Genomic DNA, 142153 nt, shown 5'->3' with positions numbered 1-142153 from the left:
GCGTGAGTGTGAATATGTCTTGGTCTTATGCAGCTGTGACTCAGTGGGTGAATAAACGTGGTTTGAGCTTTTCTTATCGTCTGAGTTTTTACTCTTTATTTAGAACTTAACAGGTGTAAAAGAAACACAGACAAGACAAGTGAGCAGTGGATTGTGGTCATTGAAGTTAATTACAATGTTTTATGCGCTAAACTAAATAGAATATTGACCTGTTGTAAACTACAACTCCCTAATCCATCACACAGTTCAGTCTGAATCTGATGTATCTCTAGAGAAACTACAACTCCCTACTACATCACACAGTTCAGGCTGGTCTGATTTATCTCTACAGAAACTTCAACTCCCTACTATATCACACAGTTCAGGCTGGTCTGATTTATCTCCAGACTAGCTCTAGAAACACCTTCTGGGCAGACAGGTCAAAGACGCTTGCTTGGCCCAATTCAGGGAACCATTGATCTACTTCAGAGGAACTGTGTCTACAGTGATTTCCTGTTGTTTTGACACCTCACTGGAAGACTAGAATAACTAGCTGTTGCTACAGAACGAGACGACCAATTCACAGTTAGTCTGTGTCTCGTTCTCCACACATGGACACATACAAAGATCACGTGTTTTCTATGTGCACAAGATATACTATATAAGCTTCTGAACTCCTTGTGTCATCGAGCTCTCGGCCTTCCACCTCAGAATGTACGGCTGACCAGCTACATTATTGCAATTCTTATCAAATAAAGGTTGATTGTATGAAGAAATAACAAAGTCTCTCCTGATTGGTTAGAATTTCCACCACAATGTGCAGTAGGCTTTTTCAATACTAACAATGATAGACCAGACTCATAGTACAGAATGAATGACTGACTGCCCAGATCAACATCAGTTCACCGTCTCACCTCATACAGTATTGGAGCAGCAGCAGCTGACTTGATCGTTTATGCTAATCATCATGTTTTGAATCTGAGAGTAAATAGAGCCGACAACAACTCTAAAAATGAAGGGTTCAACTGGAGTTGTTCTCAGATGCCCTAAGAACCGTGGGGTTCTTGGTCAATGAAAAACAGCCCCAAAAGGTTCTTAAAAGAACTTGTTAGAAGGTGGGTTCATCGAGGAACCTCCGTTGTTGCTGGACTTCTTCTGGGAACTTCGTAATTACAACTGAAAACAATGGTGACAAGTTTGGATGCGACAACAAGTTAAAAAGGTTACGTTTGGGTTGATGTTTGTCTCTGAATATATCTCAAAATAATTTATATATAATAATATAACACATGAGTAATGAATAACGAAGAGAATGACAGTTTTCTGTGAATATCTTCCATAACGTTACTATAGTTAATTACCGTAAATATCAGAAAGCCGGGTTTGACCGTCGGCGTTGTATGAGCTACAGTACAGTACCGTTATCTAGCTAGATAAGGTTATGTCCTAACTAGGCACAACTAGGTTTGGATTATTTCCCTCAACTATATTCTTTCCCATATATTGTATATCGTTTCCATAAAGCCAACATGGCTTTACACTTCATAATAATAATATAAATATAATAATATATGCCATTTAGCAGACGCTTTTATCCAAAGCGACTTACAGTCATGCGTGCATACATTCTACGTATGGGTGGTCCCGGGGATCGAACCCACTACCCTGGCGTTACAAGCGCCATGCTCTACCAACTGAGCTACACAGGACCACTTCATTAATGTAATTTTCCAATCTCGAGCAGTTCTCACTTTTGTGATAACGAACTAGCTAACTAACTAACTAACTAAAAGCATCCTGGCTGTTGGCGGAGTGGCATGGAGGGGGGTTGGGCAGGGGGATGGAGCATTGGAAGTTTTAAGATCAGGTTGAGACTTTGTTCTCTCTCTTTCGTCTGGGCTTCACAAGAGAAGTTCACGATTAGCTTGTGGGTTATCTTTCATTTATTTGGCGTGGGCTACGGCCAAACAGTAGCCTGTATAAAATTGGTTTAATAAACCGTCAATTCGTAAACTCAATCCTGTCTGGACAATTGTTCCTTTATGATCTAGTCAGGTCATTACAATACTATTAACTCACAAGGGGGCATAACGTTACATGTACAATACTATCCCATTTTGGGAACGCTACATGGACAATACTATCCCATTTTGGAAACGTTTCATGTACAATACTATCCCATTTTTGAAACGTTACATGTACAATACTATCCCATTTGGAAACGTTACATGTACATTACTATCCCATTTTGGAAACGTTACATTTACAATACTATCCCATTTTGGAAACGTTACATTTACAATACTATCCCATTTTGGAAACGTTACATGTACGCCCCCTTGTGGAGGGAAATTAATATCTTAGATGGAAGCTGTAGATGGGATTCAAATGCATAATGGTATTAATACAGTGTCTAGACTACGTCTTTTGTATAAATGCCCTTCAGAATCATAACACAGTATTGCCACGCAGCAAAATATTGCAAATAATCTTTCAAGTCAGCCTGAGAAAATATTGAACAATTTGTGTACAAAGATATCTTGAAATGTGATATTAGGCCTGTATGGCAGTACTGTTACTGTATGGCAGTACTGTATTGGATAGTGCTTTCTCCAATATGTTCTTCTATTTTGCATTCAATTGTATGTCGATGCCATTTATCTTTCAATATATATTTTATATGTATGTTTTAATGCTTGTAAGACTATTCTTTGACACATTTTCTCTTCCTTTGAAATTCTTATAGGACAGAACATGGACACAATGCAATTGGGATCAAGAAGAAGGTACAGATATGTTGTTGGACAGCTGCATTTGAAGTGTACATTTAACCTACATAGCAGTCAATACAAACTGAAATCTATTAGCATACAAATGTGTGCTATTGATCTTTTCAGATCTTCTCAGAAATGAATTAAGTCCATGGAATGGATATAGACAAAAAGAGAATTCAAGGACTTGCAGAGGTAGAGAGGCCAGGGGGAGGACATCATCCTGCTATTTTGACAGTCCCTGAAGGACAATACAGAAGAGGTACTTGCTCTTATTCCTTCCCTTTCTCTAATGTATTTTGTAATACAATTAGCAAGTGTAGTAAGATCATTGCTTTACTTTACTAGGACTGGAGACCACAGCAGTGATCCTGCTCTTGCCCAACCTTTTCAATGAGGACCCCAGTGGCCTTTATGTCCATGACAAGGTATGCTTATGCACAAATCATCTGTTTCTTCATAAACATAGGTGTGCATGCTTATATAAAACTACAGCTTAACATCTGCTATGTTCTTTGTTAATTGTATGTGTATTCATCTTCTCTAACTTTTGTTGACACTGATTTCACCGCTCTTCACTCCTTTACTGCACATCGGCGGAAATCCATTTCACCATTAGAGTGAAATCCCGCTGGCCTTTGATGGGGAGAACATCCACGTCCTCGAGGACGTCCCCATGGGACTTGGGGCTCTGCTAGGGCTGGATTTTTTTATTTTCCATGAAATTTCCCAAAGTTGCCAGAAAAACACTTATGTTGTTAAGTTACTGTGTGCTGGGAATAAGATAAGTTGGGGTGAAGTTACCAGGGCCGGTCATAAAGATGGAAAACTTCCTAACATAACTAAGTGGATACGATATACACACTAAAGCTGAAAAATCTGTATTTAGCATCAAGTCTACGATGTTGTTAGTTGAGCTATGATTAATTTTCAATGTATGTTGTTTTTATTGTAAATCTTTTTTTTTTTTTTAAATGTCATGAAAAGCACTATACAAAGTAAATGTATTATTTATTAAGGTCTGACATGTCTGCAGAAATGTTGCAATTTTGTCATGTGTTTTTTTTGTCACTTTTTTTTGTAAATATGAATTCACATTTGTGGTGCCACTAAAAAAACAGTGAATAATTTAAATCAATAAGTAAGGACAGTTTTATTGGAGTACCCAGACGGAGAAAATCCAGTAAGCGTTTTATACTTACATCGTTAGGGTGACTTACCCTAAAGTGGACACACTCCCATCAGTTTCTGAGACAACTGCCCAGACTTTGTAGACTGTTTAATAATGCTTAAACCTCATCTTTATCAAATTATCCATTAAAGATACCAACTCAAAAACCTACGTTCATCTACATATGGGTTGTTTAAATTGTATCTAATTATAATCTCAGTATTACTTTATCAAATCTCTAGTAATCACTATACACAAATACAATTCATCATATTTTCATTTATTCACAGTATCCATATAAAACGTAAGAAATTGAGGTACTCACGACAACCATTCCATTTGCTTTTCCAAGGACACTTCATAGCTACGAAACAGCTCTCCAAACTCCCAGTGGAACCAAAAATAAACGTTTGTTTCCCGGACAATGACCATGGGATCGTCAACGGTTCTCTAACCTCCCAGAGACCACAGCAAAATCAAGCCCCCCCAGGAACTATAGACCTTCCGCTGCTTTCTAAAATATCATCCCGCTTATTATCCAAATTTCAATCATCTGATTAAGCATATTTCTATATGTTACTATACAAACGTCAGATGAAGACTCATTTCCATATTTCCACAACTCTCATATCACAGTCACACAATGCTATTCCCAAACATACCTAATCAATTAGTTGTTTTTCTACAATATTGTAACCTGCAAGAATATTTTCACATTTCTATTTACATTTACATTTAAGTCATTTAGCAGACGCTCTTATCCAGAGCGACTTACAAATTGGTGCATTCACCTTATGACATCCAGTGGAACAGCCACTTTACAATAGTGCATCTACATATTTTAAGGGGGGGGGTGAGAAGGATTACTTTATCCTATCCTAGGTATTCCTTAAAGAGGTGGGGTTTCAGGTGTCTCCGGAAGGTGGTGATTGATTCCGCTGTCCTGGCGTCGTGAGGGAGTTTGTTCCACCATTGGGGAGCCAGAGCAGCGAACAGTTTTGACTGGGCTGAGCGGGAACTGTACTTCCTCAGTGGTAGGGAGGCGAGCAGGCCAGAGGTGGATGAACGCAGTGCCCTTATTTGGGTGTAGGGCCTGATCAGAGCCTGGAGGTACTGAGGTGCCGTTCCCCTCACAGCTCCGTAGGCAAGCACCATGGTCTTGTAGCGGATGCGAGCTTCAACTGGAAGCCAGTGGAGAGAGTGGAGGAGCGGGGTGACGTGAGAGAACTTGGGAAGGTTGAACACCAGACGGGCTGCGGCGTTCTGGATGAGTTGTAGGGGTTTAATGGCACAGGCAGGGAGCCCAGCCAACAGCGAGTTGCAGTAATCCAGACGGGAGATGACAAGTGCCTGGATTAGGACCTGTGCCGCTTCCTGTGTGAGGCAGGGTCGTACTCTGCGGATGTTGTAGAGCATGAACCTACAGGAACGGGCCACCGCCTTGATGTTAGTTGAGAACGACAGGGTGTTGTCCAGGATCACGCCAAGGTTCTTAGCGCTCTGGGAGGAGGACACAATGGAGTTGTCAACCGTGATGGCGAGATCATGGAACGGGCAGTCCTTCCCCGGGAGGAAGAGCAGCTCCGTCTTGCCGAAGTTCAGCTTGAGGTGGTGATCCGTCATCCACACTATCTCATGGTTAGTTCCTAGGATAATGTAACTCATACATTTACACTCAGAGCCTCCTGTCTGGGCCCTGTTTACACCTCCAAGGTGCCCCCCTCACACAGGAATACACATTCAGAGCCTACTAACTGGGCCCTGTTTACACCTCCCAGGTGCCCCCTCACACAGGAATACACACTCAGAGCCTACGAGGCTTTTCTAAAAACTCCACTTGTTTCGCTCACTTTTCTTTTTTAACTACGTTCGAGATGTAGTATCCACTCGGCTCGCTGCCTCTCAGATCAAAGGTGGGTCCATCTGCTCCGTTCCCGAAGTGTGGTCTCCCTAAGAATCCAAGTTTGAGGGATCCCTCGTGCACGATTTACCCAGGTCGTCAGGAGCGGTCACCAAGTCAAGATTCACATCCCCGTCGCCAAATGTGGTGGTTAATTTCTTAAATATCAAATGAGGAGAAACAAACTTATCACACAAGTCAGAGTTATTCTTAAACTAAATCTTTATTCACATATTAATACGGAGGCAGGTTAATACAACGCACATACATAAAGATAATCAATTGAGTGCTCTACGATAATGATGGCTGGTCGACCCATGGGACAAAAGTATAAAGGCCTTTCACAGCCAAGATACTCTCCTTTCAACCTATATGATAAACAATAGATGTATAGAACGGGTCACAAGGTTAAGGGGGAAGGTGTTACAGGCTTTGGTTTGTCCATTTATGTTTTGAGGTTGGACATTTGCATGTATTGCTCGTTAGCTCGTTAGCACATAGGAGGCACTGATTGGTGTCACCTCCTTAGTCAGTATGTGTTACACCTGTGCTGGCTTTTCCATCTCGTTGGGAAGGTGTTTCACTTGAGCTGGCCCAGGTTATATTTAAGAGTGTCTGGCCCAGTGCTCCAGTTGTCTTGATAGATGTGACAAATCAACACCTTTATTTGCGCTACCGTTTTGGTTTGCTTCCTGTTTTTAAGTTTGCTGTGGGTTTTTCTTTCGTTTGCTGCTTCTTGGGCAGATTTAGTGGGTCTCATGGTGGGTGTCTTTTAGGTCCCAGTTGTTTTTACTAGTCAACTTTCAGTGGACACTGTGAGAGTAAAATTTGCAAGATTATGTTATTATACTTTTATTGTATCAAATGGTTGTTTTACGCAACAGAATAGAGGGTTCTTAGACTTACTGTGTCTGTGTTCTACTGAGAATGGGCTTCTGGGAGAAAACATTGACAGGAGATTTACAATGTCTTTTGGGTGATAAAACCTTAGGAGACCGCATTCCAGAATTTGAGTTAATGTTTCTGTTCTATATGGTACCAGGGAGAGATGACCTCAGGGCCAGACCCTGGTCTCTACACAAAGAGTACTGTTTTTACAGCAGATACTGTCTGCTGAGAATTATAAGTATTTTTCATACAAATCTTAAGACAACAAATATATCCTATGTTTTTGTTTGACAGGTTTGCTTACTACCAACAGAAAACAACTTCCATTTCACATTATAATCTACTATAATGATTCACCTTCTACAATATTAAGGCCTGTAATTTTCATCATAGGTACACTTCAACTATGACAGACAAAATGAGAAAAAAAAATCCAGAAAATCACATTGTAGGATTTTGAATGAATTTATTTGCAAATTATGGTGGAAAATAAGTATTTGGTCAATAACAAAAGTTTATCTCAATACTTTGTTTATATACCCTTTGTTGGCAATGACAGAGGTCAAACGTTTTCTGTAAGTCTTCACAAGGTTTTCACACACTGTTGCTGGTATTTTGGCCCATTCCTCGATGCAGATCTCTAGAGCAGTGATGTTTGGGGCTGTTGCTGGGCAACACGGACTTTCAACTCCCTCCAAATATTTTCTATGGGGTTGAGATCTGGAGACTGGCTAGGCCACTCCAGGACCTTGAAATGCTTCTTACGAAGCCACTCCTTTGTTGCCCAGGCGGTGTGTTTGGGATCATTGTCATGCTGAAAGACCCAGCCATCTTCAATGCCTTTGCTGCTGGAAGGAAGTTTTCACTCAAAATCTCACGATACATGGCCCCATTCATTCTTTCCTTTACACGGATCAGTCGTCTTGGTCCCTTTACAGAAAAACAGCCCCAAAGCATGATGTTTCCACCCCCATGCTTCACAGTAGGTATGGTGTTATTTGGATGCAACTCAGCATTCTTTGTCCTCCAAACACAATGAGTTGAGTTTTTACCAAAAAGTTCTATTTTGGTTTCATCTGACCATATGACATTCTCCCAAACTTCTTCTGGATCATCCATATGCTCTCTAGCAAACTTCAGACGGGCCTGGACATGTAATGGCTTAAGCAGGGGGACAAGTCTGGCACTGCAGGATTTGAGTCCCTGGCAGAGTAGTGTGTTACTGATGGTAGGCTTTGTTGCCTTGGTCCCAGCTCTCTACAGGTCATTCACTAGGTCCCCCCGTGTGGTTCTGGGATTTTTGCTCACCGTTCTTGTGTAATTTTGACCCCACGGGGTGAGATCTTGCGTGGAGCCCCAGATCGAGGGAGATTATCAGTGGTCTTGTATGTCTTCCATTTCCTAATAATTGCTCCCACAGTTGATTTCTTCAAACCAAGCTGCTTACCTATTGCAGATTCAGTCTTCCCAGCCTGGTGCAGGTCTACAATTTTGTTTCTGGTGTCCTTTGACAGCTCTCTGGTCTTGGCCATAGTGGAGTTTGGAGTGTGACTGTTTGAGGTTGTGGACTGATAAGTTAAAACAGGTGCCATTAATGCAGGTAACGAGTGGAGGACAGAGGAGCCTCTTAAATAAGAAGTTACAGGTCTGTAAGAGCCAGAAATCTTGCTTGTTTGTAGGTGACCAAATACTTATTTTCCACCATAATTTGCAAATAAATTCATTCAAAATCCTACAATGTGATTTTCTGGATTTTTTTTCTCATTTTGTCTGTCATAGTTGAAGTGTACCTATGATGAAAATTACAGACCTCTCTTGTCTTTTTAAGTGGGAGAACATGCACAATTGGTGGCTGACTAAATACTTTTTTGCCCCACTGTAATTGTACCCAAAATTGTCAGTTGGTCACATAAATAATTATGATTACTAAATGTTACATGAAATGTAAATGTGAACTATCAAAACCAAATGTACACCCTTTTGCTAATATGTATTAGCAATAATTCACTAAATGGTCAGTCATTGAATAATAAAACATGTATATTTTGTCAGGCTGAATGTTTGAAATATGAGTAGGTGACTTGAGTCATGCTTCTTCAGTATTGGAATAAAGTCATTTAGCACTCGAATGTTGTAAATAAATCCTGGAGTGATGTAGGATTGTTCATAAAATTGATTATAGATCAATTTATTATACTGCCTGCGACCATGTGTACAGGCTGCAAGTACATTGAAATTAAATTGTTTTCTTTTCAGCTTTCCCTTTCAACTAAAACCAAACTTAAATTGTATGTTTTCAACTACATTTTGCTCAGGTGTGATAGCCCAAATGTCACAGTTTTAACGTGTCTAAATCAATAGTCCAAATGCAGAAAAAGTTTGTGATAAATTGAAATCCAAACATAAAATGTACTATCTACACAAACATCTGCCACAATAATCATATTACTTGTATTTACTAATACAAACACCTTATAAACTGCACAAGCACCAAAATGCTGTTGTTTTGACAAGTAGCAATAAATCACTGATATCAATTAGGGGGCGAAATTACATTTACATTTAAGTCATTTAGCAGACGCTCTTATCCAGAGCGACTTACAAATTGGTGCATTCACCTTATGACATCCAGTGGAACAGTCACTTTACAATAGTGCATCTAAATCTTAAAGGGGGGGTGAGAGGGATTGCTTATCCTATCCTAGGTATTCCTTAAAGAGGTGGGGTTTCAGGTGTCTCCGGAAGGTGGTGATTGACTCCGCTGTCCTGGCGTCGTGAGGGAGTTTGTTCCACCATTGGGGGGCCAGAGCAGCGAACAGTTTTGACTGGGCTGAGCGGGAGCTGTACTTCCTCAGTGGTAGGGAGGCGAGCAGGCCAGAGGTGGATGAACGCAGTGCCCTTGTTTGGGTGTAGGGCCTGATCAGAGCCTGGAGGTACTGAGGTGCCGTTCCCCTCACAGCTCCGTAGGCAAGCACCATGGTCTTGTAGCGGATGCGAGCTTCAACTGGAAGCCAGTGGAGAGAACGGAGGAGCTGGGTGACGTGAGAGAACTTGGGAAGGTTGAACACCAGACGGGCTGCGGCGTTCTGGATGAGTTGAAGGGGTTTAATGGCACAGGCAGGGAGCCCAGCCAACAGCGTGTTGCAGTAATCCAGACGGGAGATGACAAGTGCCTGGATTAGGACCTGCGCCGCTTCCTTTGTGAGGCAGGGTCGTACTCTGCGGATGTTGTAGAGCATGAACCTACAGGAACGGGCCACCGCCTTGATGTTGGTTGAGAACGACAGGGTGTTGTCCAGGATCACGCCAAGGTTCTTAGCGCTCTGGGAGGAGGACACAATGGAGTTGTCAACCGTGATGGCGAGATCATGGAACGGGCAGTCCTTCCCCGGGAGGAAGAGCAGCTCCGTCTTGCCGAGGTTCAGCTTGAGGTGGTGATCCGTCATCCACACTGATATGTCTGCCAGACATGCAGAGATGCGATTCGCCACCTGGTCATCAGAAGGGGGAAAGGAGAATATTAATTGTGTGTCGTCTGCATAGCAATGATAGGAGAGACCATGTGAGGTTATGACAGAGCCAAGTGACTTGGTGTATAGCGAGAATAGGAGAGGGCCTAGAACAGAGCCCTGGGGGACACCAAGGAAATCAGGTTGTACGTGATGTTGAAACTGACACAACTAAAAAAACACATGGAAATGGGAGATATCTTTTACCTAACTGGTTAGAGGACAACATGCAGAAGACAGTTAGCTACATTTGGGAGTGATGTATTTAAATGTAGGGGTCACTAAACAAAGGAACACAACACTTATTTGTCATCACTCAACAATATCATGTTGAAATCAACTGTGCCGAAGAGGGAGATGAGGTTGCACATCCTGTTAAAACTAACAGCTCAAAAACCACACGGAATCTGGGAATAATGTGTACATCCCTGGTTAGAGGAGAATTTGTAGAAAACAAATCGCGACATTTTGAAGTGTTGCGTTTTGATTCAAGAGCGTCACCAACGTGGTAAGTGTAACACAACTCTTTTTTTGTGAGTCACTTTTTGTTAAATCTCATAAATAGTACTCTCTCAATTCAGAGCCTGGATTTTTCCAATGAGGCTAATATCCATATCATGCTGAAATCAATTGATAAGGGGGCAAATGTTTAGGGTTCTGCTTTGGATAAAAGCGTCTGCTAAATGGCATATATTATTTATTATATTATTACTCCCACTACAATGTTAAAACATTCTACATTGTGACATCATTAAAATACTCTTACTACAATGTGTTAATATTCTACATTGTGACATTAATTCATTGATATCATGAAACAACTCCATGAATTTTCTGATGTTTAGTCAGAGATATTTTATCAGAGTATCTCTTCCTACATTGATTACAGCTATGAGATTTCTCTCCTGTGTGTGTTCTCTGGTGTATAGTTAGATAGCTGGATGTCGTAAAACTCTTCCCACATTGAGCACAGCTATAAGGTTTCTCTCCTGTGTGTGTTCTCTGGTGTGCTGTCAGGCAGCCAGATGTAACAAAACTCTTCCCACAGTGATCACAGTTATAAGGTTTCTCTCCGGTGTGTGTTAGAACTAGTACAAATCTTTCCACATTCATCACAGCTATAAGATTTATTTCCTGTGTGTGTTCTCTGGTGTGATATCAGGTTGATTACACAAGGAAACCTCTTCCCACATTGATCACAGCTATAAGATTTTTCTCCTGTGTGTGTTCTCTGGTGTGATATCAGGCGGGTTGACAGAGTAAAACTCTTCCCACAGTAAGAGCATCAGTAAGATTTATCTCCCGTGTGATTTCTCAGGTGTATTTTAAGTTCTGATGAAGATTTTAAACATTTCCTACAATCACATCAGCAGTGATATCTCTTTCTTGTGGATCTCCGCAGGTGTTTATTGAGGTGTTCTGATCCGGAGATACTCTTCTCTGCCTTGTCAGCATCATGATGTTGTTGAGACTCCCCAGAGGATCCACGGTAGTTCTGTCTCTCTCCTGTGTGAACAACAAAGTCAGACAGATGGTTGTAGGCCCACAACAGCATAAATCCACTGTAAAAGTGATGCCAACAGCGTAGCCATGATGTTGTACAACAATTGACGCCTGTAATGAATGTTATGATTATTTGACATTTGTCTTAAAATGAGCAAGAATAGTCATATTGTCTTGTTTTCACATTAGTAGTAACATCTAAGATTGTAGACTAGAAATACGTTATTCATGTTGTTGAAACTCTAAGCACTGTGCCAGACGACCTTTGGTCTCCAATATAGGCCCCTTTCTGTGTTTGCTAAAATTGCGGCATGAGGGCGATAAACACAATTTTTATTGCAGAAACACCTCCCTGCTAATGAGGAAACCGATAGTTATGGATGTAGTATATCTGCCTGGAGCAAAAATGGTGAGCAAAGATTTTAGTTTTTCACAATGTGTTTTGAATGTGAATGGGGGAAAACTCAGGGGAGTAACCTCCATTTCCAGGTTGCTTATAAATGCATTTCACACGACTTTGGAGTATAATTGTAAGGCTCGTTTGAATGTCCTGCTTATAATATAATGTTTGTGTCATCATCGCAAATCAACCGCTTCAACAACCGCTTCAACAAATCAACCGCTTCAACCAGTAAAATGCTCTTTGGGTAGCGTTAACATCAGCCTGACAATGAGGGATTGTACATGGTTTGCCAAATTGGCCCATAACTTCACCTAACAACAAATAAAGGAAAATAGTTCTGCGTGTTGTACAACAGCCTATCCATCAAGGAACAGTTCTCTACACATTATGACCAAAGTAGGGATGTTGGATCCAACATGGAGCACGGCATAGCTGTCTTTACCAGAGTAATGAATGAAGAAGCACTTTGGTTGTTGTTGCATGTTGTGATGTTTGTCATGCGACTGTCATTCATAAAATGATTCCCTGGATCAGCTGATGATAGTTGAACATGTGACTAAAATAAAGTTAGGATATTTTTTGCACCTTTATTTAACCAGGTAGGCAAGTTGAGAACAAGTTCTCATTTACAAATGCGACCTGGCCAAGATCAAGCAAAGCAGTGCCACAAAAACAACACAGAGTTACATGTGGGATAAACAAATGAACAGTCAATAACACAATAGAAACATCTCCAGTGCCTTGCGAAAGTATTCGGCCCCCTTGAACTTTGCGACCTTTTGCCACATTTCAGGCTTCAAACATAAAGATATAAAACTGTATTTTTTTGTGAAGAATCAACAACAAGTGGGACACAATCATGAAGTGGAACGACATTTATTGGATATTTCAAACTTTTTTAACAAATCAAAAACTGAAAAATTGGGCGTGCAAAATTAGTCAGCCCCTTTAAGTTAATACTTTGTAGCACCACCTTTTGCTGCGATTACAGCTGTAAGTCGCTTGGGGTATGTCTCTATCAGTTTTGCACATCGAGAGACTGAATTTTTTTCCCATTCCTCCTTGCAAAACAGCTCAAGCTCAGTGAGGTTGGATGGAGAGCATTTGTGAACAGCAGTTTTCAGTTCTTTCCACAGATTCTCGATTGGATTCAGGTCTGGACTTTGACTTGGCCATTCTAACACCTGGATATGTTTATTTTTGAACCATTCCATTGTAGATTTTGCTTTATGTTTTGGATCATTGTCTTGTTGGGAGACAAATCTCCGTCCCAGTCTCAGGTCTTTTGCAGACTCCATCAGGTTTTCTTCCAGAATGGTCCTGTATTTGGCTACATCCATCTTCCCATCAATTTTAACCATCTTCCCTGTCCCTGCTGAAGAAAAGCAGGCCCAAACCATGATGCTGCCACCACCATGTTTGACAGTGGGGATGGTGTGTTCAGGGTGATGAGCTGTGTTGCTTTTACGCCAAACATAACGTTTTGCATTGTTGCCAAAAAGTTCAATTTTGGTTTCATCTGACCAGAGCACCTTCTTCCACATGTTTGGTGTGTCTCCCAGGTGGCTTGTGGCAAACTTTAAACAACACTTTTTATGGATATCTTTAAAAAATGGCTTTCTTCTTGCCACTCTTCCATAAAGGCCAGATTTGTGCAATGTACGACTGATTGTTGTCCTATGGACAGAGTCTCCCACCTCAGCTGTAGATCTCTGCAGTTCATCCAGAGTGATCACGGGCCTCTTGGCTGCATCTCTGACCAGTCTTCTCCTTGTATGAGCTGAAAGTTTAGAGGGACGGCCAGGTCTTGGTAGATTTGCAGTGGTCTGATACTCCTTCCATTTCAATATTATCGCTTGCACAGTGCTCCTTGGGATGTTTAAAGCTTGGGAAATCTTTTTGTATCCAAATCCGGCTTTATACTTCTTCACAACAGTATCTCGGACCTGCCTGGTGTGTTCCTTGTTCTTCATGATGCTCTCTGTGCTTTTAACGGACCTCTGAGACTATCACAGTGCAGGTGCATTTATACGGAGACTTGATTACACACAGGTGGATTGTATTTATCATCATTAGTCATTTAGGTCAACATTGTATCATTCAGAGATCCTCACTGAACTTCTGGAGAGAGTTTGCTGCACTGAAAGTAAAGGGGCTGAATAATTTTGCACTCCCAATTTTTCAGTTTTTGATTTGTTAAAAAAGTTTGAAATATCCAATAAATGTCGTTCCACTTCATGATTGTGTCCCACTTGTTGTTGATTCTTCACAAAAAAATACAGTTTTATATCTTTATTTTTGAAGCCTGAAATGTGGCAAAAGGTCGCAAAGTTCAAGGGGGCCGAATACTTTCGCAAAGCACTGTATATAGTGTGTGCAAATGGAGTACGGAGGTAAGGCAAAAAATAGGCCATAGTAGCGAAGTAATTACAATTTAGCAAATTAACCCTGGAGAGATAGATGTGCAGATGATGATGTACAAGTAGAAATACTGGTGTGCAAAATAGCAAATAAATTAAATAAAAACATGGTGATGAGGTAGGAAGTTGGATGGGCTATTTACAGATGGGCTGTCTACAGCTGCAGCGATTGGTAAGCTGCTCAGATAGCTGATGCTTAAAGTTTGTGAGGGAGATATAAGTCTCCAACCTCTGCGATTTTTGCAATTTGTTACTGTCATTGGCAGCAGAGAACTGGAAGGAAAGGCGGCCAAAGGAGGTGTTGGCTTTGGGGATGACCAGTAAGATATACCTCCTGAAGCGCGTGCTATGGGTGGGTGTTGCTATGGTTTCCAGTGAGCTGGAAGGAGAGTTTATAGTCTAACCAGACACCTAGGTTTGTAGTTGTCCACATATTCTAAGTCCGAACCGTCCAGAGTAGTGATGCTAGTCGGGCGGGTGTGGGCAGTGATCGGTTGTTGATTGGTTGTTATTATCGGCTATTGGGTCTGCCGATAAGAATACGGAAATTGACAAAGTCGAAAGCCTTGGCCAGGTCAATGAAGATGGCTGCACAGTACTGTCTTTTATCGATGGCGGTTATGATATCGTTTAGTACCTTGAACATGGCTGAGGTGCACCCGTGGCCAGCTCGTAAACCAGATGGCACAGCGGAGAAGGGGTTCGAAATGGTCAGTGATCTGTTTGTTAACTTGGCTTTGAAAGACTTTAGAAAGGCAGGGCAGGATGTATATAGGTCTGTAACAGTTTGGGTCTAGAGTGTCACCCCTTTTGAAGAGGGGGATGACCACGGCAGCTTTCCAATCTTTAGGAATCTAAGACGATATGAAAGAGAGGTTGAACAGACTAGTAATAGGGGTTGCCACAATGGTGGCAGATCATTTTAGAAAGAGAGGGTCCAGATTTTCGAGCCCAGCTAATTTGTATGGGTCCAGGTTTTGCAGAACATCAGCTATCTGGATTTGGTGAAGGAGAAGCTGGGGAGGCTTGGGAAAGTAGATGCGGGGGGGGGTGCGGAGCTGTTGCCCGGGGGTTGGGGTAGCCAGCTGGTCCAGGTTCTATTTAAGAGTGTCTGGCCAGCTGTAGAGAAATGCTTCTTGAAATTCTCGATTATCGTGGAGTTATCGGTGGTGACAGTGTTTTCTAGCCTCAGTGCAGTGGGCAGCTGCTATGAGGTGCTCTTATTCTCCATGGACTTTACAGTGTCCCAGAACTTTTTGGAGTTAGCGCTACAGGATGCACATTTCTGTTTAAAAAAGCTAACCTTTGCTTTCCTAACCGACTGTGTGTATTGGTTCCTGACTTCTCTGAAAATATGTATATCGCGGGGACTATTCGATGCTAGTGCAGTACGCCACAGGATGTTTTTGTGCTGGTCGAGGGCAGTCAGTTCTGGAGTGAAGCAAGAGCTATATCTGTTCTTAGTTCTACATTTTTTTGAAAGGGGCATGCTTATTAAAGAACAACCAGGCATCCTCTACTGACGGGATGAGGTCAAAATCCTTCCAGCATACCCGGGCCAGGTCGATTAGAAAGACCTGCTTGCAGAAGTGTTTTGGGGAGCGTTTGACAGTGATGAGGGGTGGTCGATTGACCGCGGACCCATAACGGATGCGGGCAATGATCACTGAGATCCTGATTGTAAACAGCCGAGGTGTATTTGGAGGGCAAGTTGGTCAGGATAATATCTATGAGGGTGCCCATGTTTACGGATTTAGGGTTGTACCTGGTGGGTTCCTTGATAATTTGTGTGAGATTGAGGGAATCTAGTTTGGGGTGTTAATCATATCCCAGGTTAGGTCACTTCATAGAACGAACTCTGAAGATAGACAGGGGGCAATCAATTCACATATGGTGTGCAAGGCACAGCTGGGAGCTGAAGGGGGTCTATAACAGGTGGCAACAGTGAGATACTTATTTTTGGAGAGATTAATTGTTTTAATTAGAAGCTCGAACTGTTTGGGCATGGACCTGGAATGTATGACAGAACTTTGCAGGCCATCTCTGCAGTAGATTGCAACTCCTCTCTTTTTGACAGTTCTATCTTGACGGAAAATGTTGTGGTTGGGGATGGACATTTCAGAATGTTTGGTTGCCCTCCAAACCAGGATTCAGACATGGCAAGGACATTAAGGTTGGCGGAGTGTGCTCAAGCAGTGAGTAAAACAATCTTAGGCAGGAGGCTTCTGATGTTAACATGCATGAAACCAAGGCTTTTTCAAATACAGAAGTCAACAATTGAGAGTGCCTGGGGACACACAGGGCCTGGGTTAACCTCTACATCACCCGAGGAACAGAGGATGAGGGTACGGCTAAAGGCTATCAGAACTGGTCGTCTAGTGTGTTGGGAACAGAGAATAAAAGGAGCAGATTTCTGGGCGTGGTAGGATAGATTCAAGGCATAATGTACAGACTGGGGTATGGTAGGGTGCGGGTACAGTGGAGGTAAACCTAGGCATTGAGTGACGATAAAAGAGGTTGCATCTCTGGAGGAACTAGTTATGCTAGGTGAGATCACCACATGTGTGGGAGGTGGGACAAAAGAGCTCTCTGAGCCATGTTTAGTGGGACTAGGGGCTCCGCAGTAAAATAAATCAATGATAACTACCCTAAACAGTATACAAGGCATGCTGATATTAGAGAGACACAAAGAGAGGCATAAAGCAGGCACATGTGTTGATTGGGAGAGCTAGCTAAGACAACAACGGGTAAGACAACAACAGTTAATCAGCTAACACAACAGGTAAAATGGCAATGAATGGGCAGAGAGGGTCAGTTAACTACACACAGGGCCTGATTTCGAGACTGTGGCCGACAGATAAACAAAATAAACAAAATGGAGACCCGTGATTAATGAACAATCCAGCAGGAATCAGCTATGTAGCCAAGTGATCATAGGGTCCAGTGAACAGCAATATATGAACCAGGGAAGCCGTTAGGTATTCATTACTACGCTAGCCGGGAGATGTGCCTGGCTCGAGGCTAACTGGTGCTAGCTTCGGGACAAGGGCGTCACCGACGTCCTGTAAAGGCCGGTTGAGGGCACATCCAACGGAATTGCGTCGGCAAACCAGTCGTGATGGATCGGTGGGGCTCCGTGTTGACAAAGGGTCCAGGCCAATTGGCAAAAGAGGTATTGTAGCTGGAGTAATTTTGTTTGCTAGCCGGGATATGCACCTGGCTCGAGGCTAATTGGTGCTAGCTTTGGGACAAGGGCGTTAGCCACTATAGCCACGCCGGTGCAAAGATCCAGAGCTTACGGCAGTGATCCGGTGATGTAGTGACTTCTAGTCTTCTTAGTGAAGAGTCTGAGAGGCATCAGCTGTGTAACCGAGTGATCATAGGGTCCACTGAGCAGGCTGGGAGATGGGGCTGGCTCAAGGCTAGCTTCGAGGCTAAAAAGGTAAAGGCCACTAGCAGTGGTTAACAATGACTAAATTGCTAGTAGCTAATTAGCTAGTTAGCTTCTGATGGCTAGCTGCTTATGGAGGTTCTAGCTATAAGGTCTAAAAAATAGCAAATCCGTATCACATTGGGTGAGGCGGGTTGCCGGACGGAAACTCCACCCCATTTACAACAGCATACATTTTACATTTACATTTACATTTAAGTCATTTAGCAGACGCTCTTATCCAGAGCGACTTACAAATTGGTGCATTCACCTTATGACATCCAGTGGAACAGCCACTTTACAATAGTGCATCTAAATATTTTAAGGGGGGAGGGGGTGAGAAGGATTACTTTATCCTATCCTAAGTATTCCTTAAAGAGGTGGGGTTTCAGGTGTCTCCGGAAGGTGGTGATTGACTCCGCTGTCCTGGCGTAGTGAGGAAGTTTGTTCCACCATTGGGGAGCCAGAGCAGCGAACAGTTTTGACTGGGCTGAGCGGGAACTGTACTTCCTCAGTGGTAGGGAGACGAGCAGGCCAGAGGTGGATGAACGCAGTGCCCTTATTTGGGTGTAGGGCCTGATCAGAGCCTGGAGGTACTGAGGTGCCGTTCCCCTCACAGCTCCGTAGGCAAGCACCATGGTCTTGTAGCGGATGCGAGCTTCAACTGGAAGCCAGTGGAGAGAGCGGAGGAGCGGGGTGACGTGAGAGAACTTGGGAAGGTTGAACACTAGACGGGCTGCGGCGTTCTGGATGAGTTGTAGGGGTTTAATGGCACAGGCAGGGAGCCCAGCCAACAGCGAGTTGCAGTAATCCAGACGGGAGATGACAAGTGCCTGGATTAGGACCTGCGCCGCTTCCTGTGTGAGGCAGGGTCGTACTCTGCGGATGTTGTAGAGCATGAACCTACAGGAACGGGCCACCGTCTTGATGTTAGTTGAGAACGACAGGGTGTTGTCCAGGATCACACCAAGGTTCTTAGCGCTCTGGGAGGAGGACACAATGGAGTTGTCAACCGTGATGGCGAGATCATGGAACGGGCAGTCCTTCCCCCGGGAGGAAGAGCAGCTCCGTCTTGCCGAAGTTCAGCTTGAGGTGGTGATCCGTCATCCACACTGATATGTCTGCCAGACATGCAGAGATGCGATTCGCCACCTGGTCATACACGTCATACTGCTACACCATCTTGGATTGCAAGATGACTCAGTTAAAAAACATTGGATATAGCAAACTCTGAAATTATTTAGTATTTCTGTGCCCATGAAAACTGTTTTCCCAGCATACCATAAGGAGCCACTAAATGATACGTAGTTCGAGTGCATTTCAGAATACAAAAAAAAACTGTGCTACAGTAAGATCCCTTATTGAAGTTGAAGTTCATCATATGACAAATGTAAGGTTATGACTATAACTACTGTTCCCTGAAGGAGGGAAACTAGGTAAAACATACTATTAAATTCACACCTCGCTGGAAGCCCCGCCTTCCACAGGTGATGAGCGTGAGGCTCGGGTTAATTTCTTAAATTTAATACCGCTCTTCACCGACCCAAGAAGGAGCGGGTCCAAACAGGTGTTGTACCTCGTTTCCCTCCTTCAGGGAACAGTAATTATAGTGTTAGGTTCTAATTTTTCAGAGTAAATAACTCACGGACACTAGAGAATCTTAACCAAGTTCAAATCTTTCCAAAGGGTCGGTACAGCTGTAGATCAGACAAAAACATGTTCTCACCATCACAAGTATATTTACCCCACTTTGGACACTCCTCCTTCTCTCCAATCCTTACATATTATGTATCGACAGGAAGAGGGTAACAGGATACTAAACCCTTAGTACTCCCTTCAGGGAATCTGACCTGACCTCAACCCCTCCTTCTACCTAATCCGCAGATGTCCATCCGCTTCCCTTATAGCAATCCTGTGATCTCCTCCCGTCCACCCAGTATATTCCACAGACACTCTGTCTTTCTACAGATCTCACTCCTTTATATACTCTGCATCTGATCTATCATGTCTTTAATATCTCAATGTTCAAAGTTTAGCCCGAATTCAGTCATAAAGTTACACTCCCTTTCAGTCTGTCAACTTCGGTAAAACATACTATGGGAAAATACAATCATTCCCCATGCCGACCTAAACGGATACTAAAAACTTGCAATCTCGAGTTTTGGGCCGACTCAGTTGATAGTTGATCCAATGTTTCCAGTTCATTGCAGACAGGCCATGTGTAGCCAATGAGATTTATATGATATTTATTTATCAGGATATTTTATACATGCAGGCTGCAATGTTAGCATTTTTTAGCTTTATGTAGGTTATTTAAAAATACTTTGCAACGGCAATAACAATACAAATGTTTCTTTATTATTTTCATTTAAATAGAATGTAGATTAACCACAGAGAATGATGTTGAGATAAAGACTATAATAATTATGATTACTATTATACATTAAATGAAGCTGTTCCAATAAAATGTGAATATGAAAATCCTAACTGGCACCAGATCAGTAGAAATGGTCAGATAACTTGGCACCAAATGGAAAAGGTTGCTGACTGCTGGTGTAGCCTATTACCAGAAACTATAGGAGCATAACGACTGCTGGTGTAGCCTATTACCAGAAAGTATTGTAGTATAACGACTGCTGGTGTAGCACAATACCAGAAACTATAGGAGCATAACATCAGAATTTACAAAGGCCAGCAGCAGCGGGAGGAGTAGTCTAACGAAGAGTTTTTTTCTGATGGTTAGGCTATCTGGTTTTAGAGGGGTGTCATCAATAGCCCATAATGACAAAGTGAAAGCAGGTAATAAAAATAAATAAACAGAGACTCAAAATTGCTTTCAGGTGCCTCTTGTTTCCATTAATCATCCTTGAGATGTATCTACAACTTGTTCGGCGTCCACCTGTGATAAATTCAATTGACTGGATATGATTTGGAGGACACACCTGTCTATATATGCCCCCACAAATGACAGTGCATGACAGTGCGAAAACCAAGCCATGAGGTCGAAGGAACTGTCCCAAGAACTCCTAGACAGGATTGTGTCGATGCACAGATCTGGGTAAGGGTACCAAAACAAATCTGCAGCATTGAAGGTTCATCATTCTTAAATGGAATAATCTTCTTAGAGCTGGTCACCCAGCCAAACTGAGCGATTGGGGGAGAAGGGCCTTGGTCAGGTAGGTGACCAAAAACCTGACGGTCACTCTGACAGAGCTCCAGAGCTCCTCTGTGGAGATGGGAGAACCTTCCAGAAGGACAACCATCTTTGCAGCACTCCACCAATCAAACCTTTATAGTAGAGTGGCCAGATGGAAACCACTCCTCAGTAAAAGACACATGACAGCCTGCTCAGAGTTGCCAAAAGGCACCTCAAGGACTCTCAGACCATGAGAAACAAGATTCTCTGGCTTGATGAAACCAAGATTGAACTCTTTGGCCTGAATGCCAAGAGTCACGTCTGGAGGAAACCTGGCACCATCCCTATGGTGAAGCATGGTGGTGGCAGCATCATGCTGTGGGGATGTTTTTCACTAGCAGGGACTGGGAGACTAGTCAGGATCGGATATTAATGGAGGAAAGGGCAGAGAGATTCTTGATGAAAGTCCTGCTCCAGAGTGCTCAGGACCTCAGACTGGGGGCGAAGGTTCACCATCCAACAGGACAACGACCTTAAGCTCACAACCAAGGCAACACATGAGTGGCTTCGGGACAAGTCCCTGAATGTCCTTGAGTGGCCCAGCCAGAACCCGGACTTGAGCCCGATCTAACATCTCTGGAGAGACCTGAAAATAGCTGTGCAGTGATGTTACCCATCCAACCTGACAGAGCTAGAGAGGATCTACAGAGAAGGATGGGAGAAACTCCCCAAATGCAGGTGTGCCAAATAAATTTGATAAATGAAAGGGTGGAAAAAAATGTTTTAATCAATTTTAGAATAAGGCTTTAACGTAACAAAATGTGGAAAAAGTCAAGGGGTCTGAATACTTTCCGAATGCACTGTATACAGCAACACTTCCCCATAAGCATTCCTGTCTTTTCTGTAGATGTTATGCCCTGTATTGCTACTGCTGTATCAAAGGAATTATCTCAGTGAGTTTCAGAGATGAACAGTACAGTGCATTCCAAATTCAACAGGCAGGCAAGTAAACAAAAAGTTTTAAAATAAAAACTATTCCAGAAAATGTAAGCGTATATGATAAATCCAAGAGCCTGTCGACCAATCGTGTTCACATTGTCATGCTGTGACACGCAGTTCCTGAGCTATTTCTCACTAAAATCTCTTTTTAAAGTCAGGGTATGAGTGGAGAAACATGCCTATTTTCCTTGAAAGTACATAATGTTACGATTACAAAGCTATACGATATCACAGAGAACAAATTCATTCTCACATCTCTGAAAATATTTGTAATGTTGTGCTTCTTGTTCACGGAGGGTAATTCATGCCAATGTTCTTTTCTTTAAGCTGTTAATACGAATCTAAAGGAGTTTCCAATATCCTAATTTCTTAAAATATTTCTGGTGATGGCAAGTGAAAGTGATACACAAGCTATGTCTATTTTAAACATTGCCATCCCATGGCAGCATTTACCAGCCACCAGGTTCAGAAGCTTTAAAACCACATAAAACATATATGAAAGTATTGTTGAAATCATTTTGATGTGGAAGAATTTGAAATAATTTTGATGTGAAATGAAAGTTTTAGAAATGATTTTGATGTGATATATAAGTGTTGTGTGAAATTTGTTGATATGATATGAAAGTATTGTGTGAAATTATGTTGAAGTGATATGAAAGTACAGCGATGTGTCATGCCGGTGAAAGAGGACCCAAAAGCGACTTGGCGAAAACAGAGTCTTTAATCCAGTAAAGTAAATACAATCAAAAAACACAACTTTCACTCGAAATGACGAGGACAAACTGGAGACTCGATCTTGAACAGCAGGTGAACAGCAGGTTGCCTCGGGAAGGCACTTGAACCAAACAGACTCAGACACCTGCTCACCACGCAGCATCTGAGGAAAACACGACACGACAGGGCGATACACAAACACAGCACGGTGAATTCTAGACAAGGAACCGACAGGGCAGAAACGAATAACAAGGAGAGAAATAGGGACTCTAATCAGGGAAAAGGATCGGGAACAGGTGTGGGAAGACTAAATGATTGATTAGGGGAATAGGAACAGCTGGGAGCAGGAACGGAACGATAGAGAGAAGAGAGAGCGGGAGAGTGAGAGAGGGAGGGGGAGAGAGAGGGATAGAAAGAGGGAAAGAACCTAATAAGACCAGCAGAGGGAAACGAATAGAAGGAAGCACAGGGACAAGACAAGATAATAAATGACAAAACATGACAGTACCCCCCCACTCACCGAGCGCCTCCTGGCGCACTCGAGGAGGAATCCTGGCGGCAACGGAGGAAATCATCAATGAGTGAACGGTCCAGCACGTCCCGAGACGGAACCCAACTCCTCTCCTCAGGACCGTAACCCTCCCAATCCACTAAGTATTGGTGACCCCGTCCCCGAGAACGCATGTCCATGATCTTATGTACCTTGTAAATAGGTGCGCTCTCGACAAGGACGGGAGGGGGGGAGGGAAGACGAACGGGAGTGCGAAGAAAGGGTTTGACACAGGAGACATGGAAGACAGGATGGACGCGACGAAGATGTCGCGGAAGAAGCAGTCGCACAGCGACAGGATTGACAACCTGGGAGACAAGGAACGGACCAATGAACCGCGGAGTCAACTTACGAGAAGCTGTCGTAAGAGGAAGGTTGCGAGTGGAAAGCCACACTCTCTGGCCGCAACAATACCTTGGACTCTTAATCCTGCGTTTATTGGCGGCTCTCACAGTCTGTGTCCTGTAACGGCAAAGTGCAGACCTCACCCTCCTCCAGGTGCGCTCACAACGTTGGACAAACGCTTGAGCGGAGGGAACGCTGGACTCGGCAAGCTGGGATGAGAACAGAGGAGGCTGGTAACCCAGACTACTCTGAAACGGAGATAACCCGGTAGCAGACGAAGGAAGCGAATTGTGAGCGTATTCTGCCCAGGGGAGCTGTTCTGCCCAAGACGCAGGGTTTCTGAAAGAAAGGCTGCGTAGTATGCGACCAATCGTCTGATTGGCCCTCTCTGCTTGACCGTTAGACTGGGGATGAAACCCGGAAGAGAGACTGACGGACGCACCAATCAAACGACAGAACTCCCTCCAAAACTGTGACGTGAATTGCGGGCCTCTGTCTGAAACGGCGTCTAACGGGAGGCCATGAATTCTGAATACATTCTCGATAATGATTTGTGCCGTCTCCTTAGCGGAAGGAAGTTTAGCGAGGGGAATGAAATGTGCCGCCTTAGAGAACCTATCGACAACCGTAAGAATCACAGTCTTCCCCGCAGACAAAGGCAGACCGGTAATGAAGTCTAGGGCGATGTGAGACCATGGTCGAGAAGGAATGGGGAGCGGTCTGAGACGACCGGCAGGAGGAGAGTTACCCGACTTAGTCTGCGCGCAGTCCGAACAAGCAGCCACGAAACGGCGCGTGTCACGCTCCTGAGTCGGCCACCAAAAGCGCTGGCGAATAGACGCAAGAGTGCCTCGAACACCGGGATGACCAGCTAACTTGGCAGAGTGAGCCCACTGAAGAACAGCCAGACGAGTGGAAACAGGAACGAAAAGGAGGTTACTAGGACAAGCGCGCGGCGACGCAGTGTGCGTGAGTGCTTGCTTAACCTGTCTTTCAATTCCCCAGACTGTTAACCCGACAACACGCCCATAAGGAAGAATCCCCTCGGGATCAGTAGAAGCCACAGAAGAACTAAACAGACGGGATAAGGCATCAGGCTTGGTGTTCTTGCTACCCGGACGGTAAGAAATCACAAACTCGAAACGAGCGAAAAACAACGCCCAACGAGCTTGACGGGCATTAAGTCGTTTGGCAGAACGGATGTACTCAAGGTTCTTATGGTCTGTCCAAACGACAAAAGGAACGGTCGCCCCCTCCAACCACTGTCGCCATTCGCCTAGGGCTAAGCGGATGGCGAGCAGTTCACGGTTACCCACATCATAGTTGCGCTCAGATGGCGACAGGCGATGAGAAAAATAAGCGCAAGGATGAACCTTATCGTCAGACTGGAAGCGCTGGGATAGAATGGCTCCCACGCCTACCTCTGAAGCGTCAACCTCGACAATGAATTGTCTAGTGACGTCAGGAGTAACGAGGATAGGAGCGGACGTAAAACGTTCTTTTAGAAGATCAAAAGCTCCCTGGGCGGAACCGGACCACTTAAAACACGTCTTGACAGAAGTAAGAGCTGTGAGAGGGGCAGCAACTTGACCGAAATTACGAATGAAACGCCGATAGAAATTAGCGAAACCTAAAAAGCGCTGCAACTCGACACGTGACCTTGGAACGGGCCAATCACTGACAGCTTGGACCTTAGCGGAATCCATCTGAATGCCTTCAGCGGAAATAACGGAACCGAGAAAAGTAACGGAGGAGACATGAAAAGAGCACTTCTCAGCCTTTACGTAGAGACAATTCTCTAAAAGGCGCTGTAGAACACGTCGAACGTGCTGAACATGAATCTCGAGTGACGGAGAAAAAATCAGGATATCGTCAAGATAGACAAAAACAAAGATGTTCAGCATGTCTCTCAGAACATCATTAACTAATGCCTGAAAAACAGCTGGCGCATTGGCGAGACCAAACGGCAGAACCCGGTACTCAAAATGCCCTAACGGAGTGTTAAACGCCGTTTTCCACTCGTCCCCCTCTCTGATGCGCACGAGATGGTAAGCGTTACGAAGGTCCAACTTAGTAAAGCACCTGGCTCCCTGCAGAATCTCGAAGGCTGATGACATAAGGGGAAGCGGATAACGATTCTTAACCGTTATGTCATTCAGCCTCGATAATCCACGCAGGGGCGCAGAGTACCGTCCTTCTTCTTAACAAAAAGAACCCCGCCCCGGCCGGAGAGGAAGAAGGCACTATGGTACCGGCGTCAAGAGACACAGACAAATAATCCTCGAGAGCCTTACGTTCGGGAGCCGACAGAGAGTATAGTCTACCCCGAGGAGGAGTGGTCCCCGGAAGGAGATCAATACTACAATCATACGACCGGTGAGGAGGAAGGGAGTTGGCTCGGGACCGACTGAAGACCGTGCGCAGATCATGATATTCCTCCGGCACTCCTGTCAAATCGCCAGGTTCCTCCTGAGAAGTAGGGACAGAAGAAACGGGAGGGATGGCAGACATTAAACACTTCACATGACAAGAAACGTTCCAGGATAGGATAGAATTACTAGACCAATTAATAGAAGGATTATGACATACTAGCCAGGGATGACCCAAAACAACAGGTGTAAACGGTGAACGAAAAATCAAAAAAGAAATAGTCTCACTGTGGTTACCAGATACTGTGAGGGTTAAAGGTAGTGTCTCAAATCTGATACTGGGAAGATGACTACCATCTAAGGCGAACATGGGCGTAGGCTTCTCTAACTCTCTGAAAGGAATGTCATGTTTCCGAACCCATGCTTCGTCCATGAAACAACCCTCAGCCCCAGAGTCTATCAAGGCACTACATGTAGCACCCGAACCGGTCCAGCGTAGATGGACCGACAAAGTAGTACAGGATTTTGATGGAGAGACTTGAGTAGTTGCGCTCACCTGTAGCCCTCCGCTTACAGATGAGCTCTGGCTTTTACTGGACATGAATTAACAAAATGTCCAGCAACTCCGCAATAGAGGCACAGGCGGTTGGTGATCCTCCGTTCCCTCTCCTTAGTCGAGATGCGAATCCCTCCCAGCTGCATGGGCTCAGTCTCTGAGCCAGAGGAGGGAGATGGTTGCGATGCGGAGCAGGGAAACACCGTTGATGCGAGCTCTCTTCCACGAGCCCGGTGACGAAGATCTACCCGTCGTTCTATGCGGATGGCGAGAGCAATCAAAGAGTCCACATCTGAAGGAACCTCCCGGGAGAGAATCTCATCCTTAACCACTGCGTGGAGTCCCTCCAGAAAACGAGCGAGCAGCGCCGGCTCGTTCCACTCACTAGAGGCAGCAAGAGTGCGAAACTCAATAGAATAATCCGTTATGGACCGTTCACCTTGGCATAGGGAAGCCAGGGCCCTAGAAGCCTCCCTACCAAAAACTGAACGGTCAAAAACCCGAATCATCTCCTCTTTAAAGTTCTGGTACTTGTTAGAGCAATCAGCCCTTGCCTCCCAGATAGCTGTGCCCCATTCTCGAGCCCGGCCAGTAAGGAGTGAAATGACGTAAGCAACCCGAGCTCTCTCTCTAGAGTATGTGTTGGGTTGGAGAGAGAACACAATCTCACACTGCGTGAGAAAGGAGCGGCACTCAGTGGGCTGCCCGGAGTAGCAAGGTGGGTTATTAACCCTAGGTTCTGGAGGCTCGGCAGGCCAGGAAGTAACAGGTGGCACGAGACGAAGACTCTGGAACTGTCCAGAGAGGTCGGAAACCTGAGCGGCCAGGTTCTCCACGGCATGGCGAGCAGCAGACAATTCCTGCTCGTGTCTGCCGAGCATGGCTCCTTGGATCTCGACGGCAGTGTAACGAGCGTCTGAAGTCGCTGGGTCCATTCCTTGGTCGGTTCCTTCTGTCATGCCGGTGAAAGAGGACCCAAAAGCGACTTGGCGAAAACAGAGTCTTTAATCCAGTAAAGTAAATACAATCAAAAAACACAACTTTCACTCGAAATGACGAGGACAAACTGGAGACTCGATCTTGAACAGCAGGTGAACAGCAGGTTGCCTCGGGAAGGCACTTGAACCAAACAGACTCAGACACCTGCTCACCACGCAGCATCTGAGGAAAACACGACACGACAGGGCGATACACAAACACAGCACGGTGAATTCTAGACAAGGAACCGACAGGGCAGAAACGAATAACAAGGAGAGAAATAGGGACTCTAATCAGGGAAAAGGATCGGGAACAGGTGTGGGAAGACTAAATGATTGATTAGGGGAATAGGAACAGCTGGGAGCAGGAACGGAACGATAGAGAGAAGAGAGAGCGGGAGAGTGAGAGAGGGAGGGGGAGAGAGAGGGATAGAAAGAGGGAAAGAACCTAATAAGACCAGCAGAGGGAAACGAATAGAAGGAAGCACAGGGACAAGACAAGATAATAAATGACAAAACATGACACGATGTTTCTAGAAAATGTATCGCAATTGAGAATTGATTCACATTTAGATGGAATATTTGACTATTTTAGCTGCCAGAGCCAGCCTACCTCTGAAAATAACATACAGTCCTTGGACCTTGTGAAGTAACGGGGGCAGCAATCAGCAGTAGACACAATAACAAAGCGAACTCCCTGCCCGTTTTGGTAAAAAGCTGAGGGATGGTGCTGGAGAAATGTAACCATCCATGATATCAACATTATAGTTTTAACCATGTTTTGAGGATATACAGTGTTTGTTTATATTTACTGAAAAACATTTGAGTAAAAAAAGCTTATATTTGGGTTCTATGGGGTACGACAGTTGAACTAAGCTCATGAGGCATTTATAAGTGAATTCTTAAAGAAACAATGGGTACATATCATTAACTTATTATTGCTGGGGGGCAGTATTGAGTAGCTTGGATGAATAAGTTGTCCAAAGTAAATGGCCTGCTCCTCAGTCTCAGTTGCTAAAATATGCATATTATTATATTATTGTATTGGATAGAAAAAACTTTGAATGATGTCTGTGAGTATAACAGGACTCATATGGCAGGCAAAATCCTGAGGAGAAATCAAAACAGGAAGTGAGAAATCTGAGCTTGGTATGTATTCACCACAGTTCCCATTGAAATCCCCTTGAAATATTAATGATGTTGCACTTGCTAGGGCTTCCACTATAGATGTCAACCGTCTATGGAAATTTGAATGAGACTTCTACTGTGTTGTGGGATTGAATGAGAGCAGAATGTTTCAGGTGTCTGGCAGTCAGCCATTTTCTGATCACGCGCATTCCTCGTGGTATTCTATAAGTTCCAAAATGGATGTAACAACTGCTGATTGCCCCTTAGAGAGTACATCTTGGGCTAATCTAATAGGAGATATTGAGGACTACATTGTTTCAGGCATTGTCATTGGATGCATTTGATCAATTGTTAACGTTTTGTTGACAGTCCACTCTTGACGTTCTACGCGTTACAGTGTAGCTTCAGCCATTCCTACAGAACAACATTAAAGCGTAGAACCCCTTTACTGCATATTGGTTCAACGACTGCAGAGACGGTACTTACTGGTGTTAAACATATCTCCAACGTCCTCTTCTTCCTCCAATGTGACAGTCATCTCCCCCTCCTTCTCTTTCACTACAAAAACTGCATCCTCTTTCTCTGCCTCTTCTTTTACTGTAACATCCTCCTCTTCTTTCACTGAAATGTCTTTTTCTTCTTCTTTCACTGTAACAGCCTCACCCTCTACTTGTTTTTGTATTGTAACATCCTCCTCTTCTTTCACAAGAGCTTCTTTCTCCGTCCAGCAGACCGCCTCTTCTTTATCAGGAGAAGAGAGTAGTTTAGTGAACTCATGGTCGGGGACGCATTAGCGACTAGCCTAGTTCTAAGCTAATTTAGCAAACCAGTTAGCTGACAAACAACGTAAATATATAATTAAATGGGCCAACAAGTACACACGACAGAAGTGTGTTTAATACATAGCGACTAATATACACCAAAACAGTGTAAATAGCGTGAATGTTGTAGCTATGTTTGCTAGAAAGCTACCGAGGTGTCTGACTAGCTGTTGTTGTTGAAGGAGCGTCCCGTCCACAAGATTATACGTCACACTGGCAGCGTCGCCGGAACCTAAAATACGCACATCGCCATCTGCTGACTGGAGTGGGCAACGCAGTTGAGGAACCAAAAGTTTATTTTTAATATATTAAGTTTAATATTATATTAACAATTTCACATGATATTCCCAATACACACAAATATAAGTATTTGAATCTAGGTTTCCTGTATCAGTGGATTTAACCAGACAGACACCTGCAGACACACAGTACAGTGCCTCCCACGTATTCTCCTAAAATAGGACTTTTCTATACCATGTATCATGTGACTGTGTACAAAACTGCCAATGGTAGAAGACTCTGCCAGTGGTATACAGTGCATTCGTTAAGTATTCAGACCCCTTCACTTTTTCCACATTTTGTTATGTTACAGCCTTATTCTAAAATTGAATATTTTTACTTAATTATTCAGACCCTTTGCTATGAGACTCGAAATTGAGCTCAGATGCATCCTGATTCCATTGATCATCCTTGAGATGTTTCTACAACTTCATTGGAGTCCACTTTTGGTAAATTCAATTGATTAGACATGAGTTGGAAAGGCACACACCTGTCTATATAAGGTCCCACAGTTTACAGTGCACGTCAGTGTTATGCAGGTGAGTGAGGACCCAAAAGCGACTTAACAGAAACAGAGTTTATTAATGTCCAAACAGGGAAAACATAAATCCTCAATCTTTACAGGAGATGTCCAAACAGGGAAAACATAAATCCTCTATCTTTACAGGAGTGTCCCCCTTCTTGGTAGTAGAGGAGAATTGCAGGGCTAGCGGCAACAGACTGCAGGTCCCTTCGGGTAGGCGTGGGCCGTAGAGGACAGAGACACCTGCTCACACGCAGCATCTGATGAAGAGGCAGACAACGACAGGACGGAACAAGGGCAAAGCAAACAAGAATCCGACAAGGACAGAAGCAGAAACAGAGAGAGAAATAGAGACTTAATCAGAGGGCAAAAGAGGGAACAGGTGTGAGAGAGTAAACGAGGTCGTTATGAGAATGAGGAACAGCTGGGGGCAGGAACGGAACGATAGAGAGAGAGAGAGAAAGAGAGAGAGAAAGTAACCTAATACGACCAGCAGGGGGAAACGAAGAGAAGAGAAAGCACAGGGACAAGACATGACAATACATGACAGTCAGAGCAAAAACCAAGCCATATGAGGTCAAAGCAATTGTCCATAGAGCTCCGAGACAGGATGGTGTCGAGGCACAGATCTGAGGAAAGGTACCAAAAAATGTCTTCAGCATTGAAGGTCCCCAAGAACACAGTGGCCTCCATAATTCTTAAAAGGAAGAAGTTTGGAACCACCAAGATTCTTCCTAGGTCTGGCCGCCTGGCCAAACTGAGAATTGGTGGAGAAGGGCTTTGGTCAGGAAGGTGAACAAGAACCCGATGTTCACTCTGACAGAGCTCCAGAGTTCCTCTGTGGAGATGACATTCCAGAAGGACAACCAACTCTGCAGCACTCCACCAATCAAATCTTAATGTAGCAATGATTAAATTGTCAAACTATATTTCAATCGACAATTCAGAGAATTGTTCTGTGAAAGGTGTCGGCTAGAGATGACATGCAGGAGCTTGCAGGGATTTGTAGTCTTGCATGTCGTCTACTTTGATGCTAATTAGCATTTTAGAACCCGAGAGTAAAAGAGACACAAAAATATTTATAAAGTATTTGTATTTATTATGGATCCCCATTAGATCCTGCCAAGGCAGCAACTACTCTTCCTGGGGTTTATTATGGATCCCCATTAGTTCCTGACAAGGCAGCAGCTACTCTTCCTGGGGTTTATTATGGATCCCCATTAGTTCCTGCCAAGGCAGCAGCTTCTCTTCCTGGCGTTTATTATGGATCCCCATTTGATCCTGCCAAGGCAGCAGTTACTCTTCCTGGGGTTTATTATGGATCCCCATTTGTTCCTGACAAGGCAGCAGCTACTCTTCCTGGGGTTTATTATGGATCCCCATTAGTTCCTGCCTAGGCAGCAGCTTCTCTTCCTGGGGTTTATTATGGATCCCCATTAGTTCCTGCCAAGGCAGCAGCTACTCTTCCTGGGGTTTATTATGGATCCCCAGTTTAGTTCCTGCGTTTATTATGGAAGGCAGCAGCTACTCTTCCTGGGGTTTATTATGGATCCCCAATGAGTTCCTGCCAAGGCAGCAGCTACTCTTCCTGGAGTTATTATGGATCCCCATGAGTTCCTGCCAAGGCAGCAGCTACTCTTCCTGGGGTTTCCTTCCGTCTTCAAGAGAGCGAGAGTTGCACCCCTTCTGAAAAAACCTACACTCGATCCCTCCGATGTCAACAACTACAGACCAGTATCCCTTCTTTCTTTTCTCTCCAAAACTCTTGAACGTGCCGTCCTTGGTCAGCTCTCCCGCTATCTCTCTCAGAATGACCTTCTTGATCCAAATCAGTCAGGTTTCAAGACTAGTCATTCAACTGAGACTGCTCTTCTCTGTATCACGGAGGCGCTCCGCACCGCTAAAGCTAACTCTCTCTCCTCTGCTCTCATCCTTCTAGACCTATCGGCTGCCTTCGATACTGTGAACCATCAGATCCTCCTCTCCACCCTCTCCGAGTTGGACATCTCCGGCGCGGCCCACGCTTGGATTGCGTCCTACCTGACAGGTCGCTCCTACCAGGTGGCGTGGCGAGAATCTGTCTCCTCACCACGCGCTCTCACCACTGGTGTCCCCCAGGGCTCTGTTCTAGGCCCTCTCCTATTCTCGCTATACACCAAGTCACTTGGCTCTGTCATAACCTCACATGGTCTCTCCTATCATTGCTATGCAGACGACACACAATTAATCTTCTCCTTTCCCCCTTCTGATGACCAGGTGGCGAATCGCATCTCTGCATGTCTGGCAGACATATCAGTGTGGATGACGGATCACCACCTCAAGCTGAACTTCGGCAAGACGGAGCTGCTCTTCCTCCCGGGGAAGGACTGCCCGTTCCATGATCTCGCCATCACGGTTGACAACTCCATTGTGTCCTCCTCCCAGAGCGCTAAGAACCTTGGCGTGATCCTGGACAAAAAACTGTCGTTCTCAACTAACATCAAGGCGGTGGCCCGTTCCTGTAGGTTCATGCTCTACAACATCCGCAGAGTACGACCCTGCCTCACACAGGAAGCGGCGCAGGTCCTAATCCAGGCACTTGTCATCTCCCGTCTGGATTACTGCAACTCGCTGTTGGCTGGGCTCCCTGCCTGTGCCATTAAACCCCTACAACTCATCCAGAACGCCGCAGCCCGTCTAGTGTTCAACCTTCCCAAGTTCTCTCACGTCACCCCGCTCCTCCGCTCTCTCCACTGGCTTCCAGTTGAAGCTCGCATCCGCTACAAGACCATGGTGCTTGCCTACGGAGCTGTGAGGGGAACGGCACCTCAGTACCTCCAGGCTCTGATCAGGCCCTACACCCAAATAAGGGCACTGCGTTCATCCACCTCTGGCCTGCTCGCCTCCCTACCACTGAGGAAGTACAGTTCCCGCTCAGCTCAGTCAAAACTGTTCGCTGCTCTGGCTCCCCAATGGTGGAACAAACTCCCTCACGACGCCAGGACAGCGGAGTCAATCACCACCTTCCGGAGACACCTGAAACCCCACCTCTTTAAGGAATACCTAGGATAGGATAAAGTAATCCTTCTCACCCCCTCCCCCCTTAAAATATTTAGATGCACTATTGTAAAGTGGTTGTTCCACTGGATGTCATAAGGTGAATGCACCAATTTGTAAGTCGCTCTGGATAAGAGCGTCTGCTAAATGACTTAAATGATGTAAATGGGTTTATTATGGATCCCCATGAGTTCCTGCCAAGGCAGCAGCTACTCTTCCTGGGGTTTATTATGGATCCCCATGAGTTCCTGCCAATGCAGCAGCTACTCTTCCTGGGGTTTATTATGGATCCCCATTAGTTCCTGCGGAGTAAGAAGTAAGGTCAGGGAGCGTGCCAGTCTGCCTGAACTGCCCCTTTCAAGCAAAAGGTATAAATGATGGTTTATGAATTAACAGGTATAAATGATGGGTTATGAATTAACAGGTAAAAATGATGGGTTATGAATTAACAGGTATAAATGATGGGTTATGAATTAACAGGTATAAATGATGGTTTATGAACTAACAGGTATAAATGATGGGTTATGAATTAACAGGTATAAATGATGGGTTATGAATTAACACATCCCCTCCAGGCATTTCAATACATTCAGGATTTCTTATAGTGAGCATAACATGACAATAGATGACATCTAAGTAGCTGAATATTATTTTGGGCTAACAGTCTAACAGTTAGAAGGGCACAACTCATGTTATTCTGGTTAAACAGTGGGAGACTAGTTGATAAAGTTGGTGGCTAAATTCCCAATCTGGCCCTCAAACCTTCACTAATAATCCCCAGTTTACAATTGGCTCATTCATCCCCCTCCTCTCCCATGTAACTATTCCCCAGGTCGTTGCTGCAAATGAGAACGTGTTCTCAGTCAACTTACCTGGTAAAATAACAGATAAATAAATAAAGGAGAGGGGAATTTTTTTACAATTAGGAAATAATATGTCATGTTTTACTCGTACCTCAGCCAGCATTGTGAATGGTTAGGAAATAATATGTAATATTTTACTCGTACCTTAGCCAGCATTGTGAATGGTTAGGAAATAATATGTCATATTTTACTCGTACCTCAGCCAGCATTGTGACTGGTTAGGAAATAATATGTCATATTTTACTCGTACCTCAGCCAGCATTGTGACTGGTTAGGAATGAATATGTCATATTTTACTCGTACCTCAGCCAGCATTGTGAATGGTTAGGAATGAATATGTCCTGTTTTACTCGTACCTCAGCCAGCATTGTGAATGGTTAGGAAATAATATGTCATGTTTTACTCGTACTTCAGCCAGCATTGTGAATGTTTAGGAAATAATATGTCATGTTTTACTCGTACCTCAGCCAGCATTGTGAATGGTGTCTGAGTTGGTTACATACTAGACCATGGCAGTCAATCTAATACTTAGGTGTTTTTAGTCATACATGAAAGGTCTGTGTTGGTTCTGTGGTTATAAGTTACATCTCTGGCCAGGCTGGCCGGGTCTGAATCAAACCCAATGTCCAGTGGAATTGATCTATTTGATCCAATTTGTTTGTTTCAGTTTTCAGTTTTCTGTAGTTGAATCGTTTGACATATTGTTGATTTCAACATTTTTCATTTTCAACAAATGCATTGGTGGGGGAACAAAATGGCGCCGTAGAGAGAACACGGTGTTTCAGCGAGCTCTCGTGGCATTCGTAAATTTATATTCTTACATTAATCTCCTAGCTTGAAAAAGTGGTAGAATTGGCTAAATAAGTTACCATATAATGAGTCTTGACGACTATTTCGCAAAAATCTCCGACAACATGCCCAATAGAACTACTAAGAAGTCGACCAAAACCACCACCCCTGTGGATGTGCACGAGGAGCTAGCTAACGTTAGCGAAGCTAACACCATTGCGGACCCAGGCACAATGGACCTGATAATTCAAAAGATGACTGATAACATTACTAAAGTGATCGATGCTAAAATAAGAACGGTCTTGGAAGCAATAGCAAGCCATTCAGCCGAAATACAGAGCGTTGTGAAACGTGTTGTTGAGGCGGAAGGAAGAATTGCTGCAGTGGAAACTTCAACTACATCTATGGACGCTAAGATAAAAGCACTTGAGAAACAGGTGCGCGAAATGGCGGAGCACATTGACGACTTGGATAATCGAGGACGCAGATGCAATATTCGTGTTGTGGGACTCCCGGAAAATTCTGAAGGGACACGTTCAGTAAAATTCTTTGAGGAATGGATCCCTGGCTACCTACAAATGGACACTAAGGCTGGTCGTGTGAAGCTGGACAGAGCCCATCGCTCTCAAGCACCGATACCGGGCCCCAATCAGCGCCCACGGCCGGTGGTTATAAAGTTCCACAACTTCACCGACAAGCAGCGCGTCATGGATGCGGCTAGAAACATCGGTTCTGTTGGTAGTCAACATAAAAGTCCAAAGGTCTCATTCTTCAATGATTACTCCACAGCGGTTGTACGAAGACGCAAAGCGTTTGATGAGGCGAAGGCTCGACTCAGGAGAATGAAGATGGACTACGCACTGTTGTACCCGGCCACATTGAAGATTATGGTCAACGGATCACCTAAAAAGCTCTACACACCTGAAGAGGCTGCTGCGTTTATTGACTCTCTCGGGTAAATAACTCTAAGCTGCGCCTCCACAGCATTGAATAACTTTGATTATTTTTGGTTGAATCTGATCATGAAACAGTGGTGTGAGTCCTCACGTACTCCAGCTCAGTAATATTCGTATCTTTATTATTTTTCTTGCTAAAGTAATAGCCGCTATAGCTCAGGCTGAGATATGTGTGAATCCATATTGGTGCCCAGACTTGGTTTTAGGTGGAATAGCCTCAATCTTCTTCTATTGATTTTATTTTCCATATATATAAAGGATGAGGCTATTGAGCGGCAATGCGGACTTAAGAGTCTACATTTGAGAGTGGAAATCCCCTGTATGTTAGCTAGTGGGAAAACCCCTTTTGGATCTTTACATGTTTAATTTTTGGGTTCAGTATAGTTCGAGTTCAGGGTTCATATTTTTTGTTTATGCTCAGTGAGATGGAGGAGAGTTCAACACATGGAAAAAGGTACCACCCCACTTTTACAGTAGGATCCAGTCTGAATATTGAATGGTCAAGATGCAATGGCAGATAACAGACTGCGTGTATGCACGTGGAACATTAGAGGGAGCCATAACCCCATTAAGAGGAAGAAAGTATTGTCTTTTTTGAAAAAGAAAATATTGATATTGCCCTGTTACAGGAAACCCATTTGGATGATAAGGAGCACTTGAAATTACAGCAAGGAGGATTTGGTCAAGTGTTTTTCTCATCATTTACATCCAGAAGTAGAGGGGTAACAATTCTGGTGAAAAAGAACTTACCACTTAAGGTCTTGAATTGTGTGAAAGATAAATTTGGTCGCTTTGTTATAATTAATGGTACTTTACAAGGGCAGAACATTTCCATAATGAATATTTACTTCCCCCTGCTCACCCCCTGATTTCCTCACTAAAGCATTTCTAGACTTTTCAGAATTAAACTCAGACACTGCAGTGGTTGGAGGAGATTTTAACTGCTTGTTGAACCCCTTATTGATAAGTCTCCCAGCGGTATAGCTTCACTCTCTCCTCAAGCAAAGTCACTTACAGCTATTTGTGATGATCTGGGGTATGCGGATGTCTGGAGAGCTTTCCATCCCTCCAACAGAGAGTTCACTTTTTCTCTGCACCTCATGGATGTCAGACTAGAATAGACTATTTTTTTATGCCCAGGACGTCTTTGCAGTCTGTTTTATCTGCTAGGATAGGAAGCATAGTCATATCTGATCATGCTGAGGTGATCCTGGACATAAAACTCAACGGGGCATTCAATCGGTCAAGACATTGGAGGTTGAACACAACCATTCTTAAAGACCATACATTCACATCATATTTTATAACAGAGTTTAAAGCATTTTTCTCTATTAACTCTCAATCAACAGAAACCCCTCGCTCCTTTGGGAGACCTGTAAAGCGTATGCCAGGGGTCTGATTATGTCATACACAGCTACTAAGAGACGGAAAAAGCGGGAAAAGCAAAAAATGTTAGAGGGTGAATTAGGAACTAAAGAGAAGGACTACATTAAAACGCCCACTCCTGCCCTATTAAAGGAAATATCAGTCATTAGATCAACGTTAGACTCTCTCCTAACACAGGACGCTGAAAAGAAAATGAGATTTGTCAGGCAAAAGCTATATGAACATGGCGATAAGCCAGGAAAGTACTTGGCATACCTAGCTAAAAAGAGGGCTGACTCTCAGTCAATTGCTACTATTACTGATTCTGATGGTAATCATTTATATGAAAATAAATTGATAAGTGACTCATTTAAGAAATTTTATACAAACCTTTATGCCTCAGAACTGCCAAAAGATGCACCCAAATTAATGGAGAACTTCTTTGGTAAGATTGAGCTCCCTACTATCTCCGAAGAACAGAGGTCCCTCCTCAATGCCCCTATTACCAAGGAAGAGATAATGTTCGCAATTAAGAATCTGCAAAATGGTAAGGCCCCAGGACCAGATGGGTTTTGTAGTGAGTTCTATAAAGAGTTCCATGGCCTGATCCTTGAGCCATTGCGTGATATGTTTAACCACTCATTTTCAAATGACCAACTCCCTCAAACGCTGAGAGAAGCCAACATTTCACTTATTCTCAAAAAGGGAAAATGTCCAGAGTCTTGTTCCTCGTACAGACCAATTTCCCTTCTGAATGTGGATAGAAAATTGCTTTCTAAAATTCTAGCCACAAGATTAGAGGACTCATTGCCACTAATTGTGAAAGGAGACCAAACTGGTTTCATTAGGGGCCGTAAGTCATGCAACAACGTCAGGCGGCTTCTTAATGTAATTCAAGCCTACCAACAAAGTGCTGTGGATGGTCTTGTGCTCTCCCTAGATGCTGAGAAGGCATTTGATCGTGTGGAGTGGTCTTACCTATTATTTGCTCTAAATAAATTTGGTCTGGGGGACAACTTTATAAAATGGGTGAAAGTTTTATATGATGATCCTCAGGCTGCTGTCCTTACTAATGGGCTACGGTCAAATAGCTTCCCTATACACAGAGGTACCAGACAGGGCTGTCCTTTATCCCCCTCCTCTTTGCACTCGTTATGGAACCACTAGCCGAGGCCATCAGGGTAACGCCTGCTATACAGGGGCTGCTCATTGGTGATGTTCACCATAAAATAAGCTTGTATGCTGATGATGTCCTGATATTCATCTCTAGTCCCGAGACTTCAATTACACCTCTTATTAATATTATTGAATTATTCAGCGGATTCTCAGGCTACAAGATTAACCTTACTAAGTCAGAGGCTATGCCACTTGGTAGCCTGCATTCTGTACCTAATACTTCTCCCCCCTTCCCTTTTAAATGGTCTCCCTCAGGTTTCAGGTATCTGGGTATATTTGTAACTCCTAAATTCCAGCTAATGTACAAAGCCAATTTTGTTCCTTTGTTTGATACAATAAGACAGGATCTGGAGCGCTGGAACTCCCTTCCCATTTCTTGGTTGGGTAGAATATCCCTCTTGAAAATGAACGTTTTACCCAGACTACTTTACCCAATCCAAATGATCCCAGTATTACTCTCCAATAAGGTAATAAAGGATATAAATGGATGGCTAAGTTCCTTTATATGGAGTAAGCGCAAGCCAAGACTTAAGATGGCAATATTGCAGCTGCCAAGTTCTATGGGCGGCTTGGACCTGCCCAATATCAAGTTCTATCAATGGTGTGCCCACCTTTGTTATATTTCTGACTGGATCACAAATGATGACTCCTCTATTTGGTTAGACATTGAGACTTCTCTTTCAAAATACCCCTTACAGGATCTTTTATTTTTCAGAAGTTTCAAGTCTGTAGAAGAACACTGCAATAATCCAGTTACACTTAACACACTCAAAGTATGGAGGTCAGTTCAACGCTTCCTGGGAAGGTCCAAACTAACCTCTGCTCTTACCCCAATTCTTAACAACCCAGATTTCAGCCCAGGATTGCTGGATGCTGGCTTTAACTTATGGCTTAATAAGGGCATACGCAGGCTAAACGACTTATTTGCTGATAAGATTTTGTTGTCATTTGAGCAGATGGTCGAGAAATATCGACTCCCAAAGCAGGACTTTTTCCGCTTCCTACAAGTAAGACATTATATTCTGGAGAGCACCACCTTAATTGGTAACCCTGATGTGTCTGTCATTGAAAGAATGCTTTTTTCCCACAAAGGAAGATGTCTGTAAGTCTGTTTTATGATACTTTAAGGTCCTTTTCTGCTGTCAACACACAGAGGGTGAAACAAGTGTGGGAGAAAGAATTGTCTGTTACTATTGACGAAGAGATGTGGGAGGACATTTGGAGATATGCAAAAACAATATCTATATGTAACCGTACTAGAGCAATCCAATTAAGAATAATACACAGATTGCATATATCCCCAAATCGCAGACATGCTTTTAGCCCCACTTCCTCTTCCCCTCAGTGTCTCAAATGCAAAACTGATACAGGCACCCTAACACATTGTTTATGGTCATGTACCAAAATACAAAGATACTGGTCTGGTGTCCTGCAAGAAATTGAAAAGATCCTAGGGGTTGATCTAGAATTGGACCCAGTTTCTTTACTGTTGGGTCTCCCTAGTAGGCATGTTACTTCTGTCTGTAAAAGGAGGCTTTACAACATCCTTACCTTCGCAGCGAGGAAAAACATCCTTTTACAGTGGATTAGTGATAAGGTTCCTTCTATTAAAGACTGGCATAAGATACTATTTGAATGGGTGCCTCTGGAATATCTGACATGTACATTGCATTCTAAAACAGACCAGTTCTACAAAGTATGGGAACCTTATCTAAATTATCTAGAACCTGAGGTATCAACTATTATGCTGCAAGGTTTCTCTTAGAATGGCGGGGATCTATGTATTTCAGAACTACACTGTACGTTCCATGTGTGGAACCTAACCTCTTGGTTTAAACTGAGCTTTTTTGTTTAATTTCTGTTTGTAAGTTTGTTTAAAATGTATGTATTGAGAGACGCAATGATGGTGATGGGGTGAGAGAGGCACAGAGCGGGAAGAGAAATGGTGTACGTATGTATAGGTGGGTGCGTGCATGCGTGTATGTATGCATGGGTGTGTGTATATGCATGGGTATATGTATGTGTGTGTATGTGTGTATGTGTGTATGTATGTATGTATGTATGTATGTATGTATGTATGTATGTATGTATGTATGTATGTATGTATGTATGTATGTATGTATGTATGTATGTATGTATGTATGTATGTATGTATGTATGTATGTATGTATGTATGTATGTATGTATGTATGTATGTATGTATGTATGTATGTATGTATGTGTGTGTGTGTGTGTGTGTGTGTGTGTGTGCGTGCGTGCGTGCGTGCGTGCGTGCGTGCGTGCGTGCGTGCGTGTGTATGTATGTATGTATATATATGCACGTAGATATGGGTAAGTGGGGGCTGTTTTTCTTTTTGTTCTGTGTGCTTTGTCTCTGTATCTCTTAATATGGGTGAAAATTGTGAAATTTCAATAAAAATACTGTTACAAAAAAAAAAAATGCATTGGTTGGTTGAAAAGTGATACTAAACGTACATAGCATGCACTATTTTGACATAGTGGGAGAAATACTTATTTTATACTGTTTTTCATACTAAGATTGACCAAGATACATGTTGCGTTTGCACATATTTGTTCATTGGTTTACCAAGAGTCAGTTGATTGGTCTGTCATTGGGTTAATTTCTTTTGCAATATGTTCAAATCAAATCAAGCTTTATTTATACAGCACATTTCAGACATGGATGCAACACAATGGCTTCACAGGAAAAAATGTATTAAGAAATGAAAATAAAGAGAAATATTTACTATACAACAAACATAAGAGGGTCAAAAATAGAAGAATAACAACTGAAAGACTAATGAGCACACTAAGGAAATGTCATTGATTGCAATATTAACAATTGGATGCAACAAGATGGACCAGCCAGCACAGGTGTAACACATTCTGACTAACGAGGTGATATCAATCGGTTCGCCCTGCGTGCTTTGGTGGAAATTCTACCCATAATCAATAATAAGGAGAGGCAAAATGAATAATCTATCAAGTTTTTTACTTTTATTAAAATACTTGTTATAACAAGGAGGCTTGCTTCTGGGTTATATACTATCTCAGGATAGGTGCAACTTCAGTGACGACGTACAATGGTTCCAAACACCAACCCCACACATGCTGTGCCAGACCTTGGGCCCCAAATACAATCTCCCCCTAGGAGGAGGTGACTGACACAGACACTGTGGAGACAAGTGATTGGTTCCCATTACTCACGCCATCCCTTCACATGGTTTGCAATAAACACACAGTTCACAAATGGAAACAATGTTTCCTTCTGAACTCCTTTGCCTTACTCCCTGCTGATTTTCTGCCTAGCAACAAGGACATGTGATCGATGCTGATATTCTGCATAGCAACAGGGACATGTGATAAATGCTGATATGTTGCATAGCAACAGGGACATGTGATCAATGCTGATATTCTGCATAGCAACAGGGACACGTGATAGATGCTGATATTCTGCCTAGCAACAGGGACATGTGATCGATAAGCCTGACTTCTCTTCTCTCTGGACCCAAAGTGACAGAGGCCCATTTGAGGGAGGAAGTGCAGCTGCTAACACCAGAGTAGGAAAAAATACATCCTAATAGCAAGAGGTCAATATTGCATATCAGCATATTCTGCAGATAAGACATCTTAATTATCTATATTACTTAGCTAATTCTGATTTCTCCACCACATTATTTCCCCAGAAACAGGCTCCAAAACAATAGCTCTGTTACTGGTGTGCAGGATATAACCTTTACTCTGTGGAGGATCAAGAGGAACCAGTCAGTTTCTGTCATATTCTTGGCTGAGTGTCCGAACATCATGGGTTCATTCTACACACCCAGAACAGTTAGAACAGGGCTCTATCAACACACTTTTCTATGTTATAGGAGTTAGGTTCTTTACCAATCTCAAGCCCAATGCCTCGGCTTAAAGAATTATATTTTACTACACAAGCATTAGTAAGGTTTAACAGAAAATTCCCTCACAGTGCTAACGAGCTATACGGGCTAAAGTCCAACCTCAAAACATAAATGGAAAAACCAAAGCCAGTAACACCTTACCCCTTAAGTCAACAAATATATCATTTTTTTTGGACAGGTTAATTATATAGCCCTTCTTACATCAGCTGATGTCTCAAAGTCCTGTACAGAAAACCAGACTAAAACCCCAATCAGCAAGCAAAGCAGGTGTAGAGCACGGTGGCTAGGAAAAACTCCCTAGAAAGTCCAAAACCTAGGAAGAAACCTAGAGAGGAACCAGGCTATGAGGAGGGACCAGTCCTCTTCTGGCTGTGCCGGGTGGAGATTATAACAGAACATGGCCAAGATCTTCATAAATGACCAGCATGGTCAAATAATAATAATCACAGTTGTCGCGGGTGCAGCAAGTCAGCACCTCAGGAGTAAATGTCAGTTGGTTTTCATAGCCGATCATTGAGAGTATCTCTACCACTCCTGCTGTCTCTAGAGAGTTGAAAACAGCGGGTCTGGGACAGGTAGCACGTCCGGTGAACAGGTCAGGTTTCCATAGCCGCAGGTAGAACAGTTGAAACTGGAGCAGCAGCACGGCCAGGGGACAGCAAGGAGTCATCATGCCAGGTAGTCCTGAGGCATGGTCCTAGGGCTCAGGTCCCCCGTGAGAGAGAAAGAGAGAATTAGAGAGAGCATACTTCAATTCACACTGGACGCCGGATAAGACAGGAGAAGTACTCCAGATATAACAAACTGACACTAGCCCCCCGACACAAACTACTGCAGCATAAAAACTGGAGGCTGACACAGGCGGGGTCAGGAGACACTGTGGCCTCATCCGATGATACCCCCAGACAGGGCCAAACAGGAAGGATATAACCCCAGCCACAAAGCACAGCCCCCACACCACTAGAGGGAAAGCTTCAACCACCAACTTACCATCCTGAGACAAGGCCGAGAATAGCCCACAAAGATCTACGCCACGGCACAACCCAAGGGGGGGCGCCAACCCAGACAGGAAGATCATGTCAGTGACTCAACCCACTCAAGTGACGCACCCCTCCTAGGGATGGCATAAAAGAGCACCAGTAAGCCAGTGACTCAGCCCCTGTAATAGGGTTAGAGGCAGAGAATCCCAGTGGAGATTCAGCCCTAGCAGAGCCCCAAGTCCTATGGGGACGTCCTCGAGGGCGTGGATGTTCTCTCCATCAAAGGCCAGCGGGATTTCATTCTCATGGTGAAATGGGCTTCCGCCGATGTGCAGTGAAGAGCGTTGAAATCTATGTCAACAAAAGTAAGAAAAGATTAATACAATTTTTTTTAAATGTTGAGCTATAGTTTTATATAAGCATGCACACCTATGTTTATGAAGAAAGATGATTTGATTTGTGCATAGGAATACTGGACATAAAGGCCACTTGGGTCGTCTTTAAAAAAAAGTTAACAAATTCTTATTTTTAATGACGGATTAGGAACAGTGGGTTAACTGCCTGTTCAGGGGCCGAACGACAGGGGCCGAACGACCATGTCAACTCAGGGATTTGAACTTGCAGTTACTGTTCCAACGCTCTAACCACTTGGCTACCCTGCCACCCCAAGGTACAGAGGTTGGGCAAGAGCAGAATCACTGCTGTGGTCTCCAGTCCTAGTAAAGTAAAGCAATGATCTTGCTAATTTTATTACAAAATACATTAGAGAAAGGGAAGGAATAAGAGCAAATACCTCTCCTGTATTGTCCTTCAGGGACTGTTAAAATAGCAGGATGATGTCCTCACCCCTGCCTCGCCTCTCTACCTCTGATAGTCCTTGAATTATCTTTGTATCTATATCCATTCCATGGACTTGATTAATTTCTGAGAAGATTTGAAAATATAGTTTGCACACATTTGTATGCTGCTAGATTTTTGTATTGACTGCTATGTAGGTTAAATGTATATGTACCTTCTTGATCCCAATTGCATTGTGTCCATGTCCTGTCCTATAAGAATTTCAAAGGAAGAGAAAATGTGTCAAAGAACAGTCTTGCAAGCATTAATATATATATATAAAATAAATATTGAAAGATAAATGGCATCGACATACAATTGAATGTAAAATAGACATATTGGAGAAAGCACTATCCAAAAAAACACTGCCATACAGGCCTAATATCACATTTCAAGATATCTTTGTACACAAATTGTTCAATATTTTATCAGGCTGACTTGAAAGATTACACGCAACATTTTGCTGCGTGGCAATACTGTGTTTGGATTCTGAAGGGCATTTATACAAAAGAGGTAGTCTAGACACTGTATTAATACCATTATGGATTTGAATCCCATCTACAGCTTCCATCTAAGATATTAATTTCCCTCCACAAGGGGGCGTACATGTAACGTTTCCAAAATGGGATAGTATTGTAAATGTAACGTTTCCAAAAAGGGATAGTATTGTACATGTAATGTCTCCAAAATGGGATAGTATTGTACATGTAACGTTTCCAAAATGGGATGGTATTGTACATGTAACGTTTCCAAAATGGGATTGTATTGTCCATGTAACGTCTCCAAAATGGGATAGTATTGTACATGTAACGTTTCCAAATTGGGATAGTATTGTCCATGTAATGTTTCCAAAATGGGATAGTATTGTACATGTAACGTTATGCCCCCTTGTGAGTTAATAGTATTGCATGCTGTAGCAGGCTATATAAAGAGGAAGACCTCCATTGACGATTCAGTTCGTTGTAACATCTCGTCTGGACAGATCACCGTCCTAAGTTAGTTAGTTAACGTTAGCTAGTTAATTCTCACAAAAGAGAACTGCTCTAGATTGGAAACTTACGTTAATGAATGTAAAGCCATGTTGGCTCTATGGAAACGATATACAATATATGGGAAATAATATAGTTGGGGGAAATAATCCAAACCTAGTTGTGCCTAGTTAGGACATAACGTTATTTAGATAGATAACGGGCTCGTACACCGCCAACGGTCAAACCCGGCTTTTTAATATTTACGGTAATTAACTCTAGTAACTTTGTAGAAGCTATTCACAGAAAACCATCATTGTCTTTGTTATTCATTAGTATGTTATATTACTATATAAATAATTTTGAGACATATTTAGAGCCAAAGAGACAGTTTCAGGTTGGATATTCGCCTGTAGTTTTTTACGTCAACAACAGCAGTTCAAATTTCAATATCTCTTTAACCATTAAACCTAAAACTTTCAAAACTGGTTCTAGCCAGTTTATACCCGATGGCATACACACAAATTGCACACTTTTTTTTGTGGATTTACATCTCAGACTATACATTTTAGAATTTCAATAGCTCATTGGTCATGTGACCTAGTGACTTCAAACAAGGTTCAGTGTCCACTGACTACCCTTCTATATTGCACACCCTTTAGTTTGTCCATTTTCATCTCACATGATTTTACATTAATTTTTCCAAATGTAAAATTTCAATAGCTCCTTGGTCATGTGACATGGTGACTTCAAGCAAGGTTCAGAATGTCCACTCAGTGGGCCTACACATTGCACACCCTTTGGTCACCCCCAAAACCAATATCTCGTTTGGCCGCCTTTCCTTCCAGTTCTCTGCTGCCAATGACTGGAACGAATTGCAAAAATCACTGAAGCTGGAGACTCATATCTCCCTCACTAACTTTAATTAAGTACAAGCTGTTAGAGCAACTTACAGATCATTGCACATGTACATAGCCCATCTGTAAATAGCCCATCAAACTACCTCATCCCCATATTGTTATTTATTTATTTATTTTTGCTCCTTTGCACCCCAGTATCTCTACTTGCACATTCATCTTCTGCACATCTATCACTCCAGTGTATATTTGCGAAATTGTAATTATTTCGCCACAACGGCCTACTTATTGTCTTACCTCCCTAAATCTTACTTCATTTGCACACACTGTATATAGACTTTTCTATTGTGTTATTGACTGTTTATTCCATGTGTAACTCTGTTGTTGTTTATGTCACACTGCTTTGCTTTATCTTGGTGAAATAAAAAGTAAAAAATAAATTTCAAAAATAGTCTGTGGGAATGTCTTATGTCCGTCCTACATGTAGTGTTGGTACATGAATATATATCAACTGCATAGACCATAAATTGCTATTGCAAATAGAAGTATTATGTTCAAAAACTGACATTTTCAAATATTATTTTGACAAACACACTTTGGTGTTTACAATTCATTCTCTTTTGTCATAGATTTGGTGGGCACTGTCATATGTGATAGACTTTCTTTAAGCAGGTTGGATCCTATATGCTACTTTTATTATTGTCCTGTAAATGGTTCAGTGCCTATAATTTAGGCTGTGTGTGTAGAATGGGGCATAAAGGAAATTACCTCTATTACTAAATTACTACTAAATTATAGTGATAAGGAAAACGGCATACAAATTTGGCTTGTGTATTCATTTGCCTATAACTCATCAGAATTCCATTATGTTTACATTAAAAAATGAATATTTCAAAACTAGAAGATCCTTCCATGGAAAGATGACTGTGTGGACATAAATCGTAAAGGAGGGGAAATAACTCCCACCATGCAGCAGGACACCTTCAGCTGCGGCGTAGTTGTAATGCAGGTTTGTAGTTATATTTTCAATAATGAATGGTTCGCTGTTATGTGACAATTAGGTCAAAAACTCTATTTTATTTTTTGGTGTAGATGGCCAAGGAAGTTGCACAGAACTTCCCCAACATCCCCTCCCAAATTAATGGCTGAGGATATACTAAAAATGTCTGGTATGTAATGACGTTTAATTAAAAGGAAATGTAAATTCTTTATTGTTATGTAGTTTTGTGGGACAGCCATATGTTCAGTTCCTGCCTATGATTTCAGAGTTCAACAAAGCCAACAACTGCGTCATGTGTACCACTGATGAAGAACCTGGATGTGGCCCAAAGACTGACAGGGTTAGTAACTTTATTTAACATGTTTTTAATCTTTTGACAACAGTGACGGCATGTAAGACAATTTATGATATAACACAATAGATGGCTAATTCGTCATTTGTCATACTGCATTGATATTTAATATTATTTATAACGTGTTACACTTGGTTTTGTTTTGATTGATGCCAACTGAGGTTCCATGTGCTGTGCCTAGGAATGAAGACAAAAGAGTTCAACAGAGTAAAGAACACAAACTGGAAGTGCAGTCTTTGTTGTTGAAAATGAATGCTCTACCCCATCCACACTGAAGAGGCTCTGAAATGTACATCAACCAGGGATAATGAGAACGTTAACACTGAAATGTTTTATACTTATTTGAAGTTTAGTGTCTGTTGACATGTTGGAAAAGATTAAAGGTCTACAATTTCTGTTAAATTTGTCAATGTAACATTTCTATTCATTGATTTTCTGGCCATCATTAGTGTGGTTACATGTTCAGTATTTGTATTGACCAGCAAACCCATTGTCCCTGCTTTGGACAATTAATAACATGACTCTCGTACTTTGCCCTTTTCCTTTATGGTTGATATTAACAACGAAATGAGACATTATCTGTCTTTCTCCTACGTGTTAATAAATAATGTGGAAAAATAAAAAAACAAAGAAAATAAGTACTTACAACTACCAATTATTGTAGATAAATACTAAAGAAATGGGTAAACATTACACTGGACTGAACCCCCTAATTGTCAAACTAATAATAATGTACAACAGTATAGAAGAGACATGACTAGAGGTTATGCAATATGGGTGTATATCCACTGCATGCTTCTTAGGTGTGTAATTGACATGACCAAGGAAAGGCACATTTGAAACTATGAAAAATGTATGTTACACCTTGTGATTTTACACCACACAAACAAGAGTGTGCAATACAGAAGGGTAGTCAGTGGACAGGTCGTCACATGACCAAGGAGCTATTGAAATTTTACATTTAGAGCAATTCATGTAAAAACGTGTGAGATGGAACTGGACAAACTAAATGGTGTGCAATATAGAAGGGTAGTCAGTGGACATTCTGAACCTTGTTTGAAGTCAGTAGATCACATGACCAAGGAGCTATTGAATTTTGAATGTAAAAAAAGTTTGTACTTTGTTTACGCTCCCTAACTAAGTCAACTAGGAATACAAAATGCTAATCACATTTCCACATGTTTTAGCTTTGGAAAGCGAAGTAATATCCAAATCGTGAAAATAAGAACTGTGCAATGTTGTGCGCAATATTTGGAGTCTGTGGCTCAAATGGTTTGAAAGCGCGAATATCTGTCGAATATCGAACTAGAAACTGTCGTTACACTGGCATCCAAACTCGATAGCACAGAGTTGATCATACATATGACGTTGGGGAATAGTGCATTGTGGGTAGTTAAGATTTCCCTAAATAAGTTCATACATATGCAAAAACATAACTGTTTGTTCTTCTAGGTAACCATAAAGTGACTACAACTAGCTTACTAAGTCTTTAACCACACGGTATTGTTACACTAGTGAGTAAAAACGCATGCTTCCTTAACTTGTTGTCTGAAGATAAAATATACATTTTACTCAACTGCGTTACCCACTCCAGTCAACAGAGGGCGGTGTGCGACTTTAAGGCAATGCTGCTAGTGTGACGAATTTTCTAGTGGACGGAACGCTTCTTTCAACATCAACATCAGCAACAGTTAGACACCTCCGTAGCTTGCTAGACAAAATAGCCAAACCAATAAAGCTCTTTAGACGCGTTTGTGTTTATTAACCACCGTGTTTTCAACCCATTTCTGTCGTCTAGTTAGTTATCAGATTTATTTTAATATTTAGGGTGTTGTTATTAGTCAGCTAGCGGGCTGGTTAAGTTAGCATTAGCCTAACCATGCGGTCACTAAGATACTCTCCTTCTGCTAAAGAAGAGGAGGCTGTTGCAGTAGAGGGTGAGGCTGTTATCGTGAAAGAAGAAGAGAAAGACGTTTCAGTGATAGAAGAGGAAGACTCGTTCAGAGTGAAAAAGGAGGAGGAGGATGTTACAGTAAAAAAAGAAGTAGAGGTTGAGGCTGTTACCATGAAAGAAGAAGAGAAAGACGTTTCAGTGAAAGAAGAGGAAGACGCGTTCAGAGTGAAAGAGGAGGCGGATGTTACAGTAAAAGAAGAGGAAGATGCTTTCAGAGTGAAAGAGGAGGAGGGGGAGATGACTGTTACATCGAAAAGGAGGAGGAAACTGGATATCTGGGCCCGGTTTCCCAAAGCCATCTTAAGGCATCCAATGGTTCTAACAATGAATTTAGCCATAAGATGGTTTTGAGAAACCGTTCCCTGGTTAACACTAGTAAGTACTGTCTTAAAAACAGAAGCACAAACTCTGCAGTTGTTGATCTGATGTGTGGTGTTAAAGGGGAAATATTCAATTGCTATATCCATATTTGGACTTGTAAATTATTTATTTATAGCCATTGATTCTTGAAGAATTTAACATATGTTTCATGAGCTTAGTTCAACTGTTGTACCCCATCAGAACCCCAAATAAGCCTTTTTTACTCCAATGTTTAGAAACAATATAAATCAACACTGTATCGCCTCAACATGATTAAAACTATAATATTGATATCATGGATGGTCAGTCCTTGTATCCATAGGTCTGTCAATGAATTTGCGACCAGTTACATTTCTCCAGCCCCATCCATCATCTTATTACCAATTAACATTACCAATATTTTAAACTGCAGATTGGTTGATTGATTGTTGTGTGGCTTTTTTAAAGGGACAACCTAGTATTTAAACAGCAACTAAATGGCTGCCCAGAGACTTGGTTTGGTAAACAGCTGAGGGATGGGGGCTGGAGAAATGTAACCATTCTCAAATTCATAGAGAAAGCTATTGTATCAACCTTAACACAAAACCTTGGGAACTCGTCAAGAAGTTCAGACATCTTGGCGTCACAGTTATAAGGTGTTGGCTTGACAGTCAGTGGACCCAGGATCGAGTCCAGCTCCTGAATTCACTACACTATGAATACAAGGACTGGCCATCCATGATGTCATAATGATAGTTTAACCAGGTGTCTAGGCTATATAGTATATTCTATATTGACCCATGTAGATTTCCTGTGGGGGTCAAATTGTTAGAGCTGTTGATAAGTCGTTGTATAATATTCAGCCATTTATTTTCATGCCATAACATCAATATGCCTAAACAGAAGACAAGACCACCACCTCCTGCTGGCCTTCATAAATTCTGACATTGCTGGTAATAGGCTACACAAGCAGTAGGCAACCTACATTTGGAGTGCAAATTTATCTTACCATTTATACTGATCTGCGTGACAGTTTGTTTTTCATATGCACATTTTCATGGAACAGTTTAATTTCATTGATAATAGTATCTCAATCATTGTCTGTGATTAATCTACATTCTATATAAATGTAATTTATACAAATCTAAAAGTAACTTGTATTGCCAACTATGTAAAAAATTGTCTGTGTAAAGCCAACAAATAGAAACATTGCAGCCTGCAGGTAGAAAATATCCTGATAAAAATAAATATCCTATAAATCACATTGGCTGCACATGGCCTGTCTACAACGAACTTGAAACATTCTATCAACTGGGTCCTCCGAAACTTGCAACATTGTATAAAATATTCTGGGCCCTCAGTTTCCCGCTCCAGTGAGTTTGAGACAGACACAGCTGTCGGCTATTTGTGCAATGGATAAGAAGTAATCAGGTATTTTATGACATTTCCACTGGATCAGTGCATTATGTTTCTCCCTTTTAATGCTGAGTTTTTCCCTTTAAATCTTAGCTCACCATTTTTGTTCCAGGCAGATATACTACATCCATAACTAGTGGTTTCCTCATTACCAGATACACTACATCCATAACTAGTGGTTTCCTCATTACCAGATATACTACCTCCATAACTAGCGGTTTCCTCATTATCGGGGAGGTGTTTCTGCAATCAAATTGTGTGTGCATTGCCCTCGTGCCGCAATTTGAGCAAACACATAAAGGGGCCTTTTTTGGAGACCAAAAGTCGTCTGACACACTGCTTGACTGTCTTAAGACAATTGTAAAATATTTTAACAGACGTCAATTGTTGTACAACTTCATGGGTACGCTCTGGGCATCACCTTTTACCTCAAATAAACAGTGGATTTCTGCTGTTGTGGGCCTTTAACCATCTGTCTTTGTTGTTCACACAGGAGAGGATGTGACTATCGTGGATCCTCTGGGGAGCCTCAACAACAACATGATGCTGAAGTGGCAGAGACATGTCTCTCCAGATCAGAACTCCTCAAGAGACACCAGCAGAAACCCACATGGAGGAAATATTACCACTGCTGCTCTGACTGTGGTAAAAGATTCAACTATTCAGTAGAACTTAAAATACATCAAAGACATCACACAAGAGAGAAACCATATGGCTGTGCTCAATGTGGGAGAAGTTTTGTTTATCCTTGCCATCTGACTGAACACCAGAGAACACACACAGGAGAGAAACCATATAGCGGTAATCAATGTAGGAAGAGTTTTTCTACTTCTAGCTATCTAACTACACACCAGAGAACACACACAGGAGAGAAACCTTATAGTTGTGATCAATGTGGGAAGAGTTTTACTCGGTCACACAGCCTGACTATACACAAGCGGACACACACAGGGGAAGAGATACTCTGATTAAACATAAAATACATGAAGGAGTTGTTTCATGATATCAATGAAATAATGTCACAATGTAGAATGTTTTAACATTGTAGTAGGAGTATTCTAATGATATCACAATGGAGATCCCTAATTGTTTTGTCCCCTGTTCCATTGATTTCAACATTATATGGAAATCCAGGCTCTGATTTGGAAGATGATGAGATTCAACAAAAAGTGACTAACAAAAAAAAGTGTTGTGTTACACTTACTCTTCAATGTTTATGTTTTCAATTGATCCCAAACTGTTTCTACATATTGGTTATTGATTTGGACATGTTAAAACTGTGTTTTGACATTGGGCTATTCCCATTTAGGAAAATTGTAATTGAAAAGATGTTGAAAATCATGGACGCAGTATCATGAATTGGTCTATAATCAATTTTTATTAACAATCCTACATCACTCCAGCATTTCTTTGGACCATTCAAATGCTAATTGTCTTTATTCCACTACTGAATAAGTATGTCTCAAATCACCTCATATTTCAAACATTCAGCCTGACAAAAGATACATGTTTTATTATTCCATGCCTCACCATTCAGTTATTATTGCCAATACATATTAACAAAGGGGTGTACATTTGGTTTTGATATTTCATATTTACAATTCATGTAACATTTAGTAATAATTATTTATGCAATCAGCTGACAATTTTGGGTACAATTATATTGACATTTTTGCTCTGCTTTTAAAAGATCAGGGTTCATTCTCAGATGTGCCAACCCAAATGTATTAGAGCATGACATTGGGGACTGAGCCCAGATCCAACAACATGCCTATCGAGTGAACACTGAAAAGAGAGAGAAGCTCCGCAGTGAGGTGGAAAGTCACTACAGATATTGCAGGAGTTTCCTCTTGAAATCAGACATGTCCTTGGTGAGAACAACCTGGTTGCTGATTGTCTCAAGGGTTGGCAGTCAAAATGTTTTGCGTTTAGTCAGTGAGTTGCCATGAATCACAATTTATTTTGGACTGCATGTTTTTCCGTTTTGGAGATGAGTTTTGTTTGGGCTCGTTCCGATGGTACGAGAGTTCGAGAAGATAGTGAGTTGTAGGATTCTATAGAATTTAAATGAGAAAAGATATTGAAAATTATTATTTAGAAATGTTTTTTCTTGTTTTTAATTGTTGTTATAATTGTTTTTAATTGCCAGTAGGCACTATGTTTATATTGGTGAAGTTGAAGCGTTGTAGTTGATTATAATGTAAAATGGAATGTAAAATATACGTTTTCTGTTGGCGGTGAGCAAACTTGTCCAACAGAAATATTGGATATATTTGTTGTCTTAGGGTGTTAGTATTTGATTTTCAATTTTTGTTTTGAGGTTGGACTTTAGCACGTTTCGCTCGTCAGCACATATAGCTCGTCAGCACATAGGATGCACTGAGTGGTGTCACCTCGTTAGTCAGTATGTGTTACACCTGTGCTGGCTTGTCCATCTTGTTAGTGGGAAGGTGTTTTTGTACGGATGGCACAGGGGAAAGGACTGAGAAGCACGCGGATTGTACGGATGGCACAGGGGAAAGGACGGAGAAGGGAAGAAGGAAGAGGAGAAAAGGAGAGAAGATGGAAAGAAGGAAAAAGGAGAGATTAAAAAGAAGGTGGAAGAACGTGGAGGAGCAGAGAAGAGGGAGAAGGGGACAGTGGTACGAGAAGGAGTGGAAGAGGGAACAGGGACAGTGACGGAGAAGGGTGGAGGTGGGAGGGGAGGGGGTGGGAGGGGGGGGGTATGGGGGAAGGAGTGGGGGGACAGCCTGCCAGGCTTCCGAGAGGTCGAAATGAGGGATTTGGTGGAGGATTTAGCGGGGATGGGACGTTGTGTCTCCCCGCTACCTCCTTCACCAAAGAAGAAAGGGATGAAGAGGGGGAGCTTGGCAGGAAGTGAGAGGGAGGGGGTGGGGTGGGGGGGGCTAAGAGAGTGGCGGGGGGGTGATTTGTCCTCCCGGTTTGCCTCAGCCCCTTGCATTTTAGTGGATGACTCCAGTGAGGGGTCGGTGGGCTGTTTGCTAGAGGGATCCCAACTCCTGTTTGAGGAGATGGGGTCCCCTACATGCAGCCCCAAGGCAAACAGGGAGGGGGTGGTGGGTGGGGAGGGAGGACCCAACACACTGCCTGGCTTATGGGTTGGGATGGAGGACGGGGGGGTGTCAGGAGAGGAGAGGACGTGCCCGCCGGTGGAGATGGACCAGGGGAGCATCGGGTGAGTCCTGTATTTTCTTTGTTTTTGGGGGGTTTTATTTGTTGTTAATAATTAAATGAATAGTTCTCTTTCTTTTTTTAGTCTAAATGTTAGGGGGTTAAGGAATAATGTTAAAAGGAGGGCGGTTTTTTGTTATTTAGAGGGTGTGGGGTTTGATTTCTGTTTTTTACAGGAGGTTCACCTGAGGGATGGTGGGGATGTGTGTAGATTTAAGAGAGAGTGGGATAAGGGGGAATCTTTTTGGGGCATAGGAGGGGTGCACTCAACAGGAGTAGGGATTTTGTGTGGGCATAGAGAGGTTAAAATAGAGAACACTTTTGTAATAATGCAGGGTAGAGTTTTGGGGATAGATGTTAAGTTTAGAGAAGCTAGATATAGGTTAATTGGGGTGTATGGGCCACAGGTGGCGGCAGACAGGAGGGAGATGGTGGACTGTCTGGCGCCCTTGTGTGTTACAAACAGGCACTTGGTGATAGGAGACTTTAATATAGATTTAGGGGTAGGCGGTGATAGCAGTGCAGGTGCCATCTCTGGGCTAATGGCTTGCCATGGTCTGGTTGATGGTGGCCTGCACACTACTCCGGCAATGGTCGGTCCTACATGGCGCAACTCCAGGGGGGTTGTGCGGAGGCTTGACTACATTTTTGTATCCAGGTCTTTGGGTCAGTTGTCTGGGCGGCTGTTGCCTGTTTTCTTCACGGATCACGACGGGGTGTTCCTGCAGGTGGGGTCGCCAGTCTGCCTCTTCGGTAGGGGGTACTGGAAGTTAGATCGGGATATACTGGAGGAGCGGGCTTTCGTTGATGCATTTTTTTGTTTCTTTCGGAGGCTTGACGGCCTCCGGTCCATGTGCGAGGGGGTGTTAGAGTGGTGGGATTTAGTTAAGGGGAGGATAAGGGCTTTTATAATAGGATATTGTAGAAGGAATAAAAGGGAGGAAAGGAGGGAGGTGGATCGTATCCAAAGGTTAATTGAACTCGAGTACGAGGCAGGCAACCTCGGCGGGTCGATCGACTGGGAGAGATTCGCAGCCCTAAAGGTGCATCTCAGGGAGCTGCAGGAGTAGAAGGCTCGAGCTTTCCTGGAGCGTGCGCATAGTGGCTTTCTAGAACATAATGAGACTTGTTCCGCTATGTTCTTTAAGTTGGCTAGGGCCAGGCAGAGTAGGAAGGTAATGCATGGAGTTAGGGAAGAAAATGGTAGTATAGTAAGTAAACCAGAGGAAATGGTCAGGGTGACAACTGATCATTTCCAAGGTTTATTTAATGAAAGGGAAATAGATGGAGAGCAGGGAAACGTGTTTTTAGAACACTTGTCCCGGCGGTTGCCAGAGGACATTAGAGATGTGATGGAGGCCCAGATCTCACTAGAAGAGGTTGAGAGCGCTCTTAGGAGGATGGGAAAAGGGAAGGTGCCTGGGATGGATGGGCTGCCGGCTGAGTTTTACCTCAAGTTTTGGGGTATACTTGGACCAGTGGTTCTCGAAGTCTTGAAGGCCATCCTTGAGACGGGGGTCCCGGGGGGATCAATGGCTGTTGGTGTGCCGTCACTTCTTTATAAGAAGGGGGAAGCAACTGACCTTGGCAACTGGCGGCCATTGACCATGCTGTGCGTAGATTACAAGATTCTTGCAAAGGTTTTAGCAGACCGGTTGCGCACAGCCCTTCCCCACGTCGTCCACGAGGATCAGACGTGCGGGGTAGAGGGCCGCTCTATAAGATGGAACCTACAGTTGATCAGGGATTCCATCGCTTTGGTTGAAGATAGAGGGCTGCCTTTAATGGTAGCAGCGCTAGATCAGGCGAAAGCTTTTGATCGCGTGAATAGATCTTTTCTATTCAGGGTGTTAGGTAGATTAGGATTTGGGGAGAAGTTTATAGGATGGATCCGTACTTTATATGTCTGAGCGGGGTGTCGAGTTAGTGTAAATAGTCAATTAGGTTACGTTTTTGACCTCTCGTCTGGGGTCAGGCATGGATGCCCACTCTCGGCTCTCCTCTTCGTTCTGTACATGGAGCCTCTGGGGGCTGCCATTAGGGCAGACACAGGGGTGGAAGGCTTGTTGATCCCTGGAAGTGGTGGGCTGCGTGTTAAGATGACGCAGTACGCCGACGACACTTCCTTGCTGTTGTGCAAGGACTCGTGCCTGACAAGGTCCCTTGCCATCTTTGGGGATTTCACCCGAGCGTCGGGAGCAGTTCTGAACCATGCAAAGTCTTCCGTCAAGTTTTTCGGAAGATGGCGCGGTAGAACGGATGTGCCTGGGGGGTTATCTCTCTGTGAAGGGGCCCTGAGGATTCTCGGGGTTCATTTTGAGACCTCCGGCTCAGCGACGCTAAACTGGAACATGCGTATCGCAGTGATACAGAGGAAGCTAGCAATGTGGAAGGCTAGGTATTTGTCTTTTATGGGCAAAGTCCTGGTCCTAAAGGTGGATGTGTTGCCGTCTTTTTAGTATTTGGAGTACATCTACCCATTGCCGGCTTGTCTGAGGAGGCCTCTAGTGAGGCTTGTGTTTCAGTTTATGTGGAGTGGCAGGTGCGAGTGGGTCGCCAGGGCACGCATGATCTGTCCCATCGGGGAGGGAGGTAGGGGGGTACCACATTTCCCCCTCAAGCTGGACTCAATTTTTGTTTCTTTCTTGTTAGCGGAGCTTGCTCAGCCAGTGATACACCCATCCGGTTACCTCCTGCGGGTGTTCTTCTCGTATCAGGCGAGAAGCGTAATGGTGTGGTCTAACGCGGGTCCTCGGGCGGAACAGCTGCCGTGGCACTTTGGTCATGCGGCCAATTGGCTGTGTGCTCACCCCGAGGTTGAAGTTGCCCAAGTAGGTTTAGACCACAGGCACCTGTACGAGGAGGTCAGGCAGGCAGGGAGTCCTGCGCCCGTAGCGGGCATCTTGTCAGTGGTCTGGGAGGGAGTGCAGGCGAGGGGCCTGGACAACGGGCTCAAGGACCTGAATTGGTTGAGCCTTCATAAGCGTTTGCCGGTACTTTCCATCTTGTACCGGTATAGTTTGGTGCGGTCCCCCACCTGTCCAAGATCCTCTTGTGGCAGGGAGGAGACTGTGCGCCATGCCTTCTGGGACTGTGCCTTTGCCGGACTAGTCTGGGCTAGGGCACGGGTGATGCTAGGTGTGGTTAGGAGTGATTTTGTTTTGACATGGGCTAGGCTAGAGAGAGGCGTAGGGAGAGCAAAGGGAACGGATAGGGACAGGTTTCTGCTCTGGCTTCTCATGAGTCTCTTTAAAAAGGGACTGTGGGAAGCCAGGAAGAATTTAGTTAAGACCGGGAGAGATTGGGGGGTGGAAGGGATAGTGAGAAGGGTGGAAGGTGATTTGAGGGAGGAGAGGAAGTGGGGGAAGCATGTGGCACGGGAGAGGTGGAAAGGGGGTTTAGGGCTGGGAGTGTTAGAGTGAGTTTGGTAAGGGGATAGATTAGGGAAGGGGAGATAGGGAAAGGGTTAGGTATTGGTTACGTATGACGGGGAGGGACGATGCTCCCCTGAGGTTTGTTTTTGTTTGGTTTTTGGTGATTTGGTTTTGTAAATATAAGTAATTAAGAATGAATGAGAGATATGATTTTGTAAAGTGTGAATGGTATTGATTGTAAATAAATTATTTTAACCACCTTTTTGGTTTGCTTCCTGTCTGTACGTTTGGTTTGGGTATTTCTTTTGTTTTCCTCTTCTTGGGGAGTTTTAGTGGGTCTCATGGTGGGTGTCTTTTAGGTCCCAGTTGTTGTTACCAGTCAATTTTCAATTGATGCCCCCATAGTGTCTTTCAGAACCTCCTAAAAAACAAGTTATATTTTGGGTAACATTTGAATCAATGGCATTTCTTTAGGATGCTCATTAGTCTTTAAGTTGTTGTTGTTTATTATACTAAATATACTTTATTTTCATTGTTTTTTCCTGTGAAACCATTGTGTTGCATCCATGTCTGAAATGTGCTGTAAAAATAAAGCTTGATTTGATTTGAACATATTGCAAAACAAATTAACCCAGTGATTGACCAATCAACAGACTCTTGGTCCCGCTTAGTATGAACAACAGTATCAAAACAGTATCAATCCCACTTTTCCAGCCTGCTGAAGGAGTGGTAAACACCACCGCCGGCTCTAACATGGGCTTGAGGTGGTCTCCCACATCTCTGCTTATGTTATGTTCTGTGGCTTTGCTGTTCAATTTCTTGACTGCCTCTAAGACAGAAACACTTTTAGTCATATAAAACACCCAGTACACCGTCTCACCTCATACTGTATTGGAGCAGCAGCAGCTGACTTGATCGTTGATGCTAATCGGCATGTTTTGAATCAGAGTAAATAGAGCCGACGACAACTTTAAAAATGAAGGGTTCAACTGAAAACGATGGTGACAAGTTTGGATGTAAAGTTAAAAATGTTAACCTGTTAGGGAGGTTGTTAGGGATAGGGGGCAGCATTTTCACTTTGGATGAATTGCGTGCCCATAGTGAACTGCCTCCTTCTCTGTCTCATATGCTAATATATGCATATCAATATTACTATTGGATAGAAAACACTGAAGTTTCTAAAACTGTTTGAATTATGTCTGTGAGTATAACAGAAGTCATAGGGCAGGCAAACTTCCAAACAGGAAGTGTACATTCTGGGGCTGGTTGGTTTTCAACTCATCGCTTATTCACATCCAAATAAGATATAGATCTGGTCGCACTTCCTACGCCTTCCACTAGATGTTAACAGTCAGTAGAACGCGGAATGAAGCCTCTAGTGTGATGTGGGACCGGATGGCAGCTATTTGAGTCACTGGTCTGGCAGAATGCCATTTCCTGGTTATGCAGATGTAGTCATGATATCGCCTGCGTTCCATTACTCTGTAGACAAAAACGAATGCTCCGGTTGGAACGTTACTGGATATATATGATAATAACATCCTAAAGATAGATTCTCTACTTAGTTTGACCAGTACCACTAACATTGAGTGGCTGCTGCCAACACACTGACTCAACTCCAGCCACTTTAATAATGGGAATTGATGGGAAATTATGTAAAATATATCACTAGCCACTTTAAACAATGCTACCTAATATAATGTTTACATACCCTACATTATTCATCTCATATGTATATACTATACTCTATATCATCTACTGCATCCTTATGTAATACATGTATCACTAGCCACTTTAACTATGCCACTTTAACTATGCCACTTTGTTTACATACACATCTCATATCTATATACTGCACTCAATACCATCTACTGTATCTTGCCTATGCCGCTCTGTACCATCACTCATTCATATATCTTTATGTACATATTCTTTATCCCCTTACACTTGTGTCTATAAGGTAGTAGTTTTGGAATTGTTAGCTAGATCACTTGTTGGTTATTACTGCATTGTCGGAACTAGAAGCACAAGCATTTCGCTACACTCGCACTATAACATCTGCTAACCATGTGTATGTGACAAATACAATTTGATTTGATTTGATGATTTGATTTATTCAACCTGGAATATAACTTTTTGAAGTTTTCGTCCGAGTTCGTCTGGACCAGCGCCAACTTTTGGACATGTGAGCTAAACCTGCAAGCAAAAGTAGCTAATTGGACACTAGTAATGGATATTATGGAACAAAACAACAATTTATAGCGGAACCACTAGCCATAAGAGGTTGGGTTGATGTTTGGCTCTGAATATGTCTCGAAATAATTTAGAATAATAATACAACATACTAATAATGAATAACGAAGACAATGATGCCTTTCTGTGAATATCTTCCATAACGTTACTATAGTTAATTACCATAAATATTAGAAAGCCGGGTTTGACCTTCGGCATTGTATGAGCTACAGTACAGTACCGTTATCTATCTAAATAACGTTATGTCCTAACTAGGCACAACTAGGTTTGGATTATTTCCCTCAACTATATTCTTTCCCATATATTGTATATCGTTTCCATAAAGCCAACATGGCTTTACACTAACTAACGTAAATTTCAAATCTAGAGCAATTCTCACTTTGTGAGAATGAACTAGCTAACGTTGACTAACTAACTAAGGACGGTGACCTGTCCAGACGAGATGTTACAACGAACTGAATCGTCAGTGGAGGTATTCCTCTTTATATAGCATACTACAGCATGTAATACTATTAACTCACAAGGGGGCATAACGTTACATGTACAATACTATCCCATTTTGGAAACGTTACATCTCCGCCCCCTGGTGGAAGGAAATTAATATCTTAGATGGTAGCTGGAGATGGGATTCAAATGCATAACGGTATTAATACAGTGAAATCCAAACACAGTATTGCCACGCAGCAAAATGTTGCGTATAATCTTAAGTCAGCCTGATATAATATTGAACAATTTGTATACAAAGATATCTTGAAATGTGATATTAGGCCTGTATGGCATTACTGTTACTGTATGACAGTACTGTATTGGCTGGTGCTTTCTCCAATATGTTCTTCTATTTTACATTACATTGTATGTCGATGCCATTTATCTTTCAATATATATATATATATATATATATATATATATTAATGCTTGCAAGACTGTTCTTTGACACATTTTCTCTTCCTTTGAAATTCTTATAGGGCAGGACATGGACACAATGCAATTGGGATCAAGAAGAAGGTACAGTTGTAGGACAGCTGCATTTGAAGTGTACATTAAACCAAACTGAAATCAAACTGAAATCTGAAATCTAGCAACATACAAATGTGTGCAAATGATCTTTTCAGATCTTCTCAGAAATGAATCAAGTCCATGGAATGGATATAGATACAAAGATAATTCAAGGACTATCAGAGGTAGAGAGGCGAGGCAGGGGTGAGGACATCATCCTGCTATTTTGACAGTCCCTGAAGAACAATACAGGAGAGGGATTTGCTCTTATTCCTTCCCTTTCTCTAATGTATTTTGTAATAAAATTGGCAAGATCATTGCTTTACATTACTAGGACTGGAGACCACAGCAGTGATTCTGCTCTTTCCCTACTTCTGTACCTTGGGGTGGCAGGGTAGCCAAGTGGTTAGAGCGTTGGAATAGTAACTGAAAGGTTGCAAGTTCAAATCCCCGAGTTGACATGGTAGAAATCTGTCATTCGGCCCCTGAACAGGCAGTTAACCCACTGTCCCTAGGCCGTCATTGAAAATAAGAATTTGTTCTTAATTGAACTCCCTAGTTTAAAAAAAAGACGGCCTGAGTGGCCTTTATGTACATGACAAGGTGTGCCTATGCACAAATCATGTTTCTTCATAAACATAGGTGTGCATGCTTATATAAAACTACAGCTGAACATATTCTATGTTAATTTTTTTCTTCTTACTTTTGTTGACCTAGATTTCAACACTCTTCACTGAACAATTGGCAAAAGCCCATTTCACCATGAGAGTGAAATCCAGCTGGCCTTTGATGGGGAGAACATCCACACCCTCGAGGACGTCCCCATAGGACTTGGGCTCTGCTAGGGCTGAATCTCCACTGGGATTCTCTGCCTCTAACCCTATTACACGGGCTGAGTCACTGGCTTACTGGTGCTCTTTCATGCTGTCCCTAGGAGGGGTGCGTCACTTGAGTGGGTTGAGTCACTGACGTGATCTTCCTATCTGGGTTGGTACCCCCCCTTGGGTTGTGGCGTGGCGTAGATCTTTGTGGACTATACTCGGCCTTGTCTCAGGATGGTAAGTTGGTGGTGTGGACGCTGTGCTTTGGCAAAGTGGGTGGGGTTATATCCCTCCTGTTTGGCCCTGTCCGGGGGTATCATCGGATGGGGCCACAGTGTCTCCTGATCCCTCCTGTCTTGTGAATTAAATAAAAGGTTACTTTTTAAAAATTAAATAAAACATAATTCATTCAGAAAGTTCAGACCCCTTCCCTTTTTCCACATTCTGTTACATTACAGCTTTATCTTAAAATTGATTTAAAAAAAATAGAATCCTCATTAATCTACACAATAATGAAAAAGTGAAAATAGGTAAATAACATAAATACCTTATTTACATAAGAATTCAGGCCCCTTTGCTATGAGACTCAAAATTGCTTTCAGGTGCATCTTGTTTCCATTAATCATCCTTGAGATGTATCTACAACTTGTTTGGAGTACACCTGGGGTAAATTCAATTGATTGGACATGAATTGGAAGGCACACACCTGTCTATATAAGGTCCCAGAGTTGACAGTGCATGTCAGAGTAAAACACAGATCTGGGGAAGGGTACCAAAAACAATAATTATGCAGCATTGAAGGTCCCCAAGAACACAGTGGCCTCCATCATTTTTAAATGGAATACTCTTCCTAGAGCTGGTCACCCGGCCAAACTGAGCAATCGGGGGAGAAGGGTCTTGGTCAGGGAGGTGACCAAAAACCTGATGGTCACTCTGACAGAGCTCAATAGTTCCTCTGTGGAGATGGGATAACCTTCCAGAAGGACAACCATCCTGCAGCACTCCACCAATCAGGCCTTTATGGTAGAGAGGCCAGACGGAAGCCACTCTTCAGTAAAAGGCACATGACAGCCCGCTTGGAGTTTGCCAAAAGGCACCTAAAGGACTCTCAGATCATGAGAAACAAGATTCTCTGGTCTTATTAAACCATGATTGAACTCTTTGACCTGAAGGTGAAGTGTCACGTCTGGCGAAATCTGGCACCCTCCCTACGGTGAAGCATGGTGGTGGCAGCATCATGCTGTGGGGATGTTTTTCAGCGGCAGGGACTGGGATACTAGTCAGGAGGAGGAGTAGTATAGACCAAATCTGTTCATTATATACATCTACATGATGTATTGTTACACCATGTAGGAGCAGTATAGACTTAGTCTGTTCATTATTTACATCTACATGATGTATTGTTACACCATGTTGGAGCAGAATAGACCAACATTAGCGAGCTACTTATTTAGATTTAGTAAGACTTAAATGAAACTGCCTTAAATGTTCTGTAGTAAAACATTTTTTTATTTGCACTAATCAATAAACACATTCAGGTCTTTGTATGTCTCAGTATAATATTATTTAATTCAATCCATTTAAAATCATCTTTGTCTGAAAATAAAATATGATCCTCAACTGCGTTTTCCCTCCAGTCAGCAGACGACGATGTGCGTCTTTCAGGCGTGACGTATAATCTAGTGGACGGTTCTTCAGAAACAGCTCGTCAACCACCTCTGTAGCTTGCTAGTCAACATAGCCGAAAGATCCAATATATTTATTCGCTTTCGGTGTATATTAGCTACTGTGTTTTAGACACACTTCGGTCGTATCTACTTGTTAAACTATTTAATATTACATTATTTTGTATTAGTCAGCTATAGTAGCTGGCTGGTTAAGTTAGCACTAGCCTAGTTGCTAATGCTAGCTAGCTAACATTCCCGAACATGAGCTCACTAAACTACTCTCCTCCTGTTAAAGAAGAGGGGGTCTGCTGGACGGAGGAAGAAGCTCTGGGGCTGAACATTGTCATGAAAGAGGAGGATGTGACAGTAAAACAAGAAGTAGAGATTGAGTCTGTTACAGTGAAAGAAGAAGAGAAAGAAGTTTCAGTGAAAGAAGAGGAAGACGCGTTCAGAGTGAAAGAGGAGGATGTTACAGTAAAAGAAGAGGAGAAAGAGGATGCATGTTTTGGAGTGAAAGATGAGGGGGAGATGACTGTCACATTGAAAGATGAAGTCGAAGAGGAGGAGAAAGGAGATATGATTAACACCAGTAAGTACCGCCTTAAATTGGTTTTTAACTTTGGATATTCAATACCTCTTCAACAGAGGGCCCTTGGATGATGACTGATATGTCTAGAATCAGACGACGTAGAGAACAAGCTACCCCTTGTTTTCTCCGTTCCGTTTCCAAAAAGTAACTTAACATATATTTGAGAGGGGTCTATCTGCTGACCGTAGACTGGGGGGCACGGCATGTAGTGATTTTCATGTAGTGATGATTTACTACACACGGTGCCCCCCAATAGTGCCATGTGAGAGTTGGGTTGGCTACTCCAAAAAATATGTATATACTGACAAGATGTCTCTTTGCCCAAACAAGGGGAGTCCTTGTCCACAAAGTGGCACTGTGGATATTCTATCCGCCTGTATTCAATGGAGAGAGATGCTAAGCTACTAGCATAAATATGCATATCGATCTGGAGACAAGTTCTATTGTGTTTTTATCAAAGTTGTCAGTATGTTCCGTGTCCACATAACAACTTAATCATTACGAAACTTTTGTTGGACTACACTTAAGTAGCAAGTAAGACATTCATTTTGTTGTTGACCAAATTCGACACTTTACACATTGGGTTGATAATCGTTTCCACTTGGATACAACCAAATGTAACCTACTGGCATGACCTAGAGAGTTAAAACCTACCTTAGCCTACTGGCATGACCTAGAGAGATACAACCTACTGTAACCTACTGGCATGACCAAGAGAGATACAACCTACTGTAACCTACTGGCATGACTTAGAGAGATACAACCTACCCTAGCCTACTGGCATGGCCTAGAGAGTTAAAACCTACCTTAGCCTACTGGCATGACCTAGAGAGTTAAAACCTACCTTAGCCTACTGGCATGACCTAGAGAGATACAACCTACTGTAACCTACTGGCATGACCAGAGAGATACAACCTACTGTAACCTACTGGCATGGCCTAGAGAGTTAAAACCTACCTTAGCCTACTGGCATGACCTAGAGAGTTAAAACCTACCTTAGCCTACTGGCATGACCTAGAGAGTTAAAACCTACCTTAGCCTACTGGCATGGCCTAGAGAGTTAAAACCTACCTTAGCCTACTGGCATGACCAAGAGAGATACAACCTACCTTAGCCTACTGGCATGGCCTAGAGAGTTAAAACCTACCTTAGCCTACTGGCATGACCTAGAGAGTTAAAACCTACCTTAGCCTACTGGCATGACCTAGAGAGATACAACCTACTGTAACCTACTGGCATGACTAGAGAGTTAAAACCTACCTAGCCTACTGGCATGACCTAGAGAGATACAACCTACTGTAGCCTACTGGCATGACCTAGAGAGAACAACTTACTGTAACCTACTGGCATGACCTAGAGAGATACAACCTACTGTAACCTACTGGCATGACCTAGAGAGTTACTAGAGAGTTACAACCTACTGTAGCCTACTGGCATGACCTAGAGATACAACCTACTGTAACCTACTGGTGTGACTGAGAGAGTTACAACTTACTGGCATGACCTAGAGAGTTGCAACCTACTGTAACCTACTGTCATGACCTAGAGAGATACAAACGACCCTAGCCTGGCAACCTCCTGTAGTTTACTGGCATGACCTAGAGAGTTACAACCTACTGTACCCTACTGGCATGACCTAGAATATACAACCTACTGGCATGATCTAGAGAGATACAACCTACTGGCATGACCGAGAGAGATACAACCTACTGTAACCTACTGGCATGACCTAGAAGATACCCTACTGGCATGACCTAGAGAGATAAAACCACTCGGATACAACCTACTGTAGTCTACTGGCATGACCTAGAGATACAACCTCTTGTAACCTACTGGCATGACCTAGAGAGATTACAACCTACCCTAGCCTACTGGCATGGCCTAGAGAGTTACAACCTACTGTAGCCTACTGGCATGACCTAGAGAGATACAACCTACTGGCATGACCTAGAGAGTTACAACCTACTGTAACCTACTGTCATGACCTAGAGAGATACAACCTACTGTAGCCTACTGGCAAGACTAGAGAGATACAACCTACTGTAACCTACTGCCATGACCTAGAGAGATACAAACTACCCTTGCCTGGCAACCTCCTGTAGTCTACTGGCATGACCTAGAGTTACAACCTACTGTAACCTACTGGCATGACCGAGAGAGATACAACCTACTGTAACCTACTGGCATGACCTAGAATATACAACCTACTGGCATGATCTAGAATATACAACCTACTGGCATGACCAAGAGAGATACAACCTACTGTAACCTACTGGCATGACCTAGAATATACAACATACTGGCATGACCTAGAATATACAACCTACTGGCATGACCTAGAGAGATACAACCTACTGTAACCTACTGGCATGACCTAGAGAGATACAACCTACTGTAGCCTAATGGCATGACCTAGAGAGATAAAACCACTTGGATACAACCTACTGCAGTCTACTGGCATGACCTAGAATATACAACCTACTGGCATGACCTAGAGAGATACAACCTACTGTAACCTCCTGGCATGACCTAGAAGATACAACCTACTGGCATGACCAAGAGAGATACAACCTACTGTAACCTACTGTCATGACCTAGAGAGATACAAACGACCCTAGCCTGGCAACCTCCTATAGTTTACTGGCATGACCAAGAGAGATAAAACCTACTGGCATGACCTAGAGAGTTACAACCTACTGTAGCCTACTGGCATGGCCAAGAGATTTACAACCTACTGTAGCCTAATGGCATGACCAAGAGAGATAAAACCACTCGGATACAACCTACTGTAGTCTACTGGCATGACTTAGAGATACAACCTCCTGTAACCTACTGGCATGAGCTAGATAGATACAACCTACTGGCGTGACTGAGAGAGTTTCAAGTTACTGGCATGACCTAGAGAGTTGCAACCTACTGTAACCTACTGGCATGACCTAGAGAGTTACAACCTACTGTAGCCTACTGGCATGGCCAAGAGAGTTACAACCTACTGTAGCCTACTGGCATGGCCAAGAGAGTTACAACCTACTGTAGCCTAATGGCATGACCTAGAGAGATACAATCTACTGTAACCTACTGGCATGACCTAGATAGATGTAACCTACTGTCATGATCTAGAGATAAAACCTACTGTAACCTACTGGCATGACCTAGAGAGATACAACCTACTGTAACCTCCTGGCATGACCTAGAAGATACAACCTACTGGCATGACCAAGAGAGATACAACCTACTGTAACCTACTGTCATGACCTAGAGAGATACAAACGACCCTAGCCTGGCAACCTCCTATAGTTTACTGGCATGACCAAGAGAGATAAAACCTACTGGCATGACCTAGAGAGTTACAACCTACTGTAGCCTACTGGCATGGCCAAGAGATTTACAACCTACTGTAGCCTAATGGCATGACCAAGAGAGATAAAACCACTCGGATACAACCTCCTGTAACCTACTGGCATGAGCTAGATAGATACAACCTACTGGCGTGACTGAGAGAGTTTCAAGTTACTGGCATGACCTAGAGAGTTGCAACCTACTGTAACCTACTGTCATGACCTAGAGAGTTACAACCTACTGTAGCCTACTGGCATGGCCAAGAGAGTTACAACCTACTGTAGCCTACTGGCATGGCCAAGAGAGTTACAACCTACTGTAGCCTAATGGCATGACCTAGAGAGATACAATCTACTGTAACCTACTGGCATGACCTAGATAGATGTAACCTACTGTCATGATCTAGAGATAAAACCTACTGTAACCTACTGGCATGACCTAGAGAGATACAACCTACTGTAACCTCCTGACATGACCTAGAAGATACAACCTACTGGCATGACCAAGAGAGATACAACCTACTGTAACCTACTGTCATGACCTAGAGAGATACAAACGACCCTAGCCTGGCAACCTCCTATAGTTTACTGGCATGACCAAGAGAGATAAAACCTACTGGCATGACCTAGAGAGTTACAACCTACTGTAGCCTACTGGCATGGCCAAGAGATTTACAACCTACTGTAGCCTAATGGCATGACCAAGAGAGATAAAACCACTCGGATACAACCTACTGTAGTCTACTGGCATGACCTAGAGATACAACCTCCTGTAACCTACTGGCATGAGCTAGATAGATACAACCTACTGGCGTGACTGAGAGAGTTTCAACTTACTGGCATGACCTAGAGAGTTGCAACCTACTGTAACCTACTGGCATGACCTAGAGAGTTACAACCTACTGTAGCCTACTGGCATGGCCAAGAGAGTTACAACCTACTGTAGCCTACTGGCATGGCCAAGAGAGTTACAACCTACTGTAGCCTAATGGCATGACCTAGAGAGATACAATCTACTGTAACCTACTGGCATGACCTAGATAGATGTAACCTACTGTCATGATCTAGAGATAAAACCTACTGTAACCTACTGGCATGACCTAGAAGATACACTCTACTGGCATGACCTAGAGAGATAAAAAACACTCTAATACAACCTACTGTAGTCTACTGGCATGACCTAGAGATACAACCTCCTGTAACCTACTGGCATGAGCTAGATAGATACAACCTACTGGCGTGACTGAGAGAGTTTCAACTTACTGGCATGACCTAGAGAGATACAATCTACTGTAACCTACTGGCATGACCTAGATAGATGTAACCTACTGTCATGATCTAGAGATAAAACCTACTGTAACCTACTGGCATGACCTAGAGATTTACAACCTACTGTAACCTACTGGCATGACCTAGAGAGATACACCCTACTGTATCCTACTGGCACGACCGAGAGATACAACCTACTGGCATAACCTAGAGAGTTACAACCTAATGTAGCCTAATGGCATGACCTAGAGATTTACAACCTAATGTAGCCTAATGGCATGACCTAGAGATTTACAACCTACTGTAACCTATTGGCATGACCTAGAGAGATACAACCTAATGTAACCTACTGGCATGACCTAGAAGATACAACCTACTGGCATGACCTAGAGAGATACAACCTACTGGAACCTACTGGCATGACCTAGAGAGATACAACCTACTGGAACCTACTGGCATGACCTAGAGAGATACAACCTACTGGATCCTACTGGCATGACCTAGAGATAAAACCTACTGTAACCTACTGGCATGACCTAGAGAGTTACAACCTACTGTAACCTACTGGCATGACCTAGAGAGTTACAATCTACTGTAGCTTACTGGCTTGACCTAGAGAGACACAACCTACTGTAACCTACTTGCATGACCTAGAGAGATACAACCTACTGTAACCTACTGGCATGACCTAGAGAGTTACAACCTTCCGTAGACTACTGGCATGGCCTAGAGAGTTACAACCTACCTAGCCTACTGGCATGACCTAGAGAGATACAACTTACTGTAACCTACTGGCATGACCGAGTGAGATACAACTTACTGGCATAACCCAGAGAGTTACAACCAACTGTCACCTACTGGCATGACCTAGAGAGATACAACCTACTGTAACCTATTGGCATGACCTAGAGAGTTACAACCTACTGTATGTAACCTACTGGCTTGACCTAGAGAGATAAAAACCACTCGGATACAACCTACTGTAGTCTACTGGCATGGCCAAGAGAGTTACAACCTACTGTAGCCTAATGGCATGACCTAGAGAGAAAAACCACTCGGATACAACCTACTGCCATCTACTGGCATGACCTAGAGATACAACCTACTGTATCCTACTGGCGTGACTGAGAGAGATACAAACGACCCTAGCCTGGCAACCTCCTGTAGTTTACTGGCATGACCTAGAGAGTTACAACCTACTGTACCCTACTGGCATGACCGAGAGAGATACAACCTGCTGTAACCTACTGGCATGACCTAGAAGATACACCCTACTGGCATGACCTAGAGAGATAAAACCACTCGGATACAACCTACTGTAGCCTACTGGCATGACCAAGAGAGATAAAACCCACTGGCATGACCTAGAGAGATACAACCTAATGTAACCCACTGGCATGACCTAGAGAGATACAACCTACTGTAACCCACTGGCATGACCTAGAGAGATACAACCTAATGTAACCTACTGGCATGACCTAGAAGATACAACCTACTGGCATGACCTAGAGAGATACAACCTGCTGGCATGACCTAGAGAGATACAACCTACTGGAACCTACTGGCATGACCTAGAGAGATACAACCTACTGGATCCTACTGGCATGACCTAGAGATAAAACCTACTGTAACCTACTGGCATGACCTAGAGAGTTACAACCTACTGTAACCTACTGGCATGACCTAGAGAGTTACAATCTACTGTAGCTTACTGGCTTGACCTAGAGAGACACAACCTACTGTAACCTACTTGCATGACCTAGAGAGATACAACCTACTGTAACCTACTGGCATGACCTAGAGAGTTACAACCTACTGTAGACTACTGGCATGGCCTAGAGAGTTACAACCTACCCTAGCCTACTGGCATGACCTAGAGAGATACAACCTACTGTATCCTACTGGCGTGACTGAGAGAGATACAAACGACCCTAGCCTGGCAACCTCCTGTAGTTTACTGGCATGACCTAGAGAGTTACAACCTACTGTACCCTACTGGCATGACCGAGAGAGATACAACCTGCTGTAACCTACTGGCATGACCTAGAAGATACACCCTACTGGCATGAACTAGAGAGATAAAACCACTCGGATACAACCTACTGTAGCCTACTGGCATGACCAAGAGAGATAAAACCCACTGGCATGACCTAGAGAGATACAACCTAATGTAACCCACTGGCATGACCTAGAGAGATACAACCTACTGTAACCCACTGGCATGACCTAGAGAGATACAACCTAATGTAACCTACTGGCATGACCTAGAAGATACAACCTACTGGCATGACCTAGAGAGATACAACCTGCTGGCATGACCTAGAGAGATACAACCTACTGGAACCTACTGGCATGACCTAGAGAGATACAACCTACTGGATCCTACTGGCATGACCTAGAGATAAAACCTACTGTAACCTACTGGCATGACCTAGAGAGTTAAAACTTACTGTAACCTACTGGCATGACCGAGTGAGATACAACTTACTGGCATAACCTAGAGAGTTACAACCAACTGTCACCTACTGGCATGACCTAGAGAGATACAACCTACTGTAACCTACTGGCATGACCTAGAGAGATACAACCTACTGTAGTCTACTGGCATGACCTAGAGAGTTACAACCTACTGTAGCCTACTGGCATGACGAAGAGAGATAAAACCTACTGGCATGACCGAGAGAGATACAACCTACTGTAACTTACTGGCATGACCTAGAAGATACACCCTACTGGCATGACCTAGAGAGATAAAAACCACTCGGATACAACCTACTGTAGTCTACTGGCATGACCTAGAGAGTTACAACCTACTGTAGCCTACTGGCATGGCCAAGAGAGTTACAACCTACTGTAGCCTAATGGCATGACCAAGAGAGATAAAACCACTCGGATACAACCTACTGTAGTCTACTGGCATGACCTAGAGATACAACCTCCTGTAACCTACTGGCATGAGCTAGATAGATACAACCTACTGGCATGACCTAGAGAATTACAACCTACTGTAGCCTACTGGCATGACCAAGAGAGATAAAACCTACTGGCATGACCGAGAGAGATGTAACCTACTGGCATGACCTAGAAGATACACCCTACTGGCATGACCTAGAGAGATAAAAACCACTCGGATACAACCTACTGTAGTCTACTGGCATGACCTAGAGAGTTACAATCTACTGTAGCCTACTGGCATGGCCAAGAGAGTTACAACTTACTGTAGCCTAATGGCATGACCAAGAGAGATAAAACCACTCGGATACAACCTACTGTAGTCTACTTGCATGACCTAGAGATACAACCTCCTGTAACCTACTGGCATGAGCTAGATAGATACAACCTACTGGCATGACCTAGAGAGTTACAACCTACTGTAGCCTACTGGCATGACCAAGAGAGATAAAACCTACCGGCATGACCGAGAGATACTACCTACTGTAACCTACTGGCATGACCTAGAAGATACACCCTACTGGCATGACCTAGAGAGATAAAAACCACTCGGATACAACCTACTGTAGTCTACTGGCATGACGTAGAGAGTTACAACCTACTGTAGCCTACTGGCATGGCCAAGAGAGATAAAACCACTCGGATACAACCTACTGTAGTCTACTGGCATGACCTAGAGATACAACCTCCTGTAACCTACTGGCATGAGCTAGATAGATACAACCTACTGGCGTGACTGAGAGAGTTTCAACTTACTGGCATGACCTAGAGATTTGCAACCTACTGTAACCTACTGGCATGACCTAGAGAGATACAATCTACTGTAACCTACTGGCATGACCTAGATAGATGTAACCTACTGTCAGGATCTAGAGATAAAACATACTGTAACCTACTGGATGACCTAGAGATTTACAACCTACTGTAACCTACTGGCATGACCTAGAGAGATGCACCCTACTGTATCCTACTGGCACGACCGAGAGAGATACAACCTACTGTAACCTACTGGCATGACCTAGAGAGATACACCCTACTGTATCCTACTGGCACGACCGAGAGATACAACCTACTGGCATAACCTAGAGAGTTACAACCTAATGTAGCCTAATGGCATGACCTAGAGATTTACAACCTACTGGCATAACCTAGAGAGTTACAACCTAATGTAGCCTAATGGCATGACCTAGAGATTTACAACCTAATGTAGCCTAATGGCATGACCTAGAGATTTACAACCTACTGTAACCTATTGGCATGACCTAGAGAGATACAACCTAATGTAACCTACTGGCATGACCTAGAGAGATACAACCTACTGGAACCTACTGGCATGACCTAGAGAGATACAACCTACTGGATCCTACTGGCATGACCTAGAGATAAAACCTACTGTAACCTACTGGCATGACCTAGAGAGTTACAACCTACTGTAACCTACTGGCATGACCTAGAGAGTTACAATCTATTGTAGCTTACTGGCTTGACCTAGAGAGACACAACCTACTGTAACCTACTTGCATGACCTAGAGAGATACAACCTACTGTAAACTACTGGCATGACCTAGAGAGTTACAACCTTCCGTAGACTACTGGCATGGCCTAGAGAGTTACAACCTACCCTAGCCTACTGGCATGACCTAGAGAGATACAACTTACTGTAACCTACTGGCATGACCGAGTGAGATACAACTTACTGGCATAACCCAGAGAGTTACAACCAACTGTCACCTACTGGCATGACCTAGAGAGATACAACCTACTGTAACCTATTGGCATGACCTAGAGAGTTACAACCTACTGTATGTAACCTACTGGCTTGACCTAGAGAGATAAAAACCACTCGGATACAACCTACTGTAGTCTACTGGCATGGCCAAGAGAGTTACAACCTACTGTAGCCTAATGGCATGACCTAGAGAGATAAAAACCACTCGGATACAACCTACTGCCATCTACTGGCATGACCTAGAGATACAACCTACTGTATCCTACTGGCGTGACTGAGAGAGATACAAACGACCCTAGCCTGGCAACCTCCTGTAGTTTACTGGCATGACCTAGAGAGTTACAACCTACTGTACCCTACTGGCATGACCGAGAGAGATACAACCTGCTGTAACCTACTGGCATGACCTAGAAGATACACCCTACTGGCATGACCTAGAGAGATAAAACCACTCGGATACAACCTACTGTAGTCTACTGGCATGACCTAGAGAGTTACAACCTACTGTAGCCTACTGGCATGACCTAGAGAGATACAACCTACTGTAACCTACTGGTATGATCTAGAGATACAACCTACTGTAACCTACTGGCATGACCTAGAGAGATACAACCTACCCTAGCCTACTGGCATGGCCTAGAGAGTTACAACCTACTGTAACCTACTGGCATGACCTAGAAGATACACCCTACTGGCATGACCTAGAGAGATAAAAACCACTCGGATACAACCTACTGTAGTCTACTGGCATGACGTAGAGAGTTACAACCTACTGTAGCCTACTGGCATGGCCAAGAGAGATAAAACCACTCGGATACAACCTACTGTAGTCTACTGGCATGACCTAGAGATACAACCTCCTGTAACCTACTGGCATGAGCTAGATAGATACAACCTACTGGCGTGACTGAGAGAGTTTCAACTTACTGGCATGACCTAGAGATTTGCAACCTACTGTAACCTACTGGCATGACCTAGAGAGATACAATCTACTGTAACCTACTGGCATGACCTAGATAGATGTAACCTACTGTCAGGATCTAGAGATAAAACATACTGTAACCTACTGGATGACCTAGAGATTTACAACCTACTGTAACCTACTGGCATGACTAGAGAGATGCACCCTACGGTATCCTACTGGCACGACCGAGAGAGATACAACCTACTGTAACCTACTGGCATGACCTAGAGAGATACACCCTACTGTATCCTACTGGCACGACCGAGAGATACAACCTACTGGCATAACCTAGAGAGTTACAACCTAATGTAGCCTAATGGCATGACCTAGAGATTTACAACCTACTGGCATAACCTAGAGAGTTACAACCTAATGTAGCCTAATGGCATGACCTAGAGATTTACAACCTAATGTAGCCTAATGGCATGACCTAGAGATTTACAACCTACTGTAACCTATTGGCATGACCTAGAGAGATACAACCTAATGTAACCTACTGGCATGACCTAGAGAGATACAACCTACTGGAACCTACTGGCATGACCTAGAGATACAACCTACTGGATCCTACTGGCATGACCTAGAGATAAAACCTACTGTAACCTACTGGCATGACCTAGAGAGTTACAACCTACTGTAACCTACTGGCATGACCTAGAGAGTTACAATCTACTGTAGCTTACTGGCTTGACCTAGAGAGACACAACCTACTGTAACCTACTTGCATGACCTAGAGAGATACAACCTACTGTAACCTACTGGCATGACCTAGAGAGTTACAACCTTCCGTAGACTACTGGCATGGCCTAGAGAGTTACAACCTACCCTAGCCTACTGGCATGACCTAGAGAGATACAACTTACTGTAACCTACTGGCATGACCGAGTGAGATACAACTTACTGGCATAACCCAGAGAGTTACAACCAACTGTCACCTACTGGCATGACCTAGAGAGATACAACCTACTGTAACCTATTGGCATGACCTAGAGAGTTACAACCTACTGTATGTAACCTACTGGCTTGACCTAGAGAGATAAAAACCACTCGGATACAACCTACTGTAGTCTACTGGCATGGCCAAGAGAGTTACAACCTACTGTAGCCTAATGGCATGACCTAGAGAGATAAAAACCACTCGGATACAACCTACTGCCATCTACTGGCATGACCTAGAGATACAACCTACTGTATCCTACTGGCGTGACAGAGAGATACAAACGACCCTAGCCTGGCAACCTCCTGTAGTTTACTGGCATGACCTAGAGAGTTACAACCTACTGTACCCTACTGGCATGACCGAGAGAGATACAACCTGCTGTAACCTACTGGCATGACCTAGAAGATACACCCTACTGGCATGACCTAGAGAGATAAAACCACTCGGATACAACCTACTGTAGCCTACTGGCATGACCAAGAGAGATAAAACCCACTGGCATGACCTAGAGAGATACAACCTAATGTAACCCACTGGCATGACCTAGAGAGATACAACCTACTGTAACCCACTGGCATGACCTAGAGAGATACAACCTAATGTAACCTACTGGCATGACCTAGAAGATACAACCTACTGGCATGACCTAGAGAGATACAACCTGCTGGCATGACCTAGAGAGATACAACCTACTGGAACCTACTGGCATGACCTAGAGAGTTACAATCTACTGTAGCTTACTGGCTTGACCTAGAGAGACACAACCTACTGTAACCTACTTGCATGACCTAGAGAGATACAACCTACTGTAACCTACTGGCATGACCTAGAGAGTTACAACCTACTGTAGACTACTGGCATGGCCTAGAGAGTTACAACCTACCCTAGCCTACTGGCATGACCTAGAGAGATACAACTTACTGTAACCTACTGGCATGACCGAGTGAGATACAACTTACTGGCATAACCTAGAGAGTTACAACCAACTGTCACCTACTGGCATGACCTAGAGAGATACAACCTACTGTAACCTACTGGCATGACATAGAGAGATACAACCTACTGTAGTCTACTGGCATGACCTAGAGAGTTACAACCTACTGTAGCCTACTGGCATGATGAAGAGAGATAAAACCTACTGGCATGACCGAGAGAGATACAACCTACTGTAACTTACTGGCATGACCTAGAAGATACCCTCTACTGGCATGACCTAGAGAGATAAAAACCACTCGGATACAACCTACTGTAGTCTACTGGCATGACCTAGAGAGTTACAACCTACTGTAGCCTACTGGCATGGCCAAGAGAGTTACAACCTACTGTAGCCTAATGGCATGACCAAGAGAGATAAAACCACTCGGATACAACCTACTGTAGTCTACTGGCATGACCTAGAGATACAACCTCCTGTAACCTACTGGCATGAGCTAGATAGATACAACCTACTGGCATGACCTAGAGAGTTACAACCTACTGTAGCCTACTGGCATGACCAAGAGAGATAAAACCTACTGGCATGACCGAGAGAGATGTAACCTACTGGCATGACCTAGAAGATACACCCTACTGGCATGACCTAGAGAGATAAAAACCACTCGGATACAACCTACTGTAGTCTACTGGCATGACCTAGAGAGTTATAACCTACTGTAGCCTACTGGCATGGCCAAGAGAGTTACAACTTACTGTAGCCTAATGGCATGACCAAGAGAGATAAAACCACTCGGATACAACCTACTGTAGTCTACTTGCATGACCTAGAGATACAACCTCCTGTAACCTACTGGCATGAGCTAGATAGATACAACCTACTGGCATGACCTAGAGAGTTACAACCTACTGTAGCCTACTGGCATGACCAAGAGAGATAAAACCTACTGGCATGACCGAGAGATACAACCTACTGTAACCTACTGGCATGACCTAGAAGATACACCCTACTGGCATGACCTAGAGAGATAAAACCACTCGGATACAACCTACTGTAGTCTACTGGCATGACCTAGAGAGTTACAACCTACTGTAGCCTACTGGCATGGCCAAGAGAGATAAAACCACTCGGATACAACCTACTGTAGTCTACTGGCATGACCTAGAGATACAACCTCCTGTAACCTACTGGCATGAGCTAGATAGATACAACCTACTGGCGTGACTGAGAGAGTTTCAACTTACTGGCATGACCTAGAGATTTGCAACCTACTGTAACCTACTGGCATGACCTAGAGAGATACAATCTACTGTAACCTACTGGCATGACCTAGATAGATGTAACCTACTGTCAGGATCTAGAGATAAAACATACTGTAACCTACTGGATGACCTAGAGATTTACAACCTACTGTAACCTACTGGCATGACCTAGAGAGATGCACCCTACTGTATCCTACTGGCACGACCGAGAGAGATACAACCTACTGGATCCTACTGGCATGACCGAGAGAGATACAACTTACTGGCATAACCTAGAGAGTTACAACCAACTGTCACCTACTGGCATGACCTAGAGAGATACAACCTACTGTAACCTACTGGCATGACCTAGAGAGATACAACCTACTGTAACCTACTGTCATGACCTAGAGAGATACAACCTACTGTAACCTACTGGCATGACCTAGAGAGATACAACCTACCCTAGCCTACTGGCATGGCCTAGAGAGATACAAGCTACCCTAGCCTTCTGGCATGGCCTCGAGAGTTACAACCTACTGTAGCCTACTGGCATGACCTAGAGAGTTACAACCAACCGTAGACTACTGGCATGACCTAGAGAGATACAACCTACTGTAACCTACTGCCATGACCTGTAGAGATACAAACTACCCTAGCCTGGCAACCTCTTGTAGTCTACTGGCATGACCGAGAGAGTTACAACCTACTGTACCCTACTGGCATGACCGAGAGAGATACAACCTACTGTAACCTACTGGCATGTCCGAGAGAGATACAACCTACTGTAACCTACTGGCATGACCGAGAGAGATACAACCTACTGTAACCTACTGGCATGACCTAGAAGATACAACCTACTGGCATGACCTAGAGAGATACAACCTACTGGCATGACCTAGAGAGATACAACCTACTGTAACTTACTGGCATGATCTAGAGATAAAACCTACTGTAACCTACTGGCATGACCTAGAGAGTTACAACCTACTGTAACCTACTGGCATGACCTAGAGAGTTACAACCAACCGTAGACTACTGGCATGACCTAGAGAGATACACCCTACTGTATCCTACTGGCACGGCTGAGAGAGATACAACCTACTGGCATGACCTAGAGAGATAAAACCACTTGGATACAACCTCCTGTAGCCTAATGGCATGACCAAGAGAGATAAAACCACTTGGATACAACCTACTGTAGTGTACTGGCATGAGCTAGAGAGTTACAACCTACTGTAACCTACTAGCATGACCTAGAGATATACAACCAACTGTATCCTACTGGCACGACCGAGAGATACAACCTACTGGCATAACCTAGAGAGATACAACCTACTGGCATGACCTAGAGAGATACAACCTACTGTAACTTACTGGCATGATCTAGAGATAAAACCTACTGTAACCTACTGGCATGACCTAGAGAGTTACAACCTACTGTAACCTACTGGCATGACCTAGAGAGTTACAACCAACCGTAGACTACTGGCATGACCTAGAGAGATACACCCTACTGTATCCTACTGGCACGGCTGAGAGAGATACAACCTACTGGCATGACCTAGAGAGATAAAACCACTTGGATACAACCTCCTGTAGCCTAATGGCATGACCAAGAGAGATAAAACCACTTGGATACAACCTACTGTAGTGTACTGGCATGAGCTAGAGAGTTACAACCTACTGTAACCTACTAGCATGACCTAGAGATATACAACCAACTGTATCCTACTGGCACGACCGAGAGATACAACCTACTGGCATAACCTAGAGAGTTACAACCTAATGTAGCCTAATGGCATGACCTAGAGATTTACAACCTACTGGCATAACCTAGAGAGTTACAACCTAATGTAGCCTAATGGCATGACCTAGAGATTTACAACCTAATGTAGCCTAATGGCATGACCTAGAGATTTACAACCTACTGTAACCTATTGGCATGACCTAGAGAGATACAACCTAATGTAACCTACTGGCATGACCTAGAAGATACAACCTACTGGCATGACCTAGAGAGATACAACCTACTGGAACCTACTGGCATGACCTAGAGAGATACAACCTACTGGAACCTACTGGCATGACCTAGAGAGATACAACCTACTGGATCCTACTGGCATGACCTAGAGATAAAACCTACTGTAACCTACTGGCATGACCTAGAGAGTTACAACCTACTGTAACCTACTGGCATGACCTAGAGAGTTACAATCTACTGTAGCTTACTGGCTTGACCTAGAGAGACACAACCTACTGTAACCTACTTGCATGACCTAGAGAGATACAACCTACTGTAACCTACTGGCATGACCTAGAGAGTTACAACCTTCCGTAGACTACTGGCATGGCCTAGAGAGTTACAACCTACCCTAGCCTACTGGCATGACCTAGAGAGATACAACTTACTGTAACCTACTGGCATGACCGAGTGAGATACAACTTACTGGCATAACCCAGAGAGTTACAACCAACTGTCACCTACTGGCATGACCTAGAGAGATACAACCTACTGTAACCTATTGGCATGACCTAGAGAGTTACAACCTACTGTATGTAACCTACTGGCTTGACCTAGAGAGATAAAAACCACTCGGATACAACCTACTGTAGTCTACTGGCATGGCCAAGAGAGTTACAACCTACTGTAGCCTAATGGCATGACCTAGAGAGATAAAAACCACTCGGATACAACCTACTGCCATCTACTGGCATGACCTAGAGATACAACCTACTGTATCCTACTGGCGTGACTGAGAGAGATACAAACGACCCTAGCCTGGCAACCTCCTGTAGTTTACTGGCATGACCTAGAGAGTTACAACCTACTGTACCCTACTGGCATGACCGAGAGAGATACAACCTGCTGTAACCTACTGGCATGACCTAGAAGATACACCCTACTGGCATGACCTAGAGAGATAAAACCACTCGGATACAACCTACTGTAGCCTACTGGCATGACCAAGAGAGATAAAACCCACTGGCATGACCTAGAGAGATACAACCTAATGTAACCCACTGGCATGACCTAGAGAGATACAACCTACTGTAACCCACTGGCATGACCTAGAGAGATACAACCTAATGTAACCTACTGGCATGACCTAGAAGATACAACCTACTGGCATGACCAAGAGAGATACAACCTGCTGGCATGACCTAGAGAGATACAACCTACTGGAACCTACTGGCATGACCTAGAGAGATACAACCTACTGGATCCTACTGGCATGACCTAGAGATAAAACCTACTGTAACCTACTGGCATGACCTAGAGAGTTACAACCTACTGTAACCTACTGGCATGACCTAGAGAGTTACAATCTACTGTAGCTTACTGGCTTGACCTAGAGAGACACAACCTACTGTAACCTACTTGCATGACCTAGAGAGATACAACCTACTGTAACCTACTGGCATGACCTAGAGAGTTACAACCTACTGTAGACTACTGGCATGGCCTAGAGAGTTACAACCTACCCTAGCCTACTGGCATGACCTAGAGAGATACAACTTACTGTAACCTACTGGCATGACCGAGTGAGATACAACTTACTGGCATAACCTAGAGAGTTACAACCAACTGTCACCTACTGGCATGACCTAGAGAGATACAACCTACTGTAACCTACTGGCATGACCTAGAGAGATACAACCTACTGTAGTCTACTGGCATGACCTAGAGAGTTACAACCTACTGTAGCCTACTGGCATGACGAAGAGAGATAAAACCTACTGGCATGACCGAGAGAGATACAACCTACTGTAACTTACTGGCATGACCTAGAAGATACACCCTACTGGCATGACCTAGAGAGATAAAAACCACTCGGATACAACCTACTGTAGTCTACTGGCATGACCTAGAGAGTTACAACCTACTGTAGCCTACTGGCATGGCCAAGAGAGTTACAACCTACTGTAGCCTAATGGCATGACCAAGAGAGATAAAACCACTCGGATACAACCTACTGTAGTCTACTGGCATGACCTAGAGATACAACCTCCTGTAACCTACTGGCATGAGCTAGATAGATACAACCTACTGGCATGACCTAGAGAATTACAACCTACTGTAGCCTACTGGCATGACCAAGAGAGATAAAACCTACTGGCATGACCGAGAGAGATGTAACCTACTGGCATGACCTAGAAGATACACCCTACTGGCATGACCTAGAGAGATAAAAACCACTCGGATACAACCTACTGTAGTCTACTGGCATGACCTAGAGAGTTACAACCTACTGTAGCCTACTGGCATGGCCAAGAGAGTTACAACTTACTGTAGCCTAATGGCATGACCAAGAGAGATAAAACCACTCGGATACAACCTACTGTAGTCTACTTGCATGACCTAGAGATACAACCTCCTGTAACCTACTGGCATGAGCTAGATAGATACAACCTACTGGCATGACCTAGAGAGTTACAACCTACTGTAGCCTACTGGCATGACGAAGAGAGATAAAACCTACTGGCATGACCGAGAGAGATACAACCTACTGTAACTTACTGGCATGACCTAGAAGATACACCCTACTGGCATGACCTAGAGCGATAAAAACCACTCGGATACAACCTACTGTAGTCTACTGGCATGACCTAGAGAGTTACAACCTACTGTAGCCTACTGGCATGGCCAAGAGAGTTACAACCTACTGTAGCCTAATGGCATGACCAAGAGAGATAAAACCACTCGGATACAACCTACTGTAGTCTACTGGCATGACCTAGAGATACAACCTCCTGTAACCTACTGGCATGAGCTAGATAGATACAACCTACTGGCATGACCTAGAGAATTACAACCTACTGTAGCCTACTGGCATGACCAAGAGAGATAAAACCTACTGGCATGACCGAGAGAGATGTAACCTACTGGCATGACCTAGAAGATACACCCTACTGGCATGACCTAGAGAGATAAACCACTCGGATACAACCTACTGTAGTCTACTGGCATGACCTAGAGAGTTACAACCTACTGTAGCCTACTGGCATGGCCAAGAGAGTTACAACTTACTGTAGCCTAATGGCATGACCAAGAGAGATAAAACCACTCGGATACAACCTACTGTAGTCTACTTGCATGACCTAGAGATACAACCTCCTGTAACCTACTGGCATGAGCTAGATAGATACAACCTACTGGCATGACCTAGAGAGTTACAACCTACTGTAGCCTACTGGCATGACCAAGAGAGATAAAACCTACTGGCATGACCGAGAGATACAACCTACTGTAACCTACTGGCATGACCTAGAAGATACACCCTACTGGCATGACCTAGAGAGATAAAAACCACTCGGATACAACCTACTGTAGTCTACTGGCATGACCTAGAGAGTTACAACCTACTGTATTCTACTGGCATGGCCAAGAGAGATAAAACCACTCGGATACAACCTACTGTAGTCTACTGGCATGACCTAGAGATACAACCTCCTGTAACCTACTGGCATGAGCTAGATAGATACAACCTACTGGCGTGACTGAGAGAGTTTCAACTTACTGGCATGACCTAGAGATTTGCAACCTACTGTAACCTACTGGCATGACCTAGAGAGATACAATTTACTGTAACCTACTGGCATGACCTAGATAGATGTAACCTACTGTCAGGATCTAGAGATAAAACATACTGTAACCTACTGGATGACCTAGAGATTTACAACCTACTGTAACCTACTGGCATGACCTAGAGAGATGCACCCTACTGTATCCTACTGGCACGACCGAGAGAGATGCAACCTACTGTAACCTACTGGCATGACCTAGAGAGATACACCCTACTGTATCCTACTGGCACGACCGAGAGATACAACCTACTGGCATAACCTAGAGAGTTACAACCTAATGTAGCCTAATGGCATGACCTAGAGATTTACAACCTAATGTAGCCTAATGGCATGACCTAGAGATTTACAACCTACTGTAACCTATTGGCATGACCTAGAGAGATACAACCTAATGTAACCTACTGGCATGACCTAGAGAGATACAACCTACTGGAACCTACTGGCATGACCTAGAGAGATACAACCTACTGGATCCTACTGGCATGACCTAGAGATAAAACCTACTGTAACCTACTGGCATGACCTAGAGAGTTACAACCTACTGTAACCTACTGGCATGACCTAGAGAGTTACAATCTACTGTAGCTTACTGGCTTGACCTAGAGAGACACAACCTACTGTAACCTACTTGCATGACCTAGAGAGATACAACCTACTGTAACCTACTGGCATGACCTAGAGAGTTACAACCTTCCGTAGACTACTGGCATGGCCTAGAGAGTTACAACCTACCCTAGCCTACTGGCATGACCTAGAGAGATACAACTTACTGTAACCTACTGGCATGACCGAGTGAGATACAACTTACTGGCATAACCCAGAGAGTTACAACCAACTGTCACCTACTGGCATGACCTAGAGAGATACAACCTACTGTAACCTATTGGCATGACCTAGAGAGTTACAACCTACTGTATGTAACCTACTGGCTTGACCTAGAGAGATAAAAACCACTCGGATACAACCTACTGTAGTCTACTGGCATGGCCAAGAGAGTTACAACCTACTGTAGCCTAATGGCATGACCTAGAGAGATAAAAACCACTCGGATACAACCTACTGCCATCTACTGGCATGACCTAGAGATACAACCTACTGTATCCTACTGGCGTGACTGAGAGAGATACAAACGACCCTAGCCTGGCAACCTCCTGTAGTTTACTGGCATGACCTAGAGAGTTACAACCTACTGTACCCTACTGGCATGACCGAGAGAGATACAACCTGCTGTAACCTACTGGCATGACCTAGAAGATACACCCTACTGGCATGACCTAGAGAGATAAAACCACTCGGATACAACCTACTGTAGCCTACTGGCATGACCTAGAGAGATACAACCTAATGTAACCCACTGGCATGACCTAGAGAGATACAACCTACTGTAACCCACTGGCATGACCTAGAGAGATACAACCTAATGTAACCTACTGGCATGACCTAGAAGATACAACCTACTGGCATGACCTAGAGAGATACAACCTGCTGGCATGACCTAGAGAGATACAACCTACTGGAACCTACTGGCATGACCTAGAGAGATACAACCTACTGGATCCTACTGGCATGACCTAGAGATAAAACGTACTGTAACCTACTGGCATGACCTAGAGAGTTACAACCTACTGTAACCTACTGGCATGACCTAGAGAGTTACAATCTACTGTAGCTTACTGGCTTGACCTAGAGAGACACAACCATGTAACCTACTTGCATGACCTAGAGAGATACAACCTACTGTAACCTACTGGCATGACCTAGAGAGTTACAACCTACTGTAGACTACTGGCATGGCCTAGAGAGTTACAACCTACCTAGCCTACTGGCATGACCTAGAGAGATACAACTTACTGTAACCTACTGGCATGACCGAGTGAGATACAACTTACTGGCATAACCTAGAGAGTTACAACCAACTGTCACCTACTGGCATGACCTAGAGAGATACAACCTACTGTAACCTACTGGCATGACCTAGAGAGATACAACCTACTGTAGTCTACTGGCATGACCTAGAGAGTTACAACCTACTGTAGCCTACTGGCATGACGAAGAGAGATAAAACCTACTGGCATGACCGAGAGAGATACAACCTACTGTAACTTACTGGCATGACCTAGAAGATACACCCTACTGGCATGACCTAGAGAGATAAAAACCACTCGGATACAACCTACTGTAGTCTACTGGCATGACCTAGAGAGTTACAACCTACTGTAGCCTACTGGCATGGCCAAGAGAGTTACAACCTACTGTAGCCTAATGGCATGACCAAGAGAGATAAAACCACTCGGATACAACCTACTGTAGTCTACTGGCATGACCTAGAGATACAACCTCCTGTAACCTACTGGCATGAGCTAGATAGATACAACCTACTGGCATGACCTAGAGAGTTACAACCTACTGTAGCCTACTGGCATGACCAAGAGAGATAAAACCTACTGGCATGACCGAGAGAGATGTAACCTACTGGCATGACCTAGAAGATACACCCTACTGGCATGACCTAGAGAGATAAAAACCACTCGGATACAACCTACTGTAGTCTACTGGCATGACCTAGAGAGTTACAACCTACTGTAGCCTACTGGCATGGCCAAGAGAGTTACAACTTACTGTAGCCTAATGGCATGACCAAGAGAGATAAAACCACTCGGATACAACCTACTGTAGTCTACTTGCATGACCTAGAGATACAACCTCCTGTAACCTACTGGCATGAGCTAGATAGATACAACCTACTGGCATGACCTAGAGAGTTACAACCTACTGTAGCCTACTGGCATGACCAAGAGAGATAAAACCTACTGGCATGACCGAGAGATACAACCTACTGTAACCTACTGGCATGACCTAGAAGATACACCCTACTGGCATGACCTAGAGAGATAAAAACCACTCGGATACAACCTACTGTAGTCTACTGGCATGACCTAGAGAGTTACAACCTACTGTAGCCTACTGGCATGGCCAAGAGAGATAAAACCACTCGGATACAACCTACTGTAGTCTACTGGCATGACCTAGAGATACAACCTCCTGTAACCTACTGGCATGAGCTAGATAGATACAACCTACTGGCGTGACTGAGAGAGTTTCAACTTACTGGCATGACCTAGAGATTTGCAACCTACTGTAACCTACTGGCATGACCTAGAGAGATACAATCTACTGTAACCTACTGGCATGACCTAGATAGATGTAACCTACTGTCAGGATCTAGAGATAAAACATACTGTAACCTACTGGATGACCTAGAGATTTACAACCTACTGTAACCTACTGGCATGACCTAGAGATGCACCCTACTGTATCCTACTGGCACGACCGAGAGAGATACAACCTACTGGATCCTACTGGCATGACCGAGAGAGATACAACTTACTGGCATAACCTAGAGAGTTACAACCAACTGTCACCTACTGGCATGACCTAGAGAGATACAACCTACTGTAACCTACTGGCATGACCTAGAGAGATACAACCTACTGTAACCTACTGTCATGACCTAGAGAGATACAACCTACTGTAACCTACTGGCATGACCTAGAGAGATACAACCTACCCTAGCCTACTGGCATGGCCTAGAGAGATACAAGCTACCCTAGCCTTCTGGCATGGCCTCGAGAGTTACAACCTACTGTAGCCTACTGGCATGACCTAGAGAGTTACAACCAACCGTAGACTACTGGCATGACCTAGAGAGATACAACCTACTGTAACCTACTGCCATGACCTGTAGAGATACAAACTACCCTAGCCTGGCAACCTCTTGTAGTCTACTGGCATGACCGAGAGAGTTACAACCTACTGTACCCTACTGGCATGACCGAGAGAGATACAACCTACTGTAACCTACTGGCATGTCCGAGAGAGATACAACCTACTGTAACCTACTGGCATGACCGAGAGAGATACAACCTACTGTAACCTACTGGCATGACCTAGAAGATACAACCTACTGGCATGACCTAGAGAGATACAACCTACTGGCATGACCTAGAGAGATACAACCTACTGTAACTTACTGGCATGATCTAGAGATAAAACCTACTGTAACCTACTGGCATGACCTAGAGAGTTACAACCAACCGTAGACTACTGGCATGACCTAGAGAGATACACCCTACTGTATCCTACTGGCACGGCTGAGAGAGATACAACCTACTGGCATGACCTAGAGAGATAAAACCACTTGGATACAACCTACTGTAGCCTAATGGCATGACCAAGAGAGATAAAACCACTTGGATACAACCTACTGTAGTCTACTGGCATGAGCTAGAGAGTTACAACCTACTGTAACCTACTAGCATGACCTAGAGATATACAACCAACTGTAACCTACTGGCATGGCCAAGAGAGTTACAACCTACTGTAACCTACTAGCATGACCTAGAGATATACAACCTACTGTAACGTACTGGCATGACCTAGAGAGATGTAACCTACTGGCATGATCTAGAGATATACAACCTACTGTAACCTACTGGCATGACCTAGAGAGTTACAACCTACTGTAACCTACTGGCATGTAGGTTCATGCTCTACAACATCCGCAGAGTACGACCCTGCCTCACACAGGAAGCGGCGCAGGTCCTAATCCAGGCACTTGTCATCTCCCGTCTGGATTACTGCAACTCGCTGTTGGCTGGGCTCCCTGCCTGTGCCATTAAACCCCTACAACTCATCCAGAACGCCGCAGCCCGTCTAGTGTTCAACCTTCCCAAGTTCTCTCACGTCACCCCGCTCCTCCGCTCTCTCCACTGGCTTCCAGTTGAAGCTCGCATCCGCTACAAGACCATGGTGCTTGCCTACGGAGCTGTGAGGGGAACGGCACCTCAGTACCTCCAGGCTCTGATCAGGCCCTACACCCAAATAAGGGCACTGCGTTCATCCACCTCTGGCCTGCTCGCCTCCCTACCACTGAGGAAGTACAGTTCCCGCTCAGCTCAGTCAAAACTGTTCGCTGCTCTGGCTCCCCAATGGTGGAACAAACTCCCTCACGACGCCAGGACAGCGGAATCAATCACCACCTTCCGGAGACACCTGAAACCCCACCTCTTTAAGGAATACCTAGGATAGGATAAAGTAATCCTTCTCACCCCCCTTAAAATATTTAGATGCACTATTGTAAAGTGGTTGTTCCACTGGATGTCATAAGGTGAATGCACCAATTTGTAAGTCGCTCTGGATAAGAGCGTCTGCTAAATGACTTAAATGTAAAAAATGTAAATGTAAATTGATATTTATAATGTGTTATTGTATGCTTGATATACAGTCGGTCTCGTTAGTCTGTTTCAACACAGAGATACTTTGCTCTCCATGAGGAGACTGGTGGCAGGCTGAAAACCTGTTATGTTAGTGCAGCAAGGAGCCATGGTAAGGTGCAAGTATTAAGCGTATATTATAAAAAACAATCAATCTGAACATAATCACTAGTTAACTACATATGGTTGATGATATTACTAGTTTATCTAGCTTGTCCTGCTCTGCATATAATCAATGCGTTGCCTGTTAATTTATCATTGAATCACAGCCTACTTCGCCAAATGGGTGATTTAACAAGCGCATTTGCAAATAAATTTGTAAGTCGCTCTGGATAAGAGCGTCTGCTAAATGACTTAAATGTAATGTAAATGTAAATCACAGTTGTTGACCAATGTGTACCTACCTAACCATAAACATCAATGCCTTTCTTAAAATCAATACACAAATATATATTTTGAATCCTGCATATTTAGTTAATATTGCATGCTAACATGAATTTATTTTAACTAGGGTAATTGTGTCACTTCTCTTGCGTTCTGTTTAACAGAGTCAGGGTATATGCAGCAGTTTGTGCCAGCTGGCTCGTTGCGAACTGTGTGAAGACTATTTCTTCCTAACAAAGACGGCCAACAACGCCAAACGGGGGATGATTGAACAAAAGCGCATTTGCGGTATCGGCGTTGAAAAATCATATTCGGTCGACCTCTAGTGTAGGGAACTGTTCCTTGATGGATATGCTATTGTACAACACTCAAAGCTATTTTCCTTTATTCAGGACATTTAGAATGACAACACATTATAGAGTAGCCTAGTGGGATTATTGACAAAATTATCTGGTGATCGGGTTATGAAATGTCATGACAGACATTTTAGTTTCCATGTTTAACCTGAAATATTAAATGATATATAGTCCAAGGTCTATATTGTTGTTAGGTGAAGTTATGGGTCTTACTGTATGTCTATGGTATTGGTATAACAAGGCAGATATACTACATCCATAACCAGCGGTTTCCTCATTAGCAGGGAGGAGTTTCTGCAACCAAATTGTTTGTGCATCGCCCTCGTGTGCCAATTTTAGCAAACACAGAAAGGGGCCTATATTGGAGACCAAACGTCTTCTGGCACACTGCTTAGGGATTCAACAACTTGAATAACTTATTTCTAGCCTACAATAATTGATGTTACTACTGATGTGAAAACAAGACAACATTTTACTGTAGTTTCTGACTTGACTGTCTTAAGACGATTGTCAAATAATTTTAACATTCATTACAGACGTCAATTGTTTGTACAACATCATGGCTACGCTGTTGGCATCACCTTTTACGGTGGATTTCTGCTGTTGTGGGCCTTAAACCACCTTTCTGACTTGTTGTTCACACAGGAGAGAGACGGGACTATCATGGATCCTCTGGGGAGCCTCAACAACAACATGATGCTGACGAGGCAGAGCAGAGTCTCTCCACATCAGAACATCTCAAGAAACACCAGCAGAGACCCGCTAGGAAGAAATCTATTTGCTGCTCTGACTGTGGGAAACGTTGCAAATCTTCATCAGATCTTAAAATACACCAACGAGTACACACAGGAGAGAAATCATACTGCTGCTCTGACTGCGGGAAAAGTTTCTCAAGATCAAATTCACTAAAAGTACACCTGAGAATTCACACTGGAGAGAAATCTCACCACTGTTTTGATTGTGGGAAGAGTTACTTAAGATTAAAATCACTGAAAGTACACATGAGAATTCACACTGGAGAGAAACCTTACAGCTGTGATCAATGTGGGAAGAGTTTTACTCTATCTAGCTATCTGATTATACACCAGAGAACACATACAGGAGAGAAACCGTACAGCTGTTCTCAATGTGGGAAGAGTTTTACTCAGTCAAGCAACCTGTTATCACACCAGAGAAAACACACAGGGGAGAAATCTTATAGCTGTACTCAATGTGGGAAGAGTTTTACTCAGTCAAGCACCCTGTTATCACACCAGAGAACACACACAGGAGATAAACCTTATAGCTGTGATCAATGTGGGAAGAGTTTTACTACATCTAGCCATCGGATTGTACACCAGAGAACACACACAGGAGAGAAACCGTATAGCTGTACTCAATGTGGGAAGTGTTTTACTCACTTATGCAGCCTGTTGTCACATCAGAGAAAACACACAGGAGAGAAATCTTATAGCTGTACTCAATGTGGGAAGAGTTTTACTCAGTCAAGCAACCTGGTATCCCACCAGAGAACACACACAGGAGAGAAACCTTATAGCTGTGATCAATGTGGGAAGAGTTTTACTTCATCTAGCAGTCTTATTGTACACCAGAGAACACACACAGGAGAGAAACCTTATAGCTGTGATCAATGTGAGAAGAGTTTTGTTACATCTAGCCGTCTTATTGTACACCAGAGAACACACACAGGAGAGAAACCTCATAGCTGTGCTCAATGTGACAGGAGATACTCTGATAAAAGATCTCTGATCAAACATCAGAAAATACATGCATGAAGGAGTTGTTTCATGATATTAATGAAATAATGTCACAATGTAGAATGCTTTAACATTGTAGAAGGAGTGTTTTAATTGTCACAATCTAGATGCCTAATCGTTTGCCCCGTGTTCTATTGATTTCAGCCTGATATGGATATTAGACTCGGGGGAAATCCAGGCTCTGATTTGAAAGAGTACTATTTATGTGATTTAACAAAAAGTGACTGACACAAAAAGAGCTGTGTAACACTTACCATGTTGCTTACCCACTAGAATCAAAATGCAACACTTCAAAATGTAGCGATCTGCTTTATACAAATTGTCCTCTAACCAGGGATGTACACATTACTCCTAGATTCCGTGTGGTTTTTGAGCTGTTAGTTTTAACAGGACGTGCAACCTTATCTCCCCACTCTCACGCAATTGATTTCAACATATCATTGAGTGATGAAAAATAAGTGTTGCGTTCCTTTGTTAAGCGGCCCCTACATTTTAAATGCATCACTGCAAAATGTAGCTGACTGTCTTCTGCAGGTTGTCCTGTAACCAGTGAGGTAAAAGATATCTCCCATTTCCATGTGTTTTTTTTAGCTGTGTTAGTTTCAACATCACGTACAACCTACTCGATTTCAGTGATTTATTGCTACTTGTCAAAACAACAGCATTTCTGGTGTTTGTGCTGTTTATAAGGAGCTTGTTTAAAAAATTCAAGCAATATGATTGTTGCAGATTTTTGTATTAAGTGAATTATTGCCAATACATATTCATGTACATTTGGTTTTGATATTTCATATTTACAATTAATGTAACATTTAGTAATCTTAACTATCATAATTATTTATGCAACCAGCTGACCATTTTTGGGTACAATTATATTGACATTGTTGCCCTGCTTTTAGAATATCAGGGTTCATTCTCACATGTGCCAACTCAAATGTACTAGAGCATGACATTGGGGACTGGGCCCCGATCCAACAACATGCCTATCAAGTGAACCCTGAAAAAGAGGGAGAGGCTCCGCAGTGATGTGGAAAATTACTACGGATATTGCCGGAGTTTCCTCTTGAAATCAGACATGTTCGTTTTAAGGAAAACTTGCTGATTGTCTCACGGGTGGGCACTCAAAATTTTTGTGTTTTGCATTTAGCCAGTGCGTTACCATGGATCACAGTTTATTTTGACTGCACATTTTTACGTATTGAAGATGAGTGTTATTTGGTTCTAGAAGCTAGTGGGTTCTAGAAGCTAGTGGGGGAAAACATTTTTTACATTTGTTTTAATTGTTGACAGCCAGTCGACATCATGTTCATATTGTGGAAGGTGAAGCATTGTGGTTGATTATAATTTCAAAATTAGTTTTAGGATTCTAGAAAGAAAAAGGAGACAACTAATATGATTGTATATTATTATTTAGAAATGTTTTTTCTTGTTTTTTAGTTGTTGACAGCCAGTAGACAACATGTTTATATTGGTGAAGCATTTTAGTTGATATTAATATGAAATGGAAGTTGTTTTCTGTTGGTGATGAGAACTTGTCCAACAAAAATATAGGATATATTTGTTGTCTTAAGGTGGAAGGCTTTGGTTTTTCCATTAATGTTTTGAGGTTGGACTTTAGCCCGTATAGCTCATTAGCACTGTGAGGGAATTTTCTGTTAAACCTTACTAATGCTTGTGTAGTAAAATATAATTATTTAAGCCGAGGCATTGGGCTTGAGATAGGTTCTTTACCAAACTCCTATAACATAGAAAGGTGTGTTGATGTAGGCCTGTTCTAACTAAATCAAATTGTATTTATGTAGCCCTTCTTACATAGCAAAGTGTTGTACAGAAACCCAGCCTAAAACCCGAAACAGCAAGCAATACAGGTGTAGAAGCACGGTAGCTAGGAAAAACTCCTTAGAAAGGCCAAAAGCTCGGAAGAAACCTAGAGGAACCAGGCTATGAAGGGTGGCCAGTCCTCTTCTGGCTGGGCCGGGTGGAGATTATAACAGAACATGGCCAAGATGTTCAAATGTTCATAAATGACCAGCATGGTCAAATAATAATTACAGTAGTTGTCGAGGGTGCAACAGGTCAGCACCTCAGGAGTAAATGTCAGTTGGCTTTTCATAGCCGATCATTGAGAGTATCTCTACCGCTCCTGCTGTCTCTAGAGAGTTGAAAACAGCAGGTTTGGGACAGGTAGCACATCCGGTGAACAGGTCAGGGTTCCATAGCCACAGGCAGAACAGTTGAAACTGGAGCAGCAGCACGGTCAGGTGGACTGGGGACAGCAAGGAGTCATCATGCCAGGTAGTCCTGAGGCATGGTCCTAGGGCTCAGGTCCTCCGAGAGAGCGAAAGAAAGAGAATTAGAGAGAGCATGCTTAAATTCACACAGGACACCGGATAAGACAGGAGAAATACTCCAGATATAACAAACTGACCCTAGCCCCCCAAAACAAACTACTGCAGCATAAATACTGGAGGCTGAGACATGAGGGGTCAGGAGACACTGTGGCCCCATCCGATTCTAACTGTTCTGGGTGTGTAGAATGAACCCATGATGTTCGGACACTCAGCCAAGAATATGGTAGAAACTGACTGGTTCCTCTTGATCCTCCACAGAGTAAAGGTTATATCCTGCACACCAGTAACATAGCTATTGTTTTGGAGCCTGTTTTTGGGGAAATATTCTGGTGGAGAAATCAGAATTAGCTAAGTAACAAAGTAACATAGATAGTTAAGATGTATTACCTGCAGAATATGCTGATATGAACTATTGACCTCTTGTTATTAGAATGTCTCCATTCTGACTCTGGTGTTGGCAGCTGCACTCTCCCCCTCAAATGGGCCTCAGTCACTTTGGGTCCAGAGAGGGGAGATGTCAGGCTTATCGATCACATGTCCCTGTTGCTATGCAGAATATCAGCATCGATCACATGTCCCTGTTGCTATGCGGAATATCAGCATCGATCACATGTCCCTGTTGCTTTGCAGAATATCAGCATCGATCACATGTCCCTGTTGCTAGGCAGAATATCAGCAGAGAGTAAGGCAAAGGAGATCTGAAGGAAAAATTGTTTCCATATGTGAACTGTGTGTTTATTGCAAACCATGTGAAGGGATGGCGTGAGTAATGGGAACCAATCACTTGTCTCCACAGTGTCTGTGCGCCGGTCACCTCCACCGAGGGGGAGATTGTATTTGGGGCCCAAGGTCTGGCACAGGATGTGTGGGGTTGGTGTTTGGAACCATTGTACGTCATCTCTGAAGTTGCACCTATCCTGAGATAGTATATAACCCAGAAGCAAGCCTCCTTGTTATAACAAGTCTTTTAATAAAAGTAAAACCTTGATTGATTATTAACTTAGCCTCTCATTATTTATTATGGGTAGAATTTCCACCACAGCACGTAGGGCGAACCGATTGTGATCACCTCTTTAGTCAGAATGTGTTACCTGTGCTGGCTTGTCCGTCTTGTTAGAGTTGGGTGTTGCATCCAATTGTTAATATTGTAATCAATGACATTTCCTTAGTGTGCTCATCAGTCTTTCAGTTGTTAATCTTCTGTTTTTTATCCTCTTGTGTTTGTTGTGTAGTAGATATTTCTGTTTATTTTCATTGTTTTTTTTAATACATTTATTCCTGTGAAGACATTGTGTTGCAGCCATGTCTGAAATGTGCTGTATAAATAAAGCTTGATTTGATTTGAACATATTGCAAAAGAAATTAACCCAATGACAGACCAATCAACAGACTCTTGGTAAACCAATGAACAAATATGTGCAAAAGCAACACGGATCTTAGTATGAAAAACCGTATAAATTCCGTAGATCTTCCACTATGTCAAAATAGTGCATGGTGTGTACATTTAGTATCACTTTTCAACCAACCCAGTGCATTTGTTGAAAATGAAAAAATGTTGAAATCATCAATACGTCAAAGGATTCAACAACTGAAAACTGAAACAAACAATTCCACTGGACATTGGGTTTGATTCAGACCCTGCCTGCATGGCCAGAGATGAAACTTATAACCACGGAACGACCACATGTATGACTAAAAGTATTAGATTTACTGGCGGGGCGGCAGGGTAGCCTAGTGGTTAGAGCGTTGGACTAGTAACCGAAAGGTCCTTCTGTAGCTCAGTTGGTAGAGCATGGCGCTTGTAACGCCAGGGTAGTGGGTTCGATTCCCGGGACCACCCATACGTAGAATGTATGCACACATGACTGTAAGTCGCTTTGGATAAAAGCGTCTGCTAAATGGCATATATATTATATTATTAGGTTGCAAGTTGGAATCCCCGAACTGACAAGGTACAAATCTGTTGTTCTGCCCCTGAACAGGCAGTTAACCCACTGTTCCTAGGCTGTCATTGAAAATAAGAATGTGTTCTTAACTGACTTGCCTAGTAAAATAAAGGTAAATAAAAAATAAAAAACTGGCCTGGTTTTGTTTGTCACCGCCTCAATAAAATGTGATTTTGATTTGAAATAAACGTCCTATTTATCAAAGATGCTTTTGGATGAGGTCAAAATTATTCCAAAGGATTTGAATTTGTTAAAAGTCCATATTGATACAGAAACACTAAATCATGATTTAGATGTATTAAGAACAAGTTGATTGACAAAGACATGAAAAATTTGAAGAAGTGAATTAACAACATTTTGGCTATGATAAAAGATATGCCTCTGGGGTCAAAATGATCCATGTCAGAAGTATGGTTTAATAAAAATATGTAGTGGCGTGTAAAGTTTGATTCGTGTTTAATGAGTGACAATTTAAAACAATCAACACATGCTTCTCTTTGAAAGGTTAATATTAACCTTTTATGAAATAAATGAAAAATAAATGTTTGGTTCCTCAACAGCATTGACCACTCCCGTCAGCAGATGGCGGTGTGCGTCTTTTAGGTTCAGGCGACGCTGCCAGTGTGACATATAATCGAGTGGGCGGGACGCTCCTTCAACAACAACAGCTAGTCAGACACCTCGGGGGCTTTCTAGCAAACATAGCTACAACATTCAGGCTCTTTACACTGTTTTGGTGTTTTTTAGTCGATGTATATTAAACACACTTCTGTCGTATGTACTTAAACAACACAATCTAACTCCAAGTCAATCACACTTCTGTGAAATCAAACTCTCTACTTAGGAAGCAACACTGATTGACAATAAAATTCACATGCTGTTGTGCAAATGAAATAGACAACAGGTGGAAATTATAGGCAATTAGCAAGACACCCCCAATAAAGGAGTGGTTCTGCAGGTGGTGACCACAGACCACTTCTCAGTTCCTATGCTTCCTGGCTGATGTTTTGGTCACTTTTGAATGCTGGCGGTGCTTTCACTCTAGTGGTAGCATGAGACTGAGTCTACAACCCACACAAGTGGCTCAGGTAGTGCAGCTCATCCAGGATGGGACATCAATGTGAGCTGTGGCAAGAAGGTTTGCTGTGTCTGTCAGCGTAGTGTCCAGAACATGGAGGCGCTACCAGGAGACAGGCCAGTACATCAGGAGACGTGGAGGAGGCCGTAGGAGGGCAACAACCCAGCAGCAGGACCGCTACCTCCACCTTTGTGCAAGGAGGAGCACTGCCAGTGCCCTGCAAAATTACCTCCAGCAGGCCACAAATGTGCATGTGTCTGCTCAAATGGTCAGAAACAGAATCCATGAGGGTGGTAAATGAGGGCCCGACGTCCACAGGTGGGGGTTGTGCTTACAGCCCAACACCGTGCAGGACGTTTGGCATTTGCCATAGAACACCAAGATTGGCAAATTCGCCCCTGTCACCCTGTGCTTTTCACAGATGAAAGCAGGTTCACACTGAGCACATGTGACAGACGTGACAGAGTCTGGAGACGCTGTGGAGAACGTTCTGCTGCCTGCAACATCTTCCAGCATGACCGGTTTGGCGGTGAGTCAGTCGTGGTGTGGGGTGACATTTCTTTGGGGGGCCGCACAGCCCTCCATGTGCCCGCCAGAGGTAGCCTGACTGCCATTAGGTACCGAGATGAGATCCTCAGACCACTTGTGAGACTATATGCTGGTGCGGTTGGCCCTGGGTTTCCCCTAATGCAAGACAATACTAGACCTCATGTGGCTGGAGTGTGTCAGCAGTTCCTGCAAGAGGAAGGCGTTGATGCTATGGACAGGCCCGCCCGTTCCCCAGACCTGAATCCAATTGAGCACATCTGGGACATCATGTCTCACTCCATCCACCAATGCCATGTTGCACCACAGACTGTCCAGGAGTTGGCGGATGCTGTAGTCCAGATCTGGGAGGAGATCCCTCAGGAGACCATCCGCCACCTCATCAGGAGCATGCCCAGGCATTGTAGGGAGGTCACACAGGCACGTGGAGGCCACACACACTACTGAGCCTCATTTTGACTTGTTTTAAGGACATTACATCAAAGTTGGATCACATTTACATTTACATTTAAGTCATTTAGCAGACGCTCTAATCCAGAGCGACTTACAAATTGGTGCATTCACCTTATGACATCCAGTGGAACAGTCACTTTACAATAGTGCATCTAAATCTTAAAGGGGGGGGTGAGAGGGATTACTTATCCTATCCTAGGTATTCCTTAAAGAGGTGGGGTTTCAGGTGTCTCCGGAAGGTGGTGATTGACTCCGCTGTCCTGGCGTCGTGAGGGAGTTTGTTCCACCATTGGGGGGCCAGAGCAGCGAACAGTTTTGACTGGGCTGAGCGGGAACTGTACTTCCTCAGTGGTAGGGAAGCGAGCAGGCCAGAGGTGGATGAACGCAGTGCCCTTGTTTGGGTGTAGGGCCTGATCAGAGCCTGGAGGTACTGAGGTGCCGTTCCCCTCACAGCTCCGTAGGCAAGCACCATGGTCTTGTAGCGGATGCGAGCTTCAACTGGAAGCCAGTGGAGAGAACGGAGGAGCGGGGTGAGAGAACTTGGGAAGGTTGAACACCAGACGGGCTGCGGCGTTCTGGATGAGTTGAAGGGGTTTAATGGCACAGGCAGGGAGCCCAGCCAACAGCGAGTTGCAGTAATCCAGACGGGAGATGACAAGTGCCTGGATTAGGACTTGCGCCGCTTCCTGTGTGAGGCAGGGTCGTACTCTGCGGATGTTGTAGAGCATGAACCTACAGGAACGGGCCACCGCCTTGATGTTGGTTGAGAACGACAGGGTGTTGTCCAGGATCACGCCAAGGTTCTTAGCGCTTTGGGAGGAGGACACAATGGAGTTGTCAACCGTGATGGCGAGATCATGGAACGGGCAGTCCTTCCCCGGGAGGAAGAGCAGCTCCGTCTTGCCGAGGTTCAGCTTGAGGTGGTGATCCGTCATCCACACTGATATGTCTGCCAGACATGCAGAGATGCGATTCGCCACCTGGTCATCAGAAGGGGGAAAGGAGAAGATTAATTGTGTGTCGTCTGTATAGCAATGATAGGAGAGACCATGTGAGGTTATGACAGAGCCAAGTGACTTGGTGTATAGCGAGAATAGGAGAGGGCCTAGAACAGAGCCCTGGGGGACACCAGTGGTGAGGAGACAGATTCTCGCCACGCCACCTGGTAGGAGCGACCTGTAAGGTAGGACGCAATCCAAGCGTGGGCCGCGCCGGAGATGCCCAACTCGGAGAGGGTGGAGAGGAGGATCTGATGGTTCACAGTATCGAAGGCAGCCGATAGATCTAGAAGGATGAGAGCAGAGGAGAGAGAGTTAGTGATAGAGGAATTTTTAATTCCCTTATGTTTTATTGCCAAAACCAATTAAATTCGCACTCATTTCTAATTCATGATAAGTTGTAAGTTTATCATTTGCATGAATTAGCAAGAGACCAGTCTTAAAAAACAAGTTCAGCATTTATTCTCGATGAGTACTGACCCAAAATACAAAGAACATTACATTTTAAATCTGAAGAAGACATAAAATGACGTCATCAGTTACACCCCCTCTCCCAGTCTTACAATGGCGTAGTATTCAGTCCTGGAGATAGTTTCACTCCCCTCATAAACTACATTCCAACCTGCCTAAAGGATATACTTCTCTCTGCTAATGGAATCCAACCAAAACATTCTTATCTGTTTGAAGTACTATCTTATCTCTGCTTTAAAACTTTCCCAGGAGAAACAGACACAATTAATTTCTGCTTACATTTTCAGTAACAGTACAATTAAGAACCCATACTTTTCAAATCATAACATAATAGTATTAGCATGAATGGTTCTAATCATTAAAGTATACATAATTGATCATCTAAACTATATTTTCCTCTATCAATCCTCCCTTTGATCAAATATTATACATTCAATTCTACATCTAGTTTTATTTAATCATAAAAAATGAAAGTATAAACGAACTTATCTAACCTTTTTATAGAGGTTCATCAGATTATCATATGAATAGACAAATAATCAACAAATCAATTATAAATGTTTATCCAACCCTCCACATTTCATTAATCAATTCTAACCTTAACTCCAACTGTTTTTAAACCTACATCAGAATCATAACTCTTCCTTCCGGAATTCGTTTTTGTTTTTGTTTTTACAATCTTTATCAAAAAACAGTTTAATCGTTGAAACAAATTACAATCTAATTCCCCTTCATCTCAACACTATTCTCATCAAACATAAATTCCCCACAAATGACAGATCCGGATTCGTCCACTTCCTCCCTTAGACATGCCTCCAGTCCTCCACAGGTCAGAATCTGGAATCGGCGTTGGGTCATTGATCTTTCCAGAGTCCTGGAAACAAGGCCTCGCACACAGGGAATTAGACAACAGCCGCATAAAATTAATACAGTCATACAGGTTGATACAGCCCAAAACACCACATTTTTCCATAAATACTGTCTACCCAATTTAGTTCAGAGAAGTATCCACCCCAGAGTTTCTGCCAACCCGTGAGCCAGGGTGGTCAAACCAGCTGAGGCTTCGGGCACTGATTCGTCCGGAGCCGTGCTACCCGGGATGTAAGACATGGTCCTGATTATCACGCCCACTTCCTCCTTTTATCCTATGCAATTCTATTCTGTCAGGTCTTCCAGCTGGTTGCGTCAGTCTGTTCTACAAAACCTTTAACAACACCTTTGGTATTCCTGCTAAAGCGCTGTTGATTACCATAAATATAATTACACACCTCGTGGAACACCAATGTTATCAATATATATACTCTGTCGTCAAAAGATCCAGATGGAGCATCTCTCTCGTTTTGGCTAACTTCACGTCTTGGTGTTGTATGAGTGTAAAAGGCATTCCTAAATGTACTAGAGCGCATAGCCCAGTCCAATCAGTCGGTAATACCGACCACAAATTCATTCCCCCGCACAACCACCAGATGTCAGCCCTGGCCACCTTCAACATTTTGAAATCTCCAGAGTTCAACCAGCCTGTCAAATCAGACATGGTCTCGTCAGTGGTAATATTCTCTGTCTTATTGCAGGTACCAACTTCCCCCACGTATTTCCCGTGTGTACTGTATCTGGCCAACCAGTAATGTTCTCCTCTCGTCACGGTAAAGGGAGGAAGTCTTGATTTAAATGGAACCTGGGGATATAAATAGTGTAAATCAATACAGCTATCATTACTTGGCATTCCTGCTTTCATGAACAGCTTTACCATACATGCCATTCCCTTACTATACTTTACCTGGTCCCAAATTGAGTGTATGGGTTTACATAGCCATCCCTTTCAGTGTGAGCTATGACCTGGCTCCACGACTTACACGGTGATTTACACAAATACTTCCCATAGAGTCCCATGGTTCTAGACTGCCAAGGGGTGAATGACCCCAATTGATCTACACAAAATTCTACTGAGAGATCCTTGCCCAATTCCACCCTCACTTCCTTACTATTTTGTTTCAGTGACCTTCAGAGAATCTTAGGTAACATCCCATTTCCCTCATCTAGCACATGAGTCAAATTATCCTCTTTGGCACTTTCCGGGGATCATGGTGAATCAGGAATATGGCCCCCACAATAAAACAGCTCAGGACGGTCAGTGCACACGTGAAGCCCCACCCTCTCCCCGAGAACATATCAACAGCCAGAGGCCAAGCCATCACTTCACTTCTATGAACGCTCACAGCTGGGGAAAGGTCAGGTATAGGGAATCTTCAGAAGGAGTTTGACCCCGTTCCATATGGGTCACGGTTCCTCTCCTTCCCCTGTGGCCGCTCGACAGTGCCAGTATGACTCACCCCCTTACAATGTGTGACATGTACCCAGGTAGCTCTTTCGGCTATTCTCACCGCGAAGGCAGTCACCAGTAGTACTTGGAATGGTCCCTCCCACCGAGGCTGCTTCCAGTTTTTTTTCTTCAATGATTGGATCCAGATCCAGTCTCCTGGTTGAATCTCGTGTGCCACCTCCCTCTAATTCTCCTGCTGGGCATAAAACTTTTGACATACGTGTTTGATTAATGAACAACCTCCTCATGTGTCCCACCATACTGCTTTCTATTTCTAATCGCCCTAATTGGGGCATTCTATAGGGTCTACCAAAAACCTTCTCAAATGGAGATAGCCCCTCCCTATCAGGGGTTATTCTAATAGTCATTAACACTATGGGCAGGCATTTTATCCCGTTCATTCCAGTACTTAGGTGTGTTTTCCTTAATCAACCTTTTCCCGATCGATTCATGTTCTAGATAAGGCCAGCGCTTTGGGGGTGATAAGAACTATGTTTCTTCATATTTATATCCAATTTCTGACCTATATGCTCAATTACTTCTGGTAATCCAAATTGCTGAATTATCTCCTGACATAATGCTCTAGCCACTGTTTCTGCATCTGCTGAGGATGTAGGAAACACTTCTACCCATTTGGTATATTTATCAATTATTGTTAAACACCACTTCTTGTTTTCACTCCTAGTTAATTCAATATAGTACACCGTGAGCAAAAGTTTTTAAAATAGTTAGTTATTCCATATGCTACAAAGTGCTGTTTAACCATTCCTACCATCCCCCCTGTTGATACATGGCTTTGCCCATGTATCAATACAGCAGCATATTTAAACAGTGACTTAGGTAAAACAGGTAGATTCCCTTTATGCCAAATACCTCCTCTATCTACAGCTCCCATTCTGACCCATTTAGAAACTTATTTACCCACTATGTTATCTTTGCTCTTCCTGCACCCCCCTCTAACTTCTCTGCTCTCCCACCTTCAAGGTCTCTGCGGTGCGTGGGAGGGCTCCTCTGTATGTTTCTCATGTTTTCCAAATTTGAACTACATGGGAACTACAAACCCATGGACCCTCTTTTAGAAAAAAAAAATGTCTATGAGCGGCTTTTCTCCAAATTCCTTAATCAATCTATCTTAATCCCAACAATAATCCTAACTCCTCATAGATGTCCTATATTCCTGTTAAATATAATACTATTTAAAAACGTATAATCTAATAGATGCTAACCATATTAAAAATCCTTCCTACACTAACAAGCCCTCTCCTTGGGGACCCTCAGTATTCTATCCGACAATAACATGGGTTTAATATGTGTTGCAAAGTGTGGAATAAAACTTTGGTCCTGGAAAACAGAGTAAAGCAGAACAAAGCATTCTTATAACCCATCTGGTCCTCTCAGCTATTCTTATCCAGCATCAGGTGGGCACCATGCCACCCTTCACGACAGGGAGAACAAACATACATGGGTCATCCTCAGTCAGTAAATAATACAGGAATTAGGGTCAGAAATCCAGTAACCACCATACCGGTATACTTACCAAACCAGTCTCCCAACCAGGGTGGACAGTCAGACTCCTCTACCCCCGCCATGGTCCTCATCTCAGCAGATAGCCCATTTAAGGCCCTTAGATATACTACCATCTGGACTGGTGTTATTAGGGATATACGTACAACATTGTTCACTGAACATTTTGTAGACTCCCCCCCTGACTAGCAAGAAGCATATTCTAAGCAAGTCCATTCTGTATAAGACAGCCACAAATTGTCCCTACCATCAAAACCAGTCTCCGTGCCTCATTGATCAATAGCTGAATAGTCTAACATTAATTACCTGAATGGGATTTTTAGCATAGTGGTGACAGGTTCGGTCCAGGGGTGATAGAGGAGTGTGTCTGGCCCCGGTCCGTCTGAGACCTCCGGTTTTGGCAGTACCTTAATAGAAAACACACCCACCGTGTCTGTCCCGGTCCTTTGTAGTCCGGGGGGTGCAAGTGCCTGCGTCAGAGAGCTTAATAGTTTTGATGGTTAGTAGGATTTCATCACCTTTACAAAGTTCAACAGTGCTCCCAGGTTTCCCCCATATCATGGAAAGCCTATCCACCTTTGTGGGATCCCCTTTCTCCAGTCCCAAAACTGTCCCAAGTTGGTTATCATACGGACACCCTCCCCTATTACACAGGTAATGTCTCCCGTCTTTTGACACTCCTGTAACCGAGTGTTAAAACCAAACAAAAATATCTCAATTTCTTCCCTGCGCTGTTGGCTCTAAATATGTTATCTTCCACTATTTACTCTCAATGATAAATATGACTTTCTCTCTGTTACAATACCAAATCCCTAATTGCCCATTCAAAAAACTTCACAGCTAATGTTATAAGACAGAATCCTGAACCACTTTCTCATTTGCGGTTCAAACAGTAATTCTAACCCTCAACCAAAACTGCTTCATTTCTAATGAATTTACCTTAATACTAGTAACTCAATATGACCCCATTCATTATACAAATGACTCTCCCCCGAGGCTGATCAGACCTTGGGAGCCAGTCATGATAAGGTCAAAAGGTCATACCATATTAGGCATAAAGAACCCTTTATCTTTTGAATAGAAATAGTCACCTGTATAATTCAAACCCATAAAAAAACATCTCATAAGGTTCCATATGTGAGCCTGCCTCTAAAATACCCTTGCACTAAACAAACAGTTCTAAAAGTTGTTCCATGTGTATAATTTGCAGACCTTTTTAAAGCTTATCTCTCCCCAAAGTTATAATCCCAGGAGGCCTCTAAAGTGAGCCACCTCACCCCTAACTATCATTCCCTAATGCTATTTCGAATCAGAAACTCAATAGGTGAACTATAACTAAACCTAATGATAATTCCCCTTTGACTCAAATCATTAATCATAAGTTTTAAACATCGTCTACGGATATGTTTACTTAAATGACCATGCTACTTTTAGATACAATTAACCCGATAACATTATTATCCAATGAATTACTTTTTCTCTCTGCCGCAAATGTCATACATTTCACAGTGTAAGGAATTCATAATTTAATCCCCGATATTTAATAAATATGCATTCGCATTCTCTCATGGCTCCTTTAATTTACTTATCTTGGGTAACTTTCATCCGTTCCGGAACAAAGAGTTCTACCTAAACCCGCCAGAAAACACTGTTCAACTAAGTTAAATCAAACCCAACAATTGACTATAACCACTAAACAAATAAACAAAAACTTTGATCTCAACTTCTGAAAGGTTTACTCGAAGCCTCGATACACACTCTAATAGCCATACAGTTTGCTCCGTTATTGCCAGTTTTCTGGTGACAAAAGTGTCGCGCTAGTTGACGTCATCATCAAGCGCTCAATCTGCCAATTCGTAGCGACTTCAAATGAATTGTAAATAATTATTGTTCGATTAACCAAACCTAATTTGTCACATCTGTTCAAATTCTGAATTATAATTTACCACCCCAACCAATCATCTCTAAATTCGCCAATTTTATAAAATCTTTTCGATGGGCATAAATCATGATTGTCTCTTTGTTATCATTTAGAATCCAATTTGCTCTAAATACCTGTCTCGTCTTTGACTTAGTATTTTAATTACAACTCTATTCCCAATACGTTATTCACTTGTCTAATTACAACTCAAACCACTGTGATTACCGTGCACTGTCCCTTTAAGATAAGACTTTTCCTTTGTTCCCCGCAATGAGAACGGAAACCAGATCGTTTTTAGAATACGTTACTTTTTTGTTCAAATTCACTGGCGTTACCTTAACCAAACATCAATAATCAGAAAAACAATCACAACTTCTTACGATTAAACTATTCTTACCTAATGTATAGTCAAAAGCGTTGCACTATATAGCCCCATTTGAGTGTCTAGCAATTCCGTTGCTTGGCTATAGACACAAATCTGCCCGCCTTTGTAAAATATATATTCCCTATTCCGATTGAGTTCAGTTTTAAAGTAAACCCAACCGAACTTCTCAATTTAATTTACCCTAACATTTAACGTACCCTGTTTTTGTGTTAAACTTCTCATGTCAATTGATTCATAAATAGCCATAACGTCCAGGCAGGCTGGAATTGTATTGTATCTCTCCGTTATCCCCTCCATTTAACTTTAGGTAACTCTCTTCTGTGATACATCTATTTAATTACGACTCCCATCGAAATATGAGCGAAATTGTTTCGCCGTTTTTTTTAACGACTTCTTTTATCAATTCTATCTAGAACACATAATATCTGTTCAGTTATATCTTTTGCAAACACTGGCGACCGTATTTTTCAGGCAAAACATGCAAATAGGTCAATTACGATCTAAAATAAATTTTAGTTAAACGGGAACCGAACCGTGGATTACCGTTGGTGAGACGGCCGCGCTCACCACTCCCCTACCAGCACCATGGATTTTGACTGAGACTCTCCGCAAATATACCCATTTTCACAGTTAATTGTATTTGTTACTCCGACATCTAGACAACAGAAAATAGCCCAAATTTAATGAGCCAACGTTTTCTCTCAGTTTAGGATTCTCATTAATCTCGCTCCCTTTGTATCTGTTTTAGAAGGGGTTATAACTTTTCGACATCTAGGCGTCCATCAAAACCATACCTTTTTCCCATTTAGGACAGAAATCTACATTCCTTCTCTTTCTGTTTCATATAACGGTAATCTTCCGTCTTTGCAGAAAGCAGTTTAGAAGTGTTACTACCCATTATAAATCCTTGCCGTTCTTTTGTAGCTATGGTATCTAATCACTTATCTATGCCTTTCTATATAATTTTAAATTCTATGTGCGTGCAGTTCTATAAATTTGTAATTTACCGTTACTTAGTTACTTCTAGTTACTATCCTGTCTGCCTATGTGTGTGTTCCTTTAAAAATAATCAGTATGTATTTTCCATCTCGGTCTGGTGCGTTTCTCATGATTTAAATTTAGCTCTTTTATGGATATCTTACCAATAGCTTTGACTTTTGAAACAAACATTAGGTCTAACCTTACAACCATAAACCCAGGGTTTGTAAAGCCCTAGTATTTTCCGGTTGTGTCAGAGGGCTTTTAAAGAACGCTAATAATCGTTATCTCACGCCGCTAATTGTTATATTTCCCTCTCGCATTACATTTAAATTACCCTCTCCCCCTTATTCGGCTAAACAATCCTTCCTTTTTTGGTGTAATCTCTCATGATTAAGTTTAGCTCTTTTATGGAAATCTTACCAATAGCTTTGACTTTTGAAACAAACATTAGGTCTAACCTTACAACCATAAACCCAGGGTTTGTAAAGCCCTAGTATTTTCCGGTTGTGTCAGAGGGCTTTTAAAGAACGCTAATAATCGTTATCTCACGCCACTATTTGTTAAACTTCCCTCTCGCCTGGAACTGTCATGTCTAAAGAATGGCTTTTATCTCATTTCTTTAGATTTAAGTTTCCCTCTCCTCTTTTATGGAAATCCTACCAATAGCTTTGACTTTTGAAACAAACATTAGGTCTAACCTTACAACCATCAACCCAGGGTTTGTAAAGCCCTAGTATTTTCCGGTTGTGTCAGAGGGCTTTTAAAGAACGCTAATAATCGTTATCTCACGCCACTATTTGTTAAACTTCCCTCTCGCCTGGAACTGTCATGTCTAAAGAATGGCTTTTATCTCATTTCTTTAGATTTAAGTTTCCCTCTCCTCCTTATTTGGATATTTCCCGTAGTATTAGTTGAATCGGGACGGTGATCAATACTGCCACTATTCACATGACCAATCCAGTTATCTTGCGCTTGCAGTCAGTCTCGCCCAGTATTTGTACAAGTTCACCGTCCTATCCCCCAGTACCTATTTTAATATCCCGTCTTAATCTCGGGCGTTTTTACCTCTCATGATTAAGTTTAGTTTATTTACGGTAGTGCACATTACCACAGGTTATTTTCGAACCTGCTTCAGTGTATATCGGTTATACAAAACCCAGTGTATGAAGGTCATACAAACCCTGTGGGAATAGCAAGGCCCCTATTATTGATGATTTCTGAAAATTTCAGAACATCAATTAAAGAGCTCAAATCCCCCCAGAATCGAGAATAAAAAATACTGACCTTATCGCCGACTGGGAAAGCAATGTTCGTTGTATCTAGTCACTCTCTCTGTCCTCTGTGATAATACACAGGCCTGTTTATGTTTTAACCTCAATTCAGAGGTCAGGTCTTTAGTAAAACGAGTCAAACTCGTCCGTGCACGATTTTCAGCGTATTACCTTCAGATAACAGATAAAGATATTTAGATCCGGCTCGAAGGACCAAATTGATAGAGGAATTTTTAATTCCCTTATGTTTTATTGCCAAAACCAATTAAATTCACACTCATTTCTAATTCATGATAAGTTGTAAGTTTATCATTTGCATGAATTAGCAAGAGACCAGTCTTAAAAAACAAGTTCAGCATTTATTCTCGATGAGTACTGACCCAAAATACAAAGAACATTACATTTTAAATCTGAAGAAGACATAAAATGACGTCATCAGTTACACCCCCTCTCCCAGTCTTACAATGGCGTAGTATTCAGTCCTGGAGATAGTTTCACTCCCCTCATAAACTACATTCCAACCTGCCTAAAGGATATACTTCTCTCTGCTAATGGAATCCAACCAAAACATTCTTATCTGTTTGAAGTACTATCTTATCTCTGCTTTAAAACTTTCCCAGGAGACACAGACACAATTAATTTCTGCTTACATTTTCAGTAACAGTACAATTAAGAACCCATACTTTTCAAATCATAACATAATAGTATTAGCATGAATGGTTCTAATCATTAAAGTATACATAATTGATCATCTAAACTATATTTTCCTCTATCAGTTAGCTTTAGCAGTGCGGAGCGCCTCCGTGATACAGAGGAGAGCAGTCTCAGTTGAATGACTAGTCTTGAAACCTGACTGATTTGGATCAAGAAGGTCATTCAGAGAGAGATAGCGGGAGAGCTGGCCAAGGACGGCACGTTCAAGAGTTTTGGAGAGAAAAGAAAGAAGGGATACTGGTCTGTAGTTGTTGACATCGGAGGGATCGAGTGTAGGTTTTTTCAGAAGGGGTGCAACTCTCGCTCTCTTGAAGACGGAAGGGACGTAGCCAGCGGTCAGGGATGAGTTGATGAGCGAGGTGAGGTAAGGGAGAAGGTCTCCGGAAATGGTCTGGAGAAGAGAGGAGGGGATAGGGTCAAGCGGGCAGGTTGTTGGGCGGCCGGCCGTCACAAGACGCGAGATTTCATCTGGAGAGTGAGGGGAGAAAGAGGTCAGAGCACAGGGTAGGGCAGTGTGAGCAGAACCAGCGGTGTCGTTTGACTTAGCAAACGAGGATCGGATGTCGTCGACCTTCTTTTCAAAATGGTTGACGAAGTCATCTGCAGAGAGGGAGGAGGGGGAGGAGGATTCAGGAGGGAGGAGAAGGTGGCAAAGAGCTTCCTAGGGTTAGAGGCAGATGCTTGGAATTTAGAGTGGTAGAAAGTGGCTTTAGCAGCAGAGACAGAGGAGGAAAATGTAGAGAGGAGGGAGTGAAAGGATGCCAGGTCCGCAGGGAGGCGAGTTTTCCTTCATTTCCGCTCGGCTGCCCGGAGCCCTGTTCTGTGAGCTCGCAATGAGTCATCGAGCCACGGAGCGGGAGGGGAGGACTGAGCCGGCCTGGAGGATAGGGGACATAGAGAGTCAAAGGATGCAGAGAGGGAGGAGAGGAGGGTTGAGGAGGCAGATTCAGGAGATAGGTTGGAGAAGGTTTGAGCAGAGGGAAGAGATGATAGGATGGAAGAGGAGAGAGTAGCGGGGGAGAGAGAGCGAAGGTTGGGACGGCGCTATACCATCCGAGTAGGGGCAGTGTGGGAGGTGTTGGATGAGAGCGAGAGGGAAAAGGATACAAGGTAGTGGTCGGAGACTTGGAGGGGAGTTGCAATGAGGTTAGTGGAAGAACAGCATCTAGTAAAGATGAGGTCGAGCGTATTGCCTGCCTTGTGAGTAGGGGGGGGAAGGTGAGAGGGTGAGGTCAAAAGAGGAGAGGAGTGGAAAGAAGGAGGCAGAGAGGAATGAGTCAAAGGTAGACGTGGGGAGGTTAAAGTCGCCCAGAACTGTGAGAGGTGAGCCGTCCTCAGGAAAGGAGCTTATCAAGGCATCAAGCTCATTGATGAACTCTCTGAGGGAACCTGGAGGGCGATAAATGATAAGGATGTTAAGCTTGAAAGGGCTGGTAACTGTGACAGCATGGAATTCAAAGGAGGCGATAGACAGATGGGTAAGGGGAGAAAGAGAGAATGACCACTTGGGAGAGATGAGGATCCCGGCGCCACCACCCCGCTGACCAGAAGCTCTCGGGGTGTGCGAGAACACGTGGACGAAGAGAGAGCAGTAGGAGTAGCAGTGTTGTCTGTGGTGATCCATGTTTCCGTCAGTGCCAAGAAGTCGAGGGACTGGAGGGAGGCATAGGCTGAGATGAACTCTGCCTTGTTGGCCGCAGATCGGCAGTTCCAGAGGCTACCGGAGACCTGGAACTCCACGTGGGTCGTGCGCGCTGGGACCACCAGTTTAGGGTGGCCGCGGCCACGCGGTGTGGAGCGTTTGTATGGTCTGTGCAGAGAGGAGAGAACAGGGACAGACAGACACATAGTTGACAGGCTACAGAAGAGGCTACGCTAATGCAAAGGAGATTGGAATGACAAGTGGACTACACGTCTCGAATGTTCAGAAAGTTAAGCTTACGTAGCAAGAATCTTATTGACTAAAATGATTAAAATGATACAGTACTGCTGAAGTAGGCTAGCTGGCAGTGGGTGCGTTGTTGACACTACACTAATCAAGTCGTTCCGTTGAGTGTAATAGTTTCGACAGTGCTGCTATTCGGGGGCTAGCTGGCTAGCTAGCAGTGTTGTTTACGTTACGTTGCGTTAAAAGAACGACAATAGCTGGCTAGCTAACCTAGAAAATCGCTCTAGACTACACAATTATCTTTGATACAAAGACGGCTATGTAGCTAGCTACGATCAAACAAATCAAACCATTGTACTGTAATCAAATGAAATGAAAATGTGATACTACCTGTGAATGCGACCGGGTTGTGAGTCTATTCGGTAGACGTTGGCTAGCTGTTGGCTAGCTGTCGGCTAGCTGTCGGCTAGCTGTTGGCTAGCTAGCAGAGTCTCCTACGTTAAGGACGACAAATAGCTGGCTAGCTAACCTCGGTAAATTAAGATAATCACTCTATGACTACACACTCTAAACTACACAATTATCTTGGATACGAAGACAGCAAAGACAGCTATGTAGCTAGCTAACACTACACTAATCAAGTCGTTCAGTTGAGTGTAATAGTTTCTCCAGTGCTGCTAATCGGTGGACGTTAGCTAGCTGGCTAGTGAAGACTACGTTAGGACGGCGAAATACGATAATTACGCAATTATCTTTGATACAAAGACGGCTATGTAGCTAGCTAAGAAGAAATTGCTAAGATTAGACAAAACAAACCGTTGTGCTATAATGAAATGTAATGAAAAAGTTATACTACCTGCGGAGCGAAATGCGGATGCGACCGCTCGCTCCAACCCGGAAGTGACTCACAACCTGTAGTGTGGTTTTCGACTTTAATTTTGAGTGTGACTCCAAATCCAGACCCCCATGGGTTGATAAATTTGATTTCCATTGATAATTTTTGTGTGATTTTGTTTTCTGCACATTCAACTATGTAAATAAAACAGTATTAAATAAGAGTATTTCATTCATTCAGATCTAGGATGTGTTATTTTAGTGTATTTTAGTGTTCCCTTTATTTTTTTGAGCAGTGTATTTACATTGTTTGTCAGCTAGCGGTTTGCTAAGTTTGCTTAGAACTAGACTAGACTATTTTCCACCATAATTTGCAAATAAATTCATAAAAAATCCTAGAATGTGAATTTCTGGATTTTTTTTTCTCATTTTGTCTGTCAGTTGAAGTGTAACTATGGTGAAAATTACAGGCCTCTCTCATCTTTTTAAGCGGGAGAACTTGCACAATTGGTGGCTGACTAAATACTTTTTTGCCCCACTGTAACTATAAAACTCTTACTGGATTTTCTCTGTCCGGATACTACAATTCAAATAAAATTGCCCTTAAGGCCTGAAAATTCAGGGGGGGGTGTCTTCACAGTATGAGAGGAGTTGCTGTTGGAACAGTATAGCTTCCGTCCCTCTCCTCGCCCCGAACCGAACCAGGGACCCTCTACACACATCGACAACAGCCAACCTTGATGCATCGTTACCCATCGCTCCACAAAAGCCGCAGCCCTTGCAGAGCAACAACTTCGAGGTCTCAGAGCGAGTGACATCACCAATTGAAATGCTAACTATCTAGCCATTTCACATCGGTTACTCTATATTTATTGAATAAACCTTTTTCCATAAAGTCAGAGTGAACCAAGGTGGCTGGCTATCTGTTGATGTTGAAGAAGCGTCCCGTCCACTAGATTATACGTCACAGTGGCAGAATCACCTGAAAGACATAGCCATCTGCTGACTGGAGTTGGTATCGCAGTTGAGAAAATACTTTCAGACAAAAAGCTAAAAAGCGACTGCCCCTAAAAACCAACAACTCCCTTTGACAACGGGCGATTTGGCATCAGAAACATTTATTATCGTGTAAAAATGTACTACAAAGTGTCTCTAAATAGAATAACTTTGGTCATTCCCAGTCAGCACGTGACGTCCAAGGACGTCGAATTATGGGGCGATATCAGGTCTGTCTGTTGTGGCCACTATTTCACCACAAAATAGTCATCCCAAATTGGGCTGTGTATAACTATGTAAATGTCTCTCGGACAAGATGACTTTTGTCAATATACACTCTAAAAAAAAAAATCTAGTTAACAGAAGAAAGGAAGACAAAATAAGGACAAAAGAAGGACAGAAGAAAAAGGAAAAGAAAGAGGACAACAAAGTGAAACAGTCAGCACTATTTCGTCGTCCTAATGTAGTCTACACTGCTATCTGCCCAGCAGCTAGCCAGCTAGCAAACGTCCACCGTCTACCGAATAGCAGCACTGTAGAAACTATTACACTCAACTGAACGACTTGATTAGTGTAGTGTTAGCTAGCTACATAGTTGTCTTTGCTGTCTTCGTATCCATGATAATTGTGTAGTTTAGAGCGTGTAGTCTTAGAGTGATTATCTTAATTTACCGAGGTTAGCTAGCCAGCTATTTGTCGTCCTTAACGTAGGAGACACTGCTAGCTAGCCAACAGCTAGCCAACGTCTACTGAATAGAACTTCCGCACTCAACAACCCGGTCGCATTCCGCTTCGCTCCACAGGTAGTATCACATTTTTCATTTCATTTCATTACAGCACAACGGTTTGATTTGTTTGATCGTAGCTAGCTACATAGCTAGCTACATAGCCGTCTGTGTATCAAAGATAATTGTGTAGTCTAGAGCGATTTTCTAGGTTAGCTAGCCAGCTATTGTCGTTCTTTTAACGCAACGTAACGTAATCAACACTGCTAGCTAGCCAGCTAGCCCCGAATAGCAGCACTGTAGAAACTACTACACTCAACGGAACGACTTGATTAGTGTAGTGTCAACAACGCAGCCACTGCCAGCTAGCCTACAAAGTCAACAACGCAGCCACTGCCAGCTAGCCTACTTCAGCAGTACTGTATCATTTTTAATAATTTTAGTCAATAAGATTTTGCTACGTAAGCTTAACTTTCTGAACATTCGAGACGTGTAGTCCACTTGTCATTCCAATCTCCTTGCATTAGCGTAGCCTCTTCTGTAGCCTGTCAACTATGTGTCTGTCTATCCCTGTTCTCTCCTCTCTGCACAGACCATACAAACGCTCCACACCGCGTGGCCGCTGCCACCCTAATCTGGTGGTCCCAGCGCGCACGACCCACGTGGAGTTCCAGGTCTCCGGTAGCCTCTGGAACTGCCGATCTGCAGCCAACAAGGCAGAGTTCATCTCAGCCTATGCCTCCCTCCAGTCCCTCGACTTCTTGGCACTGACAGAAACATGGATCACCACAGATAACACTGCTACTCCTACTGCTCTCTCTTCGTCCGCCCACGTGTTCTCGCACACCCCGAGAGCTTCTGGTCAGCGGGGTGGTGGCATAGGGATCCTTATCTCTCCCAAGTGGTCATTCTCTCTTTCTCCCCTTACCCATCTGTCTATCGCCTCCTTTGAATTTCATGCTGTCACAGTTACCAGCCCTTTCAAGCTTAACATCCTTATCATTTATCGCCCTCCAGGTCCCCTCGGAGAGTTCATCAATGAGCTTGATGCCTTGATAAGCTCCTTTCCTGAGGACGGCTCACCTCTCACAGTTCTGGGCGACTTTAACCTCCCCACGTCTACCTTTGACTCATTCCTCTCTGCCTCCTTCTTTCCCTCCTCTCCTCTTTTGACCTCACCCTCTCACCTTCCCCCTACTCACAAGGCAGGCAATACGCTCGACCTCATCTTTACTAGATGCTGTTCTTCCACTAACCTCATTGCAACTCCTCCAAGTCTCCGACCACTACCTTGTATCCTTTTCCCTCTCGCTCTCATCCAACACTTCCCACACTGCCCCTACTCGGATGGTATCACACCGTCCCAACCTTCGCTCTCTCTCCCCCGCTACTCTCTCCTCTTCCATCCTATCATCTCTTCCCTCTGCTCAAACCTTCTCCAACCTATCTCCTGATTCTGCATCCTCAACCCTCCTCTCCTCCCTTTCTGCATCCTTTGACTCTCTATGTCCCCTATCTTCCAGGCCGGCTCGGTCCTCCCCTCCCGCTCCGTGGCTTGACGACTCATTGCGAGCTCACAGAACAGGGCTCCGGAAGGCCGAGCGGAAATGGAGGAAAACTCGCCTCCCTGCGGACCTGGCATCCTTTCACTCCCTCCTCTCTACATTTTCCTCCTCTGTCTCTGCTGCTAAAGCCACTTTCTACCACTCTAAATTCCAAGCATCTGCCTCTAACCCTAGGAAGCTCTTTGCCACCTTCTCCTCCCTCCTGAATCCTCCTCCCCCCCCCCCTCCTCCCTCTCTGCAGATGACTTCGTCAACCATTTTGAAAAGAAGATCGACGACATCCGATCCTCGTTTGCTAAGTCAAACAACACCGCTGGTTCTGCTCACACTGCCCTACCCTGTGCTCTGACCTCTTTCTCCCCTCTCTCTCCAGATGAAATCTCGCGTCTTGTGACGGCCGGCCGCCCAACAACCTGCCCGCTCGACCCTATCCCCTCCTCTCTTCTCCAGACCATTTCCGGAGACCTTCTCCCTTACCTCACCTCGCTCATCAACTTATCCCTGACCGCTGGCTACGTCCCTTCCGTCTTCAAGAGAGTGAGAGTTGCACCCCTTCTGAAAAAACCTACACTCGATCCCTCCGATGTCAACAACTACAGACCAGTATCCCTTCTTTCTTTTCTCTCCAAAACTCTTGAACGTGCCGTCCTTGGTCAGCTCTCCCGCTATCTCTCTCAGAATGACCTTCTTGATCCAAATCAGTCAGGTTTCAAGACTAGTCATTCAACTGAGACTGCTCTTCTCTGTATCACGGAGGCGCTCCGCACCGCTAAAGCTAACTCTCTCTCCTCTGCTCTCATCCTTCTAGACCTATCGGCTGCCTTCGATACTGTGAACCATCAGATCCTCCTCTCCACCCTCTCCGAGTTGGGCATCTCCGGCGCGGCCCACGCTTGGATTGCGTCCTACCTGACAGGTCGCTCCTACCAGGTGGCGTGGCGAGAATCTGTCTCCTCACCACGCGCTCTCACCACTGGTGTCCCCCAGGGCTCTGTTCTAGGCCCTCTCCTATTCTCGCTATACACCAAGTCACTTGGCTCTGTCATAACCTCACATGGTCTCTCCTATCATTGCTATGCAGACGACACACAATTAATCTTCTCCTTTCCCCCTTCTGATGACCAGGTGGCGAATCGCATCTCTGCATGTCTGGCAGACATATTAGTGTGGATGACGGATCACCACCTCAAGCTGAACTTCGGCAAGACGGAGCTGCTCTTCCTCCCGGGGAAACAAATCATGGTTGACAACTCCATTGTGTCCTCCTCCCAGAGCGCTAAGAACCTTGGCGTGATCCTGGACAACAAACTGTCGTTCTCAACTAACATCAAGGCGGTGGCCCGTTCCTGTAGGTTCATGCACTACAACATCCGCAGAGTACGACCCTGCCTCACACAGGAAGCGGCGCAGGTCCTAATCCAGGCACTTGTCATCTCCCGTCTGGATTACTGCAACTCGCTGTTGGCTGGGCTCCCTGCCTGTGCCATTAAACCCCTACAACTCATCCAGAACGCCGCAGCCCGTCTAGTGTTCAACCTTCCCAAGTTCTCTCACGTCACCCCGCTCCTCCGCTCTCTCCACTGGCTTCCAGTTGAAGCTCGCATCCGCTACAAGACCATGGTGCTTGCCTACGGAGCTGTGAGGGGAACGGCACCTCAGTACCTCCAGGCTCTGATCAGGCCCTACACCCAAATAAGGGCACTGCGTTCATCCACCTCTGGCCTGCTCGCTTCCCTACCACTGAGGAAGTACAGTTCCCGCTCAGCTCAGTCAAAACTGTTCGCTGCTCTGGCTCCCCAATGGTGGAACAAACTCCCTTACGACGCCAGGACAGCGGAGTCAATCACCACCTTCCGGAGACACCTGAAACCCCACCTCTTTAAGGAATACCTAGGATAGGATAAAGTAATCCTTCTCACCCCCCTCTCCCCCCTTAAAATATTTAGATGCACTATTGTAAAGTGGTTGTTCCACTGGATGTCATAAGGTGAATGCACCAATTTGTAAGTCGCTCTGGATAAGAGCGTCTGCTAAATGACTTAAATGTAAATGTAAATGTAAAAACTAAAGGTTCCTGGAATATCCTGTAGGGGTTCTTCAAATTAAACTGTGGGGGAACCCCTAAAAGTTATTTGAAGAACCCCTTATCATGGATCCTCTAAGACCCTTTTGGGGTTCCTTTTTGAACTCCTTGTCCACCCTCCCTCCATTATAAAAACATATTTTAATAACAATATTGATTTAAATAATTCATTGTTTTTTTAGTGGAACCACAAATGTGAATTAATATTTACCAAACAAAACATATTACAAAATTGCACCATTTCTGCAGACATGTCAGACCATAATAAATGATACATTTACTTTGTATAGTGCTTTTCATGACATTTAAAAATAAAAATAAAAAGATTTACAATAAAAACAACATGCATTGAATATGAATCATAGGTCAACTAACAATATTGTAGACTTGATGCTAAATACAGATTTTTCAGCTTTAGTGTGTATATCGTATCCCCTTATTTATGTTAGGAAGATTGCCATCTTTATGACCGGCCCTGGTAACTTCACCCCAACTTCTCTTATCCCCAGAACACAGTAATTTATCAACATAAGTGTTTTTCTGACATTTTGGGGAAATTTAAGGGAAAATAAAAAATCCAGGCGTAGCAGAGCCCCAAGTCCCATGGGGACGTCCTACTCGGGGGCGTGGATGTTCTCCCCATCAAAGGCCAGCGGGATTTCACTCTCATGGTGAAATGGATTTCCACCGGTGTGCGAGTTCATTAGAATGTGCGTTGAAGAGGTCGTTCCCATAGCAACGATTAAAACATTCCCTAACCAGAAACCGTGGATTGATGGCAGCATTCGCGTGAAACTGAAAGCGCGAACCACTGCTTTTAATCAGGGCAAGGTGTCTGGTAACATGACCGAATACAAACAGTGCAGCTATTACCTCCGCAAGGCTATCAAAGAAGCTAAGCGTCAGTACAGACTCAAAGTAGAATCTCAATTCAACGGCTCAGACACAAGAGGCATGTGGCAGGGTCTACAGTCAATCATCGACTACAGGAAGAAATCCAGCCCCGTCACGGACCAGGATGTCTTGCTCCCAGGCAGAATAAATAACTTTTTTTGCCCGCTTCGAGGACAATACAGTGCCACTGACACGGCCTGCAACGGAAACGTGCGGTCTCTCCTTCACTGCAGCCGAGGTGAGTAAGACATTTAAACGTGTTAACCCTCGCAAGGCTGCAGGCCCAGACGGCATCCCCAGCCGCGCCCTCAGAGCATGCGCAGACCAGCTGGCCGGTGTGTTTCCGGACATATTCAATAAATCCCTATACCAGTCTGCTGTTCCCACATGCTTCAAGAGGGCCACCATTATTCCTGTTCCCAAGAAAGCTAAGGTAACTGAGCTAAACGACTACCGCCCCGTAGCACTCACTTCCGTCATCATGAAGTGCTTTGAGAGACTAGTCAAGGACCATATCACCTCCACCCTACCTAACACCCTAGACCCACTCCAATTTGCTTACCGCCCAAATAGGTCCACAGACGATGCAATCTCAACCACACTGCACACTGCCCTAACCCATCTGGACAAGAGGAATGCTGTTCATCGACTACAGCTCAGCATTTAACACCATAGTACCCTCCAAGCTCGTCATCAAGCTCGAGACCCTGGGTCTCGACCCCGCCCTGTGCAACTGGGTACTGGACTTCCTGATGGGCCGCCCCCAGGTGGTGAGGGTAGGCAACAACATCTCCTCCCCGCTGATCCTCAAACCTGGGGCCCCACAAGGGTGCGTTCTGAGCCCTCTCCTGTACTCCCTGTTCACCCACGACTGCGTGGCCACGCACGCCTCCAACTCAATCATCAAGTTTGCGGACGACACAACAGTGGTAGGCTTGATTACCAACAACGACGAGACGGCCTACAGGGAGGAGGTGAGGGCCCTCGGAGTGTGGTGTCAGGAAAATAACCTCACACTCAACGTCAACAAAACTAAGGAGATGATTGTGGACTTCAGGAAACAGCAGAGGGAACACCTCCCTATCCACATCGATGGAACAGTAGTGGAGAGGGTAGCAAGTTTTAAGTTCCTCGGCATACACATCACAGACTAACTGAATTGGTCCACTCACACAGACAGCATCGTGAAGAAGGCGCAGCAGCGCCTATTCAACCTCAGGAGGCTGAAGAAATTTGGCTTGTCACCAAAAGCACTCACAAACTTCTACAGATGCACAATCGAGAGCATCCTGGCGGGCTGTATCACCGCCTGGTACGGCAACTGCTACGCCCTCAACCGTAAGGCTCTCCAGAGGGTAGTGAGGTCTGCACAACGTATCACCGGGGGCAAACTACCTGCCCTCTAGGACACCTACACCACCCGATGTTACAGGAAGGTCATAAAGATCATCAAGGACAACAACCACCCGAGCCACTGCCTGTTCACCCCGCTATCATCCAGAAGGCGAGGTCAGTACAGGTGCATCAAAGCTGGGACCGAGAGACTGAAAAACAGCTTCTATCTCAAGGCCATCAGACTGTTAAACAGCCACCACTAACATTGAGTGGCTGCTGCCAACACACTGACACTGACTCAACTCCAGCCACTTTAATAATGGGAATTGATGGGAAATGATGTAAATATATCACTAGCCACTTTAAACAATGCTACCTTATATAATGTTACTTACCCTACATTATTCATCTCATATGCATACGTATATACTGTACTCTATATCATCGACTGCATCCTTATGTAATACATGTATCACTAGCCACTTTAACTATGCCACTTTGTTTACATACCCATCTCATATGTATATACTGTACTCGACACCATCTACTGTATCTTGCCTATGCTGCTCTGTACCATCACTCATTCATATATCCTTATGTACATATTCTTTATCCCCTTACACTGTGTATAAGACAGTAGTTTTGGAATTGTTAGTTAGATTACTTGTTGGTTATTACTGCATTGTCGGAACTAGAAGCACAATCATTGCTCTACACTCGCATTAACATCTGCTAACCATGTGTATGTGACAAATACAATTTGATTTGATTTTGATTTGATAAAGGAGTGAAGAGCGGTGAAATCTGTGTCAACAAAAGTAAGAAAAGATTCATACACATACAATTAAAAAAGAACATAACAAATGTTCAGCTGTAGTTTTATATAAGCATGCACACTTATATTTATGAAGAAACAGATGATTGGTGCATAGATATACCTTGTCACGGACATAAAGGCCACTCGGGTCCTCATTGAAGAGGTTGGGCAAGAGCAGGATCGCTGCTGTGGTCTCCAGTCTTAGTAAAGTAAAGCAATGATCTTACTACAATTGCTAATTTTATTACAAAATACATTAGAGAAAGGGAAGGAATAAGAGCAAATACCTATTTTGTATTGTCCTTCAGGGACTGTCAAAACAGCAGGATGATGTCCTCACCCCTGCCTCGCCTCTCTACCTCTGATAGTCCTTGAATTATCTTTATGTCTATATCCATTCCATGGACTTAATTAATTTCTGAGAAAATCTGAAAAGATCATTTGAACACATGTATATGCTAATAGATTTCAGTTTGTTTTGATTGTTATGTAGGTTAAATGGTTTCAAATCAAATGTATTTGTCACATACACATGGTTAGCAGATGTTAATGCGAGTGTACACTGAGGTGGAAGGCTGAGAGCTCGATGACACAAGGAGTTCAGAGGCCTTATACAGTCAAACTATCTTGTTCATATAGAAATCACGTGATCTTGGTGTGTGTCCGTGTGTGGAGAACGAGACACTGACTAACTTTGAATTGGTCGTCTCATTCTGTAGCAACAGGTAGTTATTCTAGTCTTCTAGTGAGGTGTCAAAACAACAGGAAATCACTGTAGACACAGTTCCTCTGAAGTAGATCAATGGTTCCCCGAATTGGGGCCAGCAAGCGCCTTTGGCCTGTCTGCCGGATGGGTGTGTCATGAGCGAGTCAAGAGAAAAATCAGACCCAGACTGAACTGTGTGATGTAGTAGGGAGTTGGAGTATCCAACAGGCCAATATTCGACACAGTTTAGCACATAAAACATAATTAACTACAATGACCATAATCCATTGCTTGCCGACATGTCTTGTCTGTTTATTTTACACCTGCTATGTGAATCCTTGGGACATCTCTACTCTAAACCCTAACCTTAACCATTTTAAATGTCAACTTCAATATGCTAGGGACATCCCAAGGATGTATCTATATCTGAAAATACATTATCTAAGTGATTGATAGTTGGTATTCAGCAGTCATAAAGCCTTATTTACTTTAATTAACTACTAAAATAGTGATTTTGTCAGACAGCAGCTCTACACTTTATTGACTGACTGATCATTCCTGACTCATCATTCCATCCCTCCTCAGCCTTCCTCTCCTCTGAAGACCCAGTGAGGGTGAAGCTCAGTCAGAGAGCTGTTGAGGGACTGGTCAGCCAGAGAGGTGAGAGGTCACACATGGTTTAGATGGTAAATATTTATGTCCCCTTAGTGGTTAGTCACCTCAGCAAAAGGGAATATGTTCCATCTATGTTTATTTACATGAGTGCAAATTGTCCACTGATATTGGTGTAATTTCTCACCCCATTTGGCTGTATGAAAGTAAATTTCCTCTCAGGCACACACATTTGTTCTTTGATATTATGAAGGTCATTTTTGTCAAATGTACTTTTCCCCACTCATTCCCACCATCTCTTTACATTGCTTATGCTTATTTAGTGCAGACTATGTCAAAGGCCCATCCTTCTAGATCTGAACCATTTACATTTACATTTAAGTCATTTAGCAGACGCTCTTATCCAGAGCGACTTACAAATTGGTGCATTCACCTTATGACATCCAGTGGAACAACCACTTTACAATAGTGCATCTAAATATTTTAAGGGGGGGTGAGAAGGATTACTTTATCCTATCCTAGGTATTCCTTAAAGAGGTGGGGTTTCAGGTGTCTCCGGAAGGTGGTGATTGACTCCGCTGTCCTGGCGTCGTGAGGGAGTTTGTTCCACCATTGGGGAGCCAGAGCAGCGAACAGTTTTGACTGAGCTGAGCGGGAACTGTACTTCCTCAGTGGTAGGGAGGCGAGCAGGCCAGAGGTGGATGAACGCAGTGCCCTTATTTGGGTGTAGGGCCTGATCAGAGCCTGGAGGTACTGAGGTGCCGTTCCCCTCACAGCTCCGTAGGCAAGCACCATGGTCTAGCGGAGCTTCAACTGGAAGCCAGTGGAGAGAGCGGAGGAGCGGGGTGACGTGAGAGAACTTGGGAAGGTTGAACACTAGACGGGCTGCGGCGTTCCCAGGGGTTTAATGGCACAGGCAGGGAGCCCAGCCAACAGCGAGTTGCAGTAATCCAGACGGGAGATGACAAGTGCCTGGATTAGGACCTGCGCCGCTTCCTGTGTGAGGCAGGGTCGTACTCTGCGGATGTTGTAGAGCATGAACCTACAGGAACGGGCCACCGCCTTGATGTTAGTTGAGAACGACAGTTTGTTGTCCAGGATCACGCCAAGGTTCTTAGCGCTCTGGGAGGAGGACACAATGGAGTTGTCAACCGTGATGGCGAGATCATGGAACGGGCAGTCCTTCCCCGGGAGGAAGAGCAGCTCCGTCTTGCCGAAGTTCAGCTTGAGGTGGTGATCCGTCATCCACACTGATATGTCTGCCAGACATGCAGAGATGCGATTCGCCACCTGGTCATCAGAAGGGGGAAAGGAGAAGATTAATTGTGTGTCGTCTGTAGCAATGATAGGAGAGACCATGTGAGGTTATGACAGAGCCAAGTGACTTGGTGTATAGCGAGAATAGGAGAGGGCCTAGAACAGAGCCCTGGGGGACACCAGTGGTGAGATGACGATTCGTGGTCATCAGAAGGAGAAGATTAATTGTGTTCTCTGCATACGCCACCTGGTAGAGCCAAGTGACCTGTCAGGTAGGACTAGAACAGAGCCCTGGGGACACCAAGCGTGGGCCACCCGCGACCTGAATGCCCAACTCGGAGAGGGTGGAGAGGAGGATCTGATGGTTCACAGTATCGAAGGCAGCCGATAGGTCTAGAAGGATGAGAGCAGAGGACAGAGAGTTAGCTTTGCGGTGCGGAGCGCCTCCGTGATACAGAGAAGAGCAGTCTCAGTTGAATGACTAGTCTTGAAACCTGACTGATTTGGATCAAGAAGGTCATTCTGAGAGAGATAGCGGGAGAGCTGACCAAGGACGGCACGTTCAAGAGTTTTGGAGAGAAAAGAAAGAAGGGATACTGGTCTGTAGTTGTTGACATCGGAGGGATCGAGTGTAGGTTTTTTCAGAGGGGTGCAACTCTCGCTCTCTTGAAGACGGAAGGGACGTAGCCAGCGGTCAGGATAAGTTGATGAGCGAGGTGAGGTAAGGGAGAAGGTCTCCGGAAATGGTCTGGAGAAGAGAGGAGGGGATAGGGTCGAGCGGGCAGGTTGTTGGGCGGCCGGCCGTCACAAGACGCAAGATTTCATCTGGAGAGAGAGGGGAGAAAGAGGTCAGAGCACAGGGTAGGGCAGTGTGAGCAGAACCAGCGGTGTTGTTTGACTTAGCAAACGAGGATCGGATGTCGTCGATCTTCTTTTCAAAATGGTTGACGAAGTCATCATGAACCTAATGCAGCTTGGAGTGATCAGTTGACAGTAGTTACATTTAGGTGCCAGGTGTAACTGAGGCCATAGATGCTCCATATCCATTACTTTGAATGTTTTTTTTAACCTTTATTTAACTAGGCAAGTCAGTTAAGAACAAATTCTTATTTTCAATGACGGCCTAGGAACAGTGGGTTAACTGCCTGTTCAGGGGCAGAACAGATTTGTACCTTGTCAGCTCGGGGGTTTGAACTTGCAACCCTCCCGTTACGAGTCCAACGCTCTAACCACTAGGCTACCCTGCCGCCCCATGTGACTAAATGTGTTTCTGTGTTGCAGGGGCAGTCAAGAAATGGAACGGCAAGGCCACAGAACATGACATAAGCAGAGATGTGGGAGACCACAAGTCACCGGTAGAGCCGGGGGTGGTGTTTACCACTCCACCAAGCCTTCAGCAGGCTGGATCTGTTTGATCCATGTTTGTTTCAGTTTTCAGTAGTTGAATCCTTTGACGTATTGTTGATTTCAAAATGTTTCATCTTCAACAAATGAACTGGGTTGGTTGAAAAGTGATACTAAACATACATACCATGCACTATTTTAACATAGTGGAAGATACTGTTTTTCCTACTAAGATATGTTTTGCTCGTCTGTTGATGTCATTGGGTTCTTTTGTCTCACAATATGTTAAAATCAAGTTTTATTTCTACAACACAACAGATTCACAGGAAAGAACTATGAAAATAAACAAATATTTAGTACACAAACAATAACTGAAAGACTAAGGAAATGCCATTGATTAAAATATTAATTGGACGCAATATCCAACCCCAAAATATAAGCTTGTTTTTTAGGAGGGGCACTGAAAATTGACAAGTAACAACAACTGGGAACTAAAAGACACCCACCATGAGACCCACTAAATCCACCCAAGAGGGAAACAAAAGAAAAAACAAACTTAAAGACAGGAAGCAAACCAAAACGGTGAAGCAACTAAAAGTGTTGACTCTCCACATCTATTAAGACAACTGGAGCACTGGGCCAGACACTCTTAAATAGAACCTGGACCAGCTCAGGTGAAACACCTTCCAACTAACGAGATGGACAAGCCAGCACAGGTGTACCATATACTGACTAACGAGGTGACACCAATCAGTACGTGCTAACACGCCATATGTGCTAAAGTCCAACATCAAAACATTAAAAAAACAAAGCCTGTAACACCTTTAGACAACAAATATATCCTATATGTTTGATGGACAAGTTTGCTCACCACCAACAGAAAACTTCCATTTCACATTATAATCAACTACAATACTTCACCTTCAAAAATATAAACATGGTGTCTACTGGCTGTCAACAATTAAAAACAAGAAAACACATTTCTAAATAATAATATACAATAGTATTATTTTTTCCCCATTTTTCTTTCTATAGAATCCTAAAACTCACTAGCTTCTAGAACTAGCTCCTTAATGTCTGATTTCAAGAGGAAACTCCTGCAATATTCGTAGTAACTTTCCACCTCAATGCAGAGCTTCTCTCTCTTTTCAGGATTCACTCGATAGGCATGTTGTTGGATCGGGGCCCAGTCCCCAATGTCATGCTCTGGTACATTTGGGTTGGCACATCTGAGAATGATTCCTGATATTCTAAAAGGGCAAGAAATCAATATAATTGTACCCAAAAATTGTCAGTTGGTTGCATAGATGACTAATAAATGTTACATGAATTGTAAATATGAATTATCAAAACCAAATGTACACTCATTTGTTAATATATATATATATATTGGCAATAATTCACTTAGTGGTGAGGCATGGAATAATGATTTTTAAAATATATTTTGTCAGACTGAATGTTTGAAATATGAGTAGGTGATTTGAGTCATGCTTCTTCAGTAGTGGAATAAAGACAATTAGCACTTGAATGTTGTCATGAAATACTGGAGTGATGTAGGATTGTTAATAAAATTGATTATAGACTAATTTATTATATTGTGTCCTTGTGTATAGGCTAGGCTGCAAGTATGTTGACATTAAGTTGTTTTCAAGTAATAAAAAAACATCTCAACTTTCACTTTCAACCAAATGTATATTGGATATCGGGCTTTGAATCTCTTGTCACATTGATCACAGCTACAAAGTTTGTCCACCTGTGTGTGTTCTCTGGTGTATGGTCAGATATCCAGATGTAGTAAAACTCTTCCCACATTGATCACAGCTAAAAAGTTTCTCTCCTGTGTGTGTCCGCTGGTGTACTATCAGGCTGCTAAAGTGAGTAAAACTCTTCCCACATTTACTACAGCTATAAGGTTTCTCTCCTGTGTGTGTTCTCTGGTGTGTTGTTAGACAGCCAGATGTACCAAAACTCTTCCCACATTGATCACAGCTATAGGGTTTCTCTCCTGTGTGTGTTCTCTGGTGCACAATTAGTTGGCTAGATGTGGTACAATTCTTCCCACATTGACAGCTAAAAGGTTTCTCTCCTGTGTGTATTCTCTGGTGCACTGTCAAGGAGTTCGACACAGTAAATCTCTTCCCACATTGATAACAGCTATAAGGTTTCTCTCCTGTGTGTGTCCGCTGGTGTACTATCAGGCTATCTGGTTGAGTAAAACTCTTCCCACAATGACTACAGCTATAAGATTTCTCTCCTGTGTGTATTCTCTGGTGCACGATCAAGGAGTTTGACACAGTAAATTTCTTCCCACATTGATCACAGCCATAAGGTTTCTCTCCTGTGTGTGTTCTATGGTGCACCTTCAATGACCATGATGTTGAAAAGCTTTTCCCACAATCTGAACAATGGTAAAGATTCTCTCCTGTGTGTATTCTCTGGTGCACGATCAAGGAGTTTGACACAGTAAATTTCTTCCCACATTGATCACAGCCATAAGATTTCTTTCCCGTGTGTGTCCGCTGGTGTATTTTCAGGCTGTTTGGTTGAGTAAAACTCTTCCCACATTGACAACAGCTATAAGGTTTCTCTCCTGTGTGTATTCTCTGGTGCACGATCAAGGAGTTTGACACAGTAAATTTCTTCCCACATTGATCACAGCCATAAGGTTTCTCTCCTGTGTGTATCCGCTGGTGTACTATCAGGCTGTTTGGTTGAGTAAAACTCTTCCCACATTGATCACAGCGAAAAGGTTTCTCTCCAGTGTGAATTCTCAGGTGTACTTTAAGTGCATCTGATCTTGAGTAACTCTTCCCACAATCAAAACAGTGGTGAGCTTTCTCTCCTGTGTGTACTCGCGGGTGTATTTTAAGTTCTGATGTAGATTTGCAGTAAGATGCATTCCCTGTGGGTCTCTGCTGGTGTTTCTTGAGGAGTTCTGATCTGGAGAGATTCTTCTCTCCCCCTTCAGCTTCATGATGATGTTGAGACTCCCCAGAGGATCCATGATAGTCCCGTCTCTCTCCTGTATGAATGACAAAGTCAGACAGATGGTTAAAAAGGCCCACAACAGAAGAAATCCACTGTTTATTTGAGGTGAAAGGTGATGCCCAGAGCATACCCATGAAATTGTACAACAATTGACGCCTGTTAAATTATTTGACAATTAAGACAGTCAAGAATAGCAACAATCCTATTTTGTCTTGTTTTCACATGAATGGTAACTAGAAATAAGTTAAAGTTGTTGAAATCCTAAGCATTGGGCCAGATGAGTTTTGGTCTCCAATATAAGCCCCTTTCTGTTTGCTAAAATTGCGGCGTGGGGCCGATGCACAAACAATTTGATTGCAGAAACACCTCCCTGCTTTTGAGGAAACCGATAGTTATTGATGTAGTATATCTGCCTTGAGCAAAAATGGTTAGCATGTATTCTGAATATTACAGCTCACTATCCCCGCAAGATCAGGAGTGCTACTCAAGGACACTCACTGCAAAAATAGCCTCCATTTCCAGGTTGCTTATGAGTGCATTTCACATTTTTGGATTATAATTGTAAGTCTCGCTTGAATCTCCTGCTTAATATGTTTGTGTTATTGTCACAAATCAACTGCTTTATACATTAAACACTTCAACCAGTAAAATGTTCTTTGGTTAGCTTTGCCATCCTCCTGACAATGAGGGTGTGTACTAGAGGTCTACCAATTATGATTTTTCAACACCGATACAGATTATTAGAGGCCCAAAAAAGCCGATACCGACTAATCGGCCGTTTAAAAGAAATGCATTTGTAATAAATAACAATTACAACAATACTGAATGAACCATTATTTTAACTTAATATAAGACATCAATAAAATAAATTTAGCCTCAAATAAATAATGAAACATGTTCAATTTGGTTTAAATAATGCAAAAACAAAGTGTTGGAGAAGAAAGTAAAAGTGCAATATGTGCTATGTAAGAAAGCTAACATTTCAGTTCCTTGCTCAGAACATGAGAACATATGAAAGCTGGTGGTTCCTTTTAACATGAGTCTTCAATATTCCCAGGTAAGAAGTTTTAGGTTGTAGTTATTATATAAACTATAGGACTATTTCCCTCTATACCATTTCTATTTCATTAACCTTTGACTATTGGATGTTCTTATAGGCACTTTAGTATTGCCAGTGTAACAGTATAGCTTCCGTCTCTCTCCTCGCTCCTCCCTGGGCTCGAACCAGGAACACAACGACAACAGCCACCCTCGAAGCAGCGTTACCCATGCAGAGCAAGGGAAACAACCACCCCAAGGCTTGGAGTGAGTGACGTTTGAAACGCTATCAGCGCACGCTAACTAGCCAGCCATTTCACTTCGGTCACACCAGCCTCATCTCGGGAGTTGATAGGTTTGAAGTCATAAACAGCGCAATGCTTGACGCACAACGAAGAGCTGCTGGCAAAACGCACTAAAGTGTTGTTTGAATGAACGTGCCTGCTTCTGCCTACCACCGCTCAGTCAGATACTTAGATACTTGTATGCTTGTATACTCAGTCAGATTATACGCAATGCAGGACTCGCTAGATAAGCATAAGAAGCTATTATCTGATAGCCTGCACCAGCAGTAAACAAAGGAGCTAGCATACCAGGCGCTACACAAAACGCTGAAATAAAATATAAAATATGCATTACCTTTGACGAGCTTCTTTTGTTGGCACTCCAATATGTCCCATAAACATCACAATTGCTCATTTTGTTCGATTAATTCCGTCCATATATATCGGACATTTCCATTTGTAAAGCGTGTTTGATCCAGAAAAAAACAGCTTACAAAAACGCAACGTCATTTCAAAAGTTGCCTATAAACTTTGACAAAATATTTCAAACTACTTTTGTAATACAACCTTAAGGTATTTTTAAAGGTTAATAATCGATCAAATTGTAGACGGGGCAATCTGTATTCAATACAGGAAAGAAAAGAAACCAGCACTGCTTTTCACGTCTTGCGCAACTCACAAAAGTGTCCCAAGTTCTGAGTTGGCCTACTCATAGCATAAAGGAATAACCTCAACCATATTCCAAAGACTGGCGACATCCAGTGGAAGCAGTAGGAACTGAAAATAGGTTCCTATTAAATATCCAAGGGCAAAGACAATATAGGGAACAGAGAGGGGGAAAACAAATTCTGAACAGTTAGTCCTCAGGGTTTTGCCTGCTACATAAGTTCTGTTATACTCACAGACATGATTCAAACAGTTTTAGAAACTTCAGAGTGTTTTCAATCCAAATCTATGAATAATATGCATATCTTATATTCTTGGCATGAGTAGCAGGAAGTTGAAATTGGGCACACTATTTATCCAAAAGTGAAAATTCTGCCCCCTAGATTTAAGAGGTTAACCCACCGTTCCAAGGCCGTCATTGAAAATAAGAATGTGTTCTTAACTGACTTGCCTAGTTAAATAAAGATTCATTAAAGGTGTAAAAAAATACATTTTTTACATTTATTATTTTAAAAAATTAAAATCAGCAAAATCTTGACATCTAGTGGAAGGCATAGGAACTGCAAATGGAGTCCTAATTCAATGGATACTGTAATGGCATTGAATAGAAAAAAAACAACTTACTGAATGGATTTTTCTCAGGTTTTTGCCTGCCAAATCAGTTCTGTTATACTCACAGACACTATTTTAACAGTTTCGGAAACTTTAGAGTGTTTTCTATCCACATCTACCAGTTATATGCATATCATATCTTCTGGGCCCTGAGTAGCAGGCTGTTTAATTTGAGCATGCTTTTCATCCAAAATTCCGAATGCTGCCCCCTACCCTAGTCAAACCCTCTAACCACCTGCTTGTTACGCGAATGCAGTAAGAAGCCATGGTAAGTTGCTAGCTAGCATTAAACTTATCTTATAAAAAAACAATCAATCAATTATAATCAGTAGTTAACTACACATGGTTGATGATATTACTAGTTTATCTAGCATGTCCTGCGTTGCATATAATCGATGCGGTGCGCATTCAATAAAAAGGACTGTCGTTGCTCCAACGTGTAGCTAACCATAAACATCAATGCCTTTCTTAAAATCAATACACAGAAGTATATATTTTTAAATCTGCATATTTAGCTAAAAGAAATCCGGGTTAGCCGGTAATATTAACCAGGTGAAATTGTGTCACTCCTCTTGCGTTAATTGCACGCAAAGTCGGGGTATATGCAACAGTTTGGGCAGCCTGGCTCATTGCGAACTAATTTCCCAGAATTTTACATAATGACATAACATTGAAGGTTGTACAATGTAACAGAAATAATTAGACTTAGGGATGCCACCCGTTAGACAAAATACACAACGGTTCCGTATTTCACTAAAAGAATAAACGGTTTGCTTTCGAGATGATAGTTTCCGGATTTTACCATATTAATGACCAACGGCTCCTATTTCTGTGTTTTTATTATAATTAAGTCTATGATTTGATAGAGCAGTCTGACTGAGCAGTGGTAGGCACCAGCAGGCTCGTAAGTATTCATTCAAACAGCACTTTTGTGCGTTTCGCCAGCAGCTCTTCGCAATGCTTCAAGCATTGAGCTGTTTATGACTTCAAGCCTATCAACTCCAGAGATTAGGCTGGTGCAACCGATGTGAAATGGCTAGCTAGTTAGCGGGGTGCGCGCTAATAGCGTTTCAAATGTCGCTCGCTCTGAGACTTGGAGAAGTTGTTCCCCTTGATCTGCAAGGGTCACGGATTTTGTGGAGCGATGGGTAACGCTGCTTCGAGCCCAGGTAGGGGCGAGGACAGGGACGGAAGCTATACTGTTACACTGGCAATACTAAAGTGCCTATAAGAACATCCAATAATCAAAGGTACAGTAGGGCAAAAAAGTATTTAGTCAGCCAACAATTGTGCAAGTTCTCCCACTTAAAAAGACGAGAGAGGCCTGTCATTTTCATCATAGGTAGCCGGGAGCAAGTCTAGTGTTGAGGATGTCAGCGATCCCACCATGGTCAATCTGTCTGAGACTTTTATGGGTGATCCTGATTTCATAAACCTCCTGAGTTTACCTCTCCTTCGAAAACCCCAAAGGTGAGAGTTTGTACAACATCTGAATGAAGAGAGGATCCCTACAGTTGGCACTTGGATGTCTAGGAAGCAGCTGATTGATGAACAGAATAAAGATGTTTCCCTCTCCCCTCTTTTTGCTGAGATACACCCAGAAGAAGAGTTTAATGAAGTTTGTGTTGTTAATTGTGACAGATATGGCATTCTAATGAGGAAACGGCGCTCTAATGTAGAAATGGTGTTCTCGCGCCACTTCTGGGCAAGACGATTGGCCCAGTTTATAGCAAATTGTTGTTCCAGTTGTACTTCGACAAGAAATACTGAGGTTGGCTCACGATGGTAGTATGGCAGGCCATCTTGGGGTCAATAAGATATCTGAAACAGGATGTTGTGGCTCACTGTAAATCCTGTGGTGTTTGCCAGAGGACAGGTAAACCAAACCAAGCTGTTCCAGTTGCATCTTTGCAGCCTATTCCTGCTTTTGACAAACCTTTCAGCAGGGTTCTGGTGGACTGTGTTGGTCCTTTGTCAAAAGCCAAGAGTGGTAAGTATTTCAGTTAACTATTTATAATGCAGACATGATATAGTAGTTCATATGATTCTGGTTGAGTGACATTTTTGGCTTGGATGTAAAAAAAACAACAACACTTCCTACATTTCAGCACAGCAGGCCAAGTAGTTCTATGCTCAGGTGGGCGCTCCCTCAACATTATCAGGTCAGAGAAACCAGACACGCGCCCCCTCAACATTATCAGGTCAGAGAAACCAGACATGCTCATTGCTCACATGGAGAACTCCAAACAAAAAGACAATTAAAAAATGGACAAATCTTGTAAATGATGAGTCTGAAATAAACCAAATCTGGTTTCTCACAAGTGTAGCAGGTTTTGAACAGAGAACATTTCCACTCCGAGAATGACAACGGTAAATGACTGTAATTAATACATGCATTAACAGAAATGAACTATAATAATAATATAATATATGCCATTTAGCAGACGCTTTTATCCAAAGCGACTTACAGTCATGTGTGCATACATTCTACGTATGGGTGGTCCCGGGGATCGAACCCACTACCCTGGCGTTACAAGCGCCATGCTCTACCAACTGAGCTACACAGGACCACTACTACTGGTGACATTTGTAATGGGGAATTGATATAATAAACTCAATCTAAGGGCAATTCACACAATGAAACAAGAATTGGTGGAAGCCAGCGAAAGACATTCTGAAGAGAGACTCACCTATATCTTCATCACACAACACTCCCCTTCTCTCAACATTTTAAATTATACTCAATAGACATTATCTTCACACCTATTTGAGATGCTTTTCACTGACAGCCGCAACTCAATAATCAGCGAGGCCTATTACCACACGCACTGCCCAAATAGGCATAAGCCTACAAGCTTGTGATTTGAAACAAAACACAGGTTTCTTTTTTAAAAGAAGCTAATTACCCCTGATTCATCTGTGGCAAAAGTTATGCTTTCTGGTAAAGTATTTTATTTATTTATGTATAGACAGGAGTAATTATATCATTTGGGCAAATTTATTTAAACTTATTTACCTGTTGGACACACTGCTATGCCATTTCACTCCTGTTCCATTGGTTTTCATATCAACTTTATTCTGTTGTCCAGAAGCCAAAATCCTATAGAAGTTGTCTCCAGATGGTTATGCATATTCATGCCATGAGGCTAGTAGCTTTGCATCTCTCCATTGAATACAGGCGGTTGATGTCAACAACCCTCAGAATAAATAAAAAAATGTATTACAATAATAAGAAGTATCCACCAATCCAAAGAAAGGGTGGGCGGGAGCTAGAGAACCCACAGTGCCGCTTTGTGGACAACGACTCCCCTTGTTAGGGCGGAGAGACATCTTGTCAGTATATCCATAATCTTTGGTGTAGCCAACCCAACTCTCGCATGGCACTATTGGGGGGCTCGGTGTGTAGTAAAACATCACTACACGAAAATCACTTTAGTCTGCGGTCAGCAGATAGACCCTTCTCAAATATATATGTTAAATCACTTTTTGGAAACGGAACGGAAAAACAAGCGGTAGCTTGCTCTCTACGTCGTCTGATTCTATACATATCAGTCATCATCTTAGGGCCCTCCATTGAAGAGGTATTGACGAGCCAACTCCGAATATCCAAAGCTAAAAACAATTTAAGGCGGTACTTACTGGTGTTAATCAGATCTCCAATCTCCTCCTCTTTAACGTTCAATGTGACAGTAATCTCCCCTTCCTTCTTCACTACAACCTCCTCTTCTTTCACAGTAACATCCTCCTCTTCTTTCACTGAAACGTCTTTCTCTTCTTCTTTCACTGTAACAGCCTCACCCTCTACTTCTTTTTTAACTGTGACTTCCTCCTCCTCTTTCACGACAATGTTCAGCCCCAGAGCATCTTTCTCCTTCCAGCAGACCACATCTTCTTTAACAGGAGGGGAGATGTTTACCGACCTCATGGTCGGGGATGTTAGCTAGCTATCGTTAGGGACTAGGCTAATGCTAACTTAACCAGCCAAATACTAAAGCTGACTAATACAAAATAACGTAATATTCAATTAAATAGGTTAACAAGTAGATACGACAGAATTGTATCTAAAACACAGTAGCTAATATACACCGAACGTGTATAAATAGCTTGAATCTTTCGGCTATGTTGGCTAGCAACCTACCGAGGTGGTTGACGAGCTGTTTCTGAAGACCCGTCCACTAGATTATACGTCACGCTGGCAGCGTCGCCTGAAAGACGCATTTCGCAGTCTGCTGACTGGAGGGGAAACGCAGTTGAGGATCATATTTTATTTTCAGACAAACATTATTTTAAATGGATTTATTTAAATAATACTATTATATTGAGACATACAAAGACAGTAATATGTTGATTGATTAGTGAGAATATATATTTTTTGTAATACAGCACATTTAAGGCAGTTTCATTAAGTCAAACTCTCCTCTCCTACATGGTGTAACAATACATCATGTAGATGTATATAATGAACAGACTTGGTCTATACTGCTCCTACATGGTGTAACAATACATCATGTAGATGTATATAATGAACAGACTAGGTCTATACTGCTCCTACATGGTGTAACAATACATCATGTAGATGTATATAATGAACAGACTAGGTCTATACTGCTCCTACATGGTGTAACAATGTTCATGTATGACTGAAAGCACCTAAGTATTAGATTTACTGCCATGGTCTAGTATGTCACTGCCTCAGACACCAATTGCAATGCTGGCTGAGGTACGAGTAAAACATGACATATTATTTCCTAATTGTAAAAAAAAAAATCCCCACTCCTTTATCAACCAGTCTCTCACTGTTTAACCAGAATAACATGAGTTGTGTCCTTCAGACTGTTAGACTGTTAGTCCATAATCATATTCAGCTTGTTAGATGTAATTTTATGTTCTCTCACTGCTTTGAGCCCAGTTTTAAAAAATAGCAAGTTTCTGCCAGCCCATGGGATAATTCCAGTGCAGTACATATATAAGGGGATAACTGTAATTCTGGAGCTCTGTCATAGTGAACATTGGGTTCTTGTTCACCTCCCTGACCAAAGCCCTTCTCCCCCAATTCTCAGTTTGGCGGGCGGCCAGCTCTAGGAAGAGTCTTGGTGGTTCCAAACTTCTTCTACTTAAGAATAATGGCGGCCACTGTGTTCTTGGGGACCTTCAATGCTGCAGACATTTTTTGGTACCCTTTCCCAGATCTGTGCCTCGACACAATCCTGTCTCTGAGCTCTACTGGCAATTTCTTTGATTTCCCGGATTGTAATTTGCTCTTGTGTGCACTGCCAACTGTGGGACCTTATATAGACAGGTAGAATCATAAACAATATGTTTTCATGTGGCACAAAACAAAAAACAAAATTCTCAGTCAAAAATATTAGTCACAATATAGCCTTTCTATTCTCTCATGTGATTTCAGGTTCTCTGACTGGGAAAATGCCCATCCACACAGAGAGAGCAGTGGTTGGACTTTTATCGTGTGTGTCCTCTTATGCTCTTTCAGGCTCCTTAACCAGGTAAAACTCTTTCCACACTGGGAACATTGGAAAGGCTTATCTCCTGTGTGTATTCCCTCAGGAGCTTTTAGGTCCCTACTCGTGAAAATCTGTTTTTAACGCTGGGAGCAGTGGTAAGGCATTTCTCCTGTGTTTGTCCACTCATGCTCCTTCAGGCTCTCTAACTGAATAAAACTCATTCCACAGTGGGAACGGTGATACATCTGGTCCCTCTCCTACCAAAGACAGAGTATTTAGTTAAATACTAAAAAGAGAACTGAATTAAACCTCCATAAAATATAAAATAAAACTGTCTTCTGCGAGGCCAGATTCCTCAAAAACCTGAAGTCAGTTTTCTGAACATGCCATCATTTTCATAACTTTGGTGGCTGCCCTAATAATAATAATAATGTAGAACATCAAATCTAACCTTTCATGTTTATAGGCTGAGCAGAGCTCTATAATAGGGAATGGAAAAGGAGGATACCTTGTCAGTTGTACAACTGAATGCATTCAACTGAAATGTGTCTTCCGCATTTAACCCAACCCCTCTGAATCAGAGAGGTGCAGGGGTATGCCTTAATCGCCATCCACATCTTCGGTGCTCGGCTTTTCTTCAGTGTGTTTTCTCTAATGCCTTTTCAGTGTAGCTAACACGGTAAAACTCTTTCTACACTGGGAACATTGGAATGGCTTTTCTCCTTTGTGTATTCTCTCGTGCCTTTTTAGGTTACTTAACACGATAAAACTCTTTCCACACTGGGAACATTGGAAAGGCTTTTCTCCTGTGTTTGTCCACTCATACTCCTTCAGGCTCCTTGACTGAATAAAACTCATTCCACAGTGGGAACAGTGATGAGGCTTATCTCCTGTGTGTATTCTCTCGTGCCTTTTCAGGTTAGCTAACAGGGTAAAAATATTTATACACTGGGAACACTGGAAAGGCTTTTCTTCTGTGTGTGTCCACTTATGTGCCTCCAGGCTCGCTAACTGAATAAAACTCATTCCACAGTGGGAACAGTGATAAGGCTTTTCTCCTGTGTGTGTCCTCTCATGAGCTTTTAGGTCCCCTGATCGGGAAAATCTCTTTTCACATTGGAAGCAATGGTAAGGCTTTTCTCCTGTGTGTGTACCCTCATGAGCTTTTAGGTCCCCTACTCGTAAAAACCTATTTTTACACTGGAAGCAGTGGTAAGGCTTTTCACCTGTGTGTATTCTCTCGTGCTCTTGTAGGTGCCCTCTCTGAGTAGAATTATTTCCACGAAGGGAATGTTGGAATGGCTTTTCTCCTTTGTGTATTCTCTCATGCCTTTTCAGGTTATTTAACACAGTAAAACTTTTTCCACACTGGGAACAGTGATAAGGCTTTTCGCCTGTGTGTGTCCTCTCGTTAGCTTTTAAGTCCCCTGATCCGGAAAATCTCTTTTCACATTGGAAGCAGTCGTATGGCTTTTCTCCTGTGTTTGTTCTCTCATGGTGCTTTAGATTCCCAAACCAGCGAAAACTCTTTTCACAGCGGGAGCAGTGGTGTTGTCTCGCAGGTTTGGGCGTCTCTGGGTCTGGTTCCCCTGAAGGACTCTTCCCGCTGTCAGAGTGAGAGTCTGGACTCTCTCCTGCCAAAGACAAACAGAGTTTCTAGTTAAACAGAGACCTGAATGAAACCTGCACATGATAAAACTGTCTTCCTATGAGGTTTAATCTAGACTAGATCCCTCAATAAAAGAGCAGAACTGGTCATCACTGAGTGGCTGTAGTGCATTGTAGGCTGGGTAAATCCATTTAAATTCAATGCATTTTTGACAGCATCCCTTTTGATTTAAATAAAGCTTTGCTTACATGTTTGCCTGTGGAAGGAGTGGTAAGAAAGTGACTTGTAAAAACATTAATGAGATATACAGTACCAGTCAAAAGTTTGGACACACCTATTCATTCCAAGGTTTGTCTTTATTTTCACTATTTTCTACATTGTAGAGTAATAGTGAAGACATGGAAACTATGAAAACACATATGGAATCATGTAGTAACCAAAAACTAGCCACCCTTTGCCTTGATGACAGCTTTGCACACTCTTTTGTTAATCACCCTGTCATCGCAGATATTCAAAATATGCTCTACAGCCAAAGCAAGACAAGCATTTGTGTAAGTTTATCGATAGCCTAGCATAGCATTATGTCCAGCTAGCAGCAGGTAACTTGGTCACGAAAATCAGAAAAGCAATCAAATGAAATCGTTTACCTTTGATGAGCTTCGGATGTTTTCACTCACGAGACTCCCAGTTAGATAGCAAATGTTCCTTTTTTCCCCAAATATTATTTTTGTAGGCAAAATAGCTCCATTTGTTCTTCACGTTTGGCTGAGAAATCGACCGGAAATTGCGGTCACGACAACGCCGACAAATATTCCAAATTAGCTCCAGAATATCGACAGAAACATGGCAAACGTTGTTTATAATCAATCCTCAAGGTGTTTTTCAAATATCTATTCGATAATATATCCACCGGGACAATTGGTTTTCAATAGGAGCGAAAGGAAAAATGGCTACCTCTGTCTTTTACGCAAGAATAACTCTGAGAGCCATCAGGTGACCACTTGCGCAATGTAGCCGCTTACGGGTATTCTTCAACATAAAGGGGTGAAACTACGTCACAATGCTGTAGACACCTTGGGGAATACGTAGAAAAAGGAATCTGGTTGATAGCCCATTCACTGCTCAATAGGAACGCATCAGGAACGCAGAGCATTCAAAATATGAGTCACTTCCGGATTGTATTTTTCTCAGTTCTGTTATACTTGCAGACAATATTTTTACCGTTTTGGAAACTTGTGTTTTCTATCCTAAGCTGTCAATTATATGCATATTCTAGCATCTTGTCCTGACAAATATCCCGTTTACTTTGGGAACGTTATTTTTCCAAAAATGAAAATACTGCCCCCTAGTCACAACAGGTTTTAAAGACATGTTTTAAATATCTCTCAGATTCAGGACAGACACTGCAGAACAAACTTACTTTTGATGTTTTGGGAGAAACAATGTTACTATGGTTACTATTGTTCCATGTTGTGAATGTTATCCAATGTGTTACTATGGGTTGTAGCAGTACGGCCAAATAAGTTTTTGACATAAAATTACTTTTCACATTTTTTTATTGACACTTCCATGGGTCTTACAGTTCAAAATCAAATAGCAAAATTATACTTGGTATAATCTTAAAACAATTCCATATAGCTTAGAAGAACCTCGCCCCTCAGACAAGGACATCCTCAGACAGAGCTTAGACTGTACAACTATTATTTAGATCTGATGATTGGTCAGGCCCATTCATTTTCAATGAAGAGGAGCAAAGTGGGCGACACGAGCAAGGCGGGACCAAAGTTGGGGAAAGCTGAAAGTTGATTCTTTTTGGGGTACTTATTTTTTGAACCCCTTTTCTCCCCAATTTGTCCCATTGCTGCCCTCCTGTACGGACTCAGGAGAGGCAAATGTTAAGAGCCATGCGTCCTCTGAAACACGACCGTGCCAAACTGTATTGCTTCTTGACACACTGCTCACTTAACCCAGATGCCATCCGCACCAATGTGTCGGAGGAAATACCGTCCAGCTGGCGACCAATTGGCCCAGCGTGCATGCGCCCACAAGGAGTCGATAGAGCGCGATGGGACAAGGACATCCAAGCCGGCCAAACCTTCCCCTATCCCGGACGATGCTGGGCCAATTGTGTGCCGTCTCATGGGTCTCCCGGTCTGCGACACAGCCCGGGATCGAACCCGGATCTGTAGTGCGATGCAGTGCTGCGCCACTCGGGAAGCTGTTGATACCTAGCACTACCTATTATGCTTGCTAGCACCACTTAGGATGCTGTTGATACTTAGCCCTACCTATTATACTTGCTAGCACCACACGAGAGCGAAGCTAGCGTGGTTATCCACAAGTTTTACCAATAGTATAAACACCCTGTTACCTGCAAGCTCTTCCTCAACAACAATGCAGTATTCAATATCAAAAGTAAAGAAATGTTTTAAAATGTAGGGACCCAAGACTAAAGATTCTATTTTAACAAACCAAACATAAATCTTATCAAAGTCGTGGGTGTCAGAAATAATGTAGCTATGACGAGGGCTTTACCTCTCACTGGCCAATGAAAACATATTCCCAACCTTTTCATGTGGTTCCATCAAGTTCTGTATTTACGGTGTTTGATGTTGTGTTGTCATAACCTCCGGGAGGAGAGCATGGATGTTTGTTCTGGGAGATTCCATGCCAGCAGAGACCGGAAATATTTCTCAGAACAATCTGAGATATCAAAAATATTTTCAGGCTAGGCTAGGCTGGTGTGTGTGTGTACACGTAATGTGTGGACTAGAGGTCGACCGATTATGATTTTTCAACACCGATACCGATTATTGGAGGACCAAAAAAGGCCGATACAGATTAATCGGACGATTTAAAAAACATATATTTATATGTAATAATGACAATTACAACAATACTGAATTAAAACTTTTATATTTTAACTTAATATAATACATCAATCAAATCAATTTAGCCTCAAATAAATAATGAAACATGTTCAATTTGGTTTAAATAATGCAAAAACAGTGTTGGAGAAGAAAGTAAAAGTGCAATATGTGCCATGTAAAAAAAGATAACGTTTAAATTCCTTGCTCAGAACATGAGAACATATGAAAGCTGGTGGTTGCTTTTAACATGAGTCTTCAATATTCCCAGGTAAGAAGTTTTAAGTTGTAGTTTTTACAGGAATTATAGGACTATTTCTCTCTATACCATTTGTATTTCATGTACCTTTGACTAGTGGAAATTCTTATAGGCACTTTAGAATTGCCAGTGTAACAGTATAGCTTCCGTCTCTCTCCTCGACCCTAACTGGGCTCAAACCAGCAACACATCGACAACAGCCACCCTCGAAGCATCGTTACCCATCGCTCCACAAAAACTGCAGCCCTTGCAGAACAACTACTTCAAGGTCTCAAAACAAGTGACGTCACTGATTGAAACGCTATTAGCGTGCACCCCACTAACTAGCTAGCCATGTCACATTGGTTACACCAGCCTAATCTCGGGAGTTGATAGGCTTGAGGTCATAAACAGCTTAATGCTTGAAGCACAGAGAAGAGCTGCTGGCAAACACACAAAAGTGCTGTTTGAATGAATGCGTCTGAGCCTGCTGCTGCCTACCATCGCTTAATTATAACATAATAACCTCTTCAACCTATGGGGGCGCTATGTCATTATTGGATAAAAAAACGTGCCCGTTTTAAGCGCAATATTTTGTCACGAAAAGATGCTCGACTATGCATATAATTGGCAGCTTTGGAAAGAAAACACTCTGGCGTTTTCAAAACTGCAAAGATATTATCTGTGAGTGCCCCAGAACTGATGCTACAGGCGAAACCAAGATGAAACCTCAAACAGGAAATGAGCTGAATTTTTGAGGCTCTGTTTTACTATCGTCTCCTTATATGGCTGTGAATGTGACGTGAACGAGCTTATGCTCTCTGCCGTTCGTCCAAGATGTCTGCAGCATTGTGACGTATTTGTAGGCATATCATTGGAAGATTGGCCATAAGAGACTACATTTGCCAGGGGTCCGCCCGGTGTCCTTTGTCTAAGTTGTTGCGTAATTCTCAATGGCAATCATTTTACCATGCAATTCAGAGGGAGAAGCACACTTCCAGGAACGATACATCATTGAAGAGATATGTAGAAAAACACCTTGAGGATTGATTCTAAACAACGTTTGCCATGTTTCAGTCGATATTATGGAGTTATTTTGGAAAAAGTTCGGCATTTTTATAACTGAATTTTTTTTTTTTTTGGTTGCTAAACATGACGCAGAAAATAGACCGATTTCTCCTGCACAAATAATCTTTCAGGAAAACTGAACATTTGCTATCTAACTGAGAGTCTCCTCATTGAAAACATCCGAAGTTCTTCAAAGGTATATGATTTATTTGAATGTTTTTCTGGTTTTTGTGAAAATGTTGCCTGCTAATGCTAACGCTAAATGCTAACGCTAAATGCTAAATGCTAGTTTGCTATGGTTGAGAAACATATATTTTTTAAATCTGAGATGACAGTGTTGTTAACAAAAGGCTAAGCTTGAGAGCTAGCATATTGATTTCATTTCATTTGCGATTTTCATGAATAGTTAACGTTGCGTTATGGTAATGAGCTTGAGGCTGTATTCACGATCCCGGATCCGGGATGGCTCACCGCAAGAGATAACACACAGAAAAACGCGCCTTAGGTCATTAATATGGTCAAATCTAGAAACTATCATCTTGAAAACAAAACGTTTATACTTTCAGTGAAATACGGAACCGTTCCGTATTTTATCTAACGGGTGGCATCCATAAGTCTAAAAATTCCTGTTACATTGCACAACCTTCAATGTTATGTCATAATTACGTAAAAATCTGGCAAATTAGTTTGCAACGAGCCAGGCAGCCCAAACTGTTGCATATACCCTGACTATGCGTGCAATGAACGCAAGAGAAGTGACACAATTTCACCTGGTTAATATTGCCTGCTAACCTGGATTTCTTATAGCTAAATATGCAGGTTTAAAAATATATACTTCTGTGTATTGATTTTAAGAAAGGCATTGATGTTTATGGTTAGGTACATTCGTGCAACGATTATGCTTTTCGCAAATGCGCTTTTGTTAAATCGTTTGGCGAAGTTGGCTGTTTTGTTAAGAAGAAATATTCTTCACACAGTTCGCAACGACCCAGGTGGCCCAAACTGCTGCATATACCCTGACTCTGTTGCACAGAACGCAAGAAAAGTGACAATTTCCCTAGTTAAAACTTTGACGCTACCCATAATTTTCGTCATTTTCGTCAGCAACCGCTGAATAGCATAGCGCAACAGTCAAATAATATTACTAAAAAAATATTCATATTCATGAAATCACAAGTGCAATATTGCAAAACACAGATTAGCCTTTTGTTAATCCACCTGTCGTCTCAGATTTTGAAATGATGCTTTACAGCGAAAGCAATCCAAGCGTTTGTGTAAGTTTATCGATAGCCTAGCATAGCATTATGTACACTTAGCATCAAGAAGCTTGGTCACGAAAATCAGAAAAGCAATCAAAAAGTATCTGTTTACCTTTGATGATCTTCGGATGTTTTCACTCACGAGACTCCCAGTTACACAGCAAATGTTCCTTTTGTTCCATAAAGATTATTTTTATACCCAAAATACCTCTGTTTGTTTGTCGCGTTATGTTCAGAAATCCACAGGAAAGAGCGGTCCCGACAACGCAGACGGAAAATCCAAATAGTCTCCATAATATCCACAGAAACATATCAAATGTTTTTTATAATCATTCCTCAGGTAGTTTTAAAAATATATATTCGACAATATATCAACCGAATGTGTAGGTTTTTCGATAACAGCGGGAGGAACAATGGCCGCTTTACTCTGTAGCGCAAAAACTCTCTCTGAGAGCCCCCACCTATCCACTTACACAATGTGATCTTTCACGCTCATTTTTCAAAGTAAAAGCCTGAAACTATGTCTAAAGACTGTTGACACCTTAGGGAAGCCATAGAAAAGGAATCTGGTTGATATCCCTTTAAATGAAGGACAGGCATGCATAGGAACAGAAGGATTTCAAAATAAGAGGCACTTCCTGATTGGATTTTCCTCAGGTTTTCGCCTGCAATATCAGTTCTGTTATACTCACAGACAATATTTTGTTAGTTTTGGAAACTTTAGAGTGTTGTCTATCCTAATCTGTCAATTATATGCATATTCTAGCATCTGGTCCTGAGAAATAGGCTGTTTACTTTGGGAACGTTATTTTTCCAAACATAAAAATAGTGCCCCCTAGCTTCAAGAGGTCATGTTAGCAGGCAATATTAACTAAATATGCAGGTTTAAAATATATACTTGTGTATTGATTTTAAGAAAGGCATTGATGTTTATGGTTAGGTACACGTTGGAGCAACGACAGACCTTTTTCTTGAATGCGCACCGCATCGATTATATGCAATGCAGGACACACTAGATAAACTAGTAATGTCAACCATGTGTAGTTAACTAGTGATTATGTTAAGATTGATTGTTTTTTATAAAATATGTTTAATGCTAGCTAGCACCTTACCGTGGCTCTTTGCTGCACTCGCATAACAGGTAGTCAGTCTGCCACCAGTCTCCTCGTGGAGTGCAATGTAATGGGCCATTCCGATTAATCGGTAGACCTATACTCTACACATTATGAGCTAAGTATCTCTGTGTTGAAACAGACTAACGAGAT

At 43.1% G+C, this 142153-nt stretch overlaps 2 protein-coding genes and 3 long non-coding RNA genes across 6 annotated transcripts; 2 read left to right on the top strand and 3 right to left on the bottom strand.

The window, feature by feature from the left end:
* Nucleotides 1-43725: 43725 nt before the first annotated feature.
* Nucleotides 43726-49666, bottom strand: LOC124015852. Its single transcript, XR_006835241.1, has 3 exons — nucleotides 49033-49666; nucleotides 44454-44490; nucleotides 43726-43792 (listed from the first exon to the last, which is right to left on the bottom strand). It is a non-coding gene; the product is annotated as an uncharacterized LOC124015852 (long non-coding RNA).
* On the top strand, nucleotides 47137-47834 carry LOC124015850. Its single transcript, XR_006835239.1, has 3 exons — nucleotides 47137-47272; nucleotides 47370-47443; nucleotides 47637-47834. It is a non-coding gene; the product is annotated as an uncharacterized LOC124015850 (long non-coding RNA).
* A 13785-nt stretch (nucleotides 49667-63451) lies between the features above and the next one.
* On the top strand, nucleotides 63452-124517 carry LOC124015787 (zinc finger protein 501-like). 2 transcript variants are annotated; one of them, XM_046331254.1, is made up of 2 exons: nucleotides 63452-64056; nucleotides 122735-124517. In XM_046331254.1, exons 1-2 carry the CDS (start codon nucleotides 63729-63731, stop codon nucleotides 122866-122868), a joined length of 462 nt encoding a protein of 153 aa, XP_046187210.1. In that variant the 5' UTR covers nucleotides 63452-63728; the 3' UTR covers nucleotides 122869-124517. The 2 variants fall into 2 exon arrangements, with proteins under 2 accessions (XP_046187210.1, XP_046187209.1); XM_046331253.1 differs by lacking the exon at nucleotides 122735-124517 and adding an exon at nucleotides 89671-92686.
* On the bottom strand, nucleotides 99073-102301 carry LOC124015840. The gene is made up of 2 exons (XR_006835229.1): nucleotides 101007-102301; nucleotides 99073-100300 (listed from the first exon to the last, which is right to left on the bottom strand). It is a non-coding gene; the product is annotated as an uncharacterized LOC124015840 (long non-coding RNA).
* Nucleotides 122705-132534, bottom strand: LOC124015782 (zinc finger protein 2-like). Its single transcript, XM_046331246.1, has 2 exons — nucleotides 132025-132534; nucleotides 122705-125819 (listed from the first exon to the last, which is right to left on the bottom strand). The coding sequence occupies exons 1-2, from the start codon at nucleotides 132308-132310 to the stop codon at nucleotides 124534-124536; spliced, it is 1572 nt and encodes a 523-aa protein (XP_046187202.1). The 5' UTR covers nucleotides 132311-132534; the 3' UTR covers nucleotides 122705-124533.
* Nucleotides 132535-142153: the final 9619 nt, after the last annotated feature.

Source organism: Oncorhynchus gorbuscha, linkage group LG26, assembly GCF_021184085.1.
Source record: "Oncorhynchus gorbuscha isolate QuinsamMale2020 ecotype Even-year linkage group LG26, OgorEven_v1.0, whole genome shotgun sequence".
NCBI lineage: Eukaryota > Metazoa > Chordata > Actinopteri > Salmoniformes > Salmonidae > Oncorhynchus > Oncorhynchus gorbuscha.
This window is presented reverse-complemented; position numbering and strand designations above follow the sequence as displayed.

Coding starts and splice junctions, on each gene's coding strand:
- LOC124015787 (XM_046331253.1), top strand. CDS start 63,729: ATGAGCTCACTAAACTACTCTCCTCCTGTTAAAGAAGAGGGGGTCTGC. Junction 64,057..89,670: donor AGGAGATATGATTAACACCA/GTAAGTACCGCC, acceptor TTGTTCACACAG/GAGAGAGACGGGACTATCAT.
- LOC124015782 (XM_046331246.1), bottom strand. CDS start 132,310: ATGAGGTCGGTAAACATCTCCCCTCCTGTTAAAGAAGATGTGGTCTGC. Junction 125,820..132,024: donor TGGAGATCTGATTAACACCA/GTAAGTACCGCC, acceptor TCATTCATACAG/GAGAGAGACGGGACTATCAT.